Source organism: Pithys albifrons, chromosome 27 (genome assembly GCF_047495875.1).
Source record: "Pithys albifrons albifrons isolate INPA30051 chromosome 27, PitAlb_v1, whole genome shotgun sequence".
Classification (NCBI taxonomy): domain Eukaryota; kingdom Metazoa; phylum Chordata; class Aves; order Passeriformes; family Thamnophilidae; genus Pithys; species Pithys albifrons.
Window position 1 is genome coordinate 4,423,355 of NC_092484.1, and position 140,620 is coordinate 4,563,974.

Sequence of the window (140,620 nt, forward strand, 5' to 3'; positions counted from 1 at the left end):
CACACAGACACACACACACAGACAGACACACAAAAACAAAGGGGACCAAAAAAATCCTAAATCAAAACATAGTTCCATTTCCTCCAGCTCCTCCAGACCAGTCCTGGGACAGAGAAGATGAAAACACTTCCTGTTCAGGGTTCCATATTTGGCTTGGCTTTCTACACAAAAGAGACTCATGCAGGTACTTGCAGCCTGGAGACTTCCCTCCCCAGCTCTCCTGTGCTGCAGAGGCACCAGCCTTGCCCCCAGGCACTCTCTCTGCAGGTCCCCCCCCACAGAGGAGGCTTCTGCAGCACCTGCTCAGGCTGCCCTGGCTCCTGAGTCTGTGTGGGAGAGGAATGTCCAACCCCAGGGCAAGGGCTTACTTTGAGAAACTGGAGAATGCAATGGCCAGGAAATCGGCTGGGGCATTTCTACTTCCCACAGAGCTGGCAGCTTTTTGGAGTCCCACTCTTTCTCCTGCAGCACCTGCATCTTTTCCTCTCCAAAATGGTGCTTCCCAGAGAAGGGCATTAGTCGGCGTAGGCAGCACACACGGCAGGGCCAGCAGAAGAGCAGTTCCTGCTGGGAAACTCTCACTGCATTGGGCACTTTTGGGACCCCTGGTGCATACCCTTAACTCAGAGAAACCTCCTCCAAAATGAACTACAGAGCAACAAGTCTATGTTTAACAACCATCAAGGTTCAGGGAAGAGACAACAGAAGAATGTGTGCAGGAGAAGGCAGTAGTGAATACAGAACCTCCTGGGCTCTTCACTGGAGCCGTGGGGAGCAGACAGAGGCAGCGGGAGGTCGGTTCAGTAATGTCTGGCTTAGGAAAGACCTCACAGGTCTTGGATTGAGCTTCAGGAGGAACAGATCCAGGACTCTGTACCTGGTGTAGGGGCATTGGAAACCAGAGGCACTAGGGTTGGGTGTCAGGGCAAGCCCTAAGGGCAGCTGTCCCAAATCCAGCTCTCTGGTCCCTTTAGGACAATTATGGCACCTTAGAGTTTCACTCCTGGGTTAAATCAGATCTGAAATGTCCAGGGCCACCTGTCCAGGGCTGACTGTTCCAGGCAGCCCTGCAGAAGGAGTGCCCTCAAGGGTACGGCACTGTCCTCAGGGCTGGGGTCTGCCAGGGCAGCGCAGCTCAGAGGCAAGCCCAGTGCTCAGCAGGGCCAGCAATGGGGAATTGTCACTGGCATGATGGCAGAGACAGAAACAACAACCAAGAAACCAAGACTGGAGAAAAAGAAATGGGAAAGCAAATCAAAAAAGCAAATGGGGCCTGCTGGCCCTAATATGGGAAGGTACCACAAACTCATTTTCTGTTACAGAACAAGCTGTGCCCACACCTGCATCTTTCTGTGAGAAAGCCTTAGCCCGTTTCTATAGGGAAAGCAATAGGACTGCCAGGTCACAAATAAATTGGTCAGAAGTGTTATATTGTTTCTACCTTTCCTCCCTTGCCCCAAGTTGCCAAAGTCAATTTTTGTCTTGGTTTTAAGACCATGTTGCCAGGGAATCAGGACCTTAGATGGAATAGCGGGCCCTCTTTCCTGGACCAAATGTAAATTGAAAAAGAAATTGACTCACGAAGAATGTCATAGAAACAAAGTAACAATGTTTGCCGAAAACCAAAGGGCAAAACTAAGAAACAACCTCCAAACAGACAACAACAGAGAAGGAATACCACGCAGAAAGAAGTCTCTTTGTCCACTTCTGTATTGTTGAAGTGGCAACTGGTGTTTCCTTCGGTGCAGTTACAGCCGCAGCAGAAGGTGGCACTGCTGGTCTTTTCTGGGCGAGCCGAGCAGGGCAGAAGGAGAGAGCGCAGGTGAGGCCGCGGTCCTTGTCCCGCTGCGGCTGCCGCGGACGCGCCGCGCTCGCCCGTCCCCTGGCCCTGAGCCCCGGTGCGAACACCTGGAGGCGTGGCCGCCCCGCCGAGCTCCGACAGGTCCGGCACGGCCACATCGCGGGGCCGGAACACCAGGAAGGGCTAAGACACGAGCACATGGACACAGCCGCTGAGAACTCCATCTCCCAGACTGCAAAATTCTGGACTCTCCCCTGTTACAGGCAGAAGAGCCCTGTCTGCCAGGACAGGACCCATTATGGTGTGTTCCTGCCCAGTGTCAGGTTTGCTGACTTGTCCTCCAGGCAGTAAGGGGTCCCTCAAGGTGGGGGCAACTGCCCTTGGTTGGTGCTTCTCTCTCACAGCTCCCCAAACTCGGCAGGCTGCAGAGTGAACCTTGTGCTGCTGCAGGCAGGATTTCCCCACAGGCAATCTGCAACTGTTCCCTTCTTTTAGGAGTCCTGACTTGCTTCTGGTGTGGGTTCATTGGAGATACTTGACTTCAACAACAGCAATTGTTCTGTTTTCCTGGGATTATGCTATTTTCAGCCTTTGCTTTCCTTTTTTTATAATAGCAAGCAGCTGTGGTTCCTGGCTGATCCTTCCTTCTTCCCTACACAAAGATGACTCTCTCCTTCAGGATTTTCTTTTCTTTTCTTTTTCCTTTTTTTTTTTTAATAAAAATTGTAGAACCTACTTGCAAAGGCACAGTCAGAGCAGGGAATGGACTGCCAGGGCAGGGATATGCCAGGCCAGTCAGGCACATCCTGCTGCCTGACTTGGAGTGGGGTCCCCACTTTGGAATAGACAGCTTGGGAAGGGACCCATCTAAGAACTCCACACACAAAGCTCCTTTCCTACAGGGAAAACACCTTTCAAGTAGCAATCCAGAAGGGGTGGTGGCAGGTATGCAAGGAATGAGTGAGACCTCAGCACAGGTAACCTGAGGCCATGGCTGGCCAGGGAGAGCCACAGAGTGCAGGCCCAGAGGGGAGCAGGGAAGGGGGCACAGGGGAGTGCAGACTGAACTCCGACAGGGACGGTCAGTCAGACAGAGCAGAGAGGTAAGGATGGACTGAGAAGCACAGCCAACTCCTGTGGAAATGGGAAAAACAGGGGGAAATGGCAAACCCAGGCAAGGAACAGGGCTGGTCAGAGCCAGAGCAGCAGCACGTTCTGCAGTGCCTGGCACGGGACACTGAGCTGGACCTGAGCAGAGGAGAAGATGCTGCAGTGACAGGAATGAGTCTGGCCAGGAATTGTAGCTGGGAGGACTGATAAGCACAGGATGTTAGAGATGTGACCAGAAGCACCTGAATGCTCCTGAAGTAAGAGACAAAAAAAAATCCATTGATTTTAAAGCCATTCTGGGCACAACTTGATGGCCAGACAGCCAGAAGGGAATTTCTTAGAATCACAGAACCATTAATGTTGCAAAAGACCATCAAGATGATCGAGTCCAACTGTCCACCCAGCACCACCACCATGTTCACCACTCTCCCATGTCCTCAAGTGCCACAACCACAAGTTTTTTGAGCATTTTAAGAGATTGTGACTCCACCACTACTTTGGGCAGTCTGTTCTACCGCCTGACAACCCTTTCAGTGAAGAAATTTTTCCTAATATCCAAACAAAATCTCTCCAAGACCAACCTGAGGCTGTTTCCTCTCATTCTGTTACTTAGAAGCTTGAGAGAAGAGCTTGACCTCCACCTGACTCCAGCCTCCTGTCAGGTAGTTGGAGAGAGCAAGAAGGTCTCCCCAGAGTATCCTTTTCTCCAGGCTGACCCCCCCAGCTACCTCAGCTGCTCCTTATGAATATTGTACTCCAGACCTTCTTACTAGTCTTCTACTCCAGACCTTTCCCCGGTTCTGTTCTCTTCTCTGGACACCTTCCAGCCCCTCAATGTCTTTCCTCTTGTGAGTGGTAAAAAACTGACACCAGGATGTGAGCTAGGGCCTCACCAAAGCCCAGCACAGGGAGACGATCACTCCCTGAGTCCTGCTGCCCATGTAAGCCAGTCCCTTCATGCTTCACTCAGAAGCTCTTTTCTGCTTCTTCATCCCTCCTTGGGCAGAGCTTGATCTATCCCACTTGTTCTCTCACATAAAGTTCAGCTCCACCACCTCACCTTGCCAACCTGTCTTTCCCAAAATGTACGTAGCCATCCATGACAGCTGACAGCATTCCAGTCCTGTGAGCTATCCCAGCATGTCTCTGTCATTGCAATGAGACCAAGGCCCTGTGACTGCACACAGATCTCTAGTCCTTCCCATTTATTGTCCACGCTCTGTCTGTTGGTCTGCAGGCAGTTCAGAGGTAATGGAGCAGACAGATTTCCCAGGAGGGGTCCAAGAGGATGCCCCACAGCCATACACACCCCTGAGGTGCTTGGCCTTCTGTTCTCGTCTTGGGAGGCCAGTAGGGGATATTTGTCACTGCTCTGGTTGTCTTGGCTTATTCCCCAGCTGGATGGGAAGGGGGAAGGAAGGCCCCTTTGAATCCTGAGCCCCCAAATCCTTCAGTATAAAGTGCAGTTCTCCGAGCTGATGACAAACATCATCTCCAGCAAAATCCCCTGGAGTTGTCCATCTCTCAGTGCTGGATGTCTCCAGGGCACAGGTGAGCTTGTCCCCAAGGTTTGTGCTGCTGGCAGGTGTGGGGATAAGCACAGCCATGGACTGGCCCTGCTGACACAGCTTCGTGGGCTCCTGCAGGATGCAGTGAACCCTTTTCTCCAAAGTGCCTGCAACTTCCACAGCTAAAACCAGGTGGAGATTTCCCTCAGAGACAGCCTTGATGCTGACACATATACGGACAAATTCCTGCAAAGCAACTTTATTGTGTACCTTTAAAGAGTGATCCATGTTGAAGGAACAGCTTTTCAGAGTAAATAGTGTTCAACAGAGAGAGTGAGAATAAGGGAAATTCTGACCAAACAAGAAAGGGTGAGGTTTCACCCTTGAGAAAGACACAGCATTGGACAGAGGTGCAGAGATATAACGAGATCTTTGTCTTTGGAGACCCTGCACAACTCAGCTGAACAAGGTCAAAGACTCCTAAGGCAGCCCTGAGGTTAGCCCTGCTCTGAGCAGGTCGTTGCCACACAAAACTCCACAGATTCCTTCCAACCTAAATCTTTCTGTCACTCTGAACCCACAAGGTAACCCCCCTACATCAAGGCCATATTTTGAGCCATGATCCAGGACCCAGCCAGAGGAAAGGGTGGACTTTTTTCTTGTTAAATGATGTCTGTGAAAAGGTGAAGATGGTAATGCCCTCATCAACACTGAAAAATGTCACCCGTCTCTCTTCATAATCCAGGGAGATCCGGATCTGCTTCGGAGTCTCGATGTTAAAAAGTAAAGTCTGATTTGGGGAGGTGTAAGCTTTCAAGTGCTTTTTCCAGTTTCCCACTGCCCAGATGCCTTCCTCTGGTTTAAAATTAATATTAGTGTCCTTTTTTAGATCTTCTCTAGAGACCCCAACAGTCCATTCTCCTTCTTCTACCACCTCCACCTCCCAGTAATGCCTCCCTGAGGTGAAGCCATCCCGGCCCAGCACGCAGCACCAGTGTTTAAATCTCTGATCTGTGTCAGGTAAGGCCTGTGGTTTGTCACCTCGTTTCACAATTTTGCCATCTTCAGACAGGACAAGGTCACAGTGGGCTGTGTCTGGATCCAGAACCACATTCACTGCAGGAGACATGGAATCAACACATTAGGGTAGAGCTCACCCCAGGACAGGCCTTTGCTGAGGCTGCCTAAGGAAGGAGCAGAGTGCAAGGGAGAGCTGGGACACTGGCATGGGAAGGTGCACAAGGTAACAACAATAGTGCAAGGAAAAGAAAATGAAGCAGGGAGAAGACAGAGGGCAGAGAGGGAAGAGAACCATCAGCAGACCCCCAGGCTGAAGTCTGAAACACGCCCAGCACAGGTCACTGAGGACCAGGACTCTCAAATGGAACATGCACCAAATGAACAAGGAGTCTGAGTGTTACACTTCTTCCAGTAAAGGGAGGGTCAGCAGAAGCATCCCTGGTCCCACCAGCATCACTGCAGGAGGGGAACTACCAGGCAGTGAGATTAAAGCAGAGATGATCATTCAGCACCCTCAAAGACCAAAATTAATTACCTTCCTCTATAGGTACTGCATCTCTTCTCCATGCTTTAAAAAAAACACAAAAGCACAGGTCAGAGGTAATCAAACACACTTCTGCTGCATTAACTCAGGGAATTATATGCCAGTGTAGCTGCACATATTCTGAAATTTTATCTTTGTGAAAGTCAACTCACAGCATGTCACTTCAAAACTGCAGTGTCTGACTACATGAAAAGGCTCCATCCATTATCTACCAATACAATCATGCTGCCTGTCCTGATTGGGACATACATTTATGGTCAATTAGTCCTTTAAGAACATTTATGTTCAGTTTGTCCTTTGTGAACTGAAAGAATTTTTTTCTTATTATTGAACAATTACAGGAAGTAGCCTAAAACCACACAGAGACCCTCTAGGAAACAAAAATGATACTCACTGAGTTCCTTGGCTTGCTTGTCTGAAAAGAAAGACAAAGCAGCACAAATGGGTTGTGGAATATTGGTTTGGATACACCCTGTCTACCCTCTCCCATAACCACCTGCACGTGCCTGAGGGTGGGTTTCTGCCAAGCCTGGGCAATGCAAAGCCCTGGACCACCCCCAGCCTGGAGCTCTGCTCCCCCAGCAATGGTGCAGGTTGTCCTGCTCAAACCCTGAGCAGGAAATGGTCTCTGGGAGGTCCCTCTTCTCCAAGGGGACCAGGGCACTCCCACCTTGCCTGCACCCCCACTGCCACCACCCATTCCCAGTCCCAGACACCACCTTCAGTGAGCTTTCATTTTTAAATCTCAAATTCACTCGCTCCTTCACCTCATCTCCCAACTAGTTTTGGTTCACTTCACATTTGAAAAGTGAAAAGAGAAAACCAAATGATCCACCACCCTCTACAGACTGAAAAAACTCCATTTCCCAGATAGACTTGCTGGGATAGGGAGGAGGCTGAAATTGCTCACCAGGCAAAAGCTTCAGCCCAGGAGCTCTTTAGGACCTTTCCTCTCAAGACTTTGGGTGTCTCCCCCACCCTCCCTGACCCCACCCTGGACAGAGATCAGCCCTGTGCTGCTGGAGACCTGAGCATGGGCTCCAGCTCCAGGACAGCACTGAAGGGGCAGGTTTGCACCAACAGGGGAGGAGCCTGGAGTTAAATGTCACCTGCAGCGCTCCCTAATTGCCCTGTGCCTGTGCTCTGCAGTGCTGACAAAAGCTGAGACACCTGCAAAATGAATTGTGCTACCCAAAGCTTCCTCCATTTTTAGAGGGAAAGTAGACCCTGCCAGGCCACTCAAAGTGCCTGGGATTCTTTGCAGGACGAGGAAAATTATTGCTCCATTTCTGTGCTGGGGCAGAGGAGTGCCTGGTGCTGCTTTAGTGCCAACTTCCTTCCTTGCCTTTTGGTTGGAGAAGAAAGCTTTCTTTTCTTGTCAGAAGTTAAGACCCAAAGTCTTGAAGATCCCTGGCACTGAACATGTGCCTGATGCACCAGGACAAGACTCTGCATCCATCTGGGTGTTTCTCAACCCCCACCATCCATCAGCATCAGAGGTGGCTGAGCAGGACAGCTGCCCAGCCCCTTCCCCAGCTCCCACACCCAGGATGGTACCTTTAATTTTAAAGAGATGAACAGTGAGACCAAGGAGAGCAACCACAGCAACCAGGGCCATGCCCAGGGCAATCATCCATGGATAGATGCCTTGGAAAAAGGGTTCTGAAACATAAAATCCCCAATGCAGAGGTTAATCTTGAGAGTAGCAATGTGCAGGAGATGATTTCTATTTCATACAGGGTCATTCCATCTGAATCCCATCAAGAGTGAAACTCAGCTCCTGACTGTCCTCCAGAGACTGACGAAAAATGACATTAAAAATAATTCTATTTCTGTAAATTTTGCACTGGTCACAGGCTGATGATTTTTTTTTTCCATTGTGGAGGATTTTTGAAGGGAAGATGGATTTCTAACCACAATATTGCTACTTAAATCATGACGCCTTCTCCTTTGGAAAAAGTCACAGCATTATGTTTCATTAGACAATGTAGGATGAGAGATATGGTAACATGTACATCAACAGGAACACTCCAGTGCAGAGAGGCATCACCAGGAGAAAGGTAACTGCTCCCCAGGAAAATAAAATCTCCGGGACTTGTTCATTCTCAAACAACAAGAGGAACAGCAGGGAGTTGAAAAGCACATGCTGCTGCAGTGCACCAATATCAAGCATCTCACGAGGTCCTTACAGCCACTCAGTGGGCAGTTTTACTTCTATGAGACATCCTTCATATGCTCAACCAAGGGACTTAATAAAAACCCCTATTTCCAAAGTAACCACTTGAAAATGCTTCTGGGCAGAAGGACAGGGAACAGGAGCACTGGCTACAAGCAAGTGAAGGAGAGGTACGAGGATAATGAACTACAGACCTGTCACCTTGAGCTCCACCACAGCCTCGTCGTAATCTGAGCCACGGCGAACAAAGCAGGTGTACTTCCCTGTGTCAGACGGTTGGACATGAAACATTTTCAAGCGCACGCTGCCCTTGGCGAGGCCTTCCTTCAGCAGCTCAGTGCGCCCTTGGTACTGAGGCATCTGCTCCCCATACTGATCCTGGCCCCCCTTGTAGCGATGCACAAAGGGCGAGAATCGTTCCCGAAACCAAATCACCTCCGTGTCCTGTGCACTCTGCTCTGCGGAGAAGTCACAGGGCAGCACCACGTTCTCGCCCTTGGCCACGGTGATGGGGCCAGACGGTGCCGTCACGTTGAGGGGAGCTGGGGGAAAGCCCCGGAGGAAGAAGAGAACCGTGAGTTTGCTGTGGCCCCTGAGCTCGGGCACAGCAGCGGCTGCTCCACGAGAATCATGAGCTGCTGGGCTGGGCCATCACACTGGCAGCGTCCCCGTGCCAGGACACAGCAGGTGCCCAGGGGAGCTGGCACGGGGACCCTGCCCTGCAACACGGGCAGTGGGCTGGGGCCAGGCCACCTCCCATCCCTCTCCTTCTCTGTCCTGTGCTGCCAGGAACGTTCTTCAAGCCCCTTGTTCCCAAGGGAACAAGTGCTGCCCTCGTGGCTCAGGACAGGCAGAAAGTGGAACAAGGAATGCCAGAAAGGGCTGGAAGGTTTCTGGGTGGCTGGCTGGAGCAAGTGACAACTTGGGTACAAATGAAGCTCAAATATCCTTTGCTATTGTCATCTCTTACAAAATTCCATTACAAAAGTCAAAATGTTTCAGGTGCTTTCAGCATTTTTGGAAATTTAAACAAAAAAGGCTTATAATAATCAGTCCACTCAGCTCACAGACAACAGGGTACAGGTTGAAGGAAAACAAAAGGAAAGGAATGGTTTTTGACAAGTTGATTTTCTAGTCAACTGCCAGGGGTGCTTCAAAGAAGCTGCTTCTGTTCAGAAACCTAACAGAGCCCAGACTAATCAAGTTGTTGTTGTAGCTTTTTATTCAGCTGGTTCTGCAAAGGGTCCAGCAGACCATGGACACAGCACAGGGCAGCAACGACACACTGGTAACGTGTTGGAAACAGGCAAGGCAGGGAGGGAAATGGCAGCAAACTATAATCAACTCATTGACATCACCTCATCCTCACATGACTTCAGTGAGGCTGTGCCCATGCCTGTCCTCCCATGGCCACAGGGATAAACCAGCATCCAGAGGGATAGATACTGGTGCCCTCACAGGTGGAGAAGGTGTATGGAAAAGGGCCTGCCCCTGCTCTGTGCTCTGCTGTTCTCAGGGAGCTGCTGCACTGGCAGCCAGGAAGATCCTGAGTCTGGAAGCAATGCCACAGGGACCACAAGAACTGGGAGATTCTTACCTGAATGCCCCTTGTGAACTTGGAAAATTAAACTGTAAATGACAAAAGCTGGCAGGGAGCAGTGGAGGTGGGAACTAGAGAGCATCCTCTTCCCTGGAGTACAGCCTGGAGATGGGGAAGAAGAGGGAAAGGGCAAAAGAGAGTAAAAACACTGGAATAAAGTAAAGAAAAAAAAAAGGCAGAAGCTGCAGATTCTCAAACAGTGTCACGTACCTGGAGACCCCAAGTGCTTTCCTGGGCTCTGGGCAGGAGGAGGAGCTGCTTAGGTGTCATCCAAAAGGTCAGAAGAATCCCTTGATCCAGCTGAGCTGTCCGACAATCCAACAAAATCGTCACCCTGTCCTGGCCTGACACCTGTTTCCTCTTGTGCTGTCTCTTCTCAAAAATGAAAGTTGCTGAGTAATTTGGGGCGTTTTGGCAATGTTTTTGGTTTGGCCATGCCCTTCTGTCAGCGGGCACAGCCACACCCCTTCTGCAGGGGCTCTCCAGGGCTGTGTGTCACCTCATCCTCCCGCCGCGCTGCCGGGCTCGGGAGGGGACAGATCTGGCAGCACTCTGGGAGTCCCTGGGACAAGCCCGGAGGCACCGGGGAGATGGGGCAGGTGATGGAGCCGGGATTGCCATCCCGAGGCAGTGCCAGGGAGGGAGCAAAGTCCAACACCAGCTTAAAAGCTGCTGCCCCGAGAGAGGTGCAGGCAGCGCCCGCAGGGGCTCAGCCCCGCCGGGTCCAGCACCCTGCCAGCCCAGCCAGGCATGGGGGCATCTGCTGGGGTGAAGACACTTGATCAGGGACCTGGTCAAAAAGGGCGACAAGGAAAAGAGGGAAGCAGCAAATGCAGGGTCCAGTGACAGAGCCCTGGACAGCAAATGACAGCAGAAAGGAGTGGAAGAACCCAAGCAGCTCACTCGTGCTGATGGCTGGGATTACATTACCAGGTTGTCAGTCCAGGGTCATCCAGCCTGGCTTTTGTGAGTGTACATGTGCAAAGCTGGAGATCAAAGCTGGGTTCCCAGAGATCTGGGATTGTCAGTGGAAGGACAGGAGCACTAAAGCCATGTGGAATGGAAGGAGTCGGGGAGGACAAGGTCAGGGACAGGTCGAAAGGCTGGAAAAGGGAGTGGTCATGGGTAAAACAGAGCTGGTCATTGAGCTTGGCTGGCTGGTGAGGTGGAGTGTCAAAGAGGCTGTGGTTTGGACAGAGGCACCCCTTGGATAGAGGGGCCATGCTACTGCTCGAGGTGTCTGCAGATGTGCCCATGAACTCAGAGACTGTAGCATGTGTCACCAGCACTCATTATCTCCTGCCCCTGACCCTGCCAGCTCTGCAGGAGGAGGGGATGAGGCTGCCAGTGCTGGTGGGTGATGTGAGTGCCACAAGTGACCTGTTCCTGCAACTGACTGTGTGACCAGCTGTGTCTGTGCACCTGTGCCTGTGTGTCTGTGTCTTTGTGCTTGTGTCTGTGTGGGTCTCTGTCAGTGTCTGTGTCTGTATCATTGTCAGTGTTGCTTTCAGTGACTGTGGCTGTGCTTCTCTCTCTCTCTGTATCTCTCCATGTTTAAGTTCCTTACTGGCTGGCCCTGCCAAACAGAAGGTTCAGCAGCAGCTGCCCATGTACACCTGGTGCCAGCAGCAGCCCCCACCATGCCATGCCCATGTCACCAAGTAGCAGTGGTCCCTGCCAAGCCAGTCCTGCCTTCTTGGTGGCTTTCAGAGCAATGTGACGAAGCAGAGTGGAACCCCCTCAGTTCCCTATGAGTGGGGATGAGGCCATCACCACCGGGCACATGACCAGCTGTCTGGAGAAGACAGAGGTGGGGGCCAAAGCCCAGCAAGTGCTGTCCCCCATTTACCTGTTGAGCCATCGAGGCAGCACATGCCTTGCAAACATCTCCACCATGAGCCCACTGGAAGCACAACAAACCTGGGCAAACAGCCAGGGCAGGAGCCAGCCCTCTCCCTCGTCCCAGGGTGCAGCCTGAACACCCAGAATATGGCCACTGCTCTGCACAGGGGCTCTTATCACCCTCCTGCAGCTGGCAGGAGGGAGGGGAGCAGTGGCAGAGTCTGTGCTGCAAACAGGTCTGGGCACTTCAGGAGCAGGAGAAACAGCCAAATTCAAGTGTTAGATGAGGTCACAGGTGGGCTGGAAGCTTCAGGGCATGGGAGGGCATTGCGCAGAGATGGGAGGGAAGCTCCACCTACAAAGGGTGACTCCAATAGATACTGTTCTCTTGCAGCATCAGGACTTTGTAATCTTCCTTGATTCTGCCCAGGTCCTGGCTTGTGTGTCATTTGTGCCACATAGAACAGCAGCAGTGGAGAGCAGTCTGAGCTCTTGACAGGTTGTGGCACCCTCTCAGCAACATCTCGGTGCTCAGGTCTCTTTCCTGTTCATCAGCGGAGCCATTTCTACAATCTTATTGATGATGTCAGAGGGAATCTGGCAATGTCCATCTTGCCATTTCACCCCTTGGAATTGGATCTCTCTGGCAGGTCCCTTGACCTTACTCTTTTGGATGGCAAAACCAGCCTTGAGTAGAATCTGGATGACCTTTTGTCCTTTTTTGAAAACTTCTTCTGCTGTGTTTCCCCATACAATGATGTCATTGATGTACTGGATGTGTTCGGGGGCCTCACCCTTCTCTAGTGCAGACTGGATCAGCCCATGGCAGATGGTAGGACTATGCTTCCACCCCTGCAGCAGTCAGTTCCAGGTGTATTGAATGACCCTCCAGGTAAAAGTAATCTGTGGCCTGCACTCTACCGCCAAGAGAATGGAGAAAAATGCATTAGTGATGTCAATAGTGTCATACCACTTTGCTGCCTTGGACTGCAGCTCATACCGGAGCTCCCACATACCTGGCACGGCAGCACTCAACGGTGGCGTGACTTCATTCAAGCCACAATACTCCACAGTCAGTCTCCATTCTCCATCAGATTTTCATTCAGGCCAGGTGGGGTGTTGAAGAGTGAGTGTGTTCTACTGACCACCCCTTGACTCTCCAACTTTCTGATCAGCTCATGGAGGGGGATCACAGCATCTCGGTTCACCCAACACTGTTGCCAGTGTACAGTTGCCGTGGCTAATGGTACTTCTTGATCTTTGACTCGGAGCAGTCCCACAGTAGAAGGGTCTTCTGAGAGACCAGGAAGGGCAGAAAAGTGTTTGGACTTCTCTTCAATCTCTGTGGCTACACCAAAAGCCCTCCAGTACCCCTTTGGGTCCTTGAAGTGCCCCCTTTTAGGTAGTCCATGCCAAGAATGCAAGGGGCATCTGGCCATGTCACAATGGAATGCTCTTTGCATTGGTCTCCCGTTAATTTCGCTTCAGCCTCTACCCCTGAAAATTATTCACACCCTCCGGTTACTCCAGAAATAGCAACAGCCTCCCTACTCTTATGCTCTGATGGCATCAACGTACATTGGGCGCCAGTATCTACCAAACCCTGGTTTCTCTGAGTATCTGCTGTGCCAGGCCATTGAACCCACACAGTCCAGTAAACCTGATTATCTTCCTGGTCCCTCTCCTCCTCCTGGCAGGAGCCAGGGCCCCGCTATTTTTGCTCCTGGTCAGAGTATTCTCCATCTGACCTCAGTGATGTTCTGTCAGAGGCTCCTCCATCAGAGTTGAGGGAGTTGCTTCTTCTGCGTCTGAGAGATCGATGTTTCTTCTCTGGGGTCTTTGCCTCAACTACATGGACAGCTTTTTTGCTAGTTAACTTCTATCTCAATTCCTGTAATTGAGCTTCGAGCTTGGAGGTGGGTTCACCGTCCCACTTCTTCGTGTTTTGCCCCAGTTTACTCAGAAGGGCCCACAACAAACCATGCTCACCACGTGTCTTACTCCTGGAGCTTCCTGTTCTCCCACGTGCAGCATGAGATGACCGAGAACGAGACCGAGACCCTTCTCTGCAACTGTATTGGGAAATAGAATTGTTGACTTTTTTAGTCTGTGCTTTTGCCATTTGCTACCTGTGACAAAGATCTATCCTTTTCCTGCCAAGTTCTAGTGAGCAGGAGCTGATAAGGTGAATGTTTCGTCCTTGAAGAGAAAAAACCCTGACCTTGCATAAACTACAGTTACTTGAGTCTCTCCTATTGGTTGGGCTGCCTGGAGAGGAAAGAGCTGTTGAGGGGGGCAGAAAGAAGGAATAAGAAAGAGAAAGGAAGAGGGAGCGAGAAGAAGCAGCAGAATGATGCCAAAAGGGTTTTCTGATTTTTCAATGTTCATATTTTGTGGATTTGAGGAACACAGTAAATGAACGGTGTAGATTTTAGTGAATTAATATTTAGCAGCTTATAGTATAAAGTCCTTTTATCTCTTACCCCTGATCCAGAACAGGCAGCTAAGATCTGCCAGCTATTTAGTCTCTTTCTCAAGGTACCAGATTAAAGAATATCAGAGAGAACATAAACATGGAGCAGTGTGACCCGAAGCCCTGGAGAGTGTCCAAAGAACCTTTGTGTGCTGAAGAAGAGGAGGTGGATGAAGACAGAGGGTCCCAACGACCTCAGCCCCAATTCAACAGGGGTGGGAACTCAGAGGGGGTGGAGGTGGAACTGGACATGTGGACAGTAGTGATTGGATAGATTATATTATAAAAGCTATAGAAACTAGAGCTTGCACACGCGTGCAATTATGTATTCCAGGATGAACGGGGTTGCTCATTAAAGTGCCTGCCCTTCATCTTATCTCCTACAAAACTTGACTCGGAGTCTTTTTTACAGGCTTTTACAGCAACAAGAGTCTGTAACCTCTCCACCGGAGGGGCAGGGAAGGCCTCATTTACCCCTCCTCCCTGGGCAGACACCTCCAGGGGCTTGCTTGCCACGCAGGAGAACCTTGCAGTTTTCCAAATGTGCTGGTTTAAAGGTAAACCGGCAGGAGAAATGAACTCAACAGGAGAGAGATTATAAGTCAGAACTACAATTTAATGATAATATCACAATAAATACACTGACACAAAGGGAAATGGCTTTTAACTCACAAAACCCAGCAGTACAACCCAGCGTCCTGGGGCACAAACCCAAAGGGGTTTGTTGGCCCTTGTGCTGAGACCTGCTTGGTCCCCCCAAGTCCAGAGCAAAAGGAAGTGAAAAACCTGTTGGTGCAGGCAATGGCTGTAGTCTCGTCGAGAGTGGTGGTCTCCTCCTATCGAGGTCCTGCTGCTCCTCTGGATCCAACGAGAGGTTCCCGAGGTCTTCTTACCCACCACTTATGTACCCTCAGGGAGCACCAAGTCCCTCCCCCAGGGCGGAGACTCACACAATGGGTGATTAACTCTGGGAGTCATGGGGTATTGTTGAACCGTTGATGGCCCATTAGCAGCCACGACCCCCCCCCCCCCCCCCAAGCTGGGTGGGAGGGTGCTAATGACTCCCTGGGCAGCTGCTGCTAATGGCCCATTGTCCTTGGGGAATGAATAGAGGGGGTAGAGTACACAGCTTGATCACCCCCACACAGTAATAACTGATCCCAACTGCTGAACTAGGACACCAAATAAGTGATGCCAAAGGATTTTTGATATTTTAGAAGTATTTGTAGCTGTAGCAAATGTAGATTTAATGTGCTAATATTCTGGCAGCCTAAGTTCATTGCTTATATACCCTAACCCCTACCACAGATCAGTAGCTCAAATTCTCTTAGTTGTTTAGACTCTCTTCAAGGTAAGAGCTAAATGCTACCAGCAGGCCTACAGAACGAAACATAAACACAGGTCAGAGTGTCCCAGAAGTCAGAACTGGAAGAACTCCAAGAGACATTTGTGTGCTGAGGAAGAGGAGCTGATGAAGACACAGGGTCTCAACGATCCCAGCCCCAATTCCTGAGGGTTGGAACAGCAGTGGAACCAGGGCTGGACCAAGAGATGTGTAAAGTAATGATTGGAAGGATCATATTATAAAAGCCATGGAAACAAGTGTTCGGAGGAGCACGTGCATGTCATCATGTATTCCTGTGGGCTGTAGGCCTGATATTAAAGGACTTTACTTTTTATCTTATCCTATACTAACGTGGCTCAGAGTCCTGCTTTGTGGGGGGTCTCTCACGGCATCATAAGAACACCTGTTGCTGCAGTGAGTCGACTACTGCACATGGTCTCGGCTTCCTCCGTTGGAAAATCCAAATGTGTGTGTGTTGGTAAGATGTTAGTGCTGACACCCCCCTTGATGAGTGGAGGGTGTTTGCGCGCTTGGATTTATTGCTTTCTGAGGGGGGCTTTTTCCTTTCCTTTTGCCTCCTCCTCCTTTTCCACCATAAAACCCCTGTTATTTAGCAATTTTTAGTAATAAAAAACTTGTTTATTAATCTCTCAACAGTGTGTCTGTTTCACTTTCTGGCAATGCTTTGAACCCACCCTAAAACAGCAACCTTTAGAATCTTTGTCTCTAGGGTCTTCTTCATATCTGGAGTATTCATTATTTCTCTACTCCTTCCCTACTGTAGGTGGGTCAGTGCAGGGAATCGGAGGAGTCATCCATACTCTCCGTTATGCTCTGTATCCAATGACACATGTTGTCCACGTCTAGCTCGTCCATCTTCGGAGGATATGCGGTTATCAGACAGGAGAGGTAGGGTTTAGGGGCACCTTTAACTACCTTTTTCCATATTGGCTGCGTGCAGATAACCTTCTCTGGAACTAGGAGGTCATAATAGTCTGGACCGGAATATGTAATCTCCAGCATGGCCAATTCCTGCAGGTACTGGATGCCTCCCCCAGTCATCTATTCCTTCTGACATCGGTTTCAAGAGAAGGTTGGGTCCGGAGAGATAGAAGTGGTTCTCCCTCAAGCTGAGGGAAACGTGTTGACCTCCTCCTTACATCTTCCTGGATACTCAATATGTAGTCAGAGCACAAATCATCAAGTGACGCTCTACTCCAGGTCACTTGTACCGTCTCCTTCTTTTCTCTTGACATTACTCTGCTCTCTTTTGGACGTGCCCCCAGTTCTTTTGGGCATGCCCTCTCTCTTGTGGCTGCTTCTTCCTCTCTGGTGGCTGCTCCTTCCTCTATTGTGATTGCTCTTTCTTCACTTGCAGCCATTTCCTCCTCTCCTGCAGTCACTCCTTCATCCATTGCAGCTGCTACTTCGTCTGTTCCTGCCGCCCCTTCGTCTCTCACAGCCGCTCCTTTGTCCATCGCTACCACTCCTTCATCCTCTACTTCCTGTGTGGACAGGACAGGTCCTTCTGCTTCTCCTTCTTCTTCTACATGTTCCAGTCGTGGGCATGGGTCTGTAGGTTCTGCAGTCTCCTTTGTCCACATCTTCTTCTTCTTTGTGGGGGCAACAGTAATCTTTGACCTTTAGCTTGGGTTTGGCTTTCCACAAGGTGAGCAGAAGCTGTGCTGGCTTTGGTTTGAGTCTGAGTTTTGGAAACAGCCTTGGCCTTAGGTTGTGTTTGAGCTCTGCTTCCTATGGGCTGAACGGGAACATCACTGGTCTCAGATGGCATATTCTGATTTCCTGTTTTGGCCTTAACCCTTTGAGAGTGGACTGTGGCAAATTGATAAGCACTAGCCAGGCCCCAACACAAAGTGGAGAATCACATATATGGATCCTTGTAGGGAAAACACCCTTCTATTCAACAGCAGGCCAGGTCACCAGAGTCGAACACTTGTTCTGGCGTAAGCTCCCAGCTAATGGGGGGTGCCACATGCCCTATCACCTTACCAAGGTCTAACCAGGGCCCATCCCACCCCGGGACTGGTCTGTCCAAAGCCCTTTTCAAAGTTCCAGCGAGTCACCTCAAGGGACGCCATTTCCTACCTCTGCAACAGAGAAAACAGAACAAAACCATTCTTCTAATCTTAAACAATCCATCTATTACCTTCATGAACAGCAGTATTGTCATAATACAATTTAGGTAATAGTTGGGACCAATTGTAATGATGGGAATCTCTTTCAACAAGCCTTTAATGTCATGATTAAGGAAAGGTAAATATGGCTCCTGCAGGATTCAGTGAACCCTTTTCTCCAAAGTACCTGCAACTTCCACAGCTAAAGCAAGGTGGAGATATCCCTCAGAGACAGCCTTGATGCTGACACATATACGGACAAATTCCTGCAAAGCAACTTTATTGTGTACCTTTAAAGAGTGATCCATGTTGAAGGAACAGCTTTTCAGAGTAAATGATGTTCAACAGAGAGAGTGAGAATAAGGGAAATTCTGACCAAACAAGAAAGGGTGAGGTTTCACCCTTGAGAAAGACACAGCATTGGACAGAGGTGCAGAGATATAACGAGATCTTTGTCTTTGGAGACCCTGCACAACTCAGCTGAACAAGGTCAAAGACTCCTAAGACAGCCCTGAGGTTAGCCCTGCTCTGAGCAGGTCGTTGCCACACAAAACTCCACAGATTCCTTCCAACCTAAATCTTTCTGTCACTCTGAACCCACAAGGTACCCCCCCTACATCAAGGCCATATTTTGAGGCATGTCCCAGGACCCAGCCAGAACCAAGGGTGGACTTTTTTCTCATTAAATGATGCCAGTGTAAATGTGAAAATGGTAATCCCCTCATCAACACTGAAAAATGTCACCCGTCCCTCTTCATAATCCAAGGAGACCCGGATCCTCTTGAGAGTCTGGATTTCAGGAAGCAAAGTCTGATTTGGGGAGGTGTAAGCTTTCAAGTGCTTTTTCCAGTTCCCCAATGCCCAGATGCCTTCCTCTGGTTTAAACTCAGTATTAGTCACCTTTCTCACACCTTCTCTAAAGATGCCCACGGTCCATGAACTTCCATCAACCACCTCCACCTCCCAGTAATGCCTCCCTGAGGTGAAGCCATCCCGGCCCAGCACGCAGCACCAGTGTTTAAATCTCTGATCTGTGTCAGGTAAGTCCTGTAGTGTGTCAACTCTTGTCACAATTTTGCCATCTTCAGACAGGACAAGGAGACAGTGGGCCGTGTCTGGATCCAGAATCACATTCACTGCAGGAGAGATGGAATCAACACATTAGGGTAGAGCTCACCCCAGGACAGGCCTTTGCTGAGGCTGCCTAAGGAAGGAGCAGGGTGCAAGGGAGAGCTGGGACACTGGCATGGGAAGGTGCACAAGGTAACAACAATAGTGCAAGGAAAAGAAAATGAAGCAGGGAGAAGACAGAGGGCAGAGAGGGAAGAGAACCATCAGCAGAACCCCAGGCTGAAGTCTGAAACACACCCAGCACAGGTCACTGAGGACCAGGACTCTCAAATGGAACATGCACCAAATGAACAAGGAGTCTGAGTGTTACACTTCTTCCAGTAAAGGGAGGGTCAGCAGAAGCACCCCTGGTCCCACCAGCATCACTGCAGGAGGGGAACTACCAGGCAGTGAGATTAAAGCAGAGATGATCATTCAGCACCCTCAAAGACCAAAATTAATTACCTTCCTCTATAGGTACTGCATCTCTCCTCCATGCTTTAAAAAAACACAAAAGCACAGGTCAGAGGTAATCAAACACACTTCTGCTGCATTAACTCAGGGAATGATATGCCAGTGTAGCTGCACATATTCTGAAATTTTATCTTTGTGAAAGTCAACTCACAGCATGTCACTTCAAAACTGCAGTGTCTGACTACATGAAAAGGCTCCAGCCATTATCTACCAATACAATCATGCTGCCTGTCCTGATTGGGACATACATTTATGGTCAATTAGTCCTTTAAGAACATTTATGTTCAGTTTGTCCTTTGTGAACTGAAAGAATTTTTTTCTTATTATTGAACAATTACAGGAAGTAGCCTAAAACCACACAGAGACCCTCTAGGAAACAAAAATGATACTCACCAAGTTCCTTGGCTTGCTTGTCTGAAAAGAAAGACAAAGCAGCACAAATGGGTTATGGGATATTGGTTTGGATACACCCTGTCTACCCTCTCCCATAACCACCTGCCTGAGGGTGGGTTCCTGCCAAGCCTGGGCAATGCAAAGCCCTGGACCACCCCCAGCCTGGAGCTCTGCTCCCCCAGCAATGGTGCAGGTTGTCCTGCTCAAACCGAGGGCAGGAAATGGTCTCTGGGAGGTCCCTCTTCTCCAAGGGGACCAGGGCACTCCCACCTTGCCTGCACCCCCACTGCCACCACCCATTCCCAGTCCCAGACACCACCTTCAGTGAGCTTTCATTTTTAAATCTCAAATTCACTCGCTCCTTCACCTCATCTCCCAACTAGTTTTGGTTCACTTCACATTTGAAAAGTGAAAAGAGAAAACCAAATGATCCACCACCCTCTACAGACTGAAAAAACTCCATTTCCCGGATAGACTTGCTGGGACAGGGAGGAGGCTGAAATTGCTCACCAGGCAAAAGCTTCAGCCCAGGAGCTCTTTAGGACCTTTCCTCTCAAGACTTTGGGTGTCTCCCCCACCCTCCCTGACCCCACCCTGGACAGAGATCAGCCCTGTGCTGCTGGAGACCTGAGCATGGGCTCCAGCTCCAGGGCAGCACTGAAGGGGCAGGTTTGCACCAACAGGGGAGGAGCCTGGAGTTAAATGTCACCTGCAGAGCTCCCTAATTGCCCTGTGCCTGTGCTCTGCAGTGCTGACAAAAGCTGAGACACCTGCAAAATGAATTGTGCTACCCCAAAGCTTCCTCCATTTTTAGAGGGAAAGTAGACCCTGCCAGGCCACTCAAAGTGCCTGGAATTCTTTGCAGGACAAGGAAAATTATTGCTCCATTTCTGTGCTGGGGCAGAGGAGTGCCTGGTGCTGCTTTAGTGCCAACTTCCTTCCTTGCCTTTTGGTTGGAGAAGAAAGCTTTCTTTTCTTGCCAGAAGATAAGACCCAAAGTCTTGAAGATCCCTGGCACTGAACATGTGCCTGATGCACCAGGACAAGACTCTGCATCCATCTGGGTGTTTCTCAACCCCCACCATCCATCAGCATCAGAGGTGGCTGAGCAGGACAGCTGCCCAGCCCCTTCCCCAGCTCCCACACCCAGGATGGTACCTTTAATTTTAAAGAGATGAACAGTGAGACCAAGGAGAGCAACCACAGCAACCAGGACCATGCCCAGTGCAATCATCCATGGATAGATGCCTTGGAAAAAGGGTTCTGAAACATAAAATCCCCAATGCAGAGGTTAATCTTGAGAGTAGCAATGTGAAGGAGATGATTTCTATTTCATACAGGGTCATTCCATCTGAATCCCATCAAGAGTGAAACTCAGCTCCTGACTGTCCTCCAGAGACTGACGAAAAATGACATTAAAAATAATTCTATTTCTGTAAATTTTGCACTGGTCACAGGCTGATGATTTTTCTTTCCCATTGTGGAGGATTTTTGAAGGGAAGATGGATTTCTAACCACAATATTGCTACTTAAATCATGACGCCTTCTCCTTTGGAAAAAGTCACAACATTATGTTTCATTAGACAATGTAGGATGAGAGATATGGTAACATGTACATCAACAGGAACACTCCAGTGCAGAGAGGCATCACCAGGAGAAAGGTAACTGCTCCCCAGGAAAATAAAATCTCCGGGACTTGTTCATTCTCAAACAACAAGAGGAACAGCAGGGAGTTGAAAAGCACATGCTGCTGCAGTGCACCAATATCAAGCATCTCACGAGGTCCTGACAGCCACTCAGTGGGCAGTTTTACTTCTATGAGACATCCTTCATATGCTCAACAAAGGGACTTAATAAAAACCCCTATTTCCAAAGTAACCACTTGAAAATGCTTCTGGGCAGAAGGACAGGGAACAGGAGCACTGGCTACAAGCAAGTGAATGAGAGGTACGAGGATAATGAACTACAGACCTGTCACCTTGAGCTCCACCACAGCCTCGTCGTAATCTGAGCCACGGCGAACAAAGCAGGTGTACTTCCCTGTGTCAGACGGTTGGACATGAAACATTTTCAAGCGCACGCTGCCCTTGGCGAGGCCTTCCTTCAGCAGCTCAGTGCGCCCTTGGTACTGAGGCATCTGCTCCCCATACTGATCCTGGCCCCCCTTGTAGCGATGCACAAAGGGCGAGAATCGTTCCCGAAACCAAATCACCTCCGTGTCCTGTGCACTCTGCTCTGCGGAGAAGTCACAGGGCAGCACCACGTTCTCGCCCTTGGCCACGGTGATGGGGCCAGACGGTGCCGTCACGTTGAGGGGAGCTGGGGGAAAGCCCCGGAGGAAGAAGAGAACCGTGAGTTTGCCGTGGCCCCTGAGCTCGGGCACAGCAGCGGCTGCTCCACGAGGATCATGAGCTGCTGGGCTGGGCCATCACACTGGCAGCGTCCCCGTGCCAGGACACAGCAGGTGCCCAGGGGAGCTGGCATGGGGACCCTGCCCTGCAGCACGGGCAGTGGGCTGGGGCCAGGCCACCTCCCATCCCTCTGCTTCTCTGTCCTGTGCTGCCAGGAACGTTCTTCAAGCCCCTTGTTCCCAAGGGAACAAGTGCTGCCCTCGTGGCTCAGGACAGGCAGAAAGTGGAACAAGGAATGCCAGATGTGGCTGGAAGGTTTCTGGGTGGCTGGCTGGAGCAAGTGACAACTTGGGTACAAATGAAGCTCAAATATCCTTTGCTATTGTCATCTCTTACAAAATTCCATTACAAAAGTCAAAATGTTTCAGGTGCTCTTTAAACAAAAAAGGCTTATAATAATCTGTCCACTCAGCTCACAGACAACAGGGTACAGGTTGAAGGAAAACAAAAGGAAAGGAATGGGTTTTGACAAGTTGATTTTCTAGTCAACTGCCAGGGGTGCTTCAAAGAAGCTGCTTCTGTTCACAAACCTAACAGAGCCCAGACTAATCAAGTTGTTGTTGTAGCTTTTTATTCAGCTGGTTCTGCAAAGGGTCCAGCAGACCATGGACACAGCACAGAGCAGCAACAACACACTGGTAACGTGTTGGAAACAGGCAAGGCAGGGAGGGAAATGGCAGCAAACTATAATCAACTCATTGGCATCATCTCATCCTCACACCACTTCAGTGGGGTTGTGCCCATGCCTGTCCTCCCATGGCCACAGGGATAAACCAGCATCCAGAGGGATAGATACTGGTGCCCTCACAGGTGGAGAAGGTGTATGGAAAAGGGCCTGCCCCTGCTCTGTGCTCTGCTGTTCTCAGGGAGCTGCTGCACTGGCAGCCAGGAAGATCCTGAGTCTGGAAGCAATGCCACAGGCAACAGCAAGAACTGGGAGATTCTTACCTGAATGCCCCTTGTGAACTTGGAAAATTAAACTGTAAATGACAAAAGCTGGCAGGGAGCAGTGGAGGTGGGAACTAGAGAGCATCCTCTTCCCTGGAGTACAGCCTGGAGATGGGGAAGAAGAGGGAAAGGGCAAAAGAGAATAAAAACACTGGAATAAAGTAAAAAAATAAAAAAAAAAGGCAGAAGCTGCAGATTCTCAAACAGTGTCACGTACCTGGAGACCCCAAGTGCTTTCCTGGGCTCTGGGCAGGAGGAGAAGCTGCTTAGGTGTCATCCAACAGGTCAGAGGAATCCCTTGATCCAGCTCAGCTGTCCGACAATCCAACAAAATCGTCACCCTGTCCTGGCCTGACACCTGTTTCCTCTTGTGCTGTCTCTTCTCAAAAATGAAAGTTGCTGAGTAATTTGGGGCGTTTTGGCAATGTTTTTGGTCTGGCCATGCCCTTCTGTCAGCACGCACAGCCACACCCCTGCTGCAGGGGCTCTCCAGGGCTGTGTGTCACCTCATCCTCCCGCCGCGCTGCCAGACTCGGGAGGGGACAGATCTGGCAGCACTCTGGGAGTCCCTGGGACAAGCCCGGAGGCACCGGGGAGATGGGGCAGGTGATGGAGCCGGGATTGCCATCCCGAGGCAGTGCCGGAGTGGGAGCAAAGTCCAACACCAGCTTAAAGCTGCTGCCCCGAGAGAGGTGGAGGCAGCGCCCGCGGGGGCTCAGCCCCGCCGGGTCCAGCACCCTGCCAGTCCAGCCAGGCATGGGGGCATCTGCTGGGGTGAAGAGACTTGATCAGGGACCTGGTCAAAAACGGTGACAAGGAAAAGAGGGAAGCAGCAAATGTCAGATCCAGTGACAGAGCCCTGGACAGCAAATGACAGCAGAAAGGAGTGGAAGAACCCAAGCACCTCACTCGTGCTGATGGCTGGGATTACAAATCCAGGTTGTCAGTCCAGGGACATCCAGCCTGGCTTTTGTGAGTGTACATGTACAAAGCTGGAGATCAAAGCTGGGTTCCCAGAGATCTGGGATTGTCAGTGGAAGGACAGGAGCACTAAAGCCATGTGGAGTGGAAGGATTCGGGGAGGACAAGGTCAGGGACAGGTCGAAAGGCTGGAAAAGGGAGTGGTCATGGGTAAGACAGAGCTGGTCATTGAGCTTGGCTGGCTGGTGAGGTGGAGATGTCTGGTGCAGGCAGAGGGTTCAGGCTGGTGTCTGCAGTGCCACAAATGTGGAGTGCCTGTGGGATGCACGTGCGAGGACTGTGTGTTTGCAGAGAGCATCAAGCTGGATGTCGGGGGTCAGAGGGCCTGAAGCTGGAACAGGGGCACTGGGCATACACAGAGGACATGCCAGTGGTCAGGGTTCTGCAGATGTGCCCGTGAAGCCAGAGACTGTAGCATGTGTCACCTGCACTCATTACCTCCTGCTCCTGCCCCTGCCAGCCCTGCAGGAGGAGGGGATGAGGCTGCCAGTGCTGGTGGGTGATGTGGGTGCCACCAGTGACCTGTGCCTGCAGTCGACTGTGTGACCAGCTGTGTCTGTGCATCTGTGTCTGTGTCTATATGTCTGAGCCTCTGTCTGTTCAGTATGCATGTCTTCCTGCACCAGTATCTCTCCTTGTTCAACTTTCTCACTGGCTGGCCCTGCCAAACAGAAGGTTCAGCAGCAGCTGCCCATGTACACCTAGTGCCAGCAGCAGCCCCCACCATGCCATGCCCATGTCACCAAGTAGCAGTGGTCCCTGCCAAGCCAGCCTGTCCCCAGTCCTGCCTTCTTGGTGGCTTTCAGAGCGATGTGACAAAGCAGAGTGGAACCCCCTCAGTTCCCTATGAGTGGGGATGAGGCCATCACCACTGGGCACATGACCAGCTCTCTGGAGAAGACAGAGGTGGGGGGCAAAGCCCAGCAAGTGCTGTCCCCCATTTACCAGTTGAGCCATCGAGGCAGCACATGCCTTGCAAACATCTCCACCATGAGCCCACTGGCAGCACAACAAACCTGGGCAAACAGCCAGGGCATGAGCCAGTGCTCTCCCTTGTCCCAGGGTGCAGCCTGGACACCCAGAATATGGCCACTGCTCTGATGTCCCCAAGGGACAACCCATTGGGCTGGAGGTGCCTGTGGTGCCACTGACCCAGGAGGGCTCTGAGCCTCCTGCACAGGGAGATCCAGGCTCCTGCAGTGCACAGGGGCTCTTATCACCCTCCTGCAGCTGGCAGGAGGGAGAGGACAAGTGGCAGAGTCTTTGCTGCAAACAGGTCTGGGCACTTCAGGAGCAGGAGGAACAGCCAAATTCAAGTGTTAGATGAGGTCACAGGTGGGCAGGACGCTTCAGGGCATGGGAGGCCATTGCCCAGAGATGGAGGGGGAGGCTCTGTAGGCTGTGCCCCAGACAGACTCCCAGCTGTGCTCTCCAGGCCATCCAGCCCCTCTGCACTGTGCTCTGCTCACTCCAAGCTGCAAGTCCACGCAGGAGCTAAGCAGGAGTTCAGGGCAGTGACGAGCAGACTGAAGACCTTCCAACACATCCCAAACCCCTCTTCCTGTAGCCAACGTGCAGGTGAGTGCTGGCTGTCAAAAAGTGCCTGAATCCTGTGACCTTTCCATCATTCCTTCTCTTCTTTGTCATCTTTAGGCATTCACCGAGTTCTGCCATTCCCACTTGCAATAGGAAATCCTGCCTCCTGTTGATTTTCTGTACATATAGAATCACAGAATCATAGAATCGATTGGGTTGGAAAAGACCTCTGAGATCATCAAGTCCAACCCTTGGTTCAACTCCAGTCCATTTACCAGATCATGGCACTCAGTGCCATGCCCAATCTACATTTAAAAATCTCCAGGGATGGTGAATCCATCACCTCTCTGGGCAGCCCATTCCAATCCCTGAGCACTCTCTCTGCAAAGAAGTTTTTTCTGATCTCCAACTTCAATTTCCCCTGGCAGAGCTTGAGCCCATCGTGCCCCCTTGTCCTATTGCTGAGTGCCTGGGAGAAGAGACCAACCTCTACCTGGCCAGAACTTCCCTTCAGGCAGTTCCAGACAGTGCTGAGGTCACCTCTGAGCCTCCTCTTCTCCAGGCTAAACACCCCCAGCTCCCTCAGCCTCTCCCCACTGCACTTGTGCTCCAGTCCCTTCTCCAGCCTCGTTGCTCTTCTCTGGACCCACGCCAGCCCCTCAATCTCTTTCCTGAACTGAGGGGTCCAGAACTGAACACAACACTCAAGGTGTGGCCTCACCAAGGCAGAGTCCAGGGGAAGGGTCACTGCCCTGGGCCTGCTGGCCACGCTATTTTTGATACAGGATAGGATCCCATTGGCCTTCTTGGCCACCTGGGCACACTGTTGGCTCCTGTTGAGCTTCCTGTCCCTCAGTCCCCCCAGGTCCCTTTCTGTCTGACTGCTCTCCAGCCACTCTGTGCCCACCCTGGAGCGCTGCAGGGGGTTGTTGCGGCCAAAGTGCAGGACCTGCACTTGGCCTTGTTGAACTTCATCCCATTGGAATCAGCCCATCTCTGAAGTCTATCCAGATCCCTCTGCAGAGCCCTCCTGCCTTCCAGCAGGTCGACACTCTCTCCCAACTTGATGTCATCAGCAAATTTGCTGATGATGGACTCAATCCCCTCATCTAAATCATCAATAAAGATGTTAAACAGGACTGGACCCAACACAGACCCCTGGGGTCTGTGCTGGCCTCCAGGATGGAGAGAGAAGACAGTGAGAGCCTGGCTGAAGAGGTGGAGGAGATGAGTAGAAGAGGTGAGTTTTCAGAAGGAAAGAGGAAAGGGAACTGTCTTCTGTTGAGGAGAAAAAAAGTACCTCATGCTTCTGCTTTGGGGTCTTTATGGTCAAAGCACATGAGGCTTGTCTCAGAATGGGCTTGTCTTTGGTTGGGACTTGGTGCTGCTACACCCCCAGCTGAACTTCCTTGCTTATCTGTAGAGCCACCACCAGCATCAAGGACACCTGAGCTGACATCCTCAGCCCCCTCCTTTGCTCACAGAAAGAAACAGCAATTTGGGCCCAGCGGTTCTAGATCTTGGGGTAGTGCCTATCATGGTCTGCAGTGGTTTGTGCCCAAACCTGCCTGTTCTCCTCCTGCAGCACCAGAGACACCCAAGCTCAGGTCCAGGTGTCTGTACTGGAGATGTACATCCACCCACTCAGGTTCAGCCTCCTGCAGGAACCTGAGGTCTCCTCGGCCAGGATGCATGCAAGCTCGTGGGGCAGGCACAGGATTGGAGCAGTACTGACAATGGGGCAGTCCAGTATGAAGGGTTTTCTCACCCAGGGAGAAGGAACTCACCCCGTCCTTTGTCTTGATGGGGTGGATGCAGCCCCAGGACTGCCTGTTCTGAGCAGCTTCTCCTCCTCTGTCCCCAGCTGATGTCATGAGGCAAAGGACCAGACTTGAGTACCTTTTGTATAATGGTCACAGCACACCCAGCCAATCTCTCCCCATTCAGGACATAGCTGCTTCCATCTGTGAACCAGTCCTCCACGTTTTCTATGGGAGCTTCTTTGAGATCAGGTTGGCTGCAGTAGGTTGCTTCAATCATTTCCAAGCAATCGTGAGAGACTTGCTCCCCGGTATTGTCACTAAGGAAAGATACTGGATTGACAATATGTGTTATTATTATGGTTACATCATCTTGTTCCACCAGTATAGCTTGATATTTCAGAAACCTTTGGGGAGACAGCCAGTGTCCACATTTTGCTTCTAGTACTGCTGAAACTGTATGAGAGACCAATACAGTTATTTTCTGGCCCAATGTGAATTTTCATGCTTCTTGAATGTTAAGCACTACGGCTGTAACAGCTCTGAAACAGCTCAGCCACCCTTTGGCTATTGTGTTGAGTTGCTTAGAGTAGGCTACTGGCCTTCTGTATGGACCCAAGTCCTGGGCTAGTATCCCCAAGGCTATCCCATGCCTCTCGTGTGAAAACAGAAAGAATGGTTTACTTACATTTGGGAGTCCCAGTGTGGGGGCATCCATCAATGCCTTTTTCAGTTCTTAAAAGGCGTTTATTGACTCTGTGTCCCACTGAATTTGCTTCTGTCCTGTATTAATAAGTGCATACAGTGGTTTGACAAGCAGTCCATAGTTATAGACTCAAAGCCTGCACCATCCAGTCATTCCCAGAAAAGTTCGCAGTTCTTTGAGGGTCTGAGGCCTGGGGGTTTGGCAGATGGCTTCTTTTTGGGCTTGTCCTAAGGTCCTCTGGCCTGCACTAATTTCAAACTCCAGGTAAATTACCTGTTGTTGAACTATTTAAACTTTCTTCTGGGATACTCGATATCCTTGCAGCCCTAAGAAGTTTAGCATACTTACAGTCCAGGCCACACATACTTCCTCAGTTTCCGTGGCCAGAAGAATGTAGTCGACATACTGTAGAAAGCAGCCCTTACCAGGTGGCATTTCTCAAAGTTCCAGATCCTTGGCAAGTTGGTTACCAAATACGGTAGGAGAGTTCTTGAAACCTTGAGGCAGCACTGTCCAGGTCAGTTGAGTTTTCCGACCACTTTTAGAATTTTCCCATTCAAAGACAAATAATTTCTGGCTGGCATCATGGAGAGGAAGGCAAAAGAAGGTGACTTTCAAATCTAAAACAGTAAACCAAGCTAGTTTGGGAGTTAGTACAGTAAGAAGTGTATATGGATTTGCTACTACTGGATAGAGGTCCTCTGGAATTTTATTTATTGCCCTGAGGTCTTGTACTAGCTGGTAAGATCCATCTGGCTTCCGGACAGGAAGTATGGGAGTACTATAACTAGATTCACACTCTTTTAACAGTCCTAATTATACAAACTTTTCTATAATTGGTTGAACTCCCAATTTGCCTTCTCTTTTTAAGGGATATTGTTTGACCCTTTCTGGCTGCTGTCCTTCTTTTAATTTGACTTCAACTGGGATTGCATTTTTGACCCTCCCGGGTACATCTGCAGCCCATACCCCTGGATAAACTTAATCCATTATTATGCTATTTTCCCACTGGAAACAGTGGGAAACAGAGGAGACAGTTGCCAGCATCAGGCTCATTACCTGGATACATTGTTATCATTCACTTCAAGTGTGATTTCTCCTTTTTCAAACTTAATTATTGCTTGCAATTGTTCTAAAAAGTCTCTTCCTAAAAGGGGTTTTGGGGAGTTAGGCATATATAAGAATTTATGTATACCCATGGTGGGCACGGATGGCGTGTCACAGCAGTGCCCTGCTGCCTCCTTGGTCAGTGCCTGGACACGGAGGCCAGAGGACAACTTCCAAAGCCCACTGTCCAGAGCAGGGTGTGATCAAACCTCGGGAAATCCTCCTAGTCCTGGGGGAAAAGGCTGCAGCAACAGGCAGCAGAGGCACCTCAATGAACATACTTTTCCCCACACTGGTCTGCCAGGGATGCTCCAAAGCCTGCTTGGATTTGATACGTTAGCCAAGCAGCTGTGACTGAATGCCCTCCCTCTTCAACTGTGTCTCCTTTTTGCCCAGTGAGCTCTTTCTCTGAGATTTCTGTTCCTTTTATGCTCTTCTGGCTGCTGCAGTCACTGCTTTTTCTTCCCTCACCCTGGCAGATTGCTGTGTGGCAGCAGTTTTATTTTATAGGACAGGGTGAACCTTCTCCCAGAACCACAGCACCCTCTTTTTTTAAACCTTTTTTTTTCTTTTACCGTAAACAAGCCTAGAAGCCCCTTGATTTGCTAGCTTGGCCAGAAAACTCATCCAAAGTCTGGGCCAAGGCTAAAGTTTTGTCCAGGCCCTTGGAAATGCATCCAGCATTTTTTTTGCAGTGTTTTGAGTGGCACTTCTAATGGGCATCTTCACAATTTCCACCCCACTCTGCAGGAGTGGCATGACCAGGCTTTGCAATACAGGGCCAGGGCCAGGGGCTGAGGGCAGGGCAGGGGCTGCAGGGGATGTTGGGGCTTCTCATCACCCCATGAACAGGGACCGATGGCTGTCCGGGCCTCTGCCCTGAGGTTCTACATCCAGCCCTGGACAGGTGTCCTGCCCCACATTGCCCTGCAGGCCCTGCCATGGTGCTGGCCCCAGATGGCTCTTGGAGCCACTGGTAGTGAGCTGCCAGAGCGACTGTCCTGCCCTGCAGCTGTAGCAGCTTTTACAGGTTTCAGCTCTGACACAGCCAGACACATATCGGACATGGCTACGACACAGCCAGACACAACCACATCCATCTTGAACACAGTGGGACACAGCTCAGGCACACCCAGACATAGCTCAGATGGATCCTTACACAACCAGATACAGCTCAGGCACATCTGGGCACAGCCTGACACGGCCTCGCCAGGGCTCAGGTGGCATCTCCCACCAGCCCGGAGTGAGGGGCTGGGCCAGAGGGCAGTGGGCAGGCTCGGGTCAGGCCACTCACGGGGGCAGCACCAGGAGCCACTGTGGGGGCAGCGTCTTGGGGAGCAGCAGGATCCTTCCGTGAAGCCACACACACACCCTCTGGCCCATCCAAGGGCCAAAAGACTCTGCTTCGTTCAAACATCAGAGCCTTGCTTGGTCCACACCAGGAAGGCTCCTGTGCACTGACAGAGAAACTGCCCAGGAATCCCTAAAAGCCCTGGATTTTCTCCAGCTTTGAAACCTCCTGCCAGGGCTCCTGGGGCAGGGCAGGGCAGCACCAGCGGGTACTCTCAGGGTGGCAGCCAGACTCTGCAGGCCTGGCCCCCCCAGTAACAACACAACAGCCTGAAGTTTGTCTCACTTTTATTTACATAATTGCACAGCCCGTTTCCCCATGACACTGGAACATGGTGGGTCAGATACTGATTTCCCACATCCACAAGCTGAACATCTCCTCTAGCAAGGAGGACAAGACTTCAAGAGTCACTATTGGGTTTTGCAGGGGCACATGCAGCAACTCCAATTAGTGGCAATGACAATTAAGTCAGGAAAGCTGAGTGCAGCCATGGCCACCCTACAGCACAGGGATGGGGCCCCACTGCCCCTGCCAGGGGCTTCTGGCTTTCACAGTTGCATATTTGGATTGACAGTGGGTTTCCTAACTGGAACACTGGCTCCATTAAGTCTTTACTCAGGGAACGTGGTGTGGGAGTGCAGATCCCTTGTCACCTGCCAGAACTTGGTGCATTGCAAGGCCAAGCTCCTGGGAGGAAGCCAGGGATGGGAAGGTTAAACCACCACCCATTTTTCTTGACTGGAAATGTCCTGGTGACACAAGATTTGTTGGGGAGGGGCTGAAGGAAGGGACTCCCAGGACAAGGCACAGAGCAGTGGTGTGGAGCCCGCTGCCATGGAAGGGGTGTGTGGAGTGGGGAGCCCCTGTGTTGGAACAGGATGGGACTGGAGCAGGGATGGTGACTGAAGTTGGGCTGCAGCAGCCTCTCCTCCAGGAGCACCAGGGGCAGAGTCATCCCTGCATGACTGGGAAAAGGGCAGGTGCCCATGGGTATGTGGCAGAAGGGAACGGACAGTTGGGGGCTGGCTGAAAGTTGGGAGCAGAGATGCGCAGCCTGGCTGTGGCAGAGCACGTTCACCCCATGGTCACATGAGCCCCTCATGCTCGGAACAGAGAGCAGCTCGGAGCAGCCCAGAGGGACCCACTGCTGGGCACAGACAGGCTGCTGCAAGATGTGCTGGGGTACCCCCGAGCTCCACGAGAACCCTGGCATAGGACATGGAGGGGAAGAGCTGACAGAGACCAGGACCCAGGGCTGGAGCCATCGTCTTGGACTCCACTGCTCATGCCACCAAAGTCTTTCAGCCCAGGCTCACAGGACACATAAGGAAAAGCATCCTGCTTTGCAGCTAGAGAGGAAGGGCACAGGGTGCTTTGAATTCAAGAAAGGACAGGTCTCAGTCTAGCAGGGCATTGCACTGATCCCCCTGGGTTCAGCAAAAGGGAGAGGGACATGGTATGTCACACACCACCACCCATTGCAAGGACACCCTGCAGCCTGCCTCCTCTCTGCCCTCTACCCTCACCACCAAGGGAGCCAGAGCCCAGGCTGCAGCTGAGCAGCTGCACACCCCTCTGGAGCAACCGGCAGGGCAGTGTCACCATCGGCATCCTCACAGCCCACACCACGTGGGAGGCTCAGGAAAGCTCAGCACAGGCACAAGGCACCACCTGGCAGGGTGGGGAGGTGGGACAGAGACAGGGACCAAAGCCAAACCAGGGAGACCCTTGGCAGATGGGGCACTCTGAGACAGAGGGGTTCAACAGCTGGATGTGCTGGAAATGCAGGTGAAAACAAGGAGAAGGAATGCCATCCCCACAGGAGAAGGGAGCCAGCAAACTGGGGAGGTTTCACTACAGGACACAACAGGCAGGCAGCACTGTCGGGGATGAACCCAATCCCAGCAGCTCCTCTGGAATGTGCAAATAAAGTGCAGAGACAGACACCAGCACCTGCATCCTGCCAGAGCCACAGGGCATGGCCTGTCCCCTAAGGTACGTGTGGAACTGGTGCTATGGGAGGTCCAGCCTCAAGGTGGTGAAAGGACATCAGCAAACAGAGACTTCAAACTTCTGGGGTCAGTAAAGCTCCTTCCTCAATATTTTAAAACAAAAGGCAATGGTGAGTTTAGCTACTAGGAGCCATCACTCCCCAGCCTCGGATCCTCTAGCTACCTTTGCCAGAAATACCAAGAGGTGAAGTGCATCCCAGTCCTGGGCATGAGCCAGGACATGCAAGGAAAGTATTTGTGAGATCACATCTGCACTGCTCTCTTTTTGAATTTCTTATCTCAAAATTACAGTACTTTACAATACAAAATGTCTCCATTCAGTATTACATCATTTTACTCCTTCTGGGATTATAATAATTATTAAAAACACTCAACTTTCTAGAAAGGACAGAACACCACAAAAGAGACCAAAGAGTAACGGGAAGGCTGCCACAGTATTATCAAAACCAATTTAGTGCAAAGGAGAAGGGGCCTTTCAAGAACAGATGATGAGAAGTGTTCTTTATATGCTCATTTGGAGAAAAGGCATTGATTTAACCTCTGAATGAGATCAGCCTGCCAGCTTCTATCCTGAAGCTTAGAACATCTACACAAAAGGACGAAAACACAATATGCATGGCCATTAAAAAATAATATTATATATAGATATATATAGAGAGAGTGAGATATTTTCCATATATGGTATTTACGAATAGGAAAATGTCCCTGCAGACAGGCATGTTCTGCCATCGGGCTCTTTTTGGGCCATTTCACACACAGACGTTGATTACTTGTCTGTTTGTCAAGGTCTAAAGTACGTGCTGACCTCAGAGTCCCTTTGGGTGGGATGTTTGTTTCCTGGTGCCCCCACAGCTGCCACGTTCCCTGGGCATGGGGGGGACACACCACCCTCCTCCTGGGCCGGCCCCGGTGGGTGGCCATGGGATGGCTCAGACAGTCGTCTCCTCCGCAGTCTTCTTCATGAGCTTGGCAGAGAGGAGGGAGTGGGGCACGGGGTGAGGGCTGCGCGAGGCTGGGACCATCAGGCGGACCTTCTGGTTGGTCCTTCTCCACTCCGAGTACAGCTGGCAGTGGTAGCGGAACGAAACCTGGCGGGCGAGAAGGCAGCGCGTTGTCACCGACCCCCTGGTGCCACCACCCCTCTGCCTCTGGGCATCCCTCACCCCAAGGCAAGGGAGACAGCTCTGACCCCGACATGGCCTGGGGCACTCCATGGCCCAAGCCATGCATGGGGAATCAATCCCCTCTGGCTGGCACCAGGCTGAGCACAGCACAGCCAAAGGGGCTTTCTGGGCAGCACTGGCACAGCAGGATGAGGTTTGCTCAGCTGGGTTTGGGTCCAGGCTGGTGAAATGTGGAGGGCAGGAGCCACAATTTGCCCCTTCACCCAGCTCCAGGCTGCAGGCAGCACCTTGTGTGGGCAAAACAAGGGTCTGAACCCAACCAGCCTCCTCCCGTCTCACAGAGCCCAGTGAACCTTCTTTGTCCTCCCCAAAACCTTCTCTCCTTGGTCTGCAGCAACAGAACAGCAACTGGACTCATTTTTGCAGACAACACCGTGGCCTGGGAGACTTGTCACCCCGGAGGGAGACAGGGCAGGATGCAAAGGCTGGAAGGGCCCAGAGCAGCCCAGCAGAGGCAGGAGCTGGCCCTGCAGTTTTGGAACAGCCCTGCGAGGGGAGCTTGGAGCTCAGCTTAAATACAGAATCCAGTCACCCATCCATCCAATCCAGGCTTTCATACTTTGTCAAATTACAGGAAGCATTTAGCTGGCAAGTGTATGTGACCTGGAAAACTGTACTCCTATTCCTTCTGGACAGGTCTGAGGTAACTGAGCTTCCTGATCTGTGCACTGCCCTCCTTTCTGTTGCAGAGGTGCTGTGGCATTGAGGTTGTTTGCTGACAAACATATCTCCCAGACTTCAGAGAAAGCGTGTGAATAGGGAGATAATGATGGAAACCTCAGGGAAGGCTCCTGCTACACCGGAAGGAGTTGCAGCCTTGGCCATGGCCCCTCTCACAACCCTCCCACCCCTTACAGGGCTCACCCTCCACCACCACAGTATCAGCCCCTTGTTCTGCACAGCCCGGGCTGATGGCGGTAAATGTGAATAAAGAGGCTTCTCCTAATGTTCTCCTCTGCTCAAGGAACTCAGAAGCACTGCAGAATTAGAGCCATTTTAGTGAGGACTTGTTAATTCATGCCAAAAAATGAATTAAAAAACAGAAACCCAACAAAAAATCCTAAATCAAAACATATTTCCATTTCCTCTAAATTTCCAGCTCCTCCAGACCAGTCCTGGGACAGTGAAGATGAAAACACTTCCTCTTCAGGGTTCCAGATTTGGCTTGGCTTTCTACACTAAAGAGCCTCATGCAGGAACTTGCAGCTTGGAGCCTTTCCCCCACTGAGGGGAAAGTGCTGCAGAGGCTCAAGCCTTGCCCCCAGGCACTCTCTCTGCTGGCCCCCCCACAGAGGAGGCTTCTGCAGCACCAGCTCAGCCTGCCCTGGCTCCTGAGTCTGTGCGGGAGAGGAATATCCAACCCCAGGAAAAGGGCTTACTCTGAGAAACTGGAGAATGCAATGGCAGGAAAATGGGCTGGGGCATTTCTACTTCCCACAGAGCTGGCAGCTTTTTGGGGTCCCACTCTTTCTCCTGCAGCACCTGCATTTCTTCGCTTCCCAATATGGTGCTTCCTGGCAAGCAGCTGGAAAAGGGCAGCGACAGGGCATGAGCATACACAGGGAGAGCCAAAATGAAGATCCAAACCCAGAAATCCACCCAGTGACAGAACACGAAAGAGTGACTGAGAAACAGAGGGAAGTCCCTGGCCTGGGAGCCCCCAAAAAGCAGCCCCAGGGCCCTGGGAAGGGGCTGGGCAGGAAATGCTGCCAGCCCTGCTGGGCCTTGGCTGGCCGTGCTCACAGGTGCTGCAGCAAACCCACATTCACTGTCCTGCTCTCCTAACTCCCCACAAGATCCTGGCTCCCTAATTCAGAACATCCAGATAATGCCAAGAGAGGCACCTGCAGGAAGCTCTTTCACAGCACAGATCAGTTCAACACCCAGACAGGGTCAAGCACAGGTTCCCAGTAACCCCCAGTGCCTCCCAGGCAGCAGCAGTGGGCCAGGGCAGGCTGGCTGCACAGCCTTGCCTTGGGGCTCCACTCCAAAACCCATCACAAAAGAAGCCAGAGGTTTCCCCCGTGAGAAATGTAGGCCTAATTCGTGTCAAAAATATAATAAAGTACACTGTATGGCTTGCCAAATCATTCAGTGGGATTCTGGAAGCACTGAATCTGGGTGTTGCAGAATATGCTGTAAAGATTTAGCAACAGAACAACTATAAGCCAGACATGAACTTAGTTTGACATACAAAAAGGGAGTAAAGGAAGAAAGCCAGTTAATAACCAACAGCCTTTTGAAGTAAAATAAATACAATGCAGACCAAAGATAATCCGAGAATACCTAAATACAATGGAGAAGTAAACCCAATCAAGATAAGGAAGAAACACCTCAAAACAACAGATATGGCTTAACTAACAAGATTGTTTCTAGTTAAATTTTAAGTTAAGAATCACACCAAAGAAGAACTCAGCCCCCATGACCACGGAGAAGCAACAGGAAGAATCAGATGAGAGGATCTCAAAATGGAGAAAGAATAATTTTATTGGAACTGGTTAAAAATAAACCTGCTTTGACTGTATAAAAAGGAGCCTGCGAGCTCAAATGGGTGTCACTGATGGAGCAAAGACTCCCAGTGCACCCAGCGCCGCGTTGTTTACTCTGTAGCTTTCATTATTTATAAAATTAAACTACGCTTCATACCAAAATGATTGGCTATTTGGGTGATCATTTATAACACCCCAGAGCCAGCAAGTTCCTTGCACACACCTGTCTTACCTTAAAAACACTGTATAGGAATTTGTTTATTTGTGGGCCAGACACCTCCAAGGCCAGTTTGCAACCCCTCTGGCCATGGCCAGTGTGTGCTGGGCAGCACGAAGCACAGAGGGACACGATGGCAGATTATTTAGGGGTCAAACATGTTCAGAACTTACTTTTCCTCTGAACTAACCCAGGCACCAAGTTTGTGTTTCTTCTCAAAAATAGAAGTAGGCACCATAGTTGGGCCACTGCCTGACCCAGGCCCAGCCCTTCCCAACCAGCTTCAGCCCCAGCACCAGTCCCATTCGGGCATGTCTGTGCCAGGTACATGGCACCCTGTTTCACCGTTCCCATGCCGGTCTGGAAAGCAGATAATCAGGAAGTGGTTTCTCATTCTCAGCAACAACTTTAGCATCTCCCACGTGAAGACAATTAAACAGTTTTCTCCCACAGGGAGGCAGAACTGGGGGGCTGCATCGCTGTGGTGTGAGCCAGTGCTGCCAGCTCGTTGAAGCAGGAGCAGGGCCCTGGCAGCCAGCACTTACCAGAGTCCAGAGGACGTAGATTGTGAAAAGTGCTATAGTGAGTGCTATGAGCCCAATGGCCTCCAGCCGGCTGTTGAACTGCAGGTGGTCCTGGGCCCCGCGCAGGCACAGCCAGCCGGAGATCGCCGCCAGCGGAGTGATGAACAGGAAACACACCATGTCACAGAACAGGGTCCTCTTCTCATTGCGGGGCCCGGGGTCCTTCAGCCACTGTGGGAAGGACGGGACAAGGGCATTAGTCAGCGCAGGCAGCGCATACAGCAGGGCCGAAACTCTCACTGCATTGGGCAGTCTGGGGGCACCTGGTGCATACCCTTAACTCACAGAAACCTCCAAAATGCAACTACAGAGCAACAAGTCTATGTTTAACAACCATCAAGGGACAGGGAAGAGACAACAGAAGAATGTGTGCAGGGGAAGGCAGTAGTGAATACAGAACCTCCTGGGCACAGGCACAGGCAGGAGGAGGTCATTTCAGTAAAGCTTGGCCTAACAAAGACCTCACAGGTCTTGGACTGAGCTTCAACAGGAACAGATCGAGAACTCCGTACCCAGTATAGGGGCATTGGGAACCAAGGGCACTGAGGTCTGGGGCCAGGTCAAGCCCTAAGGGCAGCAGACACAAATCTAGCTCTTGGATTCCTTTGGGAGAATTGTGGCATTTTAGAATTTCACAGGCAATCTCCAAATGTTTACTTCCTTTAGGAGTCCCAACTTGGTTCTAGTGTGGGTTCACTGGAGATAGTTGACTTCAACAACAGCAATTGTTCTGTTTTCCTGGGATTATGCTATTTTCAGCCTTTCCTTTCCTTTTCTACAATAGCAAGCAGCTGTGGTTCCTACCCATAATAAATTGTTACAGCATTTTTACTGGGATCTGTGTGCGCTGGGCTGGCAGATCCTTCTTTTTTCCCTGCACAAAGATGACTGTCTCCTTCAGGATTTTCTTGGTTTTCTTTCTTTTAAACAAAATTGGGAGAACATTCCTGAAAAAGCACAGTCAGAGCAGGGAATGGACTGTCAGGGCACGGATATGCCAGGCCAGTCAGGCACATCCTGCTGCCTGACTTGGAGGGGGGTCTCCACTTTGGAATAGACAGCTTGGGAAGGGACCCATCTAAGAACTCCACACACAAAGCTCCTTTCCTACAGGGAAAACACCTTTCAAGTAGCAATCCAGAAGGGGTGGTGGCAGGTATGCAAGGAATGAGTGAGACCTCAGCACAGGTAACCTGAGGCCAGGGCTGGCCAGGGAGAGCCACAGAGTGCAGGCCCAGAGGGGAGCAGGGAAGGGGGCACAGGGGAGTGCAGACTGAACTCCGACAGGGACGGTCAGTCAGACAGAGCAGAGAGGTAAGGATGGACTGAGAAGCACAGCCAACTCCTGTGGAAATGGGAAAAACAGGGGGAAATGGCAAACCCAGGCAAGGAACAGGGCTGGTCAGAGCCAAAGCAGCAGCACATTCTGCAGTGCCTGGCACGGGACACTGAGCTGGACCTGAGCAGAGGAGAAGATGCTGCAGTGACAGGAATGAGCCTGGCCTGGAATTGCACCTGGGAGGACTGATAAGCACAGGATGTTAGAGATGTGACCAGAAGCACCTGAATGCTCCTGCAGTAAGAGACAAAAAACTTTCATTGATTTTAAACCCCTCCCAGCCCAACCTGAGGCCTTTTCCTTTCATTCTGTCACTTGTTACCTGGGAGTATAGTCCAACTCCCACCTGGCTCCACCCTCCTGTCAGGGAGTTGTGGAGAGCAAGAAGGTCCCTCCTGAGCCTCCTTTTCTCCAAGTTCAGCCTCCCCAGCTCCCTCAACTGCTCCTGGTGCTCCAGACCCTTCCCCAGCTCCTTTCCCTTCTCTAGACATGCTCCAGCCCCTCAATGTCTTTCTTGCTGTGAGTGGCCAAAATCTGGCCCCAGGATTTGAGGTGGGGCCTCAGCAGGGCACAGCACAGGGGAACAGTTACTGCCCTGGTACTGTTGGCCACACTATTGCTGGTACAAGCCGGGTGCCCTTGGCCACCTGGGCACACCTACCTCATGTTCAGCCACTGTCAAGCAGCACCCCCAGGGCCCTTTCAGAACAGGCAGCACTGTGGTTTGGACAGGAGCTGGGAGAAGGGAGGGAGATCAGCAGGTCCCTGTTTCACGGCTCCACAGAGGAGACTGGCACGATGAGCTGCGTGGGGATGGTAAGGACCACACACACACCTGCTGAGCAGCCCTGGAGGCAGTGAGGGTGGACAGCAGTTCATGGATGCAGAAAAGCTGCTTCTACACATGGCACTTCCTGAGCAGCCCCAGCAGCTGAACCTGGCCATGGGGCAGGTTGTCCCCACTGCGGCCAGAACAGGGTTGCCAGGGACACAGCACTCTGGTGAATGCCAAATCACCCTGACTGGACAAATGTCCCTCTAGCAGCAAGCCCAGAGTACCTCATCCCCTGGAACAGTCAAAGGAGCACTTTTGACCATTTTACAGTAAGAAGCTCAGGGACTGAAGGCAGATAGGTATTTTACTGCACCTTAATTCTATTTATATTCCTTGTGACCTTTGAACGATCTTCCTCCCCAAGATGGAAGCCAAATATGTGAAGGCAGGAAGCAAATTTCCTTTTGTAGTAGTTGATTTGCTTTGCCAATATGCACTGACACAGTAAAAAGAAAAAGAACACAATAAGTCACCCTAGGGGTGCAGGGTTTCTGGCAGAGCAGCAATTAGTGCACACAGGACTTTAAATAAATCTTGCAAATAATCCATAAAGTGGTTGGGCAGATTAAACAAATTTTGTAGGGAAAACTATCAAGTAAACAGGGGAAAGCAACACAAGCAGAACTTGACCTTCTTTTACCACCTTCCATGCTGCAATCAAGTCTAAGACTGAAGGCAACGAGGCAGAGCTGGCTTGCTGCCCACTTGGGCTACAACCTGGATCTCTGTCTACTCTGCTGGAAACAACTTCCCTCAACTTGTGTGACAAGAAGTTATTCTGGGTACAATCATATTTCTTTGTCCTCCAGCATGATCCTGAGGCTTTCCCAGATGGTGAGATCAGCAGGGTTGTGGAAGGGAGCTCATTTCTTGGAGCCATGGCAGGGCTAGGGGATGATGAGAAGCTGACCTTTGGGTGCTACAGTGCCCATGAAGCTTGGGTGAGCCCCAGGTGGTGGGAGGCAGGATGGGGGCAGGCAGAAAAAGGCACTGGGACATCATCAGCTCCTCTGGAAGGCAAAAGCAGAGCTCAAAGCATATCAGAGCAGTCTCCCTGCCAGTCCATCCCAGCACCTGCATGTCTTGGGGCTGGACTGCATTCTGCCCCTTGGAACCAATGGGAATGGACGGACAAGGGACTCTCCCAGCAGCCCTCAGCACTCTGCAGTCTTTCTGGGGAGTTATAAAAGGGTGTTCTGAAAATTAGCTTTCATTGATTTTTACAGCTGACCTACCTTGTGTGGCTCAATGTCCATGGCCATGGGCTATCAGTCCCTGTCTCATAACCACTGTACATGACGCATTCCTGTGCCCTGTGGGACTGGAGGAACCAGCAGTCTCCAGCCAGCACATGCTCAGGTTTCTCTCTCAGCCTTGCAGCTCTGGAGAGCACCAGTCAGGACCAGCATGACCTGCCAGCCTCACCATCTCACCCTGCCACAGAGTTTCCCTGTGCTTCACAGGGTATGATGCAAGCCATGGCAACACACAAGTATTTGGACACATTCCAAAACATCCCATGTCCTTTCTGCCCACCAAACAGTTACCCTGTGGCTGCCCAGGTACCTGTTGATCTTCCTTCTGCTGCTGACCTGGTGCCTGGCTATATGGGTCAGAAAAAAACACCACTGTGACTCAAGTAGCACTATTATCCCTGCCCTTGCCCTGAGAAACACATGGAATCAAAAATACAGCTCCAGATGAGAGACTTTCACATTCCTTCTTGGCCTGCTCCAAGCCTCTTTGCAGGCCACCAGGCTCCATGGGCAGCCCCAGCAGGATGGTCCTGGTTTTTTTTTACCAAGAATGAAAGGATGTTTGCTGACAGAGTACCCAGAGTTCAGGAAGTCAAAATTGAGAAATGCCTCCAGCCCTGCAAGCAGGACAGTTAAATGCTGCAGAGCAAAGTGCCCCTCCTCATCCTTCTTTACCCAGCCACTTGCCATCAATGCTCTGCAAACAAGCCAACCTCCTTGTACGGACATGAGAACCTTCCCGAAGTCCCCAGCCGAGCCCAGCCACTGGGAAGTGCAGGGCTCTGGGCTGACCCAAGGACAGCAGGAGCTGCAGGAATGCTAGAAATGGTGGACAGGAGAGGAATCAACCCAAGCAGCACTGCAGGTCACTGGGACACTTTCCTCCAGAGCAGCAGGTGATTCTGTGGCGGGGATCACCATGGGAAATGCTGAAGCATAACACACACAAACACACGAGATCACCACTGCCAGCAGCTGCACCTCGGAGAAAGCCCATTGGTCTTCTGGATCATCACAGCACAGACATGGCTGGACAAAGTGGAGAAAAGGGATAGGTAAGGAAGACAGTAGTGCCAGTAGGTGCCAAGAGCGCAGGCATGAAGTATGTCCCATTTCAGCCCCAAAGAGGCCATTGCAGTTTGCAGAGCAGTGGCAAGAGGATATCGTGTTGGATCTGAGAAGAGCATCTCCAGACAGCAAACACAAAGAGAGAAAGGAAAAGATTAGAGGACTTGGACTCAGTTGGAACCAAGAGGGATTTATTTTTTCACTAGATCCAAGAGTCAAACAGAGACTTGCACTGAGCAAGGAGAGAGACAGGCTGGGGAAGGACAGAGGAGCTCAGATGAGATAAGGGTGCACTGAGACCAGCAGAAGAGTTCGAGAAAAGCAATGGGAAAAGCCTGTCTGCAAGGAAGATAAGGCTGGAGGAAGGGTGGGGGAGAGCTTACATCACAGCTCAGTTCTCTGAACTGGAGGCAGGGCAACAAGAGCAGCACTGGGCGCTGTGCCCAGAGCCAAAAATTTCTTTCCCTAACAACATAAACAGGAGTAACACCACAACTCCTGCCTGAAAACCTCGCTCTGCATGTGCTGGGGATGTTCCCACAGCACCTCCCACAGCCACAGAGGTCCAGGAGACTCGGGAGACAGAGCAGAAGGATTGCACATGGCAGACCCATGGGAGGTGTCTCCTACTCCAGCACACCCACAGAGCCAAGCAAAAACCTCAGAGAATTTAAAACACATTTTATTGCAGGTGACATTGCATTTGGAAGCTGCACTTTCCTTAAGAGAAAAAAAAATAGCCACTACATAAAATATCCAGTTTAAGTGAACAAAAAGTATTATCTATTACTGAAAAGGAAGCATCTTTAATCAAAATTGCACAATAAACCCAAAGAAAAACAGTAGGAGCAAAAACTGTCAGGCTTCTACACAGCACAGCACCTTTGGAAGGAAGAGCTGTTTTGAGGAGGAAAAGGGACACACAGGGATCACTAAAGCTGCCATTTTTAAATTAAGCTGTTAACACACACATCGATGGAAAACACCAGCATTGGAGATATGGAAGCAGAATTTTTTAGGGATTCTATCACAAGACTTGCTTGCAAGGACAGAAATATGAAAACAAAAGGGGTGGTGGGACTGCTCCAATAGTGACTGATTCATCAAAGAAATCTTCTTTTGGAATTAGTGAGCTGTCTTAAATGAGTTTTGCTTTAGCAAAGGTATTAAACACCTAGAGAAGCATTATGAACAAGTCCTGCATTCACTAGCTTTTACCACCAGGATGTGTTGACTTTCAACATCCCAGCAGTTCCAGCAATGCCAGAGCCTTGGACTTGGCAGCAGTAGTTCATGCCTGCTCTCAGAGCAGAGCCCTGTAACCCCCTCCTCTCAGCCCCTTCCTCTCCCTGGTATTGACACAAAGTGTGGACAGAAATACATCCTTCCTCTGGAATTATGGACTGACCTTTGCTGGGACTAAACAGTAGCTGCTCTGATGCCTGTCTGAGCTGCCAGCCCGGGCCATTTCTGAACAGGCCTGGGCTGCTCAGCACAGACCTGACCACTCCACACCAGAACTGTGCCCAGCCGAGGGACAGTGACAGCCATCCCCACTGAGAAATGCTCAGAGTGGACAAAAGTAACAATAGGTTAAAGCTAAAACACTTTATAAGTGGTTAATGAACTGAAGAGAGAAATGAGAGGGTCACAGCAGAACACCGTGGAAAGGAAATACTTTTACTGGTAATCTGGGAAAGCTAAAACAGGTAGGAGCAGGCTCAGGTGCACCAGTACAGAGTGACCCACATGCCCACCTCCCTCCTTGGGCAGCGGGCTGCAGCCAGGGAGGAGGCCAGGAGCTGTGCAGAAGGGCTTGTGGCTGTGGAAACACAGTCAGTGTCACCCCAGGTAATGCTTTCTGGAAATACACAATGCATCCAACACAGTCCCAAACTGCTCCATCCATGCAGCTCTACCTGAAATCCCAGAGGACAAAGTGCCTTCAGTGGGGAGAGCACTTTGTAAGAGAAAACAGGTTTGTGATGGATTTTGCCACAGACCAAAGAGAAGAGCTTATGTGGAAGGGAGAACACCAAAGATGGGGTGGGGACATACTTTGACTCGTACACAAGCTGCCTGTAACAGCACTTATCCTGGTTCTCCTAGCACCAGGAAGAGGCAGGCTCCTCCAGACAAGCTGACACATCCTAACTTACGTTTCTAAGGAGGCAAGAATTAAACGATCACAAGAGACATTTTCTTCTCTCCATATACTTTAGAACTCTAAACAAAGCTTGGCTGAAACAAATTTAAGGCATGAAACATCAGGGCAAATAAACCTAACCCTGCCTGGAGAAAGAACTGTCTAAGCTGCAACAACCCTTCACGTCCAAAGATATGTGCTCCTCCTTCTGCCATGATCTGGACAGCAAATGTTCCGGGAAGAGGAGCAGTAAACCAGGCATTTTCTGTGCTTGATGTTATTGGAACAAAGAGGAAACTTCTTGCTCCAGGAACGCTATGTGTGCTGTGACTTACTGTTCAAACACTTAATCTAAGTATTGACTGCTGAAGTCTTCCAGGGAACACAAAGTATTTTTCACTTTTTGACCATGTCAGCCATGCTGGCTGGAGTGTCATGGAGTCAGATCACTTCCCTGTAAACATATGGATGCACATTAAACTAACATTCATGTAGGAAAATCAAGTGTTGGAAAACCACCCCTTCCCAAGGCTTGGCAACCTCGTCCTCTGCTGGGGACATGCTCCTCACTCACGAGCCCCAGTGCACAGTCTTCTCGTGCTGGAGACCCTCTCAGAGCCAAGCAGAAGGCACTCTGTCCCCTCTTAGCACAGGCACTGGTGTGGCAGCATCCTGCACCTCTGGCTACAGTCTCTCCACCTAAGGCTTCAGGTCAATTCTCCAGCCACCTGCAGAGGTTCAAAACATGCCCAAAAAGCACTCAGCTCATCAATCTCACAGCCTAACAGTTTACAAAAGCCTTTCATGGTTTTTTTAGCTTTCAATCACTTCTTAGTTAAAAAATAACTGAAACAGGCTGGAGTGCAGCCTATTTCACCCACACCCAGGGGCCAGGCCATGCCTTCCAGAGCTGCCTCTGGGCCCAGAAAAGTCCCCCATTTCTGGTTCAGAGGCCAAGCACACTGGAACTCAACACTGTTACTGTTTTTACATTGAACAAACCACAACACAAATAAATGGCTGCTTAAAGAAAACAAATTACAATTCTATTATGAAATTATTCCATGCTGGACAAGGTTGATGCCTTCCTTCCCAAAAGGAGGCTGCAAAATTAAATTACTGTTAGTGAAGTGCTTGGATGTCATAGCAGTAAGTACTCCAGAGAAGTCTATGGGGAAATTAATAGTTTGGTCTTGGTGAACAGGGACACAAGACCACACAGTGGGATAAGCAAAGTTAGCTAGTGAGCATCTTCCACTCATGCACTGCTCCCAGAAAATACAGCCTGTGATCATGAAGACCACACTGTAACACAGATATACAGGAGGCCTGAAGTAAAAGCTAGGGCAATTTTGGTCATGGTGTTTCCTGACTTCCAAGAACAGGAAGCTTACATAGAAGCATTTCAACTTGACCATGGACCTTCCCCTCAGCCCTCACCAAAACATCTCCACCAGTTCACAGTCAGCCTCAGCCCCTCTCCTTCTGAAGGCTCTTCAAAGGCACATAGACAGAGCCATTTCTTCATGGGGCTGATGGTCCTTCCCAGAGATCAGCTGTGCTGACCAGTGACTGCAGCAGCCACCACGAGCAGCTCCACATCTCCCCAGGGTGGAAACGCAGGATAGGGCCGAGCAAACAGCAAGAGCTGCTTTCTCCTGTGAGGCCCAACACCAGCAGGTAGCATGTCACTGAGTTCTCCTGTGGCCAGCTGACAGCAAAAGAGAAGGAGGATGCTTGGATAGTCTTTCACACCTGGACAGACCCTTTATCAGCTCCACTGCCATAAAGCATGTTCCCACATCATTCCCAGTCCTAGCTGCCCTCCCTTTGTATCCTGGGCTCCTAATTTCTATTTTGACTTCCCAGCTTTACTTGGTGAGCAGCACATTTTTATCAGCACACTCACCATGAGCATCACTTCCCCTGAAGTTTCAAAACACTCCCTACCCCTGCCCACAACCAAGGGGCAGAGAACTTCCCAGATAACGTGGCTGAGGGAACCACCACGACATTTTTAAATGACTAAGCAGTGTCTTTCCCCAGCCCTCTTCTCAGAAACAGATGAACAGCTTGGGGATGACACTTCCCAAAAGTATTTGGTGAAGATCTGCAGCTCATTCTGGGGAGATGAGATTGCACCAGACTGCAGGCAGGGTTAATGAAAGTGCCAGCCAGCTGGCCAAGGGGTTATCAGCTCCTTCTGAAGGGCGCTGCACTAAGGGCAGAGCCTCTCCTGCCAGTAGGCACTTCCCAAAGCAGTCACGCTCTGCTGAGTGACCTCCAAGTGAACAAAGTCCCACAGACCTCCTGGGGCGAAGCAAACTCACTGTCACTGCCTTTGACCAGCACAGATTGCAGTGGTGCAGGAGGTCAGGGTGGCTGTAATAACTTGCAAGGAAAATGAGAAACTGAACTCCGGGATGTTTTCCCCACACTCCAGGAAAGGATCAGAGGTTTTATAGCATGGTGGAAGTAACACAACAAAACCAGGTGATCCTTCCAGCCAAGTGAGCCATTTTGCCCTAACAGGAGCCCTCCAGTCATGGCACGCCAGGCACACAGTGCATGTGCTGATCAGGGGAATGGTGCTGTACAGGACCAGGCACACCTGCAGCCACAGCACACACTGCTCAGCACAGCTGGTACCAGACACACAGCACTCCAGCACACGGTGGGAAGCACTGCTGGTCCCTAGGAAAGTGCAAGAGCAGGCTGCTACCATAGGATGTACTAAGCAAGGCTATAGGTTTCTTTTCAAGCCAGGGAAAACATTACTGCCACTGAACTGCTGACAAGGGAACTGCTCTGGGGCTGTACAGTGATGGTGAGCTGCACGTCAGGCTCTGCTCTGTGGCAGGGATCACTCTCACTGGCTTCCTGGCCACTTTTCATTAGAGGCTCACCAGCCTCCAAGCTCACAAGGCACTAATGGCACTTTAGGCAGACACCACAACATGGTAGATCATCCCCTTCACTGTACTCACAAACAGTCCCCAAATACCAGAACAAACCACTCACATCCCAAAGCCTTTGCCAGCTGGCAGTAATGGCTCCAGGGGTCTATTCCTCTCTGAAAACACAGAGGCAGCTCTCCTGTGTATGAGTCATTAAATGCTGCCCATCCATCACCAATCAGCACTCACAGATACCTTGCTGGTTCCCATAACCCTGCAGGCTTCAGTCCACAGAGGCTTTTCAAAAATTTCAATGGTGATTAAAATTTGATTGTCATGGGCTGCTCACTCATCCAGCCTGGAGTACAGACTAGTCAGTGAACAGAGGACTCATGACTTTCCTGTCTCAATCTACCAGCAAGTTCCCCATACCTGCTGGAGGCAGACACCAATGTCAAAGGAGAAACTCCTTGAATACACACTGGCCTCTGAGCTTGCATTCAAGTGTGCAGTTTTTTAATCCTATACTTGTTACCAGGTGCTACAGCATCTGTGAATGATGGCTAAAGGCACTCCCACGTGCTTTTTCTGGGCAGGAATACTTTAGCAGCTCTCAAGCTAAAACATCTGAGACTTGCACTCACAACTTGGCCTGCATAAGCCCTAGCAAGCTCACTGTCCCTGGGTTTGCCTCCAGCATGTCCTCAAAGCCAAGATACAGCCCTTCCCAACTGTTTTAAAACAGTGTTTTGCAATGTCTGAAACCATTTGAGAGATACTGATCAAAGAGCCATTTTATATGTTTCAGCAGCTAAGAGAGAAGCAGTAAGACCCTGACAGCTGTAACCACCAAGGTAATGCTCTTACAAATCACTTTGCTGAATGCATGGCTTGGGTTAGCACTGTAGGCTGAAACCTTCTCCTGCCTGGGGCTGTCAAGCCAATGACAGTCAGCTGTAAGTTTAACAATCATTAAAACTTAATACAATTTTGCAAGCTGAAGCTTGAATGCTTCACCAGTTGGTTGGCTCTTTTCCCCTCAAAGGCTCACTGGGAAGAGATGGGAGTCTGAGAAGGAGAGCTGGGAAGGAGGAGGGGACAGGTATTGTTTCCAGAGGGGGGTGGGAAGAGAAAGGAGGTAACACCCAGAATATGAATGGAAACAGAGATCTGAAAAGCAGCTTAGAATTCCAGTTGTGACTCAGTTTTGATCTAACTGATGGAGCAAAGGGAAGGTGAGAGTGGACAAGAGCAATCAACACTACAAAGCTGAATTAACCCCTGCCTCACCACACACACTCTGGTGACAGGTACCAACAAACCTTCACCAGCTGACAGGTAACAGGAGCCTGTTGTTAAGAATCAGCACCCAGACCTCCCACTCCTCCCATTCCTGACAGCTGCAGGACTGGGGGGCTCCCAAAATTATTCAGTGTAAGTGCCCAGCTGTAGACTGATGCACAGTGTGCTGAAGGAACACCCAAGCCAAGCCACCAGCACACTGACACAGGGAGAGCCTGCCTGCAGTCCCACAGGCACTGAATGGGAACTGAACAGGGTACAAGGGCTGCAGGACCTTGCTTTGATCTTCCAGGCTGGACTTCAGGTGCCAGCAACGCCCTTCTACATGGTCCTGCAGTAGGGTCTGGAACAGCAGCCATACCAACAGCATCTGCTCACCTGCCAACACAGCTCACACCACTTCAGACAGATTAAACCACCTTCTGAAACAAACCCTTGCAGCCTTTTGTACATCAACTCTCTGGTTTACTTATTCCTCTTTGGGGATGTACACTTGAACTCTGAGGTCAGATGATAGGCTGGCCCAAGCTGCCTTTGTTCCCCACATGCAAAGGCCTTCACTACAGGCAGCTGCACTTTGGGGGTCAAAGGAAGACTGAAAGGTGAGCACACCTGAACAGGGGAATGAAGGCAGCCTTGTGATAAAAATACCAACCCAACCTACCAGCCAGAGCCTGGATTGGACATTCCAGCTCTGGGATGCTGATGGACCCATCAGGATCCTGTTCCTACTATGATCAGTGCAAAGAGGAACACAAGGGCCGGCAGAGCCAAGAGGAGCACAGAGCAGCAGGAAGGATCAAAGCCCAAAGGCTTTGAAGCACACATCAATATTAGTCAAGGGAAGTCAAGTATTTATGAAAATACCAGCAATCACATCTCACTTTTCAGAATGTGACAATGAAGGTAGATGCAAGAGAGCTGCACTACTGCAACACCAGGAGATAAGATTGAAACTAGCAGGAAAAAAAGAATATTTATGAGAGCTTTGTATTTCAGTCAGTCATGTGTTGACGTCTGTGTTTTGGTGCTCAAGCATTAAAGCACAGCCACAAGTGCCTGTTGCAGCCCTGCACGCTGCTGCTGGCAGGTGGCATGTGGGAAGGGCATAGGCAAGAGCTGCCCCAAACATCACTGTTGCACGTTTGCAACTACATCACTTGGTCTGATAAGAGACTTGATCTCTCCAAATAGATTCTTCATTGTGAGTGCTAAAGTACTGTGAGAAGCAGGAGCCAGCAAGGACTACAAGGACAGCAGGGCAGTCACTCATTTTCTCTCAAACGATACGGAAATAAAAGTGAAGCAGCAAGAAAGTGGTACCTCTGTCAAAGGTCTTGGTCTTCTCTCTACAACAAATTCTGTGTGGCAGAGCTCACAGTAACTTGTGTTGGAGGAGGATAACCACTTTTCCAGGCAGCTCTTGTGCACGGTGCCCAGTGTTCCTGTGCAGTCACATGGGGAAAGCAGTCCCTCCCCATTTCCACCTTCATGACAGATTCGACAGATGGGACCATCACTAAAGAGGCAGAACAAGAGACAAACAGAATGAAATCACGGTCAGAGCAGGCAGAATGACACAGCCACAGCGTCTGGTCCCACCAAGCCCCAGAAAGGCACATGCACAGCAGGAAGCATGTGGCAGGTCATGGCAGGACCCTGCCACAGCAAGAAACCAGTGTCAGGGGAGCATGGAGGTACCCAGGACATTTTAGGTCAGTAAAATCAGGAAGCCCTGCTGATGAGCACCACAACATCCAAGAGAAGCTGGTACAGAAGCAACTGCAGCACACGTGTCCCACAGTCTCCAGCTCCACTCACAGTGAGCAGGGGCTGACAACAGACCCAACACCAAGCCTGAAGCACTGACACAAATCCAGAGGATGTACAAGGGCCACAGCGTGCCCCAGCCACCTGCAGCCACTCAAGAGGCTGGCAACCAGAGTCACATTTATCAGATCACCTACCCACTCTTGGCTCATCTCTGCTCTGCACCCTGAGCTGAGCAGGAAGTGTGTAAGGAACAGCACTGTCTAAAGACACAACTACACTGACCCTGGAAGCTCAGCTCTCCAAGGACACAACATATTTCACAACAAGCAGTCACCAAACTAAGCTCTCAGCATACTGCCTGGCATCACATGGGCACCTATCCACAGATCACCACCCACTCTGCACACTCGGCCTCTCACTGGCTGCAGAAATGCCTCGGTGCTTCAGCAACAACCTCTTCTCACCTCTCCTTGGCCACAAGTTTCAACTACAGAATCAAGTATCTTTGATCTGCTCTCCTGAGAACTCATAGAACCAGAGATGCATATCAAGGGAAGTAACAAACATTCAGACAATCGCAGTGTTCCCCGGGGGGGAGGCCTGCCCTGCTCACCGCACTTGAATCACCCATCTGTTCCCAAGATGTGTCTCACACCTTCAGCTGGCACCACTGACTGTGAACGATTAGTGCCATGCCTTCCACTAGACCACGTTGCTTGAAGCCCCAGGCAACAAGGCCCGGAACACCTGCAGGGATGGGGCATTTCAGCTGGCACCCCAAGCACTGGTTTCTTAGCAGCCTTGTGCCACATATGCCAGCCCTGTGATGAGGATGTTTTGGGCTCCCTGGGAAGCCTCAAATGGCCCTAGATACCGAAGTCTGCTGTTCTCAGCAGTTCAGTACATCTCCTCACCCATCACTGAGATCATTTGGGAAGAAAATGCTGGGCAGCAGAGGCCCAGGGCAGGGTCACCTTCCCTGGACCATGGAAACCAGGCACTCACTGGTATCTCACTTCCCATTTTCCAACCAGCCATTTTTTCACACAACTATTCTCTTACATCCATAGCTGCCTAGACTTGGGCATGGGAGGAAGGATGAGAATGGAACACTTCTCTTACTTCTTGAAATCCAGGTGAGCGATATCAGCTGTCACCTTTTTCTATGTATTGCTGACAGAACAAAAGCTACACTGAACTAATCTCACAGTTCACTCTCCACTACTATTTTGACTTCAAAAAACCCCATTTGACTGCAGAAGTTTGTGGGATTGCTACACAACAGTAAGAGCAAGCACTTAACAACCTTCAAAAGCAGCAAGCAGGTCCACTTCCATTAGTCTGCACAGCAAGCAAGAATGAGACATGGAAGCACAGATCAAGGAAAAGGAGCACACTGGGGGAAAAGGTTGGTGAGACATGAAGGAAAGAGAAGAGCCAGCAAGGAAGTGCATGTCATCTCACTAAGGGAGAAGCAAGACTCCTCTCTCCTTCCACAGGACATCACCACTTTTAATTCAATGTTTAGCAGGTTTCATCCCAAGTGGACCTTTAGTCATATTTAGAGCTGTGAAGCAATGTACACCCGAGGCACTATCCCCTTCTCTCTGCAAACATCTCTGGTGAACCACCAACCTGTGTTCTCTCCTCCTTTTCACATGCCTTTTATTTAGGGGACTTCCTCAGCCAGGACAATTCCTGCAACAGGAGTCTGGGAACGTGGTGGAAACTCCATCCTCAGAGATCCTGGGAACTGCATCTGAAAAGGCTCTGAGGAGTCTTTCTCTGAAAGGAGCCAGGACCAAACATCCCAAGGACTTGCCTTCCAATTTGAATTATTTGATGATTCTGTAACATTTATTGCCATAAAGTGCTGAACCAGTAGAGCCCACACACAGAGCCTTAGTGACGGGGACAGACAACCCCTCCAAGCCTCCAGTGCTCTCATGCAACTGTTATTTCCTAAGAAAAGCATCTGTAAGATATTTCATCCGTTCTCTTCCTGTTTGAGAAGTTTCATATTTCCATGGTATTATTATAACCTTGGCTACCAAGAAACAATTCAGAACGAAAAAATTTGCTGACAGTGCATGAAAAAAACTCTTATCAGACTTCATTTTCCTTCCTTCCTATGCGGAGGGGGTGGGGGCCCCGTCACACTCTCACACGATACATTCAGACAATTTTCCAGCAGGCTGTAGAGACCATGGCACTAATTCAACATTCTAGGGCAGTCACACTGCTCCTGGCTTCGCTGTGCTTAAGTGTTTGTGACAAGGAAGAGACCCACCACCACCAAAAGCAGTGAACTGGTCTCCATGCAGATACATCAGGAATCCTGTCAGCATTTTTTAACATGTGTTTCCAGGTAGTTTTCCCATACAATTATTACACCTTCACAAGTTCTAAGGGGTTAAACAACTTCTTGCACAGTCTGTCTGCTGCCAGAGAGCAAGCCCAGGTCCCCTCGCATTCTCGTTGACCTGCTTCAGGTTTGTTGGATGCAGCAATTACATTTGTCTCCACTCCCATCACTCTCATTCAGCTTCCCTGTATCCTTCCCCCACCACTTTCACACCTCATCAACGTCTGGCCAAATTCATTGAAAAAATAACAGCTGTTCAGACAGGATTTCTGAACAAGAAATGAGACAGCCCTCACTAGTTGGACTGGACAATACTGCCAAGTGTCCTCTGCTCTGGAAGCTGCTCAAAATACATGATTAGAAGTCACATCAGGAGGCAACTTAGCCAGTGAAGCTGCCTCGTGTCTGCTCTATCAATAGCTGGACACTGCAGTTCCTGGAACACAAACACTCTCCCCTCGCTGGGGCTGTAGATCAACACCACGCCTTTACTCCGTGGACTTTCCTGGAACTGGGGCTGTGCTCCACTTCAAGCCTTTCAATAATCTCCGTGAACAACACACTGCCCCGTGAGCACGGCACCACCTCCCCTGCTGCCCTGAGACAAGCTGGCAGTGGCACACAGCAAGAGGCCACCTGGGCCACCTCAACCCAGAGCAGCCACAGGGCTGGGGCTTCAGTGAACGTGAGTCCTGGTCCACTAGAACTGTGTGAGCTCTGCAGAGAGCACAGGCCTGGGAAGCATCCGGCTCACAAGGATTCAAACTCGGTATTAGCCCCCCGACAAACTCATAGAACAAGACTTTGTTGCCTCCCTCTATCCCTAGAGCCACCAGAAAAGGGGAAGAGCCCAGCACTGTGGCGGCAGCAGCCTCACCTCTGGGCGCCCAGCGCCTTGATGACGGTGGAGAGGAGCCGGCCATCCTTGGCGGTGACCTGGGTGATGTACTGCGGGCGGCCGATGTCCGAGTCCTCCACCGACTTGGAGAGGGCAGCGCTTCCCGGGCAGTCACAGAGGGAGCCGGGGAGGTGGCAGCAGTCGCCCGTCGTCATGGCAGCTCCGGGCCCCTCTGTTGTAGGAAGATGCTGAAATGAATTCCAAAACCAGCACTGGACAAACACCTTAAAAAACGCAGAGACTCAGGTGAAGTTTTAAAAAGCAGTGTTTCTGGTTCTGTTACCCTGCTTGGTTTCAGTCTGTGCTTAGTTCTGTTATCCTGTCTGTGCTGGGCTGATGACCACCACACCCTGTCCATTGTATCCCCCGAGCTGTGCCTAATTCTATCACACCCTGCCAGTCTTCTTTGTGTTCCCTGGAGCCCTTTTGTTCTGTTGATGGGCCAGCTATTAAGCAGTGCTCATCCCACCCAGGTGCTCAGGTGAAGGCTCCTTGGCCCTTCTCCCCTGTTCTTGTTATCCCTCGTGGCTGGGGAGGGGGGGTCGGCCAGGGCCCCAGCCAGCCCTGCCCCTGTCCCAGTCCCATTGGTTAATGGACCCTGGACCCTGCCCCCTCCTCGGTTTTCACCGAGTCTGGACAGACCTGGGGACCGCCCCCAGGACTGGACATTACCTCGTGATGTTTTGAATAAAACAGATTATCCTCTGCCTTGCAACTGCCTGGAACTCTTGTCTCCCTCCGTTCTCTGCCCCCATGGAACAAAGGGGATAGCAGGGAAACCCTTCTCCCTTTCCCTCCACGCCGCACAGAAGAGACCCTTTTCCTTAAAACCTATACTCTGTCCCAGGACCGGCACCGGGGAGACCTGCGGGAAGGGCACCGCAGCCAGAGCCCAGCACCACCACCCTGCTCCAGCCCCGCTCGGGCTGGCAGCACCCCAGGGCCACAACAGCCACGGGGTTTGTGGATCTTCTGTCCCTTTTAATAGGCTTTGTGAGGCTGCCTTACCATAATACTAAGGCTCCAAATGTTCTACTTACATAACTTACCATCAGAATTGCAAATTTATCTTTCTGAGAGAATTCCTGGCACCCACCCTTTAACCTGATGAAGCCTATCAAACCGAATGTGCCAACACTGAGACAGGGAAGGCAATCAGAAATCCCATGGGCCTGTGCTGTTCTGGATAGCGCTGTCCTGAAAACAGATTCATGCTCTCCGGAAACGCAGCAAAGTTTCACCCGAACGTGGCACCTGAACCGGGTTGGTTGGCTCGGCTCAGGGAGGCCCTTCTCAGCTGCATTCAGGAGCTTTCTGAGCACCTGAAAGTCTGTCCAAGCAAAAAGGGCTTCCCCACCCCATCTTTGATTTTTCATTATTTTATTTCTTTAGAGAAATGCACACGTTTCCATTTTCACATCCCCTGTGGAACGTCCCAACAGTGAACATGTGGGTCTGAACCTCCCAAAGGCATCAAAAGTGCTCCCCTGGTTCCCTGGGAAGGGCAGCAGACCAGCTCGCCTCCTTTCCCTTTCAACTGTTCAGAGCAATCACAACTTTTACAAGAGCCACATGTAAACAGCAAAGCACACCAGCATATTTTCGGCACTTGTGCTATTTACCCAGAAAAGAGAACACATGGAGCAAACAGCAAATGCAAGAATCAGGGAGAAGAGGCAGAGAAAAGCTCAACACAGCAAACCAGGAGTAGGCTGTGATGATCCTCATGTGGACAGGAGAGCTCTCTGTCTTTGAGGGAAGGCAGCAGCTCCCCAAGCTGCCAGCAACAGCAGAGTTCCTCTCTGGCAGGGGGCATCTCATCCCCGAAGACAGGAATGCTCTGCAGATTCAGAAAAATCCCATTTTCGCCAATTGCCTTTAGCCTGGTCCCTGAGAGGCAGCTGTGCAGAAATAAAGGGCTGGGGTTACAGTGAGTCACAAAGCTGAACACAAGCCAACAACATCATATTGCTGGTAAAACCAAAATCTCTGTGTCTGTAAACAGGACTGCCTTATGTAAGGCACGCACAGCAATCCCTGTGCGCCAGCACTGCTGGGATCAGGGCTGGAATGCTGTCTCATCCTGGTGGCTGGATTTCAAGAAAGAAAGAAATCCACAAAAGAAGTTCAAATGAAAGTAATGAAAAGGATAAAAGGTCTGTGGGGCAAAAAAACCTGAAATAAAATAACTCCAACCCCAAAGAAGAACTATGAAAAGAAAGGTTTGTTAAATTTAGGGGGGGTGTGGAGCAATCTGCAATCTGGTCTCCTGGAGGTAGAAGCAGACAAACAAACCTTCACCATCCCATCCAAAGAAAGGGTTTTTTGTTTTGAGATGTCTGTGCACAACAGGAGTCAAACATTCCCATGAAACTACAGTTTTGTCAGGTTTAACGAAGACAAAATGAAACTAGCTAAAGAAAGTAAGGGCTTGGTCCTGGTTGGAGGCTTGGCCACACTACAGAAGAAAACAAAAAGCCAGTACAAGAAAGTGATCCTTGAAGCCCTGAAAACACTGATTACGATAAGCACAAGTGTTTCTTTGTGTCTTGGAAATCAAGGAACTCTCACACAACCAAGGGCTTCATTTGTCAGGATGGCTTCCTTCATGTACACATCTTCAAGATGGAGAGAGCCCTTCTTGGCACCAGATGCCAACTCTGGTAACATCCCCTCATTTTACAGAATATTTCCTAATTTCTAGTAGAAGACTTTCTAATGTCTTTATTAAAGCTGCTCCTGATAACTTGTTGTTTTCTGTAATAACAACAGATAAGGAATCTGTAATCCCTGAAGGGACCTGTAATTCCTTCTCTACACCTGAGCTGGCATAAATTTAAGCTCATGGGCAGGCCAATCCCCATACAAACAAACATGAATCTTTTCATCAACTTAAAAATTAACTTCACAGACTCAGCCTCTCTCTCCACCTGTGCAAAGAGCACACAGGGTTAGAGCCACTTTTCTTATTGCTCTTCTCTTTAAATAAAAGGCTGCAAACTCTCCAGCTTCAAGGAGCAAAAACTAAGATGACAAATGCTATTGGAATGACTCAAGTCAGCTGTTCTACAAGTTAAAGAGTTCTTTCAATTTTAACAATCTCTTACTGACTCAGGCACGAGAAGATAAACGCTTTTAATAAAAATGTTTGTTCCATTTGTTTGGCCAAAACACTGTTTATTTTTAAGTCCAGAGGAAAAAGGCCCATTTTGCATACTGAAATAAAACTGCCCTCACTGCCTGTGTCCTGTATTTATACTGAGGCTCTCTGTGCTCCACATGTGACAACAGACACAGGCAGCCCTGCTCAGGCTGGAAGGGAACACGCAGGTTTCTGTTACGAGTCATTTGGCACTTCCTTGCTGGGGTCCATCCCAGGGTAGAACCTGAAGTCACTGCTCTAATATCTGACTCATGTCATTCAGCAAACACAAAGGACAAGCAGCAAGATTTTCACAGATACAGTTAGTGAAGAAGCAACTGAAATCCAAAGATAACATCTGCAGCAAACTCGGGTTCCAGTTCCATACCCAGTGGAACATGAACCACAGTGTACAGCCCAGTCAGCCCCTTTCCCAGCTCCCTGAAGGATCAGCTCATCAACACACAGCCTTCTCTCACCACTGTCAACAGCTCATCCAATCCAAACCCAATGTTCACAGAATCATTCAAGTTGGAAAAGCCATCTAAGATAACCAAGTCCAGCTGTCCCCTCCAGCACTGCCAAGGTCACCACTAAACCATGTCCCCAAATGCCACATCCACACATCTTTTAAATCCCTCAAGAGATGGCAACTTCACCACTGCCCTGGGCAGCCTGTGCCAGTGCCTGACCACCCTTTCTATGAAAACATTTTTTCAACTGAAACCTTCCCAGCACAACTTGAGGCCATTTCTTCTCATCCTGTCACTTGTTAACTGGGAGAAGTGACTGATCCCCACATGGCTGCACCCTCCTTTCAGGGAGTTTTAGACAGCAAGAAGGTCCCCCCAGGCCTCCTTTTTTGAACACCACAGCTGCCTCAGCCACTCCTCATTAGACTTGTGCTCCACACCCTTCCCCAGCTCCATTTACAGCAGAAATGCCAAAATCCCAGAGAGAGAAACAAGACCCAAACAGCTGGGGTTTGAAACACATACTGTTTTTTTCTAAGCATCTGTGATTTCTGAGCCCATTCTTTGGGGACACATTTCTTGTTCACATTAAAAAAAGCTTCTTCAAAACACAAGGTTTATTATCAGTGTCTCCTCTGCTGCCACAGTTAGACATGATCAAATAAATCAGAAGTCTCTTCTCAGCAACATTGCATATCCTCAGCTTCTGAGCAGACCCAGGATATATAAAGGGCTAAGTTTGTAAATATGACTCAAACTGAAGAAAAACAAACCCTGTTTGTGGAAAGTTGGCTCAGAAGAATGAGCTCTGCACTAGGACTCCAAAACTCAAACACGTGCAGCAAAATGAGGCAGTTCCTCGAAGCGCAGCTCGGGCTCCATCGCTGCTCCCAGGAGGGACCGGGGTGCTGGTGGGTATCCTGCTCCGGGGCTTGTGTGAAACACGCCAGCAAGATACTCCCTCTCCTCAGGCATTGCAACAACCCAGGTAATCCAGTTTGTATCATCCAAAGGGCAACAGCGGGGGCAAAAGTCCCTCAAAAGACTGCAGAGATCAGGTGGACCAGTGCCCGCCATCCAGGAGACGTGCCCAACAGGATCAAGCTGGAGTCAAGGAGCTAAAGGGTCCCCCAGCTCTGTTCTCCATGTTTAGACTTTGCAGATGGACACAACAGTTATTTCTCCCAGCCAGGGAAACCATGGCAGGTCAGATGAACACCTGGATCAAAGCCACAATGGGAAAAGCACAGTCAAGGTGAGAAAGACAACAGGAAAGGCTACAGTCAATTGATTGCAGTAACAGGGACTGTCAGGTGCAGGTTGTGCCTCCACTGTGCTGCTTGTAGCCTGTCCACTAATAAATATCCCAACCAGCCTAAACCCCTGGAGCAATTCTGAGGCTTTGACTAGATCCAGAGCAAAACTGGAACTAGAACCAGCTCCACCTTCTTCGGGTGCAGTGCATACACATCAGCTACTGAGCAGAGTGGCTTCCCTGGACATCACCAAGAAGAAACACTAAGTCTGTTCCTGAACAACCCATTTCCCTGATTACAGTAACCAAGACCTGGCACCTCACCAACAGTGCCACCAGGGATAACCAGGTTGTGTCGCCAACATAACCCACCCACCTGTATGCAAGGACTTTTTTTTTTAATTTAGCAAGTAACCCACTGACTGATTGCAGATCAGATCTCCAACTGCTGCTCACATGAGCCAGTGTTTGATCCTGGGTGCAAGGCCATACAGTTTGCTTTCCAAAGCCCTTTTAGCTAATTTGGGCACACAGACACTGAGTTTTCTAATCATACGATCCTGCAAACGTCACCAGTGAACCAAAGGTTTTCAGTTGCTAAAGGGCTTTTCCAAGCATCAATGCTTTCCTTTTAACCACAAAAATTGCATTTCCCAAGCCCTGGACCCTACAACCATCTGAACACAACATGAGGGAGACACATACAAAGAATTGTTTCCTTCACACATCTAAGCACCTGTTCCCACACACCCTGTCTCATCCAGCTAATGCACATCTTTCCACAGCTCAGGTTCAATCCCAGGTGTGCAGCCCAGTCCTGCCTTCTGCAGGTGTCTGCAGTACCTGGGTGACTGGCAGGGAACCACCTCCTACACATCTGGCCTCCAGACTCTCACACCCACAGTGATCACACACCTGAGACATTGTCACCAGAGATACACATGGGTGGGATGCAATGAGTGGTCTGAAGTGCTCCCTGCTACTGTTAGATGGCTATCAAAGTGGATTAATCTAAAAAAAAAAAACAAACAAACCCAACTACAAAACTCTCAAGAACTGGTGCCAAATTGCTGCAGGGCTTTGTTTTCAGTTTTGTTTGTTTAAACATACTCTCTTGCTGAGAGTTGAAAACCACAGCATTATTTTCTTCTTTATTAAAAGTATGTGATTTTATGTATCAGCTGACTCCTCAAATTTACCCTGAAGGTCTGCTATGGAACACCTTAAAACTACCAAGAAAGCCAGCACAGGATCTGCCCATGCTTGAGCCATTAGCAACTCATCCATCACCCAGGCCTTGGGAAGAAACCTTGTCAGTCCTGTGCTCAGAATTCACCTGAACACACCAGTCCTAAAGTCAGGGTGCAAGGAGCTCTGTTCAGTGAGAAAAGTGACATGGTATTTCATAGCATATATCCCAACACTCAAAGTAAGATCTGATGCCACACAACAGCTTTTAAGACGTTTTACAATTTGGTAAATAACACACAGGAAAGTATTTCACTCCCCAGCAGCTTCTCAATTTCCTGCTGTGCCTGCAGCAGTTGATTGGCCATTGCAGCTGAAGGAGATACTGTAAAACCTTCAGCCTTGCACCTCAGACAGTGCCAGCAGAGCAATGCTGTGGATCAGCCAGCCAGGGGACAGCCCTGATCCTGGGCTCAAAATGAAACAAAACCCAAAAAGCAAACAAACAAAATAATGAAGGGACAACATTCTGGGAGCTTGTGAACCTTCTGAAAAAGCTTCACATCAGGAACCTTCTCCTACACCTTTAACAGCAAAAGCTGGTGGCTGAGCAAGGTGAAGCACCACTGCATCCACAGAGGCTCACCTGCCTCATCCTGGGGCTGTCTACAATGCTCATAACAGGCTCCAAGTCTAATCCTGTAACACCCAGGAGGATGCCAGAGGCTTCGAGGATGCAGCCTATTAGGACTCCTGTATTTGTCTCATTTGTACATGACCACGGCCAGGGACTTTGCTTGGCTGTCCCTCTGCTATTCCAAAGACACAGCTCAGCAGCAGCCAATGGTAACACCAACCTTCACTCACTGGCTGCTGCTTCAGACACACAACCACAACTTTTCTATACCACACCACTATTTAGACATATTCTGGAAGCTCTCTGAAATCTTGATGATGATGATGATATTTATTAGATGGCAAATGGGTTTGTTTTCCAGACACAGATGAAGAGACAGTCTTCCATTTTTTTCCAGAGAGACACACTGCCAGGATCTGACTGCTATTCCCCAGTGGTAAAAAAATACTGCAGCTAGTCATGGTGATCAGTAACTTGTTTTCCAAAGCCTGCATCCACACACACCCCTCCTCTCCAAAACTCTCAGCATATTGGATCAACGTCTGCAGTAGCTTCACTTCATTTCCACTTCTTGCAGCCCTGGAAAACTGTGGGCTGGCAAAGGTTCAGCAGGAGGGAACCCTAATTTACAAACAACACCAAAGGGATGGGTCTTATGTGGACACAGCAGGGCTCCCACCACCTGAGTTCGGGGGACCTACCATGCTGAACTGTTCACTCCATTGTTTTTCAACCAGATTTTCTTCTAGAAGATTATTGCCTCATATATAAGAAAGTTACTCAGTATTCAAAAAGAAGCAGGTTCAAGCTCACATGGTCAGAAAATAATCAGTATAAAAAGGAGAAGCCTAAAGGATGATTTTTTTCTTGCTAGGCTTGGGAAAGATTGGGCCATGCATTACAGCTGGAATGCTAAAGTGAAAAAAGTTCTCTCAGATCTTCCAAGACTCTTTATCTGCCACAAGGCCATATGAAAGGAAGTTTACTGCACTTTAATTACCAACATCTGGAAATCTGAATTGCAACACTAGAAGAAAATTCTTTGCAGAGGGTATCTCCAACCAAAACTCAGCCATGTTAATAGCAAGTTTCATAAGGAAACAACTGAAAACCAGCTGGGACATGAGAAACATCTGCAGCTCCTCTGAGGATTCAAAAGACATCAGCTTTTAGAGGTGAATAGCAGCACAACTCACTACATAATGCAACTACACAAACCCCGCACCCAACTCCCTCTGCATTTTATTATTCGCTTTCTGAAGGGAAAGAAAGATGCATGAGTGAGGTTTGAAGGTTTTCTTGCAATCATGAACCAGCTGGGAAAAAAAAGGGGTTTTCATGCCTACCAAGCACTGCTTGCAGAGTGCCACCCATCAGTCAGGACAGCAGCCAGCCCAGCAGACACAAGCACATCCTGGCCCCGCTGGAGGAACCAGAGATGTGTGACCTCTCACATCTCTTTACACCCACGTCCTCTACCAAAACAGGAGCAGCAGCAACACAGACACCCCTGCTGCCCAGTGCTAGCACTTCAGTGAGCTCCTCTTTAAAGAGAGGCAGCCTCTGCTCAAGGGCTCCCCAGTCCTGTGCAGTTACTTTCCAGGCAGTTTCAGTTTATTCAGAAGAAATTGATTTTCCAGCTCTCGGTAATACATCAGGAAACAGAATTTTAGTGTAGCAGTTCTGCACACAGCAGACTGAGACTGCAGCACCCACACCCTGCTGGGCTGCTCAGTCCCTCAGAGGGCACGACTTGGGAGGGTGAGAAATATTATTCCAGGATCGGGAATCCCAAGTCAGAAAGAACTGGCATTTTTCAGTGTTTTCCTCCTTGGTTTATAAAGCACCATTTACACTGTTATACAAATAAGAACACTCTGCTTGGACACAAACTGGAGCTGAACAAACAGCCAGCACGCACCAGCCCTGCTCACTATGACTGCTCAGAGCAACTACCCCTCAAACCCAGGCAGCACACTCAGCTCCCACAGGCATCTGATCTGGAATACAACTTGACTATTCGTAATTTTCAACCTAGCCATATTACAAATCTCTTTAGCACACTCACACTTCAAAGAGCTTTCCAGCAAAGGCACGACCAGAGGCAGCCTGTGACCCACCATGCTGCTCTGGAGAGCTCCAAAGCTGAGAGCACCCCCATGGTCAGCCGAGGACTCCTTTCCAAGCCAAGGACTCACTCCTTGCTGCTACATATTCCCTGCTCAATCCTCAAGTGAAACTTCATAATTGGTAGCGATGCTGCAACACTCTCACAGTTCAGTCTGCAATGTTTTGCTTAGGTGCATTTCTAGTTCTTCTGGACACAGACCTTGGCTGATTTGTCTGCAGAGAAGTACAAGAAAAACTGAGAGGAAATAAATTAAGAACAGTTCAGAATTGCAGTTTTCCCTCTCACCATTCTCCAATCTAAACCCAAAGAGCTCTCAGCTGAAACAGGACTAAGGCTCTCAAAGCTTAAAAGGAATCAGAGGTAAAGCCAAGACTGCACAATCTTGGTACATTCCCCTTTTTGAAGAGAAGTGCTTTAGAAAGTAGGTTTGCTTTGTTTGTACTTATTATATCTGCTGAGCCAATGCTGCTTCTTGCCTCTTGTTCCCTGTTTTTGGGAACAGGAGTGGAATGTTTCCTTCAGTCTATCACTGATCTCATGACAACTGATTAAAACTGCAAGAGCAGTTACAGCACGTCAGTCCTTGAGGTTAACCACACACAGTCATCTCAGGTTCTATCAGGAATTGAAAGGTTTAGTCACAATTGCTACATAAAATCCAGAAGAAAACCTACAAATGCCTATTTTAATTGAAAACCAGGATAAATAGGACTCCAAACTATAACACTGTTCGTCCTAGAGAGGCCTGGGGCAAAGAAGGCATTTGCAGGGCTGATGGGTAGGAAGAGCTGCAGGTCAGGACAGCTCCTGTCAGGCTGCTCCCTTCGCTGGAGGATACACAGGGTTCAGTCCCTGCCTTCAGCACCTGGCCATTCTGCACTTTTCCATCAGTGCTTCCATCACACGCTGTAACTGCACGGCAGGAGAACACATTCCACACCCAGCAGAGGTGCACAGATCCCTAAGAAGCCCAGTAGCGACTTCTCCACTTCCGAGTGGGATGAGCACTCAAGTGCTCTCCCAAAGCACCTCTCCCGGCTGAGCTGGGTTGTGCTGTGACGCCAGCGGGTTAGAGCTGCCCTGGGCTGATTACAGCAAACAGGGCACCGAGGCACAGACACACAGCGAGTGACGGCACCTCCGGGGGAGCGGCTGCTGCAGCCGGAGCCGGGAGAGACCCAGACTGGGCCTGGAGAGGGGGAGGAGGACCCGCTACTCACGTGCATGACATGCACCGTCTTGATAAGCCACGCACTGGGCCCCAGCACAGATTAATTACCGCCGGGCAAACCTACTTTAAACGAACTTCATGGAGACACGTGTCTGACCTTCATACTGGTTTGGTGCTGTGCTCATCTCCTTCACAGAAAAGTGCCCCGTGGCCTCGTTCTTCACATGGCTCGTCCTGGACGTCACAGACACTTGTGTGCCCACGTGTCACTCACTGAGATGTGTTCAGAGCTTCCGTGGGGACAAGGGTCAGTAACTGGGACCACTTCACTCTTGTGGGAAGGCTTTGAGCTAAAAGCAGCCAGAAGCATAAGTTAACCAGAGTAAATTAGACTATGAGGGAGAAGACACATAAAATTTCAAACTTTAATTTGAAGGGGAAAACCAGTTTGGAAATGGAAACTCCAAAATCTCCAAATATCCAAAGCTGAGTCAAAGTCAAGTGGGAAAAAATAAACTCATCCTGTAGTTTATAGCTGAGGATGCCTGACTCCTCCCTTCATCTTCTAAGGAAAGTTTCTGTGTTTTTAGTGTGAAAAGCCAGGGTACTTAAAACAATAGTAAATAAGCCCCAAAATGCACATCTTACTTTGTGCCTCTGCCTGCAGAACTACTAAAAAGTCAACTCCTGACAACCTCAGGACTAAGAGAGTCAGGACTAATACTCTCAGACCACATACCCAGCCTCAGCTTGCCCAGCTTGTGCTGGATCCATTTTGACTTGATTTTGGTCATGTTGTATGAAAAAAACTGTGCTAACTTTCTCCCAGGGAAACATCATATCCAACATTTGCTTGTTGCAGGCCAGCATCAATCACCCCGAAGGGAAAAGGCGGTCCCTCGGCATCCAGGGAGGCCAGAACTCTGTTGGAAGCTGCTCACAGTCAGTACATTGTAGTCCTGCTCATCTGCATGGTCCCCTTGGCGTCTGGCGCGGGTGACCTCACCCTGCAGCCTCCTGCAATCCACAGCCCAAAGAAGAGCAGTCAAACGCATCCAAAACAAGGAACATTAGTTCCAGTGTCTCTTTTCTGTTTCCACTTAAAAGTCTGCCAGTGGTGCTAATTAGCTAGCCATGCTCAGACACCCTCAGATTTACAGCTGGCATTCAGTGATCACGGAATACACATTAGGCTCACACTTGGCTCTTTCCTGTGCCACCTGGTCTGCTCCTGGCAAAGTTAAGACTGCCTTACTGATGCAGGTTGCCTGCAATGCTCCTCAACGTGTGTTTGGGGGCAGTTAGACCTTGTGTCCTCAACTGAAGTTATTAAATTCAGTCACAGTGCACGTGACAAAGGGATTTTTAGTCCCAGCTCCTTTTCCTTCAAACTTGTTTCTGAAGGGTGACACACCATGACAGCTTCAAATGCACCTGGAAAACAAGGCACTTCCAGCCTTTGAAACAGTCCCCTGCATAACCGTTTGGAGATGCAGAAAAGCATTCAAACACTTGGAAAGCCAAGACTAATGTCCAGCTGTTCAAAGGATTAGTCTGCACATGGGCGAGTGGCAGCCAAGAGGGGCTGGATGTCCCCACGGGCAGGGGGACAAAGGGGACAGGCCATGGCCATCACAGCTGCACAACCACAGCAGCACCACAGGCATCCTCACCGAGAGCCTGGAAAAAGGTCAAGAAAGTGCTAGAAACTATGTTAGAAGGGAAAAACACAGAGATCAATGCTTGCTAGAATGAGAGCAGAGCAAGGAAATGAAAGTCCCAGGGAAATTAAAGGGCTGGTAACAAGAAGGGTTGAAAGAGGGATAGAAACAGTCCCTTGGGGATAAGCAAATAAAGGGCATGGGGTGGGATGAGAAGCACATCCTCACTTACAGTCCATCACACCCATCAGGGCAGGGCAGGACAGTCCTATCCCTGGACGCTGCAGGTATGGTGTGCTGAATACAAACAAGTGAGCCTCCAGATAACCCTGACACGTCCACCATCACCCCTGACCTGAGTGACACCTCACCTGCCTGTCTGTAAAATCCGAGCTCTGCACAGCTCCCTCCCAGAGGATAAGTCACACAGCAGGATGAACTCTGCTCGGAGGAGCAGCAGCACCACGCAGGACAGATGTGTCACCCCATGCCTTGGTGGCACCGTTTCGGTGGGCACCAAGGGCAGGCAATTGCACCCGGAGCCTCCACGGCCATGGCACGGCTCCTCCGTTTTTAATCGTGGTCTCCCCACCAGATCGATAGCAGGCTCATCCAGCAAGAGCAAGTGTTTGAGACTGTGACAAAAATACCTCCCATGTCACAAGCATCTTCCTGTACATAAGCCACAAGCAGTTCTGGCCTCTGTCACAGAGTTGGCTCAAGAAAACTGTCCCAAATCAGACAGAGAGACTTACAGGTCTCCAGTTCATGGAAAGTCCATCACAAAGTCTAAGCTCACGCCACAGAGGAAGGCACTTGGTGTTCCAGCACAAAACTGCAGCACCCTCCGCAGCTGTGCTGTGGCACTGAGATCCTTCTCCCGGGAGGTCTCTGTGCGAGGCAGCGTGTCCGTGCACACAGTGCCCGCGGGGCACAGAACGGTATCAGAACGCTCCCAAAGCGGAGTAAACACATTCACGAGAGCCCGCTGGCAACGCAGCCTTTTGCAAATAACGCTTAACAGCCGGGGAAAGAGCCTGAGGAACGAACGCCACCTCTCCAACCCTCCGGCACTTCTGTCCCAGGCGATGTCTCCTCGCGACACCCCCGGCGCTCCCGGGGGGGACAGTGACAGCCCCGGGCGGGCAGTGACAGCCCGGCCCGGCCCGGCCCCGCCCGAGGGGAAGGGCCGCGGCTCTGGCGCTCGGCGGACACGGCGCTCGAACCGGCAGCAGTGGCAGCTGCTCAGCGGGACAGGCCCCGACACCTGCGGCGCGGCTCGGGCTTCCGAGCGCGGGCGGCGACACACACCGGGGACACCGGGCGGGCTGTCAGGGGCCCCGGAACAGCGGCCGACCGGTCCGCCCGCCTCGGCCCGGCCGGGACGCCGCTCCCGCAGCCCCGCGCCGGGCGGGACCGGAGCGGTACAGGGAGTGGTGCCGGCTCAGCCGCCCCCGGAGCCGGCGTTCCCCGTCCGGTCCCTGCGCTCCCCTCCCGGTCCCCGCCCGGTCCCTGCGCTCCCCTCCCGGTCCCCGCCCGGTCCCTGCGCTCCCCGCCCGGTCCCTGCGCTCTCCTCCCGCTCCCCTCCCGGTCCCTGCGCTCCCCTCCCGGTCCCCGCCCGGTACCTGCGCTCCCGGTGCCCGCGGCCCCTCCGCGCGGCCGCGCCGCCCCAGTGCCGGCTGCGGCGGCCGCCCGGCCCCGCCCCCGCCCCCGCCCGCCAATCGCCGCCCGCGCCGCGCCGACGCCGCTCGGAAGCGCCCAATGGGCTGCGGGGAACCCGCCGGCGTCGCAACGTGACCCCGGCCAGCAACGGCCCCACCCCGGCCGCGCCCACACCAGGCCACGCCCCTCCACGCCTCGCCCCGCCCACCACGCCCCGCCCCGGGGGCCGCGGCCGAGCCCCCCGGAGCCCCTTCAGAGACCCCCAGAGCCCCCTCAGAACCCCTCAGAGCCCCCCAGACCCCCTTCAGAGACCCCCAGAGCCCCCTCAGAGACCCTTCAGAGCCCCTTCAGGGCCCCTTTAGAGCCCCCTCAGAGCCCTCTCAGAGCCCCTATCAGAGCCCCCTCAGACACCCTTCAGAACCCCCTCAGAGACCCTTCAGAGCCCCCCTCCAGAGCCCCCTCAGAGCCCCTTTAGAGCCCCCTCAGAGACCCTTCAGAGCCTCCTCAGGGTCCCCTCAGAGCCCCTTTAGAGCCCCCCGAAGCCCCTCAGAGCCTCCCAGAGCCCTCCAGAGCCCCCTCAGAGCCCCCCAGAGCCCCTTCAGAGACCCCCAGAGACCCTTCAGAGACCCCCAGAGCCCCCTCAGAGCCCTCTCAGAGCCCCCTCAGAGCCTCCCAGAACCCCCTCAGAGCCGCCCCCCAGAGCCCCTTTAGAGCCCCCTCAGAGACCCTTCAGAGCCTCCTCAGGGTCCCCTCAGAGCCCCCCAGAGCCCCTTTAGAGCCCCCCAGAGCCCCCCGGAGCCCCTTCAGAGACCCTCAGAGCCCCCCAGAGCCCTCTAGAGCCCCCTCAGAGCCCCTTCAGGGCCTCTTTAGAGCCCCCCAGAGCCCCTCAGAGCCCCCTCAGAGCCCCCCAGAACCCCCTCAGGGACCTTTCAGAGCCCCCCCAGAGACCCCTCAGAGCCCCCCAGAGCCCACTCAGAGCCCCCCCGGAGCCCCCTCAGAGCCCCTTTAGAGCCCCCTCAGAGACCCTTCAGAGCCCCCCAGAACCCCCTCAGAGACCCTTCAGAGCCCCCCCCAGAGCCCCTTTAGAGCCCCCTCAGAGACCCTTCAGAGCCTCCTCAGGGTCCCCTCAGAGCCCCTTTAGAGCCCCCCGGAGCCCCTTTAGAGCCCCCCCAGAGCCCCCTCAGAGCCCCCTGGAGCCCCCTCAGAGCCCCCCAGAGCCCACTCAGAGCCCCCCGGAGCCCCTGGCCCAGGGATGGACCCCCTTGGTCTCAGCCCTGGCGGGGATGACCTCCCAGAGCGGCCTCTTCTCTCCCCCCACGCTCCCCCACTGGAGCCTGGGCCAGCAGAGCCCTCGGGGGGTCCCGGCAGGGACACCCACCCCGTCCTGACCCTCGCTCGGGCTCTGGATCCAGCAGGGAACCGGCTCTGGAATTACATCCCCACCTTCTTCCACAGTTGTGTCTGGATCAGAACTTTACACACAAGGGATGATTTGGCAATCTTTATATCCACAATACATCATAACCATGCACAAAAATCGAGGGATGTGTATATTTACAAAGTGAATTGCACTTAACACAGGAACCAGGAACAAAAGTAAAGGAAAGGAACGTCTCTTCTGGGTTGCATAAAGGTCCAGTGCTATTTATAGCCTACAAAGCCTGACAGACAACACTACTGTGCATTATCTGACCAGTGTTAAATAGAAATTGCTGTTCCTTATTGGAACAGTGCAGCCCTGCAGATGCTCATCCCATGGAAACGTTACATGAATCACCATTCCAACCGTATTTAAGGGTCCACAAGTCAAGAGGATCCACCCTTGAGCCCGAACTCGCTGTGTTTTACCTGAAGGACAGTTAGTCTTCACCTCCAATTGTCTGATCTTTCCTAGCTGAAATTCAGGCCTCTACCTTTAATACTGTTTAGGGTTTTAGGAAGGAAAAAGGCCTCCCTAAGTGCCTGAGTCACTTCATTGGGGTCTTCTTCTCTTGTACAGAGTTCAGAACTTCTAAGCAAGTTCTTCCTTCCTGCTCGTGAGAGAAATGATCTCCAAGCCCTGGTAAGACTCAGCCATGAACAGCACACAAAGAGATCCCACCCACACCTTCTAGAGCAGCATAGAACACAGAGCCCAAAGCACAGGGGAGCAAAAATCCCTCCTGCACATTCTTCCAAAAGCTTTTGGTAAGTGACTGATTGAAATAAAGGCACAGACCAACCCTTACCATGCCCAGCCAAGAGCTCTCTGCCCATCAGCAGCCCTTTCACACACTGGGGGGTCACAGAATAGCACCCAAAAGGGGCATCTCTGGGATCCACCACCTTTCTGCTGCCTCTAACCTGCCTCAGGAGGAAGAAGGCACCAAAAGTGCCTTTTCCTCCTACCAAATGTTGACAGTCTCCACAGCACACACTGCAATCTTTTTAACAGAGCAGCAAACAGCCACTTGTCAAATGGATTCTTACATTTACACAAGTATAGAGCTATAAAACCCTGCTGTGAACCAAACTTCCTTGTCCTGTGTAGGCTCCAGCTATCAGTGGAGATCCCAGACAACTCACCTAAGCACTGGCTCAGCAGGAAGAAAAGAGTTGGATTGATCTGGTCTACCCCAAGGAATTTATTTTGCCAATTAGCTGTTTGTGTGCTCAGGACCAAATCACCTCTAAGTGTGATTTTTGGTCTTCACCCTCCCCATCACTGAAAGGAGAGGCAGCAGCACAGACTCCTGCCTAGTTCTGCATTAAAGAACCTGTTGTAGATACCAGCTGGAGCCTTTGCCTGATGGTTGTGTTACTGACACAGGTGGGGAGCACCCAGGGCTTTGTAGTGTTATCTTCCAATAGTTAAAGTTATCCTCAACATCCAAATAAAGCAAGCAGAGCACACATTCCTTCTTTCACAGGCAGCTTTCCCATCATCAGTTTTACCTAAGCTCAATTCTGCCCTTAAATGCCTTATGGCAGATTGAAGAGAAATGGAACCTTTTCCTCTTCTCCTAATACTGAGAGCCAGGGCCAGCAAAACTGCAGGATGAAGCAGTGCAGGTGAGGTTACGTGTAACCAGTAACTTTCACATCAGGAAACACTGTTAAGGAGTCTGGGCTACTGCAAAGCTTCCCTGAATGTCAGACAGCTCTTCAGCAGTTCCAGCTTCCTCAGGATTCCTCCAAGTCTTCCCCTTGGCAATCCCAGCAATTCCACCACGATAGTGGGCTGGTTTGTGGGTGAGTTTCTGAGGAGTGCACAATGCTTGAGGACACCAGAAACTCCAGACCAAAAGCATTTTCCTTGGTCTGTGCACAGCAAGATGGTTTAACCAGGCAGAACTGGCCTGCTGTCCTCATTCTACGGGCACTAACAGAGTCTGGGCAGGAGCACCTCAGACCCAGGGCAGGGCTGTGGCTCTGCCTGGAGAGGAGGAGAGCAGCCCAGGGAGGAGCCAACGTCACATTTCAGAAACTGAGGAACCACTGCAGATAAAACCCCCACTCAGTTCCCAGTGCTCACTTGAGCTACAGGTGTGTACCTGAGCACACCCACTCCTCCCACAGCCTGGGTACCCCAGCACAGGGCAGGAGGCCTTTCCCTGTCACACAAGAGGTCTCAGACCCAGCAGAATGGGTGTAAGATTCACTGGCACTGAGGGGGCTTTGCTCAGTGCATGATGGAGCTGTGTAAGAGCCCTTCAACACCCATAAATTCAACAGCACTTAAGCCCTAGACATGGACCTTTCACTGGGAGTCTGAGGTCTAGTTTAAAGCCTTTCACAAAGTCAAAAACTAAAGAAAATGTCTTAAGAAACAAGGAAGTCACTAAATTTCTTCCCAGCTTCTTACACCAGACCAGACTGATTGTAGAAACTTCATGTTAAGAACAGGACTTGCAGAGTAAGCATGTTAACAGATCACTCTGAACTAGTAAGTCTTCTTAACAGCACAATTCCTCCTCATGCTATCCAACTCCTTTCTGTATAAAAAGTTTGTTCAAAAATTAAGGAGCCCAGCTCCACTAGTGTCCACTTGCTCTTGAATGAAGTATTTTCAGTATTTCAGAATTTTCCATTCTCTCACTGCCAGCTGTCTAAACACTGACTGCATGTTATATTCTGGTCTAGGACCACCAAAAAGGTGACATCTCAGTTCCCACCTTCTCTCAACAGAATGCAACTGAAGTCAATACAAGTGTTGAAAGTGCTTCCCAAACTGGGGCACCCTTAGGATGAAGCACTGTGATGCCTAAAGAGGAATGCACACCCTCACTGAAGGGGCCCAGGCTGCAAGCATGCACCCCCTCACCCTGCACCTATCCTCTAAACAAATGTGGAGAGTGGAAGTGCCAGGCACCACGTGCATCCTGTGCTGGGAGCTTGAGCCCTCTCAGTGCATACAGTACAAAATTAAAGGCATTGGTCTGGAAACCTTATAAAAGAAAAGCCATCAGAGTTAACTGCCCTTAATTTTATTACGTAACCAGACAGAACAGTTGAGACTGGAATGTCAGATTTCCTCTTCAAACACAATTCACAGTTTCGTATTTGCTTTGTATCAGAAAAGAAATATCAACTCACTAATATGCAGCTGGGATTCATCCAGTGAGGTACAAGCTCAGAATACAGAGCAAAAACTCACTGCCAATGGCTCCACGAGCCTTCAGGGAGCTGCAGATGGTCTCCAGCTCTTCCTTTAGATCATTTTACCCAGTATTTGCTGCCATAACATTCAGTGGATGCCAGAGGGGATGCAAGTGGGCAAGAGCTAGTGAGTGATGAAAAGCCATCAGAGAAGATTTCCACAAGCAAGCAAGAGACTGACTACACAGAGTTGTGGTAACATTCTTCCCATTCAGCACAACAAAGAATTAGAGTAGTTAGCCCTGCTGATGACAAATCTGTTACATCAGTGAAGTACAATCATTTAAGAATTACAGTCTGCAGTTCAGTAAAACAGTAAGAGGAAAACAACTGGTTAGTAGTTATTCTGTGAAATCCTAATATGCATTTTAGTACAGGTCAATAGTGAAAGATCATGAAGAGAACATTACCAATGCTATGGGTCTGCAGAAGTTTTACAAAATGTATAAAGTATTGTGTTTCTCTACAACAACCAAAACCCTTACAAGTGCAGGTATATACGTGACATGAAAATATTGCTTCACTCACTCAAACAGGGGCAGGAGAGATCTAGAGAAAAAGCAGCATGCAAAAAAACCTGGAACTAGAGCAGATCCTGCTTTCAGACACTGACCTACAGTACAAAAGAAGCCTACTTATACAGGTTGCAAAAGGTTTCTGAAATCAATATGCTGGCACTTACTGTACAGTAATGTTAACTGATTAACATAAGCTATGAATAAATATTAAGCCACTTCATAAAGCCTGCACAGGCATTCATGGTGGCAGAGAAAGCAATGCAGACATACTTCATTGTTCCCAAATAAAACAAGAATAGAGAAAGATTTCCCAAGCAGGAAACAGTAAACTACACAGCCAGACTAACTGTATTAGGGGTAATTACAAAATAAGTAATGTTATTTTCAACAGCTTTCTTTTATGTGTGCAGCCTCTAAAACCCTCACTGTGAGACTTTGTCAGGACAGAAAACAGACCATTTGGTAGGATAGCTAGTTCAATTTCTCCCCCATGTTTACAGAAACACAAGAAAAAATCTAATTATGGGAGGAAAAAACCTTGTCACCTAAATGTAGTTATTTCTTCAATTGTTAGGAGTCAAGTCCTCATGGTTCCTTTCCCAGAAACAGCCACCAAAAAAAAACCAATCAAAACCAAAGCAAACAAAAAAACCAAAAAAACAAAACCATAAAAACCCACCAAACTCAAAAAAACCCAACAAAAACAAACCCAACCCATTTGAGAAGAGTTTCATGGGATAATAACCAGCAGCAGATGTTCCAATAAAAACATATCTATCAGATCAGTGACTACATTTCAAGCCCAGAAGTTACCACATGGAAGGGGTTTCAGAGGCAGGGGGATGTTAGCCCTACAATTAAAGCTCTAAAATGAGGGGGGAGATTCAGGAATGGAGGAAAGGAGGGAGGAGGGAGTCACTGAATCACAGGAGATAAGAAGTGCACACAAGTTTCTAAATGAAGCACAGACGAAGTGAAGGGCACAAGAGTCATCTACAGAAGGTCACAGGTTCTGACAGCACTGGAGTTTGTTGGATTTCTGTCCGTCGGTGGTTGGTGGGACACTGATGTCGACGACGTTGTTGCCGGGAGACTCGTCGTGCGCAGACCGGTCGGCGATTTGCTTCTGCGACACGATGCGGTAGATTTCTGCGGGAGAACACACCAGTTAGAGCCCCAGGGGGCACGGGCCAGGCTGCACAAGAACATGGCAGAAGCCAAGCATAGTTTAACTTGAGGGCTCTGAAAGGGAATCTGCTCTGGCCAGATGTGACACATAACATCTGGCTGGCTTTCCAGCTCTGGAATGGATAAGCCAACTCAGTCTGGAATAGTTATTAAGACAATAGTCTTTACTGTCTTCCATAACAGCACTGCCCATCCTGCTCTTTCTCACTGACTCCATGGACACAGGGATTATTAAAAGGGGCTTTTCAATGGGAAAGGAGCAGGAATGCTGATTTCTAAACAGGGAATCATCTTCTTTTTGATTAAAAAAAAAGGGAAACATACTCTAGAAATGCCAATCATCAGGACTCTGGGAAACATCCTGCACAGCAGAAGTGACAGTTCTCTGCTTCCCACCTCAGCTCCTGGCAAGCTGCTACCACCAAATAACAGCAATGCTCCTCTCTGCAACAAATCAGTTTCCCCACTAATGACAGTAAAAAGCCACACGGATCCATAAAGCCCCACGTTGACCCAAATGAATTTATTTGGCTCAAATTAATTTATGCCTGAAAGCACACAGATCCACAAAGCTGTAACCACTGAAGAGAGAATGCCAGTTTAAATGCTTTCAGTAACAAACCATTTCAACTGCATAGTTAGTAGAAATAATGTAAGTTGAAAGGTTTTTAAAATACTTATTTCACTGATTAAAGTCCATGTTACAACTTCCCTCCATTGTGAAACAGGAAAAGGGCAAGTACCTCCCTGGAAGTCTGTGGTAAATATTATGGTCACATTTGTACAGCCACAGCCCCAAAAGAGCAACACCCGAAGCCTTTAGTAAGGATTAAAAATCATGGGGGACTGTACAGGGTTTGTTTATAGTGATTTTTTGCTAGGCTTTTTGTTTTAGGAAGATGCACATATTTATGTTGTTTTAATGGAAACCTTTAACCCAAGGCCAATCTCGTTGCCCCTGGCTACCTACAGCTCTTTGCTGAAAGGGATGAGGAGAGCTGTCCAGAGGCTGTCACATCCTCTTTCTTTTCCTGCTCAGTGCTGTAATGGAACACGAGCTTTTCACAGTCATTGCCAAGCCCCATCTGCTTTGGAGTAGCACCTCTTTGGGGTGTTTTGTGGGTTTTTTCCTTCTAGTCTTTAGTGATCAAACTAGTGGCCAGTAAGGAAACTCCTGTCCCACTGTTCCCACCCTCTTCCCTCCTCCAAGTGCCCTGCAGTGGTTCCCAGTTCACTGTTCTACACAGCACATTCTCCCAAGTCTCCTCTCAGAATAATGATCTGCCCCCAGGTAAAGACTTCAGGAATAGCCTTTTCAGGACTAATCACTCCTGAACCACACACTACTAGAACTGGACAATCTCAACACTTTTGGGAGCCCAGGATGCTGCTAAGAGAGAGGGGTTTGAGTTCAGGCCTGACCTCGGCCTGAGTTCTGTTAGAGCATGGGGCTCTCCTAGAGCAGCCTCAGGCCAGCTTCTCTACCCAGGGTCAGTCTCAGGACTGCACTGCAGGGCAGACAGGATAGATGGTGACAGCTGAACTATGCTCAGAGCACTAAAACCACAGATACTGTCTCAAAGTGCCAGGGAAGTTGCCTCAGATCCAGCCAAGTGCCCCAACTCAGCAGTGAATCTCCTACACAGCATGAGATGGGCCAGCTCTGGCACTGGGCTGCTCCACCTCATTCTTCTCCAGTTGCTTCACTGGTAGCTCTAACACCAATCTTGCTGGGCAGCAAATAAACCCCATTCCTAGTCTGTCAGGCTCTTTTCTTACAGAAGCAGCTTGGCTACCCTTTTTCTCCCACCTGCCTCTTCTTGGGCACCTTGGGGTCAGAGTTGGGGACGTTCAGGCTGGAGAAAAGAGGGTTCCAGAGAGACCTTACTGAGAACTTTCAGTTCCTAAAGGAGTTCCAGGAGAGCTGGAGAAGGACTTTGGATGAGGGTACAGGACAAGGGGGAAAGGATTCCCACTGACACAGGGCAGAGTTAGATGGGATATGGGGAAGGAATTGTTCCCTGTGAGGGTGGGCAGGCCCTGGCACAGGTTGCCCAGAGCAGCTGTGGATGCCCCATCCCTGGAAGTGTCCAAGGCCAGGTTGGACAGGGCATGGAGCAACTTGGGCTAGTGCAAGGTGACCCTGCCCATGCCAAGGAGTGCAATGAGATGAGCTTTAAGATCCTTTCCAAACCAAACCATTTTGGGATTCTATGATCTTCCTCTAACTGTGACACATTTCTGTTACCAACACCTGGCCAGTACTAGACTCAGTGACCACAATGCTCTGTAGTGTTCCCATGCACACCCTGCAAAAGGAACCCAAAAGAGTTTGCCTTTAGAATTCACCTTTATTAATGTTCAACTTTTTTCCCAGTACTAGACTCTCACTGATACATAGTCAAAAAACAGTAATGCAAAGCCAGTTCTTTTGTCAGCATCCAGTAAGCAACACAGATACTGCCCAATAATGAAGTAGAACCAGAAAAAAGGCTCGTTCTCATTTAACTGAAATCAGTTATCTGGTCACAAGAAAGCTCAGAAAATTCTCATCTTGAGATGTTGTGGGGCATGTAGATCAAGCATAACTTTACAAAACAGTGTACTGTAGAGGCAGTTAATTGGCCTGGAATTCAGCTCTAGTAAGGAATTAGATCTTGCCCACTCTTCATGTCCACTGTATGGGTCTTAGAGCTTTTCAAGAGACATACTGATAAATTCTCCCCTCTACAGGACCAGATTCAGGTCTCTTGGGGTAGACAGAAATGGAGCAGTAATCCAATACCTGTCTGATTTCCCTCTTCCTATTTAGGTAAGATTTTTAAGGGTTCTTTGGCATTTACCATCTTCAGAGTGGGACACTGAAATACCAGCTTCACAGAAACACAGAACAGTTGGTGTTGGAAGAAACCTCTGGAGATCATCCAGTCCAACCTCCTGCCAAGGCAGGGTCACCTGGAGCAGGTGACACAGGAACATGTCCAGGTGGGTTTGGAATGTCTCCAGAGAGGGAGATTCTACATCTCCTCTGTGCAGCTGTTCCAGTGCTCTGCTACACTCCATGTTCTTCCTCATGTTGAGGTAACTTCTTGTGTTTTAGTGTTTAGTTTAGCCTTGCTCCTCAGTGCTCATTGCTGTCACAGACACCACTTAAAAGAGTCTGGCATCATCCTCTAACACTCCTTGGAGACATTTGCATGGACTTATGAGATCCCCTCTCAGCCTTCTCCTCTGCAGACTAACCAGGCCCAGTTCCTGCAGTCTCTCTTCATCAGGGAGATGCTCCAGATCCCTCATCATCTTTCTGGCCTCTACTGGACCCTCTCCAGTAGCTCCTTGTCCTTCTTGTCTCTCCTGTCCTGTGGAGCCCAGACCTGGACACAGCACTCCAGATGTGCCTCCCCAGGGCCGAGCAGAGGGGCAGGATCCCCTCCCTGACCTGCTGCCCACACTCCTGCCAATGCACTCCAGGATCCCATTGGCCCTACTGTCCCCCCCAGCTCATGGACAGTTTGTCACCCACCAGGACCCCCAGGCCCTTCTCTGCAGAAGATGCTGTTAGTGCACAGTCCCCTCCAGCCCTTGCCATCAGCTGAGAACGAGTTCAGCAATCTTACAAAGTATCAGTTTGCTTTGGGCAAGAGAAGACATTGGAACATTTACCTTCCCAGCATGGCTGTGGCTTCACTGTTGAGATTTTGTGCTGGCACAAAACTACTACTACTCTTTTAAGACAGTACTATTGCAATAGCTTGAATTTATGGAACATCAGGAGATAGAAACCTCTGGGAGACAGAAACCCTCCCTTGGGCAGAAAGGTATGTGTGTGATGGGAGATAGAACACAACAGTAAGATTAGAAGGTTTGGAAACTAACCATCATTCCCAACATTCATTCCCAAAACATTCCAGATAACTGCAAAATGTGCCTATGAAGAAGATCCACCACCTCAGGAGCTCCTACAAACCCTACCTGTAAGGATGTTCTTGAAGGCTTCTTCTACATTTGTTGAATCCAGAGCAGATGTTTCAATAAAAGATAAGTTATTTTTTTCTGTAATAAATAAAAAGTGGTTCAGTTAAAAACTTTAATAACATTTTATTTCACCTTTATTTTGAGGTTTTCAGCTTTATTTTAGGCCAAATCAGCCAGGACACAGTTGTTTTTCCTTTTCCCTGTTACACAAGGAACACATTTGTGCACATTTCTTTGGCTGCTGCATTTCAACAACATTTCCTTTGCCAACAGTGTGAGAACATTTTCCACTGCAGCTCTTGCTCAGTCAAGCAACACAAAATATCACTCTCCTCTGGCTATGGATCACACCCAGAAGTACCTTGAGCAAGAGCCCTGGCAAAAGCAAGTCAGCTGCCAGTCACAATTTCTCTCTGCAACTCCAGAAAGATCAACAGACCTGCACTTTCCTAATCAGACCCCACTTCCAAATCACAATAATACAGTCTGTTTTCTTCTTTCCTCTTACAATGCAAAAGATTTTTATTAAAACGAAAGTGATTAATACCCAAACATCACACCTAGAATGGTTTTGTACCACCTGCCAAGGAACAGGCAATTTTCAGTCACAGAGCCTAAACAGCAACACCAGGACCATCACTAGCAATTCAAAACAGCCTTAGCAGGAAGCCAGGGGCAAAAGACAGTAAGCTGAACCAAGTCACCAAACTAACAGACTATCTTGTTTTGCTTCTCTTAGGTAATTGTCACTTCTCATTCTGAAAATTTTAAGTGGTTTTACTCACTCACCAGCAAACTTCAGACAGTGTGTTTAAGTAAGGCCTGGTAATACTTCTAAAGGTATTTTAAAGGCTGTACATTTAAATTCCACCTCCAAGCTTGACAGCCACAAAAGTCAGCTGAGTGTCCCCAGGCCTTTAAAGGCCAGAGAGCATTTGACCAGTGCTCTGACAGGTAAAGAAGGGAGAAGGAATGCTGTGGCAGCAGCTCACACAGCCCACGTGACTTCTCCCAACTGATAATTTTTAAGTCTGATGATTGCTGCACTTAAGTGAGACCAGCTGACAACAGTCTGTGCACCAGTGCTGTGGGGCAGAAACCACCCCATCTAAGACAGGGTTCAGCATTCGTTTGCAGCTGTGCACATTGATATCTACTCAGCAGAACCAGGCCTCTAGGAAGGAAGGAAAGATACTTTGTTTTGTGAGATTTTATGTTCCTATTGTGACATTTTCTCTTCTAAACGTTGCTTACTGTTTCCAGCATTGTTAGAGGAAGTGTTTAATCTTCAGCTATCAGGCAGTTCAAGGACAGTGTTTCAAAAACATGAACTAGCACTAGATTTAAAAACCAACAGAAAAATCCAAACCAAATGTATTAAAAAAACCACCAAAACCCCCAAACCAAATATATTAAAAAACCCACCAAAAACCCCAAACCACACAGGCATGTTAATAAACAAAGTCATTATCACTCAAACAAACAAACAAACACCATAAAAATTTATTTTTAGGGTCCAAACTGAAACTCTATAGGAGAGTTCAGCCCTGGAGAAAACGTGCCCAGCAGGTTCCTGAAGGCCCAGCCCAGCCCAGCCCCTGCGGGTACCGACCTGCGAAGGCGCGAGCCTCGTCCGTGGGCACCGCGCGCAGGTGGCGCAGGTCGCTCTTGTTCCCCACCAACATGATGACGATGTTGTTGTCGGCGTGGTCCCGCAGCTCCTTCAGCCAGCGCTCCACGTTCTCGTAGGTGAGGTGTTTGGCAATGTCATACACAAGCAGAGCCCCCACAGCACCACGGTAATACCTGAAAGCAGGAGGCACAGCCCTTTACAGAGAGCTCGGGCCCAGTCACACCAACAAACCTGCCATGTGGCTCTTCTACACTGGCTTCCACTTTGGAAAAAGTTGTGCTGATGAAAATGCTGCTGTTGGATTTTGTCTTTTAAGCCAAAAACCAAGTTCCAAATGCCATTTTTTTTCTAATGGCATTTCAAAAAAAGTCCAATGTATGTACTAAAATGCTGGAGAGCCTGCAGAGGCCAGGACGTTTTCAGTCTGCTCAAAGAGTGTGCACAAAAACTCACCATTTCAGAACTGGTACTGCTGGAAGGTTTCATAAAGTTATAACTTAACTTTCTACTAGGAAAATTGTCCTTAGGAAAATGTCAGTATTTGTTATTGATCCTTCAAACATCTCCTGTCTCTCATACAAATTAAAGAGGAGCTTTGGGCTATACTGTCATTATTCACAAGCCCTTGATCCACGAACAGAGTTTGCTCCCTCAGGGCAGGTTTGGGCCCATTTCAACACAAGTCGAGGGCTCAGCACCACACAAACCAATCTGTATCAGCAATCCTATAATGTCTGTATCTGTCTTCCACCTAATCCTACCAGCACCTGTCTGACACGCTGTTGAACCGAGCCAGGGCACCAAGTCAGCAGAAAACATTCCCTTGTCCCTGCTGGTTGACATTCCAGTGGCCAAGCAGGCAGAACTGGCTGGGCCATGTGTGGAACAGGAGCTCGTGCCAGCACAGAGGAGGGGCAGGATCACAGCACTGCAGCTGCACTGGTTCCCAGCAGCCAAGCCTGTTGCAGAACCAGACTCAGCAACAGTTTCTCAGCAGAAAGAACAATTCAAGGGTCACAAAAAAATTCTGAAAGCCACACTAACACTTCTCAAAAAGATGTAGTTTGAAATTGCCATTTACATCTTCTTCTGCATTGCTTTGGTTTTGCATCTCTTTCCCTATAGATCAGTCCCTCTGGCCTCCAGGCTCTCCTGGTTTTCTCCCATCTTGACAAAGTTCCCCTTATCCTGAGTTTAAAGAAAGTAGCTCAATCTGTGCCTGACTTTTATCATGATTTTTAAACAGGTTTTTATATTTAAAAACTAATACACATCTGTAATGTAACAAAAAATCAACTTACTGAGGAGAACAAGCCCTGGAGAACCTGAGTTTGTTTTTTGTCCTCTGCCAGACACTTTTGCCTGCACAGAGACAGGTACACCCAGAGGTACATCTTAGGACACAGTGTGGCTTAACAAGGTGTTACAGGTGAAAGCTCCTCACCACCCTGTTCTACTCAAAAATGTGCCTGATGTTGCAGAGTCAGCACTGCACAGTTGCCTTTTTATTTCCTGGCTATTCAGTGTGTGCACTCGTGGAGCTAATTTTCAGCACTGGGATTAATTTAAAGTCATTGGGATTTCAAGGGACTTTGTGGCTGCAGATTGTCCAAAAAATATCCTCAATCTCAAGACTGAGGGGGCAGTGGAGACCACAAGCCACAGGTGTTACAGTAAACCACCATGCCCAGACCTAAAGTTGATGCCAACAGCACCCATGTTCCATCCAAAGCAATGGTCACTCCACAGGATGAACACAGCACACACAGGGCAGACAAAAAACCAAATCACAAGACTGAAACAGAATCTCCCACACTTTTGATTTAAGCTGTCATTTGTTTCTTTAATAGTAACATGATAATCTAAAAATTACTTTCATTATATTAATCAAGGAACACAACAAAAGTATTTGCTATCTTATGAGTTGGATCCACACTGAAGTCAGTCATAATGATCTCATCACACGCCCCAAATATGTTTAATGAATTCTCTACTCATAAATTTATTTGCAGCATCTCTGCTGGAATTGTGCAGAGCAAAGCCACGGTACTCACGCTGAGGTAATGGCGCGGTATCGTTCCTGTCCTGCCGTATCCCAGATCTGCGCTTTTATCGTCTTCCCGTCCACCTGGATGCTCCTGGTGGCAAATTCCACCCCAATGGTGCTCTTACTCTCCAGATTGAACTCATTGCGTGTGAAACGTGACAGAAGATTACTCTTCCCAACTCCAGAGTCTCCAATCAACACAACTGAAAGAAGACACATTATTTTCACAATTAATTTCTCGTACCAGCACTGACCTCGCACAGCAGCATGGCCTGACAACGCCTCAGACTTTACTACTCACAGCTTGCATTCCTCAGCCCCAAAACAAACCCGAGCTGCTTTGTAGGGAGCAGCTGCTCAGTCCTCAGAGGTGGAAAAGAGAAATTGCTTCAGTGACTGTCAAAGCCAAAGGCACGTTGGAGGCCTCAGCCATCACACATAGGAGATGTTCCTCACACTCAACCTTTGGCAGAGGGAAGGCTGCAACACACATTTTCAGAAAGTCTACAGGCAAGAACATGGCACCAAGCCACCTGTCTGCTTCTGTACATCATAAACCTACTTTATTTTCATTTAAAAATGCAAAACACCCAAGTAAACAATTATTTGCTGCCCCTGTTTGAGTCACACAGGGTATTGTACTTCAATAATTTAATTCATAAATACCTTCACCACAAAAAGGGGAAAACAGGAGACATCTGATACTACAAAGAAGATACAAAGCAAAGCAGAACTTCATCCAGCAAAATGAGTTCTAGTAGACTGCACGAGAAGTAAAAGATGAGCTACAAGCCTCTGCCTCCACACACAGTGTTGCCATGTTAACAGAAAAATGTTAGTGCAGGGAGATCTTCAGCACACAAAGCCCAGCATTCCTGAAAGGAACTGTGAAAATAAAAGGTACATCTTGTGGTAGGAGGTTCCCTCTACTTTCAGGCTTATCGACAAGAACAAGAAACAACTGACAGGAACAAGGCTGAAGAAGCTGAGCCATCCTCCCTCTGGCTCCACAAACACTGCACCACGTACATGTTGGAATTCAAGTGGCCTGGCTCGAGCAGAAGGAAGAAAGGCAGCCAGCCCCTGTGAGCTTTCTTCAACCTTGGGAATATTCCCTGCTTAAGTTCAAAGGACAGATATGCTGATCTTCCACATTCATGTGATTCTCCCTTCAGAAAAGCAGACATGGGCAAAAAACATTCCCAATCCCTCCACAACAATTACAGAAGAATCTTCTCATCACACCCTTCCAGAATGAGCTCACCAGTGTTCTCCCAGGGCCAAGGACTGTACTTGTCTTTCAGTGTTAGTACAGCTTTTCTCTGCTCAGGCCACTGTTTGAGGACACAGCTCTGGCAGGGCCCTGCTCCACTGCAGCTCCTGCCTCCCTGCCCCGGGACACATTCCCGGGCTGCTCCTGGAGCCCGCTCTCTGCTCCGGAGCTGCACTGGGGATTGCTGAAACGCTGTGCATGGTCCCCCCAGCAGCTCATCCGCCTGACAGCACAGACAGAGAATTGTGTGAGCACAGCTGAACAGGCAAAACACAACAGAGGCAGGAACGTGGCAAGGCACCACAATTTCCCACCCAGGATGGCCTCAAACCAGCTCTGCTCAGTGCCTTCCCAGGCAAACTGCCTAAATGATTCCTTAGGGCACGAGAACAGATAGATAAAACAAGATTTTATTCTGAGTTCTAACTCTAGGGTTTTGTTAGCTTTATTTTCCAGACAGTTTTTCATCTCTAATTCCATGGGGTGTTCCCAAAACGGGCCAAAGGTCTCCCATCTTGCACAGGGAACTGCTGGCTGGAGGAGGCTCTACCCTACAGCAAAGTCCTGACCATAATCAAAGGTAAGAACATCCACCACACAAGCTAGACCAGCTTGGAAAACCCCTGAAGCTTTGAACCCTTTCTGAAGGATGTTACCTTCCCATGAATTTGCATCTGGAGAAAGCAAAACCAGCCATCTCTCCAGGTTCTGGTCACCTCCCATCCTCTGGCACTTCAAAATTACCAGTTTGGGGCATAAACTGTAGAAACAGCTCCCAGGTCATTAAAGAATAGAACTGGGAGCCGTTTGTGCAGTTTATGCCCACCTTTCACAGGAGGAAAATTCCAGGGGTCCCACACTCCTTTGGCTGGTCACTCACAGGCTCCTTCACAGGGCTGCCCCACGTTCCAGCAGAACTGGGAGAAGAGCATTTTTAGGAAGTTAAAGGAAGGCAATGAGATCCCAGCTCAATAAAGAACATGCTCTCTACCCTACAGTCTCCTCGTGTGTCTTGATAATACTCAATCCTGAGCATTAAATGAGCATTTTCATTTTTAGCAGAAAGAGGCCAAGGCTGGAGGTCCCACATGAAAACATAATCCACAAACTTTTATTTTCTATGGGAGCTGAGCAACCTTCAACATACCAGACTAAGTGATTAGATCTTGAGAAAGTTTCTAAATTTGGGAAAAGGCCACCAGACAGCATTGCCTGTTCAAATGCAGAAGTTATGACAGAATAGAAAAGTTCCAAAGGAGAGAGAAGAGTCTCAATACTCCCTTAAACACATCTCACCAGAATTGATGGACTGACCCCCCCAAATGGCTCTTAAGGCCACACTGGTGATGGAAATATGCTCTGCTGATAGAAAGATGTGCTGGTTTCATCTTCAAAGTGACAGGAACCAATAACTAGCAGCTGTCACCTTCAGATGGCTCTAAGCAAACAGACAAGCCTCACTCAGTGCCCTGTTTACATCCTGTCCCCTTCAGTCTTTCCTGACCTGGTCTCTCCTCCAGCACCTGGTTATTGTTCACCAACCATCCCCATCACCAACCAGTGGTGGGTTATCATTCACCAACAATCCCCATCACCAACCAGTGGTGGGTTATCGTTCACCAACCATCCCCACCACCAACCAGTGGTGGGTTATCATTCACCAACCATCCCCATCACCAACCAGTGGTCGGTTATCATTCACCAACCATCACCATCACCAACCAGTGGTGGGTTATCATTCACCAACCATCACCATCACCAACCAGTGGTGGGTTATCATTCACCAACCATCACCATCACCAGCCAGTGGTGGGTTATCATTCACCAACCATCCCCATCACCAGCCAGTGGTGGGTTATCATTCACCAACCATCCCCATCACCAACCAGTGGTGGGTTATCATTCACCAACCATCCCCATCACCAGCCAGTGGTGGGTTATCATTCACCAACCATCACCATCACCAACCAGTGGTGGGTTATCATTCACCAACCATCACCATCACCAACCAGTGGTGGGTTATCATTCACCAACCATCACCATCACCAACCAGTGGTGGGTTATCATTCACCAACCATCTAACCCAGTCACCATCCTGACTCTGCTTCCTGTGTCTGGCCAGGCCCCACAACACCCAGACCCAGAGCTCAATCCCCACCCAACACCTGCCCCACACCTTGGGATCCTGGTACAAAGCAAGCGAAAGTCAGAATAAAAAATCCAGGGCAATTCATCAGTAGAAAGAAAGGGAAAATAATAGAGCAAATTTATGATAGAATTGTAAATACAGTACTTAGTAAACTGAAAAAAAAGAATATATACTTTCCAACAAACCATGAGACTGAGACTCAGTCTAGCACAGACGACCTAAGCAGAGTTCATGATAAATCTGATGCACACAAGGTTGCCAGACATTGGTGACTAAAAGGACACGCTTTTGTTTCCAATAAGCACAGCCTCTGTTAGGCTGAGGCTCTAATCAGAGCAGTCTAAATTCCCACAAAGGTAAAAGAAAGCTCTTTTTCCTACTGCTGCTTTTCCCTGCCTTTTGATGAGCCAGCACACATCTGCACAACCTCAGACTTAATTTTTTTAAAAACCCACTGATAATAGTTAATCTCTGAGAGCAAAATTAATGTGCAGATCACTTTTTAATAGGTACAAGCCTTCCAATATTTTTAACAGTTATTCAAAGGTCATGAATTCAATTCCAGATTAATCTATTCAAAACTCATGCTGAAAAAATTCCTGCTTTTTCAGTATCCGAGCCACAGAATTAACGGGAGCAAAGCCCCGGCCCACTGGCTTTGTTTGGGCCCCACTGCCCTGCCCAGCCCCACTGCCCTGCCCAGATCCACTGCCCTGCCCAGCCCCACTGCCCTGCCCAGCCCCGCTGCCCTGCCCAGCCCCGCTGCCCTGCCCAGCCCCGCTGCCCTGCCCAGCCCCACTGCCCTGCCCAGCCCCGCTGCCCTGCCCAGCCCCACTGCCCCGCCCAGACCCACTGCCCTGCCCAGACCCACTGCCCTGCCCAGACCCACTGACCCACTGCCCTGCCCAGCCCCACTGCCCTGCCCAGCCCCACTGACCCACTGCCCTGCCCAGCCCCACTGCCCCGCCCAGACCCACTGCCCTGCCCAGCCCCACTGCCCTGCCCAGCCCCACTGCCCTGCCCAGACCCACTGCCCTGCCCAGCCCCGCTGCCCTGCCCAGCCCCACTGACCCACTGCCCTGCCCAGCCCCGCTGCCCTGCCCAGACCCACTGCCCTGCCCAGACCCACTGCCCTGCCCAGCCCCACTGCCCTGCCCAGCCCCGCTGCCCTGCCCAGCCCCACTGCCCTGCCCAGCCCCACCGACCCACTGCCCTGCCCAGCCCCACTGCCCTGCCCAGACCCACTGCCCTGCCCAGCCCCACCGACCCACTGCCCTGCCCAGCCCCACTGCCCTGCCCAGTCCCACCCCCTGCCCAGTCCCACCCCCTGCCCAGTCCCACTGCCCTGCCCAGACCCACTGCCCTGCCCAGTCCCACCCCCTGCCCAGTCCCACTGCCCTGCCCAGACCCACTGCCCTGCCCAGACCCACTGCCCTGCCCAGCCCCACTGATCCACTGCCCTGCCCAGACCCACTGCCCTGCCCAGCCCCACTGCCCTGCCCAGCCCCACTGCCCTGCCCAGCCCTGCACACACAGCTCGGCTCCTGCCCCCAAGGTTGGCTCAGGCAATTTGGTAACAAACAGCATTTTGTTGTGATCAATAAAATAAGAGTTTTGTCTGTTGGGACACACACCAAATAAAGGGAAATTTGGAATTAAGATAAAGTGGAGCTAGTTCAGCAGAGCAGTTTTGACTACAGCCACACTCACACCCCCAGGGTGGCCCCAAACCTCCCCCGTGCTGGCCCTGATAAGCCAACAATGCCCATCCAGCCCTGCTGGAATGGCCAGTCCTGGAGCTCACACTGATGGACAGGAAGCACCAGGGAACAGCAGGAGCAGCTGCACGAAGGAACTGCTGCCACCAACTTCTTGGCCACTTTCACCCTGAGAAACTGATTCATAGCCAGCTTTTCCCACCAGAGACTAACAATAAATGGGGCTCTTTGCCTGTTAAACTTTTCATACAGCTGATTAACAAAACCTATTCTAAATGACATAAGTTCCTGGATAAGCAGCTTCAGATCATCCACTATATAAAAGTGTAAGAATTGTGACTTCAAAGCACCACTACAGTCATCCTAAATAGAATTACAGTATAAAGATGCAAATTCTTAAACAAGTGCAAATGAAAAAGGTAAAACCAGAGTCCAGCCAAACTTCCTTTGGAAATGGGTGGTAGGGGAAATGGTCAAGCCTTAAATTTAAAAAATATAAACTTTCCCTGACTGAAATCCTCCCACATCATTATTTCTACCTCTGACTACAACTACATGTGACTAACAGAACTGAGTTCAAACTCCATTTGTGTAGCTAAAAAGAGGTTAAACCACAAGCCAACCAAATCCCTGGACATTATTATGTCAATTGCCCTTGACATTTAATTCCACTATTGGAGGAGGCAAAAGGGAAAGGAAGGGGAAGTTGGTCCTGTAGCAGAAACCTGGTCCCATTTATATTATTTCTTGCCTAGTCCCAAAAAGCCTCAGAGGGAGGAAGGAAAAGATGAGTAGATAGCAAAGAGTTTCTTTGTGGCCTTGATTATTTATTTTTTAAAAAATCATCTACACAACAACCCTCCCAAAAGACACACAGAAAGGGACTATTCTCTCCCCCATCTTTCATTAAGTGCTGCCAGCACCAGCACAGCACAGATCCTGTGCTTTGGGTTAAATCTTACTCCAGATAACATTAGAACCACATTTCAAAGCAGCACAAGCATTTTTAAAAGACAAATGCAGTTTTCCCTACCTAATTGACTATTCACAGAAGAAAATAAGAAGTAAAATTTTTAGGCTTTCAAGTTCCTGGCTATTAAACCACCTGGGAAACAGACAGTGGAATGACTTCAGAAGGAAACTACTTCTGACCCAGACAGTTTAGCATATTTTTATAGGTTGGTCTCCTTCTATATGGGCAGGGAAAAAATAAGGGTCCTTTCCCCCACTGTCTTCAAGACTGTAAAACAAACACAGCAAATAGGCTGTGTAAGTAAAATATTTCCCACAGATTTGCTCTTTCCCTTGGTCCACAACAACAGTGGAATCACTGCTGGCCTTATGAGGGTCCAGGGATGAACAGTGTGGTCTGACATCAAACTCCTGGGAAACTGTCCCAGCAGAAAGTGACCCCCACAGCCCCCTGAGCACCCACCGACGGCTCCGTCAGTGCTGCCCCAACCACGAACCAGCTCTCGAGGTGAAAATCAGATTTCAGTCACTTTACCACAGGAGATCTGAACCAAAACCAGCCAGGAAATTGAAGGTGAAGTGTTACACCCACCTGCACTGCCCCTCGGGCCCTCCCAGCCTGAGCTCGGGGATGCTCCGGAAAAAAGGTCAGCCCGAGGCACTAGACAGGCAGGAGCCCGGCCTGGGAGCCACCCCCGGGACAGACACCCCCGGGACAGACACCCAAGGGACAGACACCCCCGGGACAGACACCCAAGGGACAAACACCCCCGGGACAGACACCCCCGGGACAGACACCCCCGAGACAGACATCCCGGGACAGACACCCCCGGGACAGACACCCAAGGGACAAACACCCCCGGGACAGACACCCCCGGGACAGACACCCAAGGGACAGACACCCAAGGGACAGACACCCCCGAGACAGACACCCAAGGGACAGACACCCACGGGACAGACACCCCCGGGACAGACACCCCCGGGACAGACACCCAAGGGACAGACACCCCCGAGACAGACACCCCCGGGACAGACACCCCCGGGACAGACACCCAAGGGACAGATACCCAAGGGACAAACACCCCCGGGACAAACACCCCCGGGACAGACACCCCCGGGACAGACACCCCCGAGACAGACACCCCCGGGACAGACACCCCCGAGACAGACACCCCCGAGACAGACACCCCCGGGACAGACACCCCCGGGACAGACACCCCCGGGACAGACACCCACGGGACAGACACCCCCGAGACAGACACCCCCGGGACAGACACCCCCGGGACAGACACCCAAGGGACAGACACCCAAGGGACAGACACCCCCGGGACAGACACCCCCGGGACAGACACCCAAGGGACAGACACCCCCGGGACAGACACCCCCGGGACAGACACCCTCGGGACAGACACCCCCGGGACAGACACCCCCGGGACAGACACCCAAGGGACAAACACCCCCGGGACAGACACCCCCGGGACAGACAGATAGCCCGGAGTCACCCAGGGGGGGATCCCCCGGAGCCAGGGCCGGAGGAGCCGCACCGAGCCCTCCCACAGCCCCGGACAGCCTGGCATGTCCCAGGCGGGGACAGGAGCGGTGAACACCCACCGGCACAGGCTCCCGAGGCTCCCGGTGCCGGCGCTTAGCGAGGCCCTGCGAAAGAGCCTCCACCGAAGCCGAAGTTTTTTTCAGCTCCGGCACGACATCGGGCGATCTCCGACCACCCCCGGCCCCGCCGGGCACAGCCCCGGGCCGGACCCCGGCCCCTCCGGGGATCATCGTCGGCGCCCCGCGGTCCGGGGCGGGGCGGGGCGGGCAGGCCCGCGGCGCTCCCCGGCGCCAGGCCCGACCGGGGCCCCGAAAGGCCGCCCCGCGTACAAAGGCCGCGGCGGCCGCCGCCGGGCCCGCGCAGCCCCCGGTGTCGGCCGAGCCCCGCGCGGTGCCGCGGGCGGTACCTTTGAACAGATAGTCGTACTCGTCGTCTCGGGTGCCCATGGCGATGGCGGCGCCGACCCCTCTGCCTGCCCGGCACCGACCGCGGCACTGCCGGGGGGGTGTGGGGGGGGCGCTCCCGCGCCGGCCAATCAGCGCCCGCCAGAGCCCGCAGGAGGCGGGCGGCGCGCCAGACCCATCGTCGACAGCCAATCGGTGACGAGCGCGCCGCTGACTGGCGGGCGGTGCCACCCAATGGAAGGAAGGCAGCTGGGGAGGGGCGGGGCCTGGAGGCTGAGCCGGGAACCTACGAGACGGGGCGGAGCCTGGGGCGAAAGGGGGCGGGGCTTGGCCGAGGGCAGCGGAGCTGGGCGGGGCTTTGTGGGGCGGGCCCAGGGGCGTGGCCTGGGACGGTGGGAGGGGGCACTGCCCGAGGCCGGGGGGGGTCACACGGGGGAGGGTCACACCGGGGGGGTGTCACACCGGGGGGGGGTCACACGGAGGAGGGTCACACCGGGGGTTGTCACACCGGGGGGGGGTCACACCGGGGGGGGGGGGTCACACCGGGGGGGGGGTCACACCGGGGGAAGGGGTGTCACACCTGGGGGTTGTCACACCGGGGGGGGGTCACACCGGGGGGGGGTCACACCGGGGGGGGGGGGGGCACACCGGGGGAGGGGTCACACCGGGGGGGGGGTCACACCGGGGGGTGTCACACCGGGGGGGGGGGGTCACACCGGGGGGCGGTCACACCGGGGGGGGTCACACCGGGGGGGGGGTCACACCGGGGGGGGGGTCACACCGGGGGGGGGGTGTCACACCGGGGAGGGTCACACCGCGGGGGGGGGTCACACCGGGGCGGGTCACACCAGGGGGGTCACAACGGGGGGGGTCACAACGGGGGGGGGGGGGTATGTTCCACCGGGGGGGATCACACTGGGGGAGGTCATTGAGGGGGGTCACACCGGGGGTGTCACACCGGGGGGGGGGGGAGTGTCACTGGGGGGGGGGTCACTGGGGCGGGTCACACCGGGTGGGGGGGCACTGGGGGGGTCACACCGGGGGTGGTCACACTGGGGGGGCTCACTCCGTTTGATCGGGATCGCAAAGAAATGGGGGTCACCCGTTCGAGGGGGGTTCGCTCGGTGTTTCCTCTCGGACCCCTCCCTGCCCCGCGCTCCGGCCTCACCTTCCCGCTACACCCCGGCTGGAAAGGCTGTTCTGCCAAAGCCATCCCCGCCGGGGGACACAGTTGCTCAGGGAAACATTCCCCCTTTTTCTCCCGGCACGGGTGGGCCGGTTTCCCGAGCCAAAGCCCGCGGGCGGACCCTCGGCCTTCCGACCGCGGCAGCGCCGGTGGGAGCGCGGTCGGTCCAGGCTGCGGAACAGGCTCCGGAGCCGCCCGGGGAGCCCCCGAGGAGCCCCCGCGTGTCCCCCTGCCCTGTGCAGCGCCACTGCCCTGACACCTCGGGGAAGCTGCCCCGCTCTCTCTCTCACGCCTGGGATGTGCTGCGAAGCTGCTTCGCTCGTCAGTGTTTCTCACTTTCTGGGCCATGCTCATCACGGCACGTCTGCCCTACTTTCCTCCCCGGAGGGGTGTTTGTCCCGCTGAAGGATTAGTGGGTCTCCGGTATCACAGTGGAGTGGCAGCAAGGATGAGACACGGGGGACGAAAAAGTTGGCTTTGGACCTTGGGAGATGCTCAGAGTGGGAGCGATGTCAGGGTGGGGAGAGGTTCAGACCCTCCAGGCAAAGAGCTGCCCTCAGCTTCCCCCAGACTCCTGAACACCCTGGGCAGACGGGATCATGATGTCCAAAGGGTCCCATTTCCCAAAACCAAGTGCTAATAGATAAGGGAGGGCAGCAAAGAGGCAGCAGCCACTCTGACAGTGCCTTTGGCTCGGCGGGGTGTCCAGCTCAGTGGCAGCCGAGCTGATCTCAGAACTGGTGAGAACCAGCAAGCTACACACCCACGGCCAGCCCACTGCCAGGGTACCCAGGTATCCCTGCTGCATGTCAGGCAATGGAACCAGCAGGGAAGGAAAGGAAAAATCCGTAGAACCAGTGGTCTAGGGAAGATTCCAGCTTCAGCCTAGCAATGGGTTGGGCCAGTTCTTCTGAGACAGACAGCAACTGCTGGAGGAGCAGGCTGAAATCTTTCTTTCCATGGTGGTTTTGATGCTCACATGCAGCACAGAGCACTGGACATTTAAGCCTTCCAATGCCAAAGGGAGTTTTAACACCAGGATCTGCAGGAAGGTGTTACTGCTTTCTCCCTTTTATTCTGTTCCTGTTCCCACAGGACTCCAGTGAACAGCCCTGGCAGGTAATGACTAGAGCACACCCAGGGGTGTTGAGCATCCAACCAATGATTTAAACAGCACGAGGAGGAGCAAAGCTGGAACGTGTTGGATGCAGAATCTGCTGGGAAGGACTATTATCCCCTGCTGAGTTTCCTACATCTGATAATGCCACATATAGTGAGTGGCTGTGTGACAGAAGGGAGAGGAAGGTGACTCTTTGCTGGTCTGCAAAGGAGGTATTTGCTCCCTGCACAGCAGAAGTAAAACATCTTATTTTCATTATCACAAGTAAATTAATTGGTTCTGAAATGAAGACTGAGGGAGGCCTAAAAAATCACCAAAGCTATTTTTTTATCAGTTTGGATGGAAATCACTTTCTTACTTTCTTCTTCCAGTGCCTGGGAGTTGTTCTAAGTTTGAAAGAGAAGGTATCCTCATGATGGAGGTGTCCTCGTGAATGCCATAGAGCTTCAAAATCCCCTGGAGTAGAGTTTTACATGGGCTGCTGGGAGTGGAGATGATGACTTGCTGTCAGAGGAGGGATGCTGCCCCAGGGTGATGTGGGGTGAAGCATGAGCCCATAGTTCCCACATTTTTCACATTCAGGAGCCCCCCAGGCCCGTGGTATGTTTTTCATTGGACAGTCACTGTTGTGTCATCAAAACAGGCTGTGTGTCACTGATGGGGCTACACGTTTGTAGACCCCTTCTGGAAGTCCCACATGTGCCCTCAAATTGGCACAGGCCATCAAGCCTCCAAGGCAGTGGCCTCGGCTCCCAACTGGGTCAGCAAACTGTAAAGGAAACTCCCCTGTCTGACAGTCCAGATCTGGTCTTGGGGGTCCCACTGGCACCACCCCAGACTGCCACTGCTGGGACCAACATCTCTTCACAGCAGCAGCTCCAGTGACCCCATGGGGGCCCCTTGTGACCCTTGCACACCCCACACTGCCCCAGTCAGACCAGTTCCACTCACCAGCTCAGCCCCAGGTTTCCAGAGCACAGTCTCAGACTCTGGTTCCTTTGTGTTGCAGGGGCATGGAACGGCTCGAGCTGGTGCTCCTGGGGAGGGACCTTGGTCAAAGGTACAGCCCTGTCCTGTGCCCCCTCCCAGTCTGTGCCCATTCTGATTCTGATATTTATGCCAAGGTCTCTCATTGTTCCTGGGTTCCTGCAGAGTCCCAGGGTGACCAGGCACCCCCTGCCCAGCCCTGCAGGGCCCCGAGCCCTTAGTGAGGCAAAGAGTCAGTGCCAGGTCCTGGCCCCTTGCTGGGGGCTCTGCTCTTTCCCCTCCAGGCACAACCTGCACCTGTCACTACAGCTGCCCCCAGTGCAGTGGAACACTGGGGCATTCCACAACAACACCCTCTGCGTTTCAATGAAACACATCTGCTAAAACATCAAAAAGAAGAAGAAACAACTTTCATGGCATTTAAGCACTGCCCTCATATACAACATTATCACAAAAAAATATAACAGAATTAGGGCCAACAACCTAGAGGATAGAGTACAACATAGATTCATGTGCAGAAATAGTTAAATGGTTACCAACACAAAATCACAAAAGATTCTCAGAAGTCAGTTATTTATCAACCAGTCAATCACAGAATCTGATTCACTGAATCACTAAGGTTGGAAAAGACCTCTGAGACCATCAAGTCTAACCTGCCAACTAAACCATGTCATGAAGTGCAACATCCAGTCTTTCCTAAACACCTCCAGGTATGACTCCACTACCTCTGAGGGCAGCTCATTACAATGTCTAATCACCCCTTCTGTGAAGAAATTCCTCCTAATGTCCAACTTAACCTCCCTTAGCACAGCTTGAGACTCTGTCCCCTCATCCCGTCTCTGGCTGTCTGGGAGAAGAGCCCGACCCCCACCTGGATCCCCCCTCCTGTCAGGGAGTTGTAGAGAGTGAGAAGGTCCCCCAGAGCCTCCTTTGCTCCAGGCTGAGCCCCCCCAGCTTCCTCAGCTGCCCCTCATAGGACTTGTGCTCCAGATCCTTCAGCAGCTGTTGCTCTTGTCTGGACACACTCCAGACCCTCAATGTCCTTTCTTGCTTGAAGAGCCCAGAACTGGACACAGTACTCAAGGTGCAACCTCACCAGTGCCAAATACAGGGCAAAAATCCCTTCCCTAGTCCTGCCACACTATTTCTGATCCAGGTCAGGTGCCACTGGCCTTCTTGCCCACCTAGGCACACCTGGGCTCATGTTCAGCCACTGTTGACCAGTGCCCCAGGTACCTCTCTGCTGGGCTGCTTTCCAGCTCTCTGCCCCCAGCCCACAGGGGGTTATTTTTACCAAAGCGTAGGACACAGCACTTGGGCTTGTTGTCTCTCACATTGTTGGTCATGGCTATCCTAGTTCAGCAAGCTGGGACCAGTTTATCACTGTGTAGGTGTGACCAAAGCTGTGTATTCTAAACCCTCCATGCCATTTCTCATGAACTGTTAACAATGGACCATTTGCAGCAGCTGCCCAGGGCACACCTGACTCCTCAGGCTACAAGCTGGATATTAAAGAAGCCTGTGAGATAAGAGCTGTGATAACTCCCCTCCAGGGAGTCATCAGCACCTCCACACCCACCTGAGGGGTCATGTCTGCTAATGGGCCATCAATGATCCCAAAATACCCCCTGGCTCACAGAGTTAGATCACCCAGTGTGTGATTCCCCACCCTGAGGGAGGTACTGGGCATTTCCGACCTGGACCTGAGGGTATATAATCTTGGGGGTTTTGGAACTTGAGAAACCACTTGACAGATCCAGAGGAGGACCACCACTCTTGACCAGACTGTGGCCACCATCTGCACCAACAGGTTTTTCGCCTTTTTTTACTTTGGAGTCGGGTGAACCACATGGGGCTCAGCACAGGGGCCAACAAACCCCATTGTGTTTGTGCCCCAAGAGGCTGGGTTATACTGCTGGGTTTTGTGGGTTAAAACCAATTTCACTTTGTATCATTGCATTTATTGTAATATTTGTATTAAATTGTAACTCTGACTTATAGTCTCTCTTGTGGTGGGTTCATTTCTCCTGCCAGTTTACCTTTAAACCAGCACAAAGGCCCATCAATCCACCCTGTCCAGAACCCTCTCCAGTGACTTTCTACCCTCCCACCCAGATTAGTGTTGTCCATGAATTTACAAAGGCTGGACTCAATCCCCTCATCCAGATCCTCAATAAAGACTGAACAGGACTGAGTCCTGGACTGATCCCGGGGAACACCACTTGTGAAAGTGACTGAACATGGTTTGTTTGATGTGAGAATGGTGCATCCAATTTTCATTACCTGAAACTTTAACAGCAAAATAAGAACATATTAAAACAGCACTTGGTCCTTCCCATCTAGGTTCTAATTTGGATTTTCTACAGAATATCTTATTTAAAATTCCATCTCCAAAGTGTATATCACTGTGTTGGTTTAGGCCTTAATTTTAGTAGGCCCTGATAAAGCTGCCATGTAGATTAGAAGGTGTCTTGGTTTGAGATAAGCAACTGCCAACCCCCCCAAGCACAGAGAGAAAAGCCTCCCTCCTAACACCAGGGAAAGGGAGGAAAAGAGAGGGGAAAGGAAAAAAAACACTTCAAACTGCATTTATACTAAATCTACATATATTTTCCACAGAAAGAAGGAGACAATTAGAAGAGAGTACAAATATTCACTCACACAAGTCTACAACAACAAGTTCCCCACCTCAACTTCTTAACAAACACACAAATTCTACTGTCCTAACTACACATTACTTAAGAAGAAGCTTATTCCCCAGCGAGACAAACCTAAACAGAAAGGAGAGACCCAGAACAACACATTTTACTTTCCTGAGGTACCCTGTGAGCCAGTGGTGGGCCTGGTCCTCTCCATCCCCCCTGGGACAGCATCGTGTGTCCTCCCAAGAGGAGGGCTGAGAAGCCACTGCCTTAACCACTCCCACACTGGTTCCTACTTCCCTGGAGATGATGCCATAATGTGGTATGGAATACAAAATTACTGGCTAGAAGAGGTCAGCTGTCAGCTCAGCCCAGCTCAAGTCAGCTGACAGCTTCAGCCTAGTCCAAACTTCAGAGCCCAAATCTAGGCCCACCTGGGTGAACCCATAACAGAAGGGACAGGTTGTTATCTGACTTAAGCAACCAAAGAAATATTTCATACCAGGCGACATAAACTCAAGTATAAAAGCAGTGTAGGAGGTATTTGTTGTTACAGTAAAATCAAAAGTGAGCAGTTCAGATCTATAGAATAACCCTGTGAGACTGAGCTATCAGCCAGAAGCAGCAAGGAGCTCAGCTGCTGCTGGCTGATAGGGAGGGGGTTACTCCCCAAGAATTCACATAGTAGGAATTCACAGGACTCTGCAGGACACGAAAACAGCCAGGATGAAATAATATAAACATGGGACTTGTGAGAGATAGGCTTTAACCAATTGAAGAATCTGGCTTGGTGGTGTGTAACTCTTTTAGCCAATAAGCTGTAGTCCTAACCCTGTATAAACTGTGTGCTTTCTGTAATAAAATGTCTTCACTATAAACTTCATAAGCTTGTTGGTGAAGTCCAGTTCCTCTGCCGTTTATAAATTGTTTACTTTAGGTATTTGCCCTTCTCTTCGTGGTGGCAGTTTGGGGAGGACATGCTGTCACTGTTCTGGGAGCAATAGACCTTACCACTACTTTGCATCTGTTTTGGTTTGGGAAAGTAAACATTTTTATTGTTAATTTTTCTCTCTGTTTGTGTGTCTCTCAGGAAGTGAGCCCTTACTGGGTGCTGGTTCAGTGGGGAGTGGAGAGTTGTTGTTATCTTTTACCTCTGGGTGTACCTGGTTCAGGAATGGCATGGCAGCTGCTCTCTAACTGCTCGGGCCATTAATTCACGAGCAGCAATGTGGTGGATGGTGAAATGGTGTTTATTGGTATGTAACACAGAACTATATGGTATAGAGGGGTGACGTCATTTCCGTCTGCTTACATAACTCCTTAGACATTACTAACTATTAGGCACGTGGGGGAGGGGGGGTCTCTACCTTTCCGTACATCGCGAAATCTTCCAGCCACCAGACCTTGGCTACCACAGGGTGTATGTGTTAGTTTGCTTTTAATTTTCCCTTTTCTGTGTAAATATATAAGCCTTTCCATTTAACATTTCAGTTTCAGGTTTGGGGGGGTTTCTTCCTCTCCCTTGCCTTTGGGAGGGAAGGAGTTGTGTTGCTGTTGCCAGGTGTGCCAGTTTAAAGCTAAACTGGCAGGAGAAGTGAACCTGACACAAAAGAGATTATGTCAGAGTTACTATTTAATAAAAGTATTACAATAACTGCAAGGATACAAAGAGAAATTGATTTTAACCCATAAACCCCAGAAGTATAACCCAGCATGCTGGAGCACAAAAACGATGGGGTTTGTTGGCCCCCGTGCTGAGCCCCACCTGGTTCCCCCAAGTCCAAAGTAAAAGGAGTTGAAAAACTTCTTGGTGCAGATGATGTTGCAGTCTGGATGAGAGTGGTGGTCTCCTCCTGTCAAGGTTCTGGTGCTCCTCTGGATCTGGCAAGTGATCGCAGAAGTCCTAAAACCCCAAGATTATGTACCCTCAGGTTCAGGTGGGAGCACCCAGTACCTCTCCCAGGGTGGGGAGTTCCACAATGGGTGATCTGACTCTGTGAGTCAGGGGGTATTTTGGGATCATTGATGGCCCATTAACAGACATGAGCCCTCAGGCTGGATGTGAAGGTGCTGACGACTCCCTGCAGGGCAGTTCTCCCAGCTCCTCTCCCAGGCTTCTTTCCCAGTCAGCTCCCAGCCTGAGGGGTCAGGTGTGCCCTGGGCAGCTGCTGCCAATGGGCCGTTGTTAACAGTTCCTGGGAAATGGCACAGAGGGTTTAGAATACACAGCTTTGGTCACACCCACACAGAGATAAACTGGTCCTGGCCGCCGAACTAGGACACCAGGTGAAACCACAACAATCATGTACCTTTATTTCAGGGGGAGTTGGTTGATACCATTAAGCATAATTTGGTCTTTGAACTCTTTTTGCATATACATAACACACTGAGTCAATTTCCATCCAACAAACGGGTCAGAGCTGGGATATAAGGTCCTGGTACAGCTAATTGCCTTCCAAAGAGAATTTCTCCTGATGTCAGCGCTACGTGTTGTCATGGAGTATTCTGGACATCCCACAGAGCCAAATTTAAGGTTTCTGGATATTTCAGATTACTGTATGTGCATATATCTTCACTAACTTTTTTTCTTTAACATTCCATTCATTCTCTCTGCCTGTCCTGAAGACTGTGGGTGATGCAGTGTATGTAATTTCTTCTCTATCCCCCAAAAATTGTACAGCTGATGGATTATACTTGCTGTAAAAATGAGCACCTCTGTCTGTGTTAATCAGCTCTGCAACCCCATATCTGGTATAACTTCCTTTAGTCAGGTCTTTGATACTCCTCCTGCACCAGAACTCCCTGTTTGAAAGGCTTCTGCCCAGCCTGGCAGCTGATCTACTCTCACCAGCAAATGCTTGTCCCCAGTCAGAGGTGACATGTCTGCAGTCTCTGTGCAGCTGCTGGAAGGGGAAGCAGGCCTGTGTTGCCTTCCTAACTCTGACTTACTGTTACTTAAGAACTTCGGGTAAATTGGGCAACTATTAGTAGTTTGTTTCGCAGTGGTGTAAATTCCTGGAGCTGCCCAAACTTTTTGTCCTTGCCTGGCTATTGCCCCTGTCCCTCCCTGAGCTTTATCCTGAAACTGTCTCACCACATGACTAAATATTTCTTTGGCAGAATCAGTTTTTCCCAAGCTGATCATGTTCCGTCATCATTTTGAGTCACCTTCCACTTTTCCCATCATCTCTTTTTTCTGTTGAGCCATCCTTGTCACAAAAAGTTTGAGAATCTGTCAAATTTGGCCTTTCATACTGGACAACCATCAAAGCCACAGTGACACATCATACCAGAGGCTTCCTAGCTGTGTCTCCACAGCTGCATTAGTTGGAGCATTCCCTCTGCCAAACTCTGCAATGCTTCTAGTGTGGGCTGGACAGGGTAGTACAGCAATTTCTGCAGAGAATTATACTACTTCTAGCAAATTGCATATTTCCTCTCCCTTGGATACTCTCCTGTCCTACTGATATGAAAAATCCCCTCTCCATAACATTCCTGCTGCATGACAAACCCAGAAAGCATATCAAGGTCTGTATAGCTGTGAACTGATTTCTCCCTTCCCAGATGTGCTGCATCTGTTAAGGCTACTAGTTCTGCTCTCTGTGCCTCCTCCTTGCCAGGATTCTGCTTCTGTTACCTGTCTCTGACTCCCCAAATAATTGTAGTTCTAGTAGTTCAAGGCGTAATTCAGGAGATGATACTTGATCTTATTTTCATATGCTAAGAGTAAGTGCCCATGGAGTGCCTAATCCAGAAAGACACCTGGTTCTCAGCAGAACACAACAGCAGGTTTGCCAAGATACTGTCAAGAACTTTAGTTGACCTGGTTTCAGCATCCTTGCAGAAGCGAAAGAAGGTAAAATAAAACTTGTTGCAATTGTTTCAGCATAGAAATTAGGGAACTCTGAGGAACTTGCTAAAACAAGCAAAACAAGACATTGAGAATAAAAATCTTTTTAGAAAGCAAGATACTGTATAAAGTCTCTCCCTCTGGTCTCAGGGGCCTGGGATTCCTGAAGGCTGATCTGACCACAAGAGGGCTTTAAGTACATTTGCTTTCCTTGTGTCTGAGTTCAGCCAGGATCTCCTTGCTCATCCATACAGGTCTCCTGTCCCCTTTGTTCCATTTTCTGATTGTTGGAATGGACCACTCTTGATCTTGGAGGTTATACCTGAACATCAAACCAGCTCTCTGGGACCCCTTTCTAGACATGGGATTTTTCCAAGTGCAGAGAGCCTTGAAGTGGCCCAAGTCCACTCTCCTGATGTCCAGGGTTGTGGTCCTGTTTTTTGCTCTGCTCCATCCACTAAAGATCCTGAACTCCACTGTCTCATGGTCACTGTCCTGACCTAACATCCCTGACCAGTTCTGTGTTATTTATTATGCAATAGGTGCAGGAAAGCACAAAGACTGGTGCATGTGAGGGTTCTTCCAGCTGACTGAAGGAGGCCTCATTGACATCTTCTTGACAGATCAGGTTCTTGACCCACATTGCCCATCTTGGTTGGCCCACTCATCCTGACCAACAAGCTCTCAGTTAATTCATAACCTGTCCCTAGGCAGAGCTCCAGGCATTCCCACTGCTCTCTCTCTCTTGAAAGGCAACTCCTCACCTTCCTGGAAAGCTTGTATCCTGTATCCATCCCTCCAGCACAGCACTGCAGACACAGGAGCTATCCCTGATTCCAAAGAGGTCAATGTTCTGCCAGTGCCCACAGACTTCTTGCCCCGTCTGCTCCTCGTGCTGCCCACATTTAGAGCCACAGACACTTCAGGGAGACACCCAAGTGTGATGATTCTCCAGAAAGGGCAGGAAAGCAACTGGCACAGCTGAACCCCACAGACATTTCCTTCTTTACATGCCTGTGCTTGGGATGTTTCCACTTCATCATTTTCCTGTTGCCTTCTCCTCTGCTCACATAACCCCAGGCCTTTCCTTGTCTAACCCCTCCACTACTTCCTCACCTGGTCTTACCCAAGTAGGATCTCTCTCTCCTCCATCATTCCCAGTTTAAAGTTCTTAGCAGCCTGACCAGCCCCACTGGTAGATACACTTGCCCTACTTAGTCATAGAATATGCTGAGTTGGAAGGGAACCATCAGGATCATCCAGTCCAATTCTTGGCTCTGTGCAGGACATCCCAGCCATTCCACCATGTCCCTGACAGCGTTGTCCAAATGCTTCTTGAACTCAGACAGCCTTGGTGCTGTGGCCACTTCCCCAGGGAGCCTGTTCTAGTGCCCAACCACCATCTGAGGAAAAACTCCTCCTTGATATCCAATCTAACCCTCCCCCAACTCAATTCCAGCCATTTCCTCAAGTCCTGTTGTTCCAGTTTAAAGGTAAACAGGCAGGAGAAATGAACTCAACTCAAAAGAGACTATAAATCAGAGTTACAATTCAATAAAAGATATTACAATAAATGCAATGATACAAAGAGAGATTGGTTTTAACCCACAAAAACCAGAGGTATAACGCAGACCCCTGGGGCACAGAGTGGTGTCCATTAGCCCCTGTGGTGAGCCCCACATAGGCTCCGAGTCCAAAGTAAAAGGAAAGGAAAACCTCTTGGTGAGGATGATGTCACAGTCTGGTCGAGTGGTGGTCGCAGTCCTGTCGAGGTTCTGGTCCTCCTCTGGATCCGACAACTGGTACCAGAAATCCCAAAACACCAAGATAATCTATGCTCATGGGCAAGTGGGAATGCCCAGTACCTCCCCCAGGGTGGGGAGTTCCACAATAGGTGATCTAACTCTGTGAGTCAGGGGGTATTTTTGGAATCTTCGATGGCCCATTAGCAGACATGACCCCTCAGGTGGGTGTGGAGGTGCTGATGACTCCTTGGAGGGGAGCTATCACAGCTCTTATCTCACAGGCTTCTTTAATATCCAGCTTGTAGCCTGAGGTGTCAGGTGTGCCCTGGGCAGCTGCTGCAAACGGTCCATTGTTAACAGTTCATGAGAAATGGCATAGAGGGTTTAGAATACACAGCTTTGGTCACAGCCACACAATGATAAACTGGTCCCAGCTACTGAACTAAGACACCTGTCACTGGCCAGAAGAGTAAAAAGATCAGTACCTACTCCTCTGCTTCCTCCCATGAGGACGCTGAAGACTGAACAAACCAATTGACCTCAGTCACTCCTCATACAACTTCCTCTTCAGACCCTTCACCATCGTGAGGGAGTGAGGGATGTCGACCTGCTGGAAGGCAGGAGGGCTCTGCAGAGGGATCTGAATAGACGTGAGAGATGGGCTGATTCCAATGGGATGAAGTTCAACAAGGCCAAGTGCCGGGTCCTGCACTTTAGCCACAATAACCCTCTGCAGCACTACAGGCTGGGGACAGAGTGGCTGGAGAGCAGTCAAGCAGAAAGGGACCTGGGGGGACTAATTAACAGGAAGCTCAGCATGAGCCAACAGTGTGCCCAGGTGGCCAAGAAGGCCAATGGGATCCTGGCCTGTAACAAAATAGCGTGGCCAGCAGGCCCAGGGCAGTGACCTGTCCCCTGTACTCTGCATTGGGGAGGCCACACCTTGAGTGTTGTGTTCAGTTCTGGGCCCATCAGTTGAGGAAAGATCTTGAGGGGCTGGAGCGGGGCCACAGAAGAGCAACAAGGTTGGAAGAAGGGACTGGAGCACAAGTGCTGTGGGGAGAGGCTGAGGGAGCTGGGGGTGTTTAGCCTGGAGAAGAGGAGGCTCAGAGGTGACCTCAGCACTGTCTGGAACTCCCTGAAGGGAAGTTCTGGCCAGGTGGGGGTTGGTCTCTTCTCCCAGGCACTCAGCAATAGGACAAGGGGGCACGATGGGCTCAAGCTCTGCTAGGGGAAATTGAAGTTGGAGATCAGAAAAAAATTCTTCCCAGAGAGAGTGCTCAGGCATTGGAATGGCCTTCCCAGAGAGGTGGTGGATTCCCCATCCCTGGAGGTTTTTAAACTGAGATTGGATGTGGCACTGAGTGCCATGATCTGGTAAATGGACTGGAGCTGATGATCTCAGAGGTCTTTTCCAACCCAATTGATTCTATGATTCTGTCCTCGTGGCCCTTCTTTGGATGCTCTCCTGTACCTTAATGTCTCTTTTACACTGTGGTGCCCAAAGCTGGCCCCAGGACTCAGGGTGAGGCTGCCTCAGTGCAGGGCAGAGAGGGACAATCCCTTCCCTTGACCACCTGGAAAAGCTTTGCCTGATGCACCCCAGAACATGGTTGGCCTTCCTGGCTCCTTGGGCACTGCTGACTCATATTCAACTTCCCATTGATCAGGACTGCCAAATTCCTTTCCACAGCTGCTCTCCAGCCTCTCACTCCCCAGTCTCCACACACAGCCAGGGTTGCCCCATCCCAGGTGCAGAATTTGGCACCTGCCCTTGTTAATCTTCATAGGGTTGGTGATTGCCCAACTCTCTGATTTGCTGAGGTCTCTCTGCTCGCAAGGGAGTTGACAGCTCCTCTCAACTTCATATAATCAGCAAACTTACTTAGTACTCCTTTGAATCCTGCATCCAAGCCAATAATGGAGATGTTGAAGAGAACTGGTCCAAGGAACCCCACTAGTGACCAGGGCCAGCCTGATGTTACCCCAGTCACTACAACCCTTTGTGCCCAACCTGTGAGCCAGTTGCTCACCCATAGTATAACATGGGTATCCAGTGGATTCTGTCTCTCTGCAGCAGTTGTCAATCCTGAAAGACAGTTCCATGGTCACAGAACCACAGAATGGGTTGGGGAGGAACCTTAAAGCCCATCTCGTTCCACTCCCTACCGTGGGTAGGGGTTACCTTCCACTATCTCAGGTTGCTCCAAATCCCATCCAACCTGGCCTTGAACACTTCCAGGAATGGGGCAGCCACAGCTTCTCTGGGCAACCTGTGCCAGGGCCTCAACTCCCTAATATTTAATCCAAACCTATTCTCTGTCAGTGTGAAGCCATTTCCCCTTGTCCTGTCACTCCAGGCCTTTGCAAATAGTCTCTCTCCATGATGTAGCTCCCTTCAGATACTGACAGGCTGCAATTAGGCTACCCCAAAGCCTTCTCTTCTCCAGGGTGAACATTCCCAATTGCCTCGGTCTTTCCTGACAGCAAAGCTGCTCCATACCCCTGATCAACTTGGTGCGTCCTCTGGACTCACTCCAGCAGCTCCTTGTCCTTCCTATGCTGGGCCCCAGACCAGGAGGCAGCTCTGCAGGTGGGGTCTCACCTGAGCAGGATGAAGGGGCAGAATTCCCCCCTCCCTGCTGCCCTCCCTGTGGGATCAGCCCAGCACAGGGGGAGTTTCTGGCCTGGGGCATTTCCAGCCTGTCACCCACCAGCACCCGCACGTTCTCCTCCTCAGAGCTGCTCTGTCTGTTCATCCCCAGCCTGGATTGATCCTGGGGGTTGTCCCAACCCAGGTGCAGCACTAGCACTCGATCTTGTTAAACCTCCTGAGATTCCCACCAGCCACTTCTTGAGCCTGTCCAGGTCCCTCTGGATGGCCCCATCCTTCAGGAGTGTCACCTGCACCCCCAGCTTGGTTTTGTCTGTGAATATGCTGAGGGTGCACTTGATCCCTTCATCTGTGTTATTAATGAAGGTTTGAAATAACACTGGTCACCATATGGATCCCTGAGGGACCTCTGTTCTTTCTGTCTCTGTCATTCGCTTCTCCTTCCCCAAGGTAAATCCTAAATATTTAACTTCCTTTTGTCACAGCTGAAGTTTGATTGGAGATGTGCATTGTCTGGTATACAATTTGCTAATCTCAAATTTGCTTATCACAATTTGCTAATGACAAATCATCTACATATTGTCCGAAAATGGATTCACCCAGTAATTTTATACCTTAATTCCAGTGCAGTAAATGCCAAAATTCTCTGCAGATTCACTGGGCTCTAACCTTCTGCCTCCTGAAGACCACAGCAGCATTTGAAAGCATTTTCTCCTTTACACACACACACACACACACAGACACACAGACACACACACAGAGACACACAGACACACACACACACACACACACACACACACACACACACACACACAGACACACACACACACACACACACACACACACACACAGACACACACTCACACACAGACACACACACACACAGACACACAGACATAGACACAGAGACACACACACACACAGAGACACACACACACACACACACACACACACACACTCACGCACACAGACACACACAGACAGACACACACAGGCACAGACACACACACACACACAGACACACACACACACACACACAGACACACACACAGACACAGACACACACAGACACACACACACAGGCACAGACACACACACACACACAGACACACACAGACACACACACACAGACATACACTCACACAGACACACACTCACACAGACACACACAGACAGACACACACAGACACAGACACAGACACAAACACACAGACACACACACACACACAGAGACACACAGAGACACACACACACTCACACACACACAGACACACAGACATAGACACAGAGACACACAGACACACACAGACACACATACACACACACACACTCACGCACACAGACACACACACAGACAGACACACACAGACACACACAGACACACACACACAGGCACAGACACACACACAGACACACAGACACACACACGTGTGTGTAAATATATTAAAAAATATATGTATATATATGTGTATATATATGTATATATGTGTATATGTGTATGTGTATATATACGCATATATATATGTATGTGTATATATATATGTATGCATGTGTGTTATATATATATATGTATATATAAAACTTTTTTTCATAGCAAAATTCTTTTCCTTTCCTTTTCAATGGAAGGGCAATACGAAGCATTAGGCAACAGAACCAGTTTCCTGCTCAGACAGGGATCCTTCCACATCATCCTTCTGGAAGAAAATGAAAGTTTTCCCCAAGTTCATATAAACAACATTAGTGTAAGAAGGTTTCCTCCTGCTGTGCCCAGGCTACTAGTCCTGGCCATGGATGATGCCCTCTCTTCATGAACAGAATAAAGCAGATCTTTGAGAAATATGATTTGTATACTTACCATCCCCTCAATATAAATCTACATGCAGAAAAATGTGCTTTTATAAATATTCTTTTAGAAATACAAGCAGAAATAGCAACATTATATGCAAGTTCTATTCCACAGGGAATCTCATGTACACACCAAAATAAAGCTGACAAACGCCTTCTGTGCTCCAATAATCCATTCAACTAAATCTTAATTCACACAAAAAAAAAGGTTTCCAGGAAAATAGACACAACTTGCTCACATTTAGAAACTGAGATGCATCTGCATGAGTATCTCCCTGAACCCCCCTTTTGGAGGACGTTTCGTGTGCGCAGTGACCCCAAGGGACCAGCCCCTTCTGCAGGTGGTTGTGCCCCCCCAGGCACAGCAACAAAAGCTCTTTAGAAGCCCAATTAAAAAAAAAACCCAAAAAAACATTAAATCAACTGTTAGATTGAAATGTCCTGAAGGAATCACCAAACATTAAAGACTGTATTTAGCACACGATTTCCAATGGTTTCCCACTTCATCTTGTAAAATGCTTCAACAAGTCTCCATCAGCCTCTTCCATGTGAGCAGTTCAGCCAAGCTCCCAGATCATCCCAGTCCCCATGAGGCCATGACCAGGCCAGGCTGTTCCCCTCAGACCCCGCTGCAGACATGGGGCTGGCCCGGCCACACTGATACTCCCACTCCCTGGGATCCAGGAATCTGCCATGGGAATGGGAATCGCTACAGTCAGCAGGGTATTGCTGTGCTGAGCTGCCACTCTGTGGCAATGTCCCAGCCAGGATAGTTTGCAGCAGCTGCCCAGGGCACACTTGACACCTCAGGAACTCTGGGAGACAAAGCAGTGTTTCTGTCTCCATACCAGTGATTCAGGTGTGGTTACTCCCTTCCAAGGAGGCATCAGCACCTCCACACCCAGCCTGAGGGGTCACGTCTGCTAATGGGGAAACAAAGATTCCAGAAATACCCCATGACTCACAGAGTCAAATCATCTATTGTGGAACTCCCCACCCTGGGGGAGGTACTGGGCATTCCCACCTGAACCTAAGCATATACAGTCTTGGGGTTTGGGGACTTCTGGTACCACTCATTGAATGCAGAGGAAGACCAGAACCTTGACCAAACTGCGACATCGTCCTCACCAAGAGGTTTTCCTTTCCTTTTACTTTGGACTCAGGGGGCCCACATGGGGCTCAGCACAGGGGTGAATGAACACCACTCTGCTCATGCCCTGGAGGTCTGGGGCTTCGTGGGTTCACTGCATTTATTGTAATCTTTTTAGTAAATTGTAACGCTGACTTGTAATCTCTCTTGTGTCAGGTTCATCTCTCCTGTTAGTTTACCTTTAAACCACCACAGGCAGCACAGTGGATCTTCCAGTGGAGGATTGACCTGCATAGCCCAGGCCAAGGGCAGACCCTTTTGTATGCCAGGGCTAATTCCTGCCATTTCAAGTACTAAGAGGGACCTAAAATGCCTTTTTACATGCTAAAAAATATCCTCCTCCCGCTTTCTGCATGTGCCTTCCAAGGGGCTCCAACTCCCAGAGGAGCATCACTAAATCTGAACAAAATGCTGCCCCAAGAAAGGGACTTGAGTCCACCATTAATATTATACTGATTGTGCTCAAGATATATGAAGATACAGGCTCTGGCTCCTCCGTGCTCCAAAGACACAGCTGAACTCACCTGGTACCAGCAGTCCAGTGCTTGGAGAAGGGACACTCCCAAGGTGATGGCCAGGGGTCCCACCTGGGTCACCAAACTGTTAAGGAAACTTTCCTGTCCAACTGGTCTGATGCAACTCTGGGGGTCCCAACAGCCCTGTTCCAGACTGTCACTGCTGGGACCGAAGTCCCTTTGCAGCAGCAGGTCCAGTGACCTGATGGGGGCCCTGTCTGACCTCCACACACCTGGGCACACCCTGCAGCTCTCACTGCAGCCACACACTGAGCCACCTGCACTGTCTGTACTCCTCAACAGACAACAGGGGTCCTGAAAGACATAAATATTTTCTTTAACTCCGTGGGGACTCACAGCCTAAAGAGCTGTCAGGCTTATGCCATCTGTTGGTTTGTTTGGTTTTTTTTAACATGGTAGAAACTTGATCAAAATGGTCACCTAAGGTGCTGCAGCTTGTTCTGGGAGTCAACCCCTGCAGCTGCTTGCCTGGGATGATTTGTAGCGGTCTGTATAAAAAGGCTTAACCCAGTTGCCAGCAAGTACTGCTTTATTAACAACTAAATAAACTGCATGCAAACTCAGAGGCCTAAAAGTTTCCAGAAACCTCAGGGGCTCAGGCAGGCCAAGCCCCCAAGCCACAAGCAACAAAGAGCAAGCAGCCTGCAACAGGCAGCAGCAGCAACGGCAAGTGTTCTGTTAACAGAACACTTAACTCTTTATAGTCTTTTTCTCTGTCCACATATATCACTTTTAATTGGATAAAGGTCTTTGTTCACACATCTTCAGTCGCGTCCTGATAGGTAGCTGATATCTCTCTCTGTGATGGCAATTCCCAAATCATATCTTGCTGTTTTGCAGGTATTCTTCCTCCTCTCTGGTTTCCCATGCCACAATTAAATCCACTCAAGGCTGAGGCTTCATCTTCAATGTTTGAGCCAGGATTTCCCCTTCCCACCCTCTTAGTGGGATCTGATACCCTGGATGTCCATGAGCACCCTCGGAGCCACCCCAGAACACTCTGCTTGGGAGTTGTCGCTTTGTGGGTGCAAACTTGTACCAGATGCGTCCATGGGAAACTCAATTTGTGCTGAGTGCTCCTGAGCTCCAGTGGAAGAGTTGAAACTACTGGGAGGACTGGGAGAGTCCTGAACCCCAGTGTCTGCCAGGCATGCAGAGGCATTTGGAGCCAGGAACAGCTTTGAAAGTGTGACCCTTGCTGGAGCTGATGAGGCTGAGTGCTGGGCTGGAGGTGCCTGGAGAGTGCTGGTGGGTGGAGAACTTTTACTCTGTTTGCTGTTCCTTGGCTGTGTGTCAGGTTTCAGATCTCAGTGGGGCTTTGCCAATTTGCCTTTTTTGTTTTGTTGAGGTGCACACACACACAAACACCTGGTTTTGCCAAAGAACGATGTGGATTCCACTAATGAATAAAAACGGGCTCAAGGCCCCCCATCATGTCTCCCAGCAGTTGTTCCTGCTATTTGAGGGAGCTCTGTTCAGCAGGTCAGGGCTCTCCTCACTTTTTGAGGCCAAAATCACAGCTGGGCTGGGACTTTTGTACCTGATGTGCAACATCCTCTTGACTGACCAGTGCTCCATGAGAATCCTGAGTCAATCTGCTTCTACTGACAAGTCCAAGCTTGGCACTGAGGCACATGCCAGTCCCATGCCACACATTGGAGCACAGCCCTAGGCTGTCCCACAGTGCTGCTGGCCCCCAAAGCCCTGTTCCACTCATGCCTGGACCCCACAGCCTTAGCCCATTGCCCCCTCTGGCACTGCCGCTCCACACTCACAGAGTGGGCAGCATTCCTTCTGCCAGCTGTTGCTGGGGGTTTGCTGGGGGGTCTTGAAGCCCCGGGTGGCCCATCCTGCCAGGAGCTGCTGGCACAGCCCATGCAGGAACCACAGCAGGTTTTGGGGAGCAGCAGCTGGCGGTACCCCGAGGGATGCCCACATTCCAGTAGTGCCATGCTGGGCTCTGGCTGTCACTGGCACTGGAGGGAGCCCCACGGCAGCTCCCAGATGCTGCCAGGAGCTGCAGTTCAAGTACTTGTGGAAACAAAGGAGCTGCAGTATTCCAATGGGATTTCAGATGAAAACACAGAGCCATAACTGGTTTCTTCTGCAGAGGGACCTTGAAAGGACCCCAGAACACCACATGCTCTGCTGTGGGACCGATGGTCTGAGTTACAAGGTGGCACTGATGCTGATGGGATGTGGAGGCTTGTGCAGCAAAATAGGCAAGACTGAGACACCCCAAAAAAGCAGCAGCTGTGATCCCTGGGATGGGCAAAATTTGGGCAATTAGCATCTACCAAACCCTAGCTGGCACCTGGTACTGGCTGGCACCAGTCACTGGCAACTCCTGTGGATTAAATACACTACTGGGAAGCAAACTCCAGGTCTATCAGGAAAACCTGGCACTGAGTAAATGTAGCAGAGCTCCTTCCCCAGCTATTTGAGGCATAGAAACCATCTCAGTCTCATCACTTCAGCATCCAGACTAAAACACACACTCCAGCATCTGCTGGTGCACTCAGGGACTAAACAAGCTTTGAATTAAGCAAATGGTATATTAAAAATGTATTTCTGAATGCAGGAGTGAGCAGACAGACAGCACAGAGGAGGGTATAATGGGCTGTTTGCACAGTTGTTCTTGGGGCTATCATTAACCCTGGGCTTTCCCCCAGGGAAGCAGGACAGACACAGGAGCTGGGGCCACATTTAGGTACATTGGGTATTTATAGAGCTGCTCAGGGGACTAGACCAGTCTCATCTCTTCTTCCTGCAATTAGCAATTTTTGTCTCCTTTTCTTGGTTTGCTCCAGCATGTGGGAGCTGGAAAAAATACATATCTGGGATTGTGAGAACTGCTGCAATTTACCCTCATCATCTTCAACACTCTTGCACCATCTCCATTTCATTCCTATATCTGTAATCAATCCCCAGACACTACAATAAATGCTGTAGGAGATGACTATACTCATGTGGTATGAACAGGTAAAAGGCTGCTACTTAGTGGGGCTTGTCCTGATCAGCTCTGACTTTAGTAGGCTGGATTACCCAAACCTCAGCCTCTGCTTATTTTCAGCCACCTAGAAGGAATATCCCTCTGGTGCAAAAGTCTGCCACCAAGGAATATGAAAACCCAGCTTATCATCACTTATAAATTTGCTGTTCCAAGGCCTGATCTACAGAAAGAAAAAAAAAAACTAGGAATCCATAAACTTCAGACTGAAAGCTGCTGCTGGGCACTAGAGCTCCATAAGGCTACAGCTGAAAATGGAGGCCAGAAGGGAGCAGAGTGCTCCAGTCACACTTTCAGCAAGGGAAGTTTCTGAATGCAGAGCCCTCACAATGTTCCCACACACCTGCCACAGGTAAACCATTAGGCAAATAATCCAGGCAGGACAGTTACAGGCTTGTTTTTATTAAAAGACATCTTCAGAAAAGATATTTTAGTACAAAAAAAAAGTTTAAAATACACAAACTACACTTGCTTTTCTTTCCAGCAACAACATTTATAAATTACACCACATTGTTATTAACACTGCATTTAAATATGGAAACAAATTAAAACAAAGAATTCATTAACAGGATCCAACATCCTACAAACACCTCTGTACAGTATTTAGCAGCTAGGAGCTCTAGCACAGTAGTCAATATGACTTCAATAGGGAGAGATGCTTGGGAAGCCCCAAGACTGCAGCTTGGCCCATAACAGTTTCCAGGGACCTGTTTTGGCCACCTTTCCCCAGACACCCACCCTGAAGGCAGAGGTGATGCCAGACATCAGGGTATATGCCTGATGAGGTGTGGCTCTTGCAGAGAAACACTCCTGCCCCGTGGTCTTTTAGTGCTGGGACACACATGTGGGACAGTGCCAGTCACTCTGCAAAGCACAGCATCTGGTTGGAGAAGGCAGCCCCAGGTTCAGGGGGGCTGACAGTGACAACAGGGCTGGTCCTGCCCAGGAACAGTCACTGCTCTGTACCTGCTTGTTCTACCCCTCCCCAGCAGCACTGGCAGGCTCCAGGCAGAGCTCCAGACACAGCCTCCCAAGACCTGGCCCTCATGAAAGCAGCTGCAGGAGATACCACCCATCATCCTTGGAGCTGGAAGCAGTTTTCCCAGTTCCTGACAAATTCCAGCACAACCAGAAATACAGGTCTTCAGAGGGAAGGTAAGTGAGCCTGAGGTCCCCTTCAGCAGAGGTGACCCTCAGGACCCCCACCAATTTCCATAGCTCAGTGGGGCAGGGGCTGCACAAATAGAGCTGCTCAAGGCTCACTGCCCCCAGCCCTGGCAGGGGAAGAGGCTCCAGGGGCTCTCACAGGAGGCTACGTGGGACATCATTTGGGAACAATAGTGAAAGTCAAGACGCAGCAAGGCTCCATACCCACACTGGGGTCCAGGACAGTGGGACACTTCACATGCTCCCCTTGCCCCAGTTCATGAAAACAGTACAGAAATGTTAAGTCAGGACAAAAAAGCACCAGACAACTTGAACTTGCTGCAGCAGCACATCGCAGGTCAGAAGACTGTTGTGCATGCTCTGGAGGCTGATCTCCCTGCTGGTGGCTCCTCTTCAGGTTTAGGAGCTACCATCCAGGGGTTTTGGCAACATGGAGCTGATTTACCTGGAGCAAGGAGCTGTGTCGTGCCACTAAAGGGCTGCTAACCAAGGGGGATCTCCTCAGGGGACTTCCCAGGGAGGGGGGCTTGTTTTCTGTAAACACCAAGTGATGGAGCTCCGGTTCATGCTCCACAAAGAAGGTCAAGTCTCAAGTGGCAGTATTAGGGCCCTGCTTCCAGTGCTGCAGGCTGGATTTTCATGATGGTTGACTTCAGTGGGTAATACCTGCCCTTCCATGTCTTCCAGAAGATGCCTTGCTTGCGCTCATGCCTCTGACGGGGGATGGAGCGGAAGTACCTCCCATTGAGGTTGGCATGGCCACAAGTGCTGAACCACCAGCCACCTAACAAGGCAAGACAGAGGCAATTTTAACCCACAGCAATTCCAGACAGAAAGCAAACCCAGGTTCAAGGCAGGTGCTGCTCCCATTCCCCCAGTTTTTCAGGGCTTCAGGACCTTACAAGACCACCTCATAAACAGTTAAGGCATCCCTGCACTGGGAAACTTTTACAGATCCTGTATGACTTCAGGATGTATCTGCAAATCTCTGCTGCTCCTTCTCGTGTGCAAAATCCCCTCAAACCACTAACCAACCCCACCTTAGGAGGAAGGCCTCTGCTCTGCTCGAACAAGTTCCAAGCAAGGTGGCAGCCAGCAAAGCTGTTACAAGGACAGATACTCGGGCCAAGGCCTGACCCATCAATCCCCACTCCCTGGTTTCAGCATCTCTGCACAGCTTTCCCAAAGATGCAGCTGTCCCAGAGAAGCAGGGAACAAGATCAACAGCAAAGGGGTCTAGCAGTACAGGGTCTCTGTCCCACTCAGCCAGCACCAGACAACAGAGGGCTGAAGGGGAAGAGCACATCACTGGAACAGAAGAGCTCATACTTACCTGAGAGGTGTTTGGCACAGTTTGTGTCGGCTTTGAGGTCATGGTCACGATCCCGAGTGGAGAAAGGCAGCTGTCTGAAGTCCCCAATGGCATTTTCCAGCTCTCCAGACAGAGGGCCCAGCAGATTGAGCATGTAGGCTGTGCTTTCACCACCAAGGCTGAAGACAAACTGAACCACCTGTGAATTTCCCTCCCAGTCTTCCAGCTCAATTAGGAGATTGTATTTTCCCTCTTGGACAAGGTGATGTATCTTCTCCAGGCCCAACCAGAAGTCACCTGAAATAAGACCCATGGCATTGGCTGCAGGAACACAAACACACTGTGCAAAGCAGAGATGTGAGCAGGCTCCAGAGACAAACAGTGACAACCCAGGGCAATACAGTATTTGAAACACTGGCATCTGGAAGACTAAGGACCCCTGCTCTGCAAGCAGTAACCCCACTCTGCAGCAGAGAGAGCTCGAGGGACCAGCAAGGGGAAAAACTTTTAAGAAGCTATGAGATGATAGACACCACCATCCACCTACCCCGGAGGTCTCCAAAGCCATTCTTATAGGCATCCCACAGCTGGTCAAAGTCCACAGAGCCATCTGTGCGCCTCTGGATCACTGTCCAGCCACCCTCTGTGGACAAGGAAAACAGTCATTTGGGGTTACTACTTGCAAGAGTGCCCTGTCAAGCATTGCAGGACACCTGCTTGGCTTTACCTGTGCTCATATCACAGTAGACTTTGAAGGGCTGAGATCCCACAGGCTGCACCTGGAAAACACCACTGCTTTGCTGCCCAGCCTGGAAGAGCTGGTGGCAATCCTCTGGGAGCTCTGCAGGGGAAGGAAACAGCCAGTGAGGAGATGGCCCTGAGCCCCATTTCCTCAGCAGCTTGCTTCTACCATGGCCCTGGCACTTGCAGCCCTGGCCATGAGCCGGGACAGCTGAGCACAGTGGTGGCTGCAGCTCTGAACACGTGCTGGGGACAATGGCCCCCAACTTCAGCATCTTTAAACACTGTGACCCCCACATGTTCCCACTTATCCAAGCAGAGTTCCTTGGGCTTCCATCCAAGGCAGAAGCCAGGCGCTGGGCCAGGCTGGGGTGACCTCAGCTGGAGAGCAGGGCTCCCCATCGAGGAGGGAGCAAGATGCTTCCCAGCTCCCTTTGTGCCCACAGGCAGGAGTAGCCTGTTTGGGCTGGGGTAACCCAGTCAAGCACCCCCATCCCATCCCAAGGCTCAAGGGGCCTCAGGGGCAGAAAGAAACTCCACATCCTGACATCAGGAAGGCACCTCAGCATCTCTAGCACACAACCTCTCTCCCAGTGACTGTGGTGGCCTCAGCCAGACATCCCACTGGGCAGCCTCCCAGCAGCAGGCTGAGGTGACCCTTTTACTGAGACACACTGACCACAGCAGGAAAGGGGGGATTGGACTCTGGGAGCCCCTGCTCGTGGCACTGGGGATTGCCCAGGGTGACGCTTGTCCCATTCTACTCCAAAGCTGGCTGGGCCCCCACCACTCCTTCTGCCCCAAAGGGACTTTGCCCAGAGCTGCCAGCGAAGCACCATTTCAACAGCACTGACAAAAGTCCATCCAGGAACCACCACCCACAGCACTTGGGAGAGATGGGGCACAGGGAACCTGTTACAACACCCAAGTCAAAAGGCCACAGAAGGATGTGCAGGGACTTCAGCCCCAGGCTGCTGCACAGTCAAGGGGCTCTTTGTCAGCAGGGACAGGTGCCCCCATCACCCCCAGACAAAGGGGGCCTGTTCTTCCCTCACCAGGGCCAATGGGTTGTGGTGGCTCACAGCTGTTGCCAGCATGACCCTGAGACAGACAAGTGAAGAAACCTCAAGACTGGGCTGTGCTGGGGTCTGGCTGCTGCCACAGACCCCCCATGGGGGTCCCCTCAGGGTAGCTGCCCCAGGGTCAGGGCTGACACCATGATCCAGAGCAGCAGAGGGGAGAAGGGCCTCCCCCAATAGCCAGGGGTTTCCCCGGGGGCAGATGGAGCAGAGGAGAATGGAGCCTTTGAGCTGCCAAGAGCCAAAGCAGCCTGTCCAGGGCATCACCCCCTGCCCTGTCCTCTCTGGGTGCCGGGGAGCCCCAACACTGCACAAAGAGCAGAGCCTCAACTGGAGATAAGGGCGGGGGGACCCAGGGGACAGAAATGTGACACCTGCCACCACCTTTCACCCATTTCCAACATATCCCTCCCCTCACCCTTCCCTCCCATCATGAACATTCCGTTCCCGGGAGGGGCAGACCCTCTCCTGGAGCCAGCACAGCTGGTGGTCACATCCCTTACACCCTCCAGGGCCAATGCCAGCAAAGGACCGGTGCCACCATCAGTGCACTATGGGACAAGTGAGTGGCCCCAGCCCAACCCTGAGCCCACACACACAGGCACTGAGGGTGTTTTGCATGAAGGATAAAACCACACGGAGCCCCCCAGCATTGCCAGGGCTGATTGCATCCCCAGTATCCCCACCCGCTGGGTGAAGGCAGGCAGGGAAGCAAACAAGGCTAAGGGGAAGGAACTCCCCAACCAGAGGCCCTCACTAACATGGGCACCAGCAGGGAGGTGCTGGACTCACCCAGTTCCTCACCTCCTCTCCCACTGCATCACTGGGGTGGTGCCAGGTGGATGATTGGCAGTCCCAGCATGCAGAAGTCAATGCCATTCCTGCCTGCTTGTCATTTCTGGGCCCTGGCCACACTCGCTGTGCTTGATCCCTGTTTTCCTGATGCCACAGGGACTCTCCAGCAGCTGGAGGAGATGCAGCTGCTTAAACAGCCCGTGCTCAATCTTTTTGTTTGAGGAACATGCTCCTTAGTTCCAGTTCATGTTGCACATCCGAATGGCACCAGCAGAACAACAAGCCCTCCTCGCTGCTCCTGTGTTTTCCTTTCCCTCCCCCTTTATTTAGCCAAGCAAGACAACAAGGTTGGAGCTGCCTCGGGCTCTGTGTTCACCTAACAGGATTTCCAGCCGTGACAGGAGGGGGAGGCGGGGGAGGAGTTCATTAACCTGGGATAAACGCCCATCCTCAGGGACGGCAGGGCATGCCTGGTGCTGTCTGCATCACCTCCGCCTCTCCCTCCCCAGCCCAACCCCATTATTTTGGAGTCTCAGCACCACGGGGAGAGCATGAGCAGGGCTCTACCTTTCCCCTACTCGGCCAGCTGCCAACAGGCACAGGCTCTGCCCAAAGACATGATCCTCCTTCTGCAAGCGATTAAACCTCTCACTCTCCAGGCAGCTTTGAGCCTTCAACTTTCACATGCTTGGCCCCATGCCAGCCCTGCCCTAAAAAAACTTGTGTTCACTGGATGCAAATAAAAGGGTCTTTCTGCAAAGGCTGCTGGTGGAGTTCATCGCCGCTCCCCAGGGCCATGCCGGCACCAGGCTCTGGTGACAAAAGCCCGGGAGCTGCCGGCACAAGCCTCCCCAGCACTTCCCACTCTGAAAGCGGCCAAAAGACCCCAGGCAGAGGGCACGGGGCCAGCCTGTGTGCTTCAAGATTTGCCAGAAAACTCTGTTGACTTGCTAATGAAAGGAAGCCGATTTGTCTTCCATGAGTGATACCGAGATCAGGGATTAGGCAAGAGAAGGGGAAGCACAGAGCTGGGTGGGAGGTGGGATGCCCAGGATGCTGGGGATGCTCAAGGTCTCCCTATCAGGAACAGCCCCGCACTGGAAGGTGCTGAGCTCTCACAGCATCCCCAGGAACTGCGGCCCCTTGCTGCCTCCAACCATGCAGCACAAACATTTCCGTGGCCAGCACAGCCTACATCTGCAACCAGTAAGTAGCAAAGATCCCAACCCATCTCCCTGCACCCCACTTTCAGCATAATCCAAGAGTGGAGCTGGAGGTTGGACTACGTGACCTCTAAAGGTCCATTCCCACCCAAACAATTCCATGACACACTACAGCAGGAGAGTGACAAAGGAGAGCTGGGAAAAAAACAGAGGAAAAGTTCTGAGAGTTTTGTGGCTCAGTAGTGCTGCTCTGACCAAGAGAGACCCTGCACAGCCCCACCAAGCAGGGCACTTGGAGTTCAGAGCCACACATCCCACCTCTCGCCTGCATCAACTCTGCAGCCCTTTGTTCTTCTCACCCAGCTTTCAGGCACACCAGTGATAGCTCCAAGACCCACAAATTGCCATGTGTTTTCCCATAACTATCCCTGCTTCAGGCCCTGAACAGGAATTCCCCATGCCTCCACACCCTGCCCAGCTTGTTTTGCTCCTGCTGAACATCCCCAGACAGCTGCACAGGCAGAGCCAGCACTATGATTTAGCTGACACAACATGAGAGCAGCTGCTCCTGGCCAGCAAACCCTGCAGGGACACCAGTTCCTGTCTGGAGGGAGGCTGCAGGACACAGCACAGCTGGGGACACCCACTCTGCCGCCCTTTGCTCTGCAGAAGCCCCTCCAGCCCAGTCACCAGCCGAGTGGATCTTCCAGGCAGAGCCAGGAACTGCAGATGCAGCATCCACTCGCCTACTCTGGTGCACATTTCCCAGGGCTGTGACCACCCATTGCCTTTGCTGCCTGGGCATCCACTGCAACTCAGCACCTTCTGCTAAGGGAAGTGCAAGCTGGGGCACTTGTCTTTCACGTACAAGCCAGAGAGAGGGACACACAAGTATGCAGCTCTCCTTTCCATCCAGGGCTCCCTAACCCTCCTTTTCTCCCACAGACAGAGAAGCAGATCCTGCCTGATAAAGTGTGAGCAGATAAACAAGAGTTAACTCCAAGGAGCTGAGACCCTCCTCTCCTGCCTGCATTCCCCCCCCACCTACCAATCCGCTTCGACAAATACCTGCTCACAGGCTTTGTCTGCTCCCCACTGCATTCCTAACAGTGCAGGAAAAAAGCCTCTTAAATCCTGAAATTCCTGCTGGACTAATACTGGTCCAGAAGGCAAGGATTCTGCCTGTGCTTCAGAACTCTGCACTCTGACCATACTCCCAAGCTTGAGTTTTTCAAGCAAATGTCACATCCTGGCTCAGGACAAATCTTTTGTTTCCAAAGGGTTGCAACTGCTGCAGGTTTGCTCTGTTGCAGATGAGCAGGGCAGCATGGGCAGATACTCACTCTGTGTTGGCACAGGCTCCCCACTACCATTCTGGCTCTGACTGGTGAGGTTGAGGCTCTTCTTCAGGTTTATCTTCCACTTTGGAGACTGTGTTTTGTTGTGGTGTAGTGGGATTAGTAGATTGACCTAAAAAAAAATGCACAAGTCAGAACAGTTTTATCTCAGCTCGTTTGCCACACTGTTACTCAGTGGAGCTGGTCGGCCGCAAGCCAAGCACTCCCTGTGGCCAGAGCTGGGGCTGAACTTGCCCAGAAAACTCGAGGAATAGGAGATACTGGGTCCTGGCAAAACCAGCAATGATGTTGTTTTTCACACCCATGCTAGTGAGGTTATTCTGCAGATGAATGTGAAGGCAGAATCCAGGGAGGCTGTTCCCACCTGCCAATTCCTCCTATTGCTCCATGCAAGCTCCCTAGAAACTTACAGGTTGCTACACTCACATCAACACTGCAGCACAAGGACCAGGGCTGTGCCGTCCCCAAAGCCAGGGGCAGGAGTTCACACCAGGGTCCCCAGAATGTGTGGGGCCAGGCTGTGGGCTGCAGTACAGGATAGGGGCTCACCTTGCTCTGCAAGCTTTTAATCTGCAGGTTCTGCTTGTCCAGCTTGTACTGCTGCTGCTTGATCTTCTGCAGGAGCTCCTCAATTCGCAGGTTCTGAGCATCCATCAGGGCCTACAAGCAGAAGAGGCAGGTGAACCCCGCAGCTCCAGGAAGCTCCGGCCATACCACACTCCAGGGAGAATGCTCCCGGTGTTCCCAGGACCCTCCCGCTCTCCTGAGGCTGATTCCCTCCAGCTGCTCCCGGTGTCCCGGCATGGCAGGGTCCCCCATCGTGCTTTCCCGAGGTCGCTCCCGGTGCCCCCAAGCAAGTCGGGTCGGGAGGGTGTCCCCCCGCTATTGCTCCCCGCATCGGTGCCAGTGGCAGGGGCGCGGCAGGTACCCTCCATCCCGCTCCCCCGGGTCGGTGCCAGGGTGGGTCCGGTCACCAGTGCTCCTCGCTGTCCCCGGCAGATGTCGGTGCCCCCGAGCGGGGCAGGTTCCCCAGCTCCACTTCCCGGTTAGTGCCAGTGCCCAGCACTCCCACTTCCCCGGTGGATGCCGGTGCGGGTCGGGTGCCCCCCAGCCCGCTCCCCCGGGGGATGCCGGTGCGGGTCGGGTGCCCCCCAGCCCGCTCCCCCGGGGGATGCCGGTGCGGGTCGGGTGCCCCCCAGCCCGCTCCCCCGGGGGATGCCGGTGCGGGTCGGGTGCCCCCCAGCCCGCTCCCCCGGGGGATGCCGGTGCGGGTCGGGTGCCCCCCAGCCCGCTCCCCCGGGGGATGCCGGTGCGGGTCGGGTGCCCCCCAGCCCGCTCCCCCGGGGGATGCCGGTGCGGGTCGGGTGCCCCCCAGCCCGCTCCCCCGGGGGATGCCGGTGCGGGTCGGGTGCCCCCCAGCCCGCTCCCCCGGGGGATGCCGGTGCGGGTCGGGTGCCCCCCAGCCCGCTCCCCCGGGGGATGCCGGTGCGGGTCGGGTGCCCCCCAGCCCGCTCCCCCGGGGGATGCCGGTGCGGGTCGGGTGCACCCCAGCCCGCTCCCCCGGGGGATGCCGGTGCGGGTCGGGTGCCCCCCAGCCCGCTCCCCCGGGGGATGCCGGTGCGGGTCGGGTGCACCCCAGCCCGCTCCCCCGGGGGATGCCGGTGCGGGTCGGGTGCCCCCCAGCCCGCTCCCCCGGGGGATGCCGGTGCGGGTCGGGACTCCTCCACCCCGCCCCCCGGGGGATGCCGGTGACCTCTGCGCTCACCTGCAACGCCCCCAGGTCCCGGGCGCTCTGGTTCCCGGCCGGCCGCGCCTGCAGCGCCAGCAGGACCCGGCCCTCCAGCCGCTCCAACCGCCCCTGTATCGCGTCCTTGTCAGCCGCCACCTCTTCCAGCCGCAGCCGCAGCGCCTCGGAGAGGTTGAGCAGCTGCCGGCCGCGGCCCTCCAGCTCCCGCACGCTGCCCCGCAGCCGCTCTCCGCGCTCCTGCGCGTCCCGCGCCTGCCGCAGCAGCCGCCCCAGGGAGCTGTTGTGGGCGCTCAGCCGCCCGCCCAGCTCCCGCAGCTGCCCCTTGGTGCGCTCCACGTGCTCCTTCAGGCCGTGCCCGAGCTGCAGCAGCCCGTGCGCCAGCACGTTCACCTCGTCCCAGGAGGCGAACTGTGCCCGCCGCTCCCGCCCCGGCCCCGCCGCCGCCCGCCTCTCGGCGCCGGCTCCCGGTGCGGGGGCCGGGGCCGGGGCCACGGCCAGCCCCGCCGCGCAGAACAGCAGCGCCGCCCCGCCAAGCCGCATCGTGCCCGCTCCGCTGCTCTCCCCGCGCCGCTGCCGCCGCCCCGCTTTTATCGCCGCCCGCGCCCCGCGGCGGGGAGGGCCCCGCACCGGCCCCTCCCCGCCTACCCGCCCGGCCCCACCGCTTTGTTCGCCCTCCCCGCCAGCCCCGGCCCTGATCCTGCACCCGCAGCCCGCGGCAGCCTCGGTCCTTGCCGCTGAGCCCTGCCAGCGTCAGTGCTCATCCCTGCCCCATTCCCGTCCCAGTTCCCCTCCTTATCCCATTCCTGTCTCCGCTCCCATTCCCACCCATATACCCACCCCTATTCCTATCCCTGTCCCCATCCCCATCCCATCCCTGCTGTCCGTCCTGCCCCTCACCCTGCAGTGGGGACCCTCACCCTGCACTGGGGACCCTGATGCTTGGTCCTCCACCCCTGAGGATGGATCTGTGTCCTCTCCCGAGGCCGTGCCCTGCTGGGACTTGCCGGCCCCGGAGCAGGACTGCACTGTGGCACAGGACACCCAGGCCATGCCCAAACGGATGCTGTGGCCCTGGGGCTTTGGGCATAGGGCTCTCCTGGAGGGTTCTGGCCTGGCATCGGTGCAGGGCTCCCGGGTGATGTCCGCAGGGTGTTGACAGCCCTGGGGAGGGGTCTTACTTGGGATCAGCTCCTCTGTATACCTGAAGGGAGCAGAATATTCACTTCTGTAAACATTCCTGATCTCCAAGAGTGACAAGGATGAGTATTTCCATGCCCCATCACCTGACCCTGCCCCCGGCTTCAGTCATCCCCCTGTGAAAAATGTGCATCTTATTTCATTTGTCAATGTCTTGGACCATGGTTTCCAGCTCTGCCTTCTTGTCCTGCCTTTCCCCACTGGCTTAAAGGAATTTTCAAGCCTGTTTTATTTCTCCATGAAGGAATTCACACACAATGATGGAGCTGCTCTCGGCTCTGTTTGGATCGAGCAGATGGAGCCTTCTGCTCCCTCCCCACGGGGCGCTTCCTCTGCCGCCCCAGCGTTCAGTCCATGCTCTGCACCACACAGCCTCGAGCTTGGACTCGCCGTCCCTCCCGCACTGGCTTTTGCAGTCAAATTCCCTCTTCCCACCGCTCACTGGGTGTGGCCAATGTGAGTCCCCTGGGCTCCTTTGCTCAGCCCCACTGAACCCACAGTAGTTCCACCTCCACCACCGCTGCTCGCAGCACTGTGGCTTAGGCATGGCCCCAGAAAAAGTCTTTTCCTCTTGTCCAAAAATGCCTGGCAGGAGGATTTACCCTTCCAGTCGTCCCCATATCACCTAGGGGTGCAGGCAAGGTGGTGGCACAGGAGCTTCCCATGGGTGGTAGTCATTAGGAGCCACTGCCCAACCCCACAGCTCTTCCTTCAAGATTCTTTGCCAGGAGTCTCATTTGAGATCTGCCATTCTATCGACCTGCGGTTCTGCAGAGCTGATTTCTCAGCCCTGCCTCCCCCGTGGCGCTCAGCCTTGCCAAAGCGATGACATGCTCATCCAACACTTCCATCAGCCAAAGTTATATTCTTGTGCCCAAGCAGACAACTACTGTTCAGGATTTCCCATCTTTTTTCCTTTGCAGGGATAACCTCTCTGTTGCTGGGAGCGAAGCCTCCCTGTAGTGGAGGTGTGTTTATGTACTAAGGTGTGGGAGGCTCCTGCAGGAATAAATACCTGCAGTCACCAGGTTCCTTGTTCTTCAGAGCCATCTCCAAGCATTTCCAAGGCTGCTGCTGTTCAAAAAGTGAGAGGCCTCAGGGCAAGAACCCAGAGGAAACAGCTCAGGGTGGAGTCACAGAGGTAGGAGCTGGATAAGAAGGAACCTGGGAAATTCCAGCAGGCACAGCGTCTGGAGAGCCCCAGCCCCCTCGACCAACCACTGCTTTCGCATTTAGTTCATGGTCAGAAGGAATTTTTCAAATGAGGAAAAGGGGAAAAAATGGATAGGAAACACTGCAAGGGAAAAAGAAACAATAAAAAATATGAATTGCTTCTTCCAAAACTTTGTGGATTTAGGGGTTCCTCTGTGCCAGTTCTGGGGGGGAACTGAGGACATACAGGGGCATGGTAGTGATAGGGAGGGGGTCCCATTTTCCCCCTCAGGCTTCACTGCTGGGCCCGAGGTCCCTGTAAGGCATCTTGGGATGCCCCTGGCTGGCCTATGCCCCCTCTCCCCAGGTCATGGCTACCCCCAAGGACAGAACTGCGGCCATACCCACCACCCCTGAGTGCTGTAGCGGCAGCCAAAGCTCTGCCAAAAATTCCCAGATGGAGTCTGAACAACGAAAATTCTCCTTTTCAGCTTGTCTTGCTGGTTTTTTGCATCCCAGGAGGGAGAGAGCTGGCAGGAGTTGTGCCCACGGAGCCCAAGGCTGGAGCACCTGGTGCTCCAAGAGCACTTTGCACAGGGAAACACCAACCCTGGAGTTACTGGGACAAACAGGGAAGCACAATTTCATGTGTTGGTGTGAGTTAATGATGTCATGCGAAATGAATCCTGAGTAGCTCTGCTCCCTGCCCACCATTACCCAACGCTGGAGCTTGTCCTGGGAAACAACAGGGTTCTGCCGCCGGGTGCCACAGGAGACGTGTTTCTACTGGTTATTTTCTGCAGTGGCAGTGTTTATGCTGAGGCAGGAGACAGGGAATGTGAGAAGCCAAAGCCTGTTGAGAAGCCACATGATTTATGCGTTTCCCTTTGGCTGTGTTTTCCTATTGGAAATGCTCAAATTTGCCCGGAGAAATATGAATTTTTAAGGTACACAAACACAAAGCCCTTGGAGACCCTGAGCTGCCTCAGGCTGGGAATGACCACAGGCAAATGAGAAGGTGCTCTCCAGAGCCGAGTGCTCTCTAGATTAAATGGAGCTTAAAACGGCCTGGACAGCAGGGTCTGAGCTCCTGGGGCATTTCTCTGTGTCCTTCTCTGTCCTGGGTGGGAAAGGGCTGTGGCAGAAATCCCCACAGGGTCCCAACTCCTCAGCTTGGTTTGGGGCAGGGGAAGGTCGAGGTTTGGTCCTGGGGGATGAAGGACTCTTTCCCCTGCACAGGCCCCCAGGAGGGACCCCACAAGGACCCTGCCCCAATCCAGTACCTTGGAACCCAGAGCAGCCCAGGCAACAGCTGGGCACAACAGCCCTCTGGGCTGCTTGTTGGGTCCCTGTGTGCTCCATGGGGGGGTCAGACCCTGGGCAGGGAACAGCAGAGTCCAGAGGAGACCAGACAGCAGAGGAAGTTATTTTCTGTGGAGGTCTCTTTGCAGGACAAGGGACATTCCCATTCCCCAGTTCCTATCCTTATCCCTATCACTACACTCATCCCCACCCCTGTCTCTTTCCCCATCCCCTCTTCCATGCAATCCCACCAGCTCAGCCGGCCAGGAAAGGCAGTATCCCTAGCACACACCAGAAGCAGCTCCTCCAAACAGCTCCCACGTGCCTGGCAGTACATCCCCATCCCAATCCTCATCCTTATCCCTGTCCCCATGCCCATCCCATTGCCTCATGTGCATCAGGCTGTGAGAAGGGGGGCTGCAGTAGATGTCTTTGTTCTGTGCCTCTTTTCTCCAACCCATTCCTTCCTAGGCTGCTCTAGCAGGTCACTGTGTGAAAGTTCAACCTGGTCTGAACTCGCACAGATTCCTGCAGCTGCTCAGCCCCAGGCTCACGTCACTGGGAGGGATGGGAGCAATGCTGATGTACAGGAAGGCTGATCAAGTGTTGCTTTGTTGTTGGAAATGGCAAACGTAAGGGAGCCTCCAATGAGAGGGAATAGGATGTGTGAATTATGCCGTCACCACTTCAGGGATAAATTTAGGTTTTCCAGAGGAACAGTTATTCTGATTCAGTGGAGGTCGGGAAACATTCAGCAGGGATTTCCTACCAGCCCTGTGTGAGTGCAGCAGCACGTCTCACCCAGACAGGCACTGGCAGCATTCCCAGATGGAGTGGGCACTCCATCCGCCTCGGTCTCTGCTCACACCTGGTCCTGGCAAGGATTTATCCATCACAAGTGCTGGCCTGACCCTGTAGCCAAACAGCCTGCTAAGCCCCCCACCCCTGAGGTCACCTAGTCTTGCTCTCTCCAAGCACAAGCTTTGCTGGCTCAAACTCTGCCACTCCCCACTCTGGGGATGGGCCATCCTTGGCACATGGCGGTGTGGCTCCTGCAGCCTGCCTAAGTGGATTGTACCCTGATCCTCACTGCCCCATGGGGACTGGTGACAGCAAGGTGGCTCAGGCTGCTGCAGCACAGCCTTGTCCTTCCCCAGGGCTGGGGACACCCCCTCACCCCATCAGAGAGTGCCCAAAACTTCTGCTCTTGATGGTGCTGCTTCTTGAGCAGAGATGGATTTCCAAGCAGGGTCAGTCAGAAAGATGGAAAATTGGCTGCAGCCATCCACTCCCAGGAAGGACCAGCTGCCTCAAGAGCTCAGCCATGTCATCGGCTCCATTCCCATCCTCTCTGCTCCAGCTTTCCCTGCCAGCACGGGGCAGCTCTGGGTAAACTGCTGGCAGTCCAGGTGAGGGGAGAAGACTCAATACTCAGGTTGCAATGTCTTCTGGGGGCTTTTGAGGATCAGAATGAGTTGCAGCCACCCTGGAATCCCTCTCACTGAAGAAGGGTCTCAGGCCCTGTTGGCTTGGAGCAGGAGACCCATTTTCACACTTGAAAAGCCAACATAAAAGGCCAGTAATGTTCTTGGTCCAAGAAATTTTCCTGGCGAGTCTGGATAAACCTTATGCAAGTCTTCACTCCCCTTTATTCTTCCTGCCATCCCGGGCTCCTCGGGGAGCACCAGGGTTACTATGCCGAAGGTCACACATGCCAGAAGGCAGGAAACTAGAGGGGTTGGGGTAACGTGGGAGGCTTTGCAGCCAGAGAAACCCAACCCTTATTTTTACAGTCATCTCTCAGTTTAACCTACATGCGTTTTGAATTAGGGGCTTGGCTGGCTGGGCTCCCAGCTCATGGTGCAAGGAGCTCCAGGTTCCTGGGGGTGAGGCTGCCCCTTGGCACACTCAGTCTGCTCATGAGCCTGTGTGGAAAGGGTCAGACCACCAGGAAAAGGGCTGGGCTCTGCTTTCCCTGGGACAAAGCAGTGGCATCCCTTTTACCAGCAGCCTTAGGCTAGTGACAGACAGCGGCTTTGGAAGAGCCTTCAGTGGGCACAGGGGTGACAGGTGCTTTCCAAACATCCTTTCATTTCATCTGTAGTTTCTGGAAGGAGGTGCACAGAGCCACTGGAAGGAGCGAGCCTCTGCAGCAAATACAAGTGAAGCCTACAGGGTTCACCTACAGCCCTGCTGTCACTTCTGGCCACCCACCTGCTTCCCTGTGATGGGGAAGAGGCAGTTCTGCCACTGCTTATCAGTTGGCATCTGCCAGCAGCCGTGACCCCTCTGTCCTGCTGGCACAGCCCCTCGCTGGCTGGATCTCCTGACGCAACACAAACAGCTTTTTTTGGCTGCACAGTGTGATAACCCCCAGGTTACTTCTGCTGCCCAGGAAGGTTTTTAGCCATCCCAGGATGAGGATCTACGAGGGCTCTTGTGGGTGTGCCCTCCTGTCAGACACTGTGATGGGTAAATGCTGGATAAGAGCTGCGTGGCCTCCTGAGCTCTTTCACATGCTTTGTCCATTTCTCACCTTGCTTAGGAGGTTGTTTCTCCCTGTTCCCTTTTGCTCTGACACTGGGCAGGTCCCTGTCACACAGGACACTTCTGCAGTAAGGGATAGTGTGAGCTGCATGGAGCCAGGCTGGCAGCACACAGCTCCCCAGGGCAGGGGCAATGCTCTGCTGGATTCAGCTGTGCTGCACCCACAGCCAGGAGCAGCTGCATTCACAAAGACCCTGCTAGGTCCCTGCCTATCCCCATGGGGCTACAGCTGCTTTTCCCCCACAGGAAGACCTGCAGGAGAGGGAAGCTGAGCTTTAGGTAGGGGAAAGTCAGGGGACACGTTCCTCACACAGAAGTGAAGAGAGAAGCACAAGACTTTGGGGCACAGTGTGAAAGCCCCAGCTGGGGATCAAACCTCTTGCTGGGCCTCTCCCTACTCAGTTCATGACTAAGACAATGTGACACTCGGTCTGCCAGCCCAGCTCTGATGGCCGAGGCACAGGGAGAGTCACGTAAGGTGACGTCTCTCCACCCACCAGGGCTGCTGCATCCAGACTGTGAACTCATCTACATAACAGGGTGCCCAGGAATACTGGCCTTGGGATGCATCTAGGAAGTCTGGATATTTCCTGCTGTTGTAGGAGGTCACATGGAGAATGTAAAGGGAAAGGATGGCTCAGGTTCTGAAGCAAGGAGGCCAAAAGGAAGTGGTGAATACAAGGCTTTGTCTGTCATGTGCATTTTCCAATGGGAAATATAACTTAGTCTTTAGTCAAGATTTTTCTGGTTTTCCATTCTTGAATCCTTGATTTTTCTAGGTTTTTACATCCCCACTTCACAGTACATGCAGACACTGGGAGTTGAAAAAACCCCCACTGCTTTCTGTTCACTTCTGTGAAAATCTGAAAAGAAGGTACCAAGAACTGCAGCAGCCCCTTTCCCAGCCCCCTCACTGGCAAACAGCAGCAGTGTCTGGGAGGGCTTTCAAATCTCGAAGGAAGTGGGAGGCTGGGAGAGAGAAACTGGTCCCATTTCCAGCCATGGCCCTTTCCATACTGTGATAGGGACCTTAGCTGCTTCTTGGTTTCCTAAATTGAGCATTTTGTGCAGTGGATCTGAGCTCTCCCCAGAACAGCAGTCCCTGCTGCAGACCATAGCTTCCCATGTGGGGGCTGCCCAGCACCCACAGGTAACTCTCCCAGGGTACCTCACACCCAGAACCCAGCACCTCCCCGGGGGCATCCCACACCCAGCTTTCCTCATGCTCAGGTCAGAGAGCAGGAGGTGCCATGCAGTGGTTCTGCTGGGGCAGGGCCAGGACAGAGCAGCCTCTGTTTAGTTTGAATTTCTTAAAAAAACCCAAATGCTGTGGGGTTTTTACCTGGCAGACAAGTATTTCTTCTGTTCCTGGGACTTTTACTCTGCACACAGTAACAAAGAGCTGACACAGGTCCAAGTGCCTGAGCTTTGAGCTCGGATGCTGTTGTTGGACCAGCTCAGCCATCTGGAGCTGAGCATGTGCCCTTGGAGCTGCCTGGGTTTGGCATCTGGTGATCCCTCAAGCAAAGAAAATTGGATACCTAGTGAAAAAATCTTGATGCCAAAAACCCACCTACTCAGGAGCCCTGGAAATTTCTTCCCCATTGTAAAGTGCAGAGGAAAAGTAAATTCTGAGCACAGACCAAGAAAATCCTCCCACCTCAAAAAAGGAATCCAGAATGGGGAGTTTCCTGTCAAAGTAGCTGAGGATGCCCTGATTGCCAGCTGGCAGTGACCTCCTGAGACCATGAAGCACCACAGCTCCTCCATTCCAAACGAAAAGTAGGATTTGTGTTGGTAAGTTATTGCTTTAAATGTGGTTTTGTGGTTCACTCCTGGTAAATGCCGATTTCTGAACCCACCCAGATCAGTGCCTTTGACTGGGCTGGGTCTTTCTTTGGAGAAACTCTCCAGGGAGAGGAAGGTCAGGGTGCAGAGGGGAGTAGTGGCTGGTCCCAGCCTTCCCAGTGCCTGTATCCATGAGCTGGGAATGGCCCCGGGCAAGTTGCCAGCCTCCTGATGACTTTCCATGTGCTACACTTTTGGGAGGATTTTTGCTGCAAGAATGAATGGCAAGAGGCACAGATGGAGAGGGCAGAGGGAGCCTCATCATGTTCCTTGGTGGGAAACTACTCTCATCAGGACTTCCCTTGGACCAACCAGAGAAAGCCCACTGGCAGTTTCTGGTACATGTTCCTCGTCCCGATGCACGGCTGCCCAGGAACACCCTATTACCAACCTCTGCAGAAAATCTGGATATCATCATGAGCCCAGTATCACAGCAGGGTTCAGGGCTGCCCTGAGCACCATCGTGTTGGGGCAGCTTATGGGTTGTGCCACCCTCTGTATCAGCAGGCTCAGCCCTCACAGCAGTTCCCCCACCTCTATCAGTGTCCCAGGCAGTCCCAGACACAGCTGGTGCTCACAGCCACTGGTGACACATGGCAGTCTCACAGGGCTGGGAGCTGCTGGCACTCGCTGCTTTCCAGAGGATGCTGAGTCTGATTGAGAAGCTGATGATTTTATGCATGGGAAAGACCACTACCAGGGTGAAACCCCAGCTGTGCAGCCAGCCCAGCCAATGCTCATTTGCACAACCATATCCTGTATGTATTTGCAACCTCCGCTCAGAACTCATTGGGATGGTTTTGGGGGACATCAGTGGGACCAGGTGGGAGGGACACTTCCTGCTGGCTTCTGCCCTGAGATGGTTTCATCCTCTCTCTCAAATCCTTCTAATACCCTGAGCTGGTGCAATGGATGGAGCTGTGTATGGATCCTTTATCCTTGGACTTCAGGATGTGAAGCAAAAATAGTCATCAGAAAGGGAAGAGTGACCTTTGCCATTTGAATAACTGTTTACTGTGTCAGCACAGTCATAGCATGTTTGGGGGTTTTGTGCAAGGTTCCAGTGGCTCTGAGCCAGGACCAGACAATTTTCACTCTCTGATGGCAGACACAAACTGTATTGGGAATGTGGCTTCCTAATCCTTGCTCAGGGAGACACTGAGGAGAGAAGATGCCTTTCAAGGAGCGTGAGTGCTGATTCCAGGCTTCCCCATGTCTGTATGCCAGAAACACTCCTCTGACTGGTTGTTCAACTATGGAGTGGGAAGGCAGAGGCTGCAACAGAGGGATAGGGTAGGATGGGATGAGATGGAATGGAAGAGTTATGCTTCAAGGGACAGGATGGGAATGGGATGGGGTGGGATGGGATGGGATGGGATGGGATGGGATGGGATGGGACGGGATGGGATGGGGTGGGAAGGGAAGGGATATGCTGCAGGGATAGGATGGGAAGAGGAAGGCTCCAGGCATGAGATGGGAAAGGCTGCAGAATGCCACAAGGTGTTTGAGATTTAACAGCAAACCCTCAACCCATGATGGTCTTTTAAACACATAAAAACAAAAAAAAACAAAAACTGTGCCTTCTGGGTTCAGGCAAGGCACTCAATCTCCTCTGCCACAGGGGGACAAATGGTTCTCTGGGGAGCTGAGAGCCTGTCCAGGGGCCTGGAAAGCCAAGGACAAGGCACCCATCTGAGCTGCACCCCCTGGCCACAGTGGGGGCACTGAGCACTTGGAGCTCCAAACCAGGGAGAGCCAAGCACTGCCCGCAGGTGACCGAGCCCACACCTGCCCCCATGGCCTTTCTGCCCAGCTCAGCAAACACAACACAGACAGTGAAATTAGAAGCAATTAAAAATTAAGCTTGGCTCAGGCTTAGATCAAACTTTCTACCAATTTTAGCTGCTTGTTGCTTAGGAGACGACATGTACTGAAGTTCAATCAGTGACGTAACGTGGAGGGGTTTCTACTGGCACAGGGCTCTGGGCCAGGAATATGCATGAGAGCAGCCAGAGTGGGATGAGCCAGTGTTGGAGCCAAAGTACAAAAGGGGCAGGACCTGCAGCACCTGACGTCTCATTTGAAAATTGGCAGCTTTCTGCTTTTCAATTAGTTCTTGCTCAATTAATTATTTTCCAGAGGGAAAAAAGGAGCTTTAGGGCTAAGGATAGAAACAAGCCATTGATTAAATCTTCCAGCAAAGTCCTCCATGACCTCCCAGTGAAGAAGGGATGCCTGGGGTCCCCACAGAACTGCTGTGATGCAGCAGGGGTGGGTTGGAGGCTGATGTGGTGGGATGGGTTCAGTGGCCATGATGTCACCCTGGCAGTGCCTGCAGAGCTTCCACAGCCACCTTGGCCACCTCGGACACTGACTGAGGGGCAGCACAGCTTGGCACAGAGCAAACAGGGCTGAGACTGGGAGCAAGGACAGCAAATGACGGCGATGCCAAGCAGCGACACCACCCACCCCTCACTGCCCCTGGGAGGGTGATCCAGTGGTGACAGGCCCCTCTGCAGCACCAATGGGTGACAGCTGGCAGCAGCCCCACAGTGAACCTGTCACCGCCTCTGCTGTGCTGTGCAAAAGAGGGAAACCTCCCCTCTGAAGGCATTCCCCAGGCGAGGGTATTTGCATCCCAGGCTGAGACTAGGCAATGTCACAGGGACTCTGCCATCATCCTGCAAACTGTCCCCAACTGATCTCAGGGAAAGCCAGTCCCCCCGTCAGACACAGAGACCCTGACCCAGTGCCACATTGTGGCTCTGACCCCCATTGGGCCAGTGGGCAACTGGTGAGCCACCAGGCTGTCACCTGAAGGATACCACAGCCAAGAAGAAATTAAATCCCCAGTCACCCAGTGCTGGCAGGGCTTTGGTGCAGAAAAGTGGGAGATTTCAGGTTCTGCAAAGCCCACAAACAGTGTCACTGTTGTCTCTGATTTCACATGGAAAGGACTTGGAGAAGGGAAGATGCCATGGTCACGGGCAGTCATCTCAGAGCCAGGGGAAGCTGGTGGGCTCGGGGCAGATGGTCCAGCTGGGACACAGCCTTTTGGTGCCTGTGCTGGAGATGGACACAAGCAGCCATCGTGCTCGGTGGGTGTCTGAGTGGTGGTTCCTTGGGCTAAATGTCTGTGTGCACCTGAGCTGAGCCACGTCCTTGCCTGTGGCACTGACCAGGTCACCCTGATGTGCAGTGAGTGCCTCAGGTCTCAGACAAGGCTCCAGCACTCCAGACGGCTGCTGGAGAGGCAAATGCCATCCCTCATTTACATTACCATGACAGTATCCCACATAACTGACCAAACAAATCATATAGGTCTGGAAGAGCTCCCTAATTAACACAGTTATTATTAGCAATGTCAGGACAGATTTGCAAAAGACAAGTTCAGAGACCATGTGCCTGACAGCAAGCAGTGAGTGGGATGATGGGACCATCCCACATGACTGGGATGTCTTCTGTGTCACTTGGGGGTCCTGAGTACATCTGGATCATGGGAACAGGGACATCCCTAGGTGCCAGATGGGTTGGATGGGCTGGACAGGCACTGGTCCAGGCACGAGAGCCTTTGCACAGGAATGAGTGGGGTAGTGTTGTTGCCAGTCTTCCCCCATGAGCCAAGAATCTGCCCTTGGCTCATATACAGGCAAATCCCAAGCGAATCAGGACCTCCATTATTCAGGCCAAGACTCCTGATGATGCCAACAGCTGGATGTTCAAGGGGAAGCAAGGCCAGAGGGTTCTGTTGCACAGGGAAGTGTGCTGGCCATGCTGCAGTGTTGCTTCTTCCCCAGCCCCCCGGTCACCCTGGCTCCAGCCCGAGAGCTGCTGCCTCTGGGGCTCTTTGCTGTATGCAGGGCAGCCCCAGGGTGCCCACAGCAGCTTGTGCACTGCCAGAGCTCCTGCCGCTGCTGCTCTCCATTGAGCACTTGGAGAGGTGCCTAATTCATCCTTTCAGAGCAGAGATAAGATGGATTAAGGCCTGCTGAATGCTTGCCAAAAGAATTGCCATTAGACCCTGGAGAGCTTAATCTCCACCAGACTAAAAGCAGACAGGCTGCGCCGCAGCTAGTCCTGTCTGCCAGGGGATAAACACCCAGTGCAGGGTTTCAGGGAAATCTTTGGAGGCTACAAAATACATCCCCAAGTGTACATGCTTTCCAGAGCACCCAAGGCTGGGTGCCAGGTTCCACACTCCTCCTGGCTGCCAGGGATGATGTCGCTGACAGTGATGCCAAGCACCGTGTTGGCCACTGGAGTCTCAGGCAGCTCCGCTCCTTGACTCTCCCTTTCCATGAGCTCGTCTCTGAGGCTCCTCCATCCTGGCAGCCTTATCTCCTGCAGATTAGATCTCCAAAGCTGTCCTTGCCTGTGTACTTCTCAGATGACTCACATTTGTTATTTCCTGCCCCTATCTCTGATTTCCTTTGCTGTCTTCACACGACCACTCACCAAGGTCCAGGTCCTTCTGAGGTATCCCTGGCCTCACTGCTGCCCGTGTTCCCCACCCTCTGGGCTGATTTCAGAGGATGTGATGTTTCTTTTCATGGAGCCAGAGCATGGAGGGGACAGAGCTCCCTCTTCCCTCCAGTAGTGATGGACAACCTCAAATCCACTCCATGCATTGCCCAACACCCCACCTGGGACATCTCCACAGCCACATATGGTTGGCACTGTGCCTGGCATGACCACCACGGCTCTGGGAAGGCAGTGCCAGTCTGATGCCTCATCCTTGCCCAGGAGGAGACTGGCCTGGGGGTTTGGACCTCTTTGGAAAGCTGGATCAGGCAGGCTGGTGTTTACATTTTAGTCAGACTTTGGTTCGCTGTGACACGTGCTGACCACCATGGGGGAACCAGCCCCACTGACTTCACACTGCAACCAGCACCTCTCCGGATTCATGGTGGATGGAATGGGCCCCATCAACCACATCTGCTGGAGACCTCTGGTCATCCTGCTGTCCCACAAAGATGTTTATTGCATTCATTTTTCTGCCAGATCCTGGAAAGAGGCAGGGTACTGGCGGCATCCCAGGGCAGCTGGGAAGGAATGCTCATGGCAGGGTCTCTGGGGCTCATCACACCCCTGCCCTGGAAAACACTGACACACCCAATGCCATTTTCTCTGGACTTTTCTTGATAGAAAATGTCTCATCCCTCTCCCATTTGTGCTGTGTGGGTAAGTCAGGCCATATTAAAGAACAGACACTAAAACATCTAGCCCCCAGTCCTGAGCTCTTCCCTCCAGTGCATCAGGACACCTCTCACCCCCATCTTCTTTCCCATAAGCAACAAACCCTCTGTATTCTCTGCTGTCCCCCACCCCCCCCAACCCCCCCACACCCCGTCCTCTCACTGCCATCCTCTCCCCTTCCTTGACTGTGCCCTGACCTTGTGTCCCACTAAGCCAGCAGCTGCCTCTGGCCATGGAGCAGATGGAGGCTGGACACTGGTCTTCCCCCTGCACTGGCATGATGCAACCCAGACTCCATTGTGGTGACACACTGTCCCAGCCAAATAACACAGCTCAGAGCCTCGTGTTACCTTGCAACAGCCTGCACAAGCCCAGAGCTCCCAGCCAGGGACAACCCAGCCCATGTGTGACAGCAGCCAGGAGCTGGCAGTGGCATCTGTTCTGGTGCAAGTGTTGTCCTGGCACTCTTCAGGACCACTTTTTGACTGGGCTGTGGTCACCAAGACCAAGAAGGGCTACATCACAAGCAGCCCCCACTCCCACCAGTGTGATGAGCCCAGTTGGGGTCCCATGGTGTCCCTGCATCCTTATCTGGCTCTGCATCTGCTCTGCCCTGTCCCTTCCTCTGTCTGCCATGGCAGAGCAGGGCATGGGGGGCATTAGCTGATCCTCTAGGAGCATTTCGGTGCTGCCCCTGAGCTCCTCACAGACATGGCAGGCTCATGAGAAGGGTCTGACACCAAAGTGAAGCCATGGGGCCCATGTGGCACTGGGCACCAGGACTCACAACTCATGGGATGAGCCGAGGCATCAGTGCAATGCAGAGCAGGAACCAAGGACACCGTCTGTCCCAGGAGCAGTGACACAGGGACTGGCACAGCCGGAGGCACCACTGTGGAGCCAGGATGGAGATGGCAGCAGCAGGGACAGGGTGTGATGTCAGGGTGCTGGAGGCAGCTGAATGGTGATGGGCAGATGTAGGTGAGAGTTAAGCCATGCTGGGGACACTGAGCCTTCCCCACGCTCCCTTGATGTAATATGTGTGAGAGCAGCATGTTCCAGCAGCACCATAAACATGGGGAAGCAATAAACTCGTCTTTATCTGCCTGTAGGGCCTTGGTACCATCTAAATTAGGAAACAAAGGAAAAAAACAACTCCAAAGGGTTTGTTTTCTAGTGGAACTGAAAATAGAGCAGAAGCCAGGAGGAGGAAGTTCAGCCCAGACGGGGGCAAGTGGGAGCCCAGTGCCACCCCCACACCTGCCCTAGAGCCAATGGCTGCCTGGGGACATGCACCCAGGGCAGTGTCCCCAGTCACAGTGAGTGATGGAGGCCTCAGAATCGCCTTCCTTCCAAGGGTGGCAAAGGATGCTCAACTCAGCTAGAGAGCTACAGGCTGGAAATGCCAGTGTTGCCTGTATACCAACACCCTGCCCGTACCCCTGCCTTTCCTTTTGGGCAACCTGCCTGTAACTCTGGCTCCTTTCCTGGGCCTCTCACACCTCCTTGCCATCCCAGTCCTCCAGCAAGGGCCCATGTGCCATTGCTGCAGGAATTGCACCTGTGTTATAGTCCCAACTCTGTCACTGATCTGGCCCAAGCTTGGCTCAGTGCCATCCCTGGCATGGGCAAAAGCTGATCCCCAGCCCTCTGAACCTGGCCAGCATTTGGCATCTCCCACGCACTGAGAGTTCAGCTCATTACAAATAACTTGTGGATTGTTTTACTCGCAGATGACAACAACATTGCAGAAACTGAGGTTCTCATCCAGGGATGATTGTGAAAAGAAGTTTTCATTAAGATTTACCAAGCCACCCAGCAGGCTCTCACTTCTCAACCCTTCAGTCTCCAAACTGGAAAGTTTTATGGTACCATCATCAACCATCACCAACCTATTGCCACTCATGACCAATAATCACCACCAGTTGCCACCCACCCCTAACCCCTTGCCACCCATCACCACCACCACCAACATATGACAATCCACCACCCACCACTAATCCACTGCCACCCATCACCAACCATTCAGCACCCTTCACTAACCCATCATCACCATCCACCAACCCATCACTGGCCCATGCCCACCCATTCCCAACCAGTGTCACCCACTCTCACTGGGGAACAGCCCAAGGCCCCTGTGCTGATGGGCAGGTCACAGCTGGACTCTGTGTGTTGCTGTGCAGGGATCTGCAGGAACAGTGCCTGTCTGTGCAGGGGAAGTGCTGGTGCCAACAAGCAGTGGGGCAGCCCTGCCAGCCCCCAGGGCTTTTTGGGCCCCCAGATCACAGCTCATATTATGAAAACCATAAATTATTAATTGCAGCTGGGAAGTGAAAGGCTGCGAGCTGCCGCCTGCGCAGACTCACCATTCATCTCCAGGCTCTGCTCACTTAAAGCAGGTCTCCCATTTATATTTCATGAGTCTGTCCCTCAGATGCAGTTCTACAGTGAGAAGAAGGAATAATGCATGCTCAGCACAGAGCCCATGCATGGCCCCAGCAGCCTCCTCCATCTCAGTCATGCCCCTGTGCTGCTGCACGAGAAAACTCTCCCCAGGCACTGAATCCTGCTTTCTCCTAAAATTTAGGACAACCCATTAGGGCTTGTCCTACACTTTGGAGGCAGGTGTGCCAACAGGCAGGCTGGCACAAGCCATCTCTGTTGAGGTGGATGCTGAGAGCACACAGAAAACTGAGCTCCATGGATGTTGTCTCAGCCTGGAGGGCTTGTCTGGTCCTGAGCCCCAGCTGCTGGCCAGTTAGAGCAAATCCACATCATGCCTCATTAAAAATTTGGGGTTCAGCCCAGGCACCCACTCCAGACATATACAGGTGAGGTGGAGGGGTACCCACACAACCCCCTGCATTGCATGGAGATCCCACCAACGCCTATCCTGAAGAAACACCTCCCTGCCTCAGTGGTCTGGACACTTTGTAGGTTCTGGGCTGACCTGGGACCTTTCCCTTCCTACTGTGAGGTGGTTTGGGGTCTTGGAGTGATGCCCTTGGTACCTGCATGTCCATGCAGCTGCAAGCAGAGTGTATCCCCTCAGCACTCCTGGACTGGTCGTCTACCATGGGCAGCTGTCAGCTCAGGTTCAGGTCTCCCATCACCTGCTCTGAGGAGCCTGTCTGCTTGTTTATTCTTGCCTGAGCATGTTAATTAACCTGAATTAAAGTGTCATTCAAGCAGACAGTGCTGGGCTCCCTCACGGCAAGGATGTTCATTACAATTACCACCAGGGTAAGGCAATTACAGCAAAGTTCCTGCACTGCCAAGATCCAGGAATGCACCACCAGCAGGACCCACAGACTCAGGCTGGGGCTGTGGTAACAGCAAAGAATCTGTTCCCATGCAACTTGCTGGAAACAGGGGCAGATGCACAAATCCGGGAGCTTCTGGGACCACGGCGCTGTGCCAGGGGGATTTAGTCCCCACCCAGCCTAGGGATGATGGGGACAAACTTCTGTCCATGATGCTGCAGCTGCTGTTCATGGAGTTTGGGTGAGACCCACCAAAAAGCTTCTTCCCAGGAGCAGATACAGGCCTGGAATGGGTTGCAGAGCCACAAACTGTCTCCAGCCCTGCCTGGGGTTTCCAAACCTGGTTGTTCTATGCTGTAGCTGTCCTGACCTGGTGCTGGGACTGGTTCTGCTCTGACAGGCAGGGACATCCCATGGCCATTGGACTCATGGGACTGTGACAGGCCCTTCCCTTTCTCAGCACCCACTGTCTCCTGCCCGAGATGTGGCTTTTCTTAGAGGTGAGTGGAAATACACAGAAATCCTTATGGAGGTAGAGAGGAGCATGGCCAGGTCAAGGATTAGCACTTGGAGCCCCTTGCCTCTATTAGTGACCAAATGGTGGAGGGTCCTGCACCATGCAAAGGTCATGTAGCTCCATCCTGCTCTCAGCAAGAGTCCCTGCAATGCCCCCCAGATGAGGAGTAGTGTGTGGGGTGTCAGTGGGAGTCCCTGTGCCCTGTGTCAGGTTCCACTGAAGATGAAATGTGAAAGACAAAGCAGGACTGAATCCAGCCCCTGTGCCCAGGGTCTGTCCTGGTGCTCTCAGCCTGCAGCGGGTGCTCCCCATTCCTGTGCAGCACATTCCTGCAGCTGCAGCATGTGGACAGATGGAATGTTGCTGCCAAAGGGCAGGAAATGCCAAGGAAAGGCCAGCTAGAGCCAGGTTTTAAATCTAAATTATATCTTGACTTTTTCACCAGCTTTAGCACAAGCTGTGATCCTTGTCAGCAGGCCTCATAGGGTTTGGATATGTTCATATTTGCATGGGGAGAAAACCCGATTTTCCATGTCCCTCTTTAGCCCTTTTCCAATGCCTCAGATATCCAATGCAGTTTCTGTGCTGCATGTTCTCACTCGTTCAATGAATAATCAATTTAACTGCCATATGCACTGCTCATCGAGAAAGAAACTGCTTCTTGTTAAAGGTGTGAAAGTAAGTCATGTGTAAAATTAGCTTAGCCCTTTGCTAAGTCAGATGGGAATTGCTTTCAAAGCAATACAACCTGCCCAGATTCCCAGGGGCTGGACTATTTTCCACACCAGCTACTGCTGTGCAGAAGAGGGAAATATTTTCCCAGTATAGGTGAGGAGAGCTCTGGGAACTCGATAAGGGCTGGATGGCAGAGGGAGGAACAATGACCAGAATCAGAGGCTGAACCATGTCCCCAGGCTTTGAAATAGCCACTTGGGAGAAAAGATTCCAATGCCCAGGGGGAACTGAGGGTGACTTGTTCCTAAATTACGTCCATGAGTGCCCAGCTGTGGGTGGCCTGGGACTGTGGCTGACCCTGGACAGCCCCATTCCTGGGCTGCTGGTCCCACATGCTGCAGCTTGTGCTTCTTTTTGCTTTGAAGAAAAATGAAGTTCTGGGGTGGGATTTACCCCCACTCCAGGGATTTGGACATTAATTTGTAATGGGGATTAAGAGTTCAAATCCCTTAAGCAGCTTTTGCAGCCCCATCCCTCACTCCCCTCGCTGTTGAGACCCCCGGGCAGCCCCACTCTAGGGTGGACAATGTCTGCAAGACCCCCACATTAGCAGGGCGCTGGGCACAGTGGCATTGGCACCACATTGTCAAGGACCCCCTTGCCCTGTGGCTGATGGAGATATGGCTCTACCCAGCTCCCAGGAGGAAAGGCCCAAAGCAGCCTGGCCAGAGGTTTCAGTGCGTGGCTCCATCTCCACTCCAGGCACGGAGCATCTGCTGGGGCTGCAGCCCTGACAGTGGGAAGGGCTTTTACCATCCAAGACTAACATGGCCTTTGGTAAAGGCTCTGACATCCCCTTAAACATCTCAGGTTCAGTTGTGCCCCTGGAGTCACACTTTCCTGAACCACAGGACTCAGCCTCTGCCCCACTCCAGTGTAGGAGACCCTTTGGGAAAGGAGCTTTAAGGCTGATCACCCCCAGAGTCAGACACTCCCCAGAGCTGAGGAGCAAGTGTAACATCTCCACTGCAAGACACTTCAATAAATAGATTGACACCATTTTCCTGCTTAATTAACCAAGGACTTTTGGGCTATTTCCACTATATTTCAGCTCTGCATGTTGATTTTCTTCCAGCTTCCCCCTGGGAACACCTGTCATGGTTTAAAGAGCAGAGAGCTCACTGGAAGGCAAGGGACAGCTTCAACAGCCCAACTTCCAGGGCAATAAAGCCAAAGAGGACTGGCCTCCTGGTTTGGATGGAGGTAAAGACTGTGGGTATGCTGTTTCCACCTGAAGGCTGCTGGCAGCACATGGGATGCCCAAAGTGCCATGGAAGGTGGCAGAAATCTGACAGGAGAGGGCTGCCCTCTCAGGCAGGACCCTCAGCCCCACGTCATGACCTCAGTAAGGGTTTAAGGGAAAGCATGACCCCCAGCTGTGGGACACTGGATGCCTGGAGCACCCCCTCACTCCCTGCCTGGGAAGAGGGCTCTGCACTACAGATGCATGTGGACCCCTTCCTTGGTTCCTCCCCAAGGTCCTGTACCCAGCTGGAAGATTTGAGGGAGAAAGTTGTGAATTTGGGGGGATCCACCTTGGCTGTGACCTGCTGATGTGGCAGGTTGGGCACAGTGCAGGGGTACAGTGCCCCTCTGTCCCCCGGCATGATGCTCCTTGTGACATCAACATCACCCCATCAGCTCCTCTGTCAAGGGCACAGAGGAGGATGATCCCAGTCTGTACTCAGGGTGTACTGGGGCACTGGTTGCTCCTCTTTCCAAGGACTTTGGGACACAGGGTGAGGCAGGGACATCCCTGAGCCTCCTGTCAGACACAGCATGGCCTCTCCACTGAGTCACAGCAAGAGGAGGATGCCCAAGCTCCCTGAAATCTCATCAGCAAGGCCAGCCCCATTAGTAACCATCTCCATGGGGATATCACAGTGCAAGCAGCCACAGGGGCTGGGGAAAATGAGGGCTGTCTTCTTGCCACAACCCTTCTGCCCCTCTGGTATCTCTAATCCCACAGTCCACTCCCAAGGTAGCAGCTGCTTTGCTCTCCCCTTCTCCTCCTCCTCCTCAAATTCCCAGTCAGTCTCAGCAGAGATCCCCCTTTAGCTCAGAGTTCGCTGCTGGTCCCTGAAAAATCCTGCAAAACTCTGGCAAGTTTGGTGTCTGTGTTGTCCTGGACCAGCAGCTAACATTACCCCAGTTGGCCCCACCTCTGCCAGCATCCCATCACTCTCCATGAAGGAGGTCACTGCTAGCTTGAACCACCCAAAACCCCCAGGAAGCCAAGACTGGCTTGGGAAGGGAGAGGGAAATGCAGCAGCCTCCACTGTCAGGCTGCTGGCTGCTGCATCTGCATCCCCATCCACACTGACAGCCCTGCTGCAGGCTCTGCTGAGCTTCTCCTGCAGATCCTCCATGGGATTCTGTAGCAGCAGCAGCAATTAAATGCTCTGTCAGAGCTTTCACATGAAGGGGGATGGCTGGTGGCCAATGAGCTGGTGTGCAGCAGAGCCCAGTGAGTGGGGAGCGAGCATGCACCCACCAGGGAGATTTTCTGTGCCAGTGGTCACGGTGGAACATGCCAAACTCCACATTAACACAGTGATAGATGTCTGCAAGCACCTCAAACCAACAAAACCACTCAGCCCACTGGGAAGCAAAGGCAGCGGCTGACTTGGATTTCCTCTGAAAAAATGCAACTCCAGACAAGCAAGCATTTGAAAAGCACACAGTTCCCAAAGGCTTTTATCATAGAATCAAAGGATCACGCTTGGAAAAGACCTCTTAAGATGATTGTGTCCAACCATTAATTCAGCACTGCTAGGTCCACCACTGAATCATGTCCCCAAATGCCACGTCGAGTGTTTAGGGCCCAAGACAGCACAATTAAAGCCATGTCCAAGCACCAATGATCTAGAGAACAGCACTCAATTATGTGCCACCCAGCACATGTGTCACTGTGAGATGGGAGCAGCTGTGGTGCACTCGGATCTGACCCAGTGTCACATGCAGAGGGGACAGTTAACAGAGAGACAACTGGCAACTACAGTATCCATTTGTGGGTGCAAGATCCCATGGCAACACTGGGAATGGAAATCTCTTGGGAGCCTAAGCCTGGGATCATCAGTGAGTTAGTGCCAAACAGGCCAGACACCTTAGGTTCTTCTGTCTAAGCAATGTTCCAGATGTTCATGTCTCTGCTTTATGCTCTGCTGTGCAGTTGAGACCAACTCTTTATTATCTGCATAAGCTTCTACCTCTGTGTCTGAGCCAGAAAAGCAGTGAATTTGCAGAGTTTTGTCAATGCTGCCCAGGGGAATTCTGGGTTTGGTTAGGGGAAGTGAAAATCCACAGCAAAGCTGTCCTCAGCCAGGGTGGCAGCAATGGGCTGTGCTCAAAGAGCCATCTGTGAGCTTCCCAAAACCCTCCAGAGATCATCGCCACCTCCTGCTCTCACTTCGAGGACAGAGTCAGCATCCTTCAGCCTCCTTCCCTCTGCTATTTGCTGGTGAATCAGTCCTGGATCCTTAGATGACACTTCCAGGAGTCCTGGACCAAAGACTGGAGCTTCTGCTGTGGAGGATCCACATCAGAAAGCTCAGGTTGGGGTCAGTTCCTTTGGTCTTGGGAAAGACTCTTCCCTTGGAGGTGTCAGCAAGGGGGGGCACACTGAGATAGGGCTGCGGAACCCTTTTCCCACCTGGGATGGAAGAAGCAGCTCACACCAGGGCACCAGGGATGCACCAGAGGCATGTAATGCACCTGGCTCTTCGCAACACATTACTGGAAAGTCCAAGGCAGACAATGCTAAAATGAAGTGTGATCTTCCACAGAACAGCCCTGACTGCCCAGGATCTACCTGTGCAGAACCCTGGACTTTGGGCCTGCAGAGGGGGATGGTGCTCACAGTGCAGCTACATCTGACCTGGGGGAGGTCAGGACACTGCAGGGGGTTTGCAAGCACAAGGCACCAGAGCAACTTTGGACGTACAGACCTGGTAAACCAGACAACTACCAACAGCCAGGACCAGCACTCCACACCCAGGATCAACACTCCATATCCAGGACCAACATCAAATGCTCATCCCTAGTACTGGGACCAAGACTTAGGACCAGTACCCAGTACCACTCCTAATACCATCCCTCAGTATGAGCATCAAAGTGCTGATGTCCAACACCATCCCCAGCACAAAGGCCCTGGAGCAGCACCAGTGCACAAGGTACCAGTGTTCCAGCTTTCAGCCCAACAGAAACAGTTTAGGGTTTGATAGATTCACACATAGACTTTCCCAGCTTTTCATGCCTAATGAAGAAGAAGGAATGAATAAAATCCATAAAGAAGGGAAAAGGGCCAGGAGAGGGCAGGAGCCCTGCAGTCATCTGGGACTGGGCTGAGCCACCTCCTGCACGTGGCACAGACAGCCACAAGAACTGCTCCCCCTGAACACGCCAAGCACATCCTCCCACGCCTGCACCGCCTGCCTGGATGGGGTCTCCGGAGGAGACAAACTCATGCAAAAATCCTTCTGCCAGGCACTCGTGCTGTTGCCTTCAGAGCTTTATGAATATTGTAGCAAGGCTGTTCCTTTCATCTCTGCTTCTTTCCAGGGAGCCCCAAACCTTCTGCACATTCATTTTCCACCTCACTATTCTTCTTAATTATTTAATCTCGCCTTCCCAAAAGCAGAGCCCTTCCATTATCACTCTGTCCTCTGCAGCACATATGGAATTTGGGGACTTGCAAATCCACTCCATTTCTTTGCGTTCGTGCAGAGCAGCAG

General features: G+C 51.4%; 6 protein-coding genes across 14 annotated transcripts; 1 reads left to right on the top strand and 5 right to left on the bottom strand.

Moving 5' to 3' along the window:
• Positions 1–4,564: 4,564 nt before the first annotated feature.
• On the bottom strand, positions 4,565–10,139 carry LOC139683338 (butyrophilin subfamily 1 member A1-like). Of its 2 annotated transcripts, XM_071578394.1 has the most exons (7): positions 9,970–10,139; positions 9,757–9,861; positions 8,354–8,701; positions 7,541–7,645; positions 6,378–6,398; positions 5,975–6,007; positions 4,565–5,535 (listed from the first exon to the last, which is right to left on the bottom strand). In XM_071578394.1, the coding sequence occupies exons 2-7, from the start codon at positions 9,839–9,841 to the stop codon at positions 5,018–5,020; spliced, it is 1,110 nt and encodes a 369-aa protein (XP_071434495.1). In that variant the 5' UTR covers positions 9,842–9,861; positions 9,970–10,139; the 3' UTR covers positions 4,565–5,017. The 2 variants fall into 2 exon arrangements, with proteins under 2 accessions (XP_071434495.1, XP_071434496.1); XM_071578395.1 differs by lacking the exon at positions 6,378–6,398.
• Positions 10,140–17,817: 7,678 nt separating this feature from the next.
• LOC139683339 (butyrophilin subfamily 1 member A1-like) lies at positions 17,818–23,265 on the bottom strand. Its single transcript, XM_071578396.1, has 7 exons — positions 23,108–23,265; positions 22,891–22,995; positions 21,503–21,850; positions 20,690–20,794; positions 19,532–19,552; positions 19,130–19,162; positions 17,818–18,690 (listed from the first exon to the last, which is right to left on the bottom strand). Exons 2-7 carry the CDS (start codon positions 22,973–22,975, stop codon positions 18,173–18,175), a joined length of 1,110 nt encoding a protein of 369 aa, XP_071434497.1. The 5' UTR covers positions 22,976–22,995; positions 23,108–23,265; the 3' UTR covers positions 17,818–18,172.
• Positions 23,266–30,607: 7,342 nt separating this feature from the next.
• MARCHF2 (membrane associated ring-CH-type finger 2) lies at positions 30,608–66,058 on the bottom strand. 8 transcript variants are annotated; one of them, XM_071578176.1, is made up of 6 exons: positions 65,980–66,058; positions 57,085–57,530; positions 52,676–52,868; positions 48,984–49,179; positions 36,779–36,988; positions 30,608–33,431 (listed from the first exon to the last, which is right to left on the bottom strand). In XM_071578176.1, the coding sequence occupies exons 3-6, from the start codon at positions 52,849–52,851 to the stop codon at positions 33,273–33,275; spliced, it is 741 nt and encodes a 246-aa protein (XP_071434277.1). In that variant the 5' UTR covers positions 52,852–52,868; positions 57,085–57,530; positions 65,980–66,058; the 3' UTR covers positions 30,608–33,272. The 8 variants fall into 8 exon arrangements, with proteins under 8 accessions (XP_071434277.1, XP_071434274.1, XP_071434276.1 ...); XM_071578173.1 differs by having other exon boundaries at positions 56,837–57,530; XM_071578175.1 differs by lacking the exon at positions 65,980–66,058 and adding an exon at positions 62,851–62,872 and having other exon boundaries at positions 56,837–57,530.
• On the top strand, positions 65,443–66,378 carry LOC139683082 (uncharacterized). Its single transcript, XM_071577835.1, has one exon. The coding sequence runs from the start codon at positions 65,443–65,445 to the stop codon at positions 66,376–66,378; it is 936 nt and encodes a 311-aa protein (XP_071433936.1).
• Positions 66,379–67,504: 1,126 nt separating this feature from the next.
• On the bottom strand, positions 67,505–88,191 carry RAB11B (RAB11B, member RAS oncogene family). The gene is made up of 5 exons (XM_071578409.1): positions 88,086–88,191; positions 80,023–80,218; positions 77,948–78,141; positions 76,333–76,413; positions 67,505–72,321 (listed from the first exon to the last, which is right to left on the bottom strand). The coding sequence occupies exons 1-5, from the start codon at positions 88,123–88,125 to the stop codon at positions 72,176–72,178; spliced, it is 657 nt and encodes a 218-aa protein (XP_071434510.1). The 5' UTR covers positions 88,126–88,191; the 3' UTR covers positions 67,505–72,175.
• Positions 88,192–109,150: 20,959 nt separating this feature from the next.
• Positions 109,151–118,695, bottom strand: ANGPTL4 (angiopoietin like 4). The gene is made up of 7 exons (XM_071578196.1): positions 118,149–118,695; positions 116,933–117,043; positions 116,369–116,495; positions 111,975–112,088; positions 111,795–111,890; positions 111,269–111,544; positions 109,151–110,719 (listed from the first exon to the last, which is right to left on the bottom strand). The coding sequence occupies exons 1-7, from the start codon at positions 118,668–118,670 to the stop codon at positions 110,538–110,540; spliced, it is 1,428 nt and encodes a 475-aa protein (XP_071434297.1). The 5' UTR covers positions 118,671–118,695; the 3' UTR covers positions 109,151–110,537.
• Positions 118,696–140,620: the final 21,925 nt, after the last annotated feature.

What these genes read in the sequence shown, in the direction of transcription:
- RAB11B (XM_071578409.1), bottom strand. Translation starts at nt 88,125, where the DNA reads ATGGGCACCCGAGACGACGAGTACGACTATCTGTTCAAAG. An exon ending in TACCGCGCCATTACCTCAGC is followed by an intron (nt 78,142 to 80,022) that starts GTGAGTACCGTG and finishes TCCTGCTTTCAG; the next exon opens with GTATTACCGTGGTGCTGTGG. An exon ending in CGAGGCTCGCGCCTTCGCAG is followed by an intron (nt 76,414 to 77,947) that starts GTCGGTACCCGC and finishes TATTTATTACAG; the next exon opens with AAAAAAATAACTTATCTTTT.
- MARCHF2 (XM_071578176.1), bottom strand. Translation starts at nt 52,851, where the DNA reads ATGACGACGGGCGACTGCTGCCACCTCCCCGGCTCCCTCTGTGACTGC. An exon ending in AAGGCGCTGGGCGCCCAGAG is followed by an intron (nt 49,180 to 52,675) that starts GTGAGGCTGCTG and finishes CTGCCTCTTTAG; the next exon opens with TGATGGTCCCATCTGTCGAA. An exon ending in GACCAAGACCTTTGACAGAG is followed by an intron (nt 36,989 to 48,983) that starts GTACCACTTTCT and finishes TCCTTCCCACAG; the next exon opens with TGGCTGAAGGACCCCGGGCC.
- LOC139683338 (XM_071578394.1), bottom strand. Translation starts at nt 9,841, where the DNA reads ATGCTCTCTAGTTCCCACCTCCACTGCTCCCTGCCAGCTTTTGTCATT. An exon ending in GGTGGAGCTCAAGGTGACAG is followed by an intron (nt 7,646 to 8,353) that starts GTCTGTAGTTCA and finishes TTTATGTTTCAG; the next exon opens with AACCCTTTTTCCAAGGCATC. An exon ending in CAAGCAAGCCAAGGAACTCA is followed by an intron (nt 6,008 to 6,377) that starts GTGAGTATCATT and finishes TTTTTTTTAAAG; the next exon opens with CATGGAGAAGAGATGCAGTA.
- LOC139683082 (XM_071577835.1), top strand. Translation starts at nt 65,443, where the DNA reads ATGTCTCCTCGCGACACCCCCGGCGCTCCCGGGGGGGACAGTGACAGC.
- ANGPTL4 (XM_071578196.1), bottom strand. Translation starts at nt 118,670, where the DNA reads ATGCGGCTTGGCGGGGCGGCGCTGCTGTTCTGCGCGGCGGGGCTGGCC. An exon ending in TGGCTTTGGAGACCTCCGGG is followed by an intron (nt 111,545 to 111,794) that starts GTAGGTGGATGG and finishes GTCTTATTTCAG; the next exon opens with GTGACTTCTGGTTGGGCCTG. An exon ending in CTGTGCCAAACACCTCTCAG is followed by an intron (nt 110,720 to 111,268) that starts GTAAGTATGAGC and finishes TTGCCTTGTTAG; the next exon opens with GTGGCTGGTGGTTCAGCACT.
- LOC139683339 (XM_071578396.1), bottom strand. Translation starts at nt 22,975, where the DNA reads ATGCTCTCTAGTTCCCACCTCCACTGCTCCCTGCCAGCTTTTGTCATT. An exon ending in AGTTCACAAGGGGCATTCAG is followed by an intron (nt 21,851 to 22,890) that starts GTAAGAATCTCC and finishes GCTTTCCCCCAG; the next exon opens with CTCCCCTCAACGTGACGGCA. An exon ending in GGTGGAGCTCAAGGTGACAG is followed by an intron (nt 20,795 to 21,502) that starts GTCTGTAGTTCA and finishes TTTATGTTTCAG; the next exon opens with AACCCTTTTTCCAAGGCATC.